At 45.1% G+C, this 144,179-nt stretch overlaps 2 protein-coding genes across 3 annotated transcripts in view; one reads left to right on the forward strand and one right to left on the reverse strand.

The window, feature by feature from the left end:
• Positions 1–7,141: 7,141 nt before the first annotated feature.
• Positions 7,142–86,332, reverse strand: LOC115462833 (ubiquitin-associated protein 1-like). Of its 2 annotated transcripts, none has more exons than XM_030192866.1 (7): positions 86,247–86,332; positions 59,693–59,733; positions 58,096–58,220; positions 39,011–39,949; positions 25,170–25,370; positions 11,546–11,647; positions 7,142–8,264 (listed from the first exon to the last, which is right to left on the reverse strand). In XM_030192866.1, exons 2-7 carry the CDS (start codon positions 59,724–59,726, stop codon positions 8,124–8,126), a joined length of 1,542 nt encoding a protein of 513 aa, XP_030048726.1. In that variant the 5' UTR covers positions 59,727–59,733; positions 86,247–86,332; the 3' UTR covers positions 7,142–8,123. The 2 variants fall into 2 exon arrangements, with proteins under 2 accessions (XP_030048726.1, XP_030048727.1); XM_030192867.1 differs by lacking the exon at positions 7,142–8,264 and adding an exon at positions 8,271–8,389.
• Positions 86,333–127,517: 41,185 nt separating this feature from the next.
• Positions 127,518–144,179, forward strand: part of LOC115462834 (DDB1- and CUL4-associated factor 12) — a 113,825-nt gene continuing 97,163 nt past the window's right edge. Inside the window, exons 1-2 of the mRNA XM_030192868.1 lie at positions 127,518–127,803; positions 132,644–132,898. Coding sequence (XP_030048728.1) covers positions 127,732–127,803; positions 132,644–132,898 — 327 coding nt within the window. The 5' untranslated portion in view covers positions 127,518–127,731. The remainder of the gene's footprint in view (positions 127,804–132,643; positions 132,899–144,179) is intronic.

Raw genomic sequence — 144,179 nt, forward strand, 5'->3', positions numbered from 1 at the left:
TAGGAGCCCACTCCAGAAAGGAGGGCAGAGGAGGGGGAGCCCTAAGGGGTAAACATGGCTCCCACAAACCAACACCCAGAAGCACTTTTTTTTTTTAATTCTAACACCCAATTCTAGCACCCAAGTACAGCTGAGAAATAAACAACTCCCCAAAAGACTTCCCCAGGGCCTACCAGACCTGCAAGACTGCAAAGGCTGATCGTCCACCTCTGCTGGGAGACTAAGAAATACTGACTTGCTAGGGGTATGCACAGGAGAGATATACAGTTCTCAAAGTCAGACACACTCAGTCTCTCTCTGCTGGTAGGCATACATAACCCAAGCATCTAGACCGGTCTGGAGGGTTGCTACAGATGTGTGGTGTTACAAGCAGGTGTAAATCAATAGGAAGGCACCAAAGAGGAAATATACCTACAGGGGAATAAATATCAAGCTTTTCCCCAATAGCCAATTGGTTTTGATACAGCCTATAAAATAGGTAAAAGCATTCATAATACAAATCAGTCACGTCAAAGCCTTAACAGCAGGCTCACAACACAGCAATCTCTCTTAGAGCAGTAGCATCTCCTCCTCATAGGAAGAAACAATAGATGGTTAAGAATGAACTTCTGTCCTCCTGTTCTGCTTTTATCAAAGCATCTTTTTTTTTTTTTTTTTTTTAAACAGCTCGTTTTAATTAAAACTTTTCTGCTATTTGACCCCTGTGGGCAGAATAAAGCTGTTAGTCCTCCACAATGTGACTGTCCTAATGATTTATATTTTTATCTCAGGTTCACAAAATCATTCACGGCGAGGCCCCGAGCTACATGACAGACCTCATAGACCTACCAACCAGAAATGCAAAAAGGTCATCACGCACATACCTAAATCTCCACTACCCAAGCTGTAAAGGACTAAAATATAAATCAACATATGCATCCAGCTTCTCCTACATAAGCACTCAACTATGAAACGCTCTACCAAACATCATGAAAACAAAGCACGACCTAACAATCTTTTGAAAATTATTAAAAACCAATTTGTTCAAAAAGGCATACCATAATGACCCAACCTAAACACTGGAACCACACAACACAACGAAGCTCATACAAGAACTGGACAAAACTCAACCCTTCCTCCTTGACTACCCAATGTACCCTATCACTTATTGATCCTTAATGCAAGTACCACTCTGTATTTCATACCCAATGTATTCTACTACTTATTGATCCTTATTGCAATTACCTTCTCATACCGGAATTGGCGATCGCCAGCACGGTATCATGTAAGCCACATTGAGCCTACAAATAGGTGGGAAAATGTGGGATACAAATGCAACAAATAAATAAATAATATTGATTGATTTTGGTCACCAGTTTTCACATATACACACATGCTTTTTATGGGTACTGTACAGCTGTTTTATGTCATGACCTTGCATGCATGAGTATGTGTGTTTTATGCAATCTTTTAAACTGCAAGAATCCATGTCCATTACTTAATTGTTTTTTAATGCATTATTATATTCATGATTTTATTATTTCACTTTGATGCTTATTAGTAGTTTGTATGATTTTAATTTATTTACATTTTTGTATTATAGTTTTAACCCCGACATAGCCTTTGAGCAATATGTAGCCACATTGGATACTTGTTTTAATAAAACCACAGTGTGCTTCAGATTGCTGGTCTGCTCTTTGTTTTGCTCTGCTCTTGGTGTGCAGATTGCCTCCTCTTTTGATTTGCTTTAGAAGCGCTAGAGGCCTCAAAGAACCAGCCCTCTGACTGTGGAATAAAGTTTATAATCCAATATGCAAAAAGTTTGTCTGCCAAAGCCCAGGGAACACAATGAAATTACATGGAAATACTTTTAAAACAAATAGGAGGAAATATTGTTTCATTCAGTAGTTAAGCTCTGGAATTTGTTTGCTGGAGGATGTGGCAACAGCTGTTAGTGTATCTGGGTTTAAAAAAAGGTTTGGACAAGTTCCTGGAGGAAAAGTCCATAGTGTCTTGTTGAGATGGACAAGGGAGAAGCCACTGCTTGCCCCAGGATTGGTACCATTGAATGTTGCTAATAATTGGGTTTCTGCCAGGTACTTGTGACCTGTATTGGCCACTGTTAGAAGCAGGATACTGGGCTACATGGACGATTGATCTGACCCAGTATGGCTATTCTTATGAGTAACTTTCTAGTTTCTCTTCCAGGAGGAGCAGAAGCATGAGATCTTGCACTGCAAGTGCATTTTAGAGCAGATTCCATAATTATGGAATGAGGAGGTAATTGTGTTTTCTGAAATCTAGTGGATTTTTGTATCCTATACATTGCATAAATTTTCTTTGGGGATACCTGAACTGATACTAGGAGACTCAGCGTGTTCTTCATAATTGAATGAAGAGGTACAGCAATGCCCTCTCTAGGAGGAGAATCAATCTATTACTTCAAGAAGTTCTGAACGAGGTTCTTCCTGTGTTTCCAATTTAAAAGGTATGGCTTGAGCCATCTCTCAGACAAAGCCAGTAAAAGACCTACGTCTCTCGGGTGGTGGAGATGGATCAGATGGCATGCATTGGACCATTGGACTCTCCTAGGAGATTAAAGGTCTCCTAGGAGAGGTCCGAATCAGACTCTTCAAAGTCAAAGTACTGCTCATGGGAAATACATGGAAGAATGAGGACTACAGCAACAGCTCTGCGTCGAGGTAGATGAGTGTCTGAAGTTGGAGAAAGCTCCTCTTGAGATGTCAACTCCAACTCAAACGTTGCTTGGGTTCGTGCCACACAAGTGTGCAGGACTTCTCCAGTGACTGTCTCTCTGATGCATCAATGGGCTGAAGCTGGCGCAGGCACCCTGTAAGCCTGTATAGAGGCTGTGAATGCAGTAGCCTTGAGAGCTCCTCCTTGAGCATTGCCTGGATTTCCAGTTGAAGAGTAGGCACAGGTACAAGTTAAGAAAGCAGCATGGACGCAGCCAAAGTTATAGCCTGTGCAGGTGTAGAACTCAAAGACCTCAAAGGCTCTCAAATGAGAGAAGCTGGAGAGGAGGAGAGCGGTCACTGTATGGACAGAGTGCTTGAAGGGAGAATGTTGGCAATGCTTATTAATTTTTTACACTGCAGGTCCCTTGATGCACACAGCACCGACAAGGTCATGACCACCAGATGTCGATGCAGATGCCCATGCAGGTTCCACATCAAGTATCAGATCTCTCCTGTCATGCTCGGAGAACCAAAAAGATTTTCTTGCTGAACTCTGCAGCAGAGACTACACTTTGTCTTGGTGCTCTGGACCTAAGCACTGAACACACCAGTTATGGGGCTCTGTGCCTGAAATAGTCCTATTGCATAGAGTCACACAACACGCTTGTTAACATGGAGGGAAAAATGGCCAACGCTAGGGCAAAAGGTCTATGGCCCTGGGAGTTGAGTCACATACCCAAAAGTCAATGCTTCCTGGGCAAGAGAAGGGCTCAAAGGCCCCACAAGGCTGAAAACTGAAAATAATGAAAAAAATGTATAAACTAATCCTGAAAAGAAAAAATAAAATATGAAGGAAAAGATGTCCCAAAAGGGGGAAGGCACCCAAAAGGTAAAGGTTTGACAGGCTGAAGAGAGATTAAAAGGTCAACCACTGTGCTCGACAGACAAAAATAGACTACTGGTCCCATGCTCGAGCATGGGACAGGAAGGCACTGTCTCAGAGATTTAAAGTGATAGTGCACTTGACAGTGTCTGTAGTGGGCTCTGGATAACATCACCCACACATCAGAATATGATGTCTGCTTGTCCTCCGAAGATGATTCTACCTAGATTTTTATATTTGTCAGACCCTACCTGTAGCATAAACATTCAGTATTTTTTTTTTTGTACCCCGTGCTTTCCCACTTATGGCAGGCTCAATGCAGTTTACATGTACAGGTACTTATTTGTACCTGGGGCAATGGAGGGTTAAGTGACTTGCCCAGAGTCACAAGGAGCTGCCTGTGCCTGAAGTGGGAATCGAACTCAGTTCCCCAGGACCAGAGTCCACCACCCTAACCACTAGGCCACTCCTCCACTCCACTCCTATCTGGAAGAGGAGGCCCAGACACGTCTAAAGTGGGTATTGATGAGAAAGAGGCATTAGAATGGATTGGGGGTCCCAGACCATAAAAGGTATTTCTGGGCTGCTTAGGTTCAGCCCATCATGGGGTACAGGCACTCCTGTGCCATGGATGAGAATAGAGGTGGTTTTACTGGGAAGGGTTATCTGCCAGCAGGCATTATGGATACCATTACACATGCCCAGAAGGTGGAAACCTCAGAACCCCATCCTAAAGTTTTCTGTGTTGCACTGGGCCAGGTAGTTTGGGAAACTGAAATATCTCGGTGCTTGCCCCAACTTGTGCTTGGGTGGACACCAAGTTTTTCAGAACTGGGAGGGTTGGGCACACATCAGCTATATATGGTTCCTTTTCAAATCTACAGACAAGATATCACATCTCAAAAATTTTTACACCTATCTACAACTTAGACATTTGGCTCAGGACAAACTATTCAGGAGTGGGTTCTTAGGGACCTTAAATCCCTCTGAGGAATTGTCACATGCAACGGCATAATCGAAAGAGAAGGACGCCCATCTTCTGACACAAATCGGGAGATGGGCGTCCTTCTCTCAGGGTCACCCAAAACGGCATAATCGAAAGCCGATTTTGGGCGTCCTCAACTGCTTTCCATTGCGGAGACGACCAAAGTTCACGGGAGCATGTCGGCAGTGTACCGAAGGCAGGACGGGGGCATGGTTAAGAGATGGGCGTCCTCAGCCAATAATGGAGCATTTGGCCAACTTTACTTGGTCCAATTTGTTTCACCACCAAGCCTCGAAAAGGTGCCTGAACTGACCAGATGACCACCGGAGGGAATGGGGGATGACCTCCCCTTACTCCCACAGTGGTCACCAACCCCTTCCCACCTAAAAAAAATTAAACTTTTTTCCAGCCTCTGTGCCAGCCTCAAATGTCATACCCAGCTCCATCACAGCAGTATGCAGGTCCGTGGAGCAATTTTTAGTGGGTGCAGTGCACTTCAGGCAGGCGGACCCAGGCCCATCCCCCCTGCCTGTTACACTTGTGGTGGTAAATGTGAGGCTCTCCAAAACCCACTATACCCATATGTAGGTGCCCCCCTTCACCCCTTAGGGCTATGGTAGTGGTGTACAGAAGTGGGGAGTGGGTTTGGGGGGTGGTTTGGGAGGCTCAGCACCAAAGGTAAGAGAATCACCTGGGAGCAATTTGTGAAGTCCACTGCAGTGCCCCCTAGGGTGCCCGGTTGGTGTCCTGGCATGTGAGGGGGACCAGTGCACTACAAACGCTGGCTCCTCCTACAACCAAAGGGCTTGCATTTGGTCGTTTTTGAGATGGGCGTCAGTTTCCATTATCGCCAAAAACCGAGGTCGTCCATCTCTAAGGTCAACTATCAACATTATGGTCAACCTAAATGTTGAGATTTGGGCATCCCTGGCCGTATTATCGAAATGAAAGATGGACGCCCATCTTGTTTCGATAATACGGGATGCCCCGCCCCTTCACGGGGACGTCCTCAGAGATGGGTGTCCCTGTTCAAAAATGCCCCTCATGGGGTACTTCAAGCCAAAATAATAAACCTTTTATGATTTACTGGGATAGCAGGAATCCTTGATGGCTCCATCTTTCATTAAGCACTGGGAGGAACATTTGTGACACCCTTTTATAGCACAGGAATGGGCTAAGTCTTACTTGAACACTTTTCGCCTTTCTGTTTCCCTTGACCTAGTGGAGAATGGGGTGAAATCATTGTATAGGTGGTACCTCCCTCCCACACAAATAGCACATTTTGATCCTTCACAAAAGAGCATTTTCTGAAGATATGGTGAGGAGGGGACTTATCTACATATTTGTTAAGCAGTTTTGAAAGGGTTGTGCTAAGTTATTTTCACAGGTGTTTTCTATACCAATTACAGCAGATCCAGCTCTCTTCTTGTGGAACAGTCATGTGGGATATGAAGTAAGAAGTGCTGAAGGTGCTATTACCTTGCATGGCATCCATTCAGCATGATGTAGCAAAATGTTGGAGATCTGCAGCTCTCCCCCAGTTGCCACAGCTAACAAGTGCTTTGTGGGATGTGTATTATTTGAGTAAACCGACAGCTCAGAGACATGTCAGAGTCGCAGCTTTTGACAGAATTTGGGAGCCTTTTCTTACATGGTACCAAAGCACTAAGAATTAGCTTCATCATGATGATGACTTTATTTATTTATTTTTATTTTTGTTACATTTGTACCCCGCGCTTTCCCACTCATGGCAGGCTCAATGCAGCTTACATGGGGCAATGGAGGGTTAAGTGACTTGCCCAGAGTCACAAGGAGCTGCCTGTGCCTGAAGTGGGAATCGAACTCAGTTCCCCAGGACCAAAGTCCACCACCCTAACCACTAGGCCACTCCTCCACTGTTGCTACTATTTGAAGTCGGCCCTTGCAGATCACCAATGTGGCCGCGCAGGCTTCTACATGGAATGTTGCTAGTGGAATAGCAACATTCCATGTAGAATCTCCAATAGTAGCAACATTCCATGTAGAATCTCCAATAGTATCTATTTTATTTTTGTTACATTTGTACCCTGCGCTTTCCCACTCATGGCAGGCTCAATGCGGCTTACATGGGGCAATTGAGGGTTAAGTGACTTGCCCAGAGTCACAAGGAGCTGCCTGTGCCTGAAGTGGGAATCGAACTCAGTTCCTAGGACCAAAGTCCACCACCCTAACCACTAGGCCACTCCTCTTTATGGTGTTCTTTTGAGGTATTTCCACTAATCCAAGATGGACTGATATTGATGTTGTATTTTGTTCTTATGTTATCTGGTTGGTTCGGTATTTCTTTGATATAGAAAAGAATTGAAAAAAATAAAGTAAAACTAATTAAATAAGAGTTGTGGTATAAATGACTTTTCAACGTCTAAATCTCTGTGCTTATGTACCTTCCATGTTAAAGCAAAACCAGCCTTGCACCTAGAAGAATAGCTGAGTTCAATGATAGGAACACAAAACAAACATTTCAATTATTACAGAGCCAAAGGTCGATGTAGGAAAGGAAACAAGTCAGGAGAAATATTTTGGTATTTTATTAGTACCTCTTTAAGCAGAATCAAAATACTTAGCAAATTATTTAAAGATTTATCATGACTGCTTATATTTTTTTCTTCTTTAACAATATACAACATAATACTTTGTACTATCAAAAAAAAAAATTTTGATTTCTATCACTACATGTAATTGAGTATGCAAAGTAATCAAACCAGTGTGAAAATATAACAAATGCAGTAAAGATATTGTTTTGCTTCTTTGTAAAGAAAGTGCTTAAAAGATCAATCCTCCTCCCTCACACTCACTCATTTAAATAAATGACTGATTTCCTATAAGGAAGGGGGAGTCAGAGACTATGCTCTGGATAACACAGTTTAACAATCAGCCATACCTATCTTTCATACAGGATCCAGTCTAGTTCACAGCTTATCTGCCTCGACATACACCACTCCAGCACTGGGGAAGATACATCTGCAGACCCCAAACATAGTGGAATTCATAGGCCAGAAACAAGAAAATTCAACTGCATTATTTTCTATGCATAGGGAGTAATTTGAAAACCCTGTGTTTCATTACTTGTAAGTCTGATTTGAAAAGAAACAAATTAAATCCATTGCACTAAGAGTATTTCCTGTACAAGAATGAAAGCAGCTTCAACAGAACAATCCTCATGTTGCCAGCTTACGGTAGCCATCCATCATTCTCCGGAAGCACACCACTATGAAGAGCAGCAAATCACCTTTTTAAAGCAGGTGCAGTTCTCAACATCAATCAAGCTGTAAAACACAAGGAAAAGCCATCTCATTTCTTCAGCTGGCTTCCTCTTTCGTGGAAAGGCCTTAATATGGTAAAAGTTATTTGCACACGTGTGAATTAGTGTGGTCCAATTTTCTTAACCTTCGGAGTAAATCAGAATTGGTTTTCCTTCCTGGATTAAAATCATATATGCCCACGCTCTCTGAAGGTAAAGTGTGCAACTGCCCACCATTTCCATAGGTTGATCTTCTCCCAGGCAACATTCTGGGTATAGGACAGACGAGGTGAAAAATCAACTAGCTCCAGCACGAGCCATTAGGTCTTCCAATGCCTTGTCCTGGTTATTGTTATGCAATAATAAAACCTCTTTAATGTCTTTTTGCTCAAAACCCATTTCTTTAAATTTACTCATCAAGTGAAGAAATTCTGTGGTCTGATGGAAAGAAAGTAAAATGACGGTTAGATGTCCAACAAGAAAACTTCACTGCCACATCTCACTTAACACAAAGCCTGGTCAGAAGGGGGTACAGGACTTCCCACAAAGCCACTCATCACCATCTGTGAAAGGTTAAGGAAAAACTGGGTACACAGAGAACTAAAAGTCTTCATTTTAAGATATGATTCAAACATGCAAACTGCTCTGACGACGTACAAGTTTAACCTCCAGAGACAGTAAATTATGCATTATCTGCAGAACCTCTTAGATAGCAATTTGGGGATTTTACTATTTGCACTCCCATAACATTGTTATGTTTAAGATATGGGCTTGATCTTTCCTTTATCATGATCAGCAGGTATTCCAGGACTGTTGCTGCCTGTTTTTTTAATTTCCTCATGCCTCTTTTCAGTGCATTTGTGGCAACTTTCTTTCGGTCAGCATTGAGGAAACCTTTCTGTACAACTGGTAATGCCCAGCTCCACCTCCCCCTTCTCAGTCAATTTCAGTTTAGTCTCCTTCTTTCTGCCCCCACCCCCTCAATGTATCATTTGTTCCTCTCCCCATTCATCTTACTCACTTTCTCTCCACCCTTAATAAAAACTCTCTCCTCTCATTCTACTGCTACACCAATTGTCTCCTAGTCCATAGTCTTTCAAAAAAAAAAAAAAAAACCAGTTTGTGCCCTTGAGCTGTCATAGATCTACAAACATTTAGGTGACCCACAACTCTCACCTACGTGATCAAACATCTTCATGAACCATTGCCCTTTATTAGAATCCACTTCACTTCTGTAACAGAGGCCCGTTTATAATATGGCTTCATAAGAAAAGGCTGGAAAAATACTTGGTTGAACATATTAAATGAAAGTGGCAGATAATCATCTTGTTTAAAGCAGTTTGAAAGTGCTTTGTGATAGCTTCATTGTTGGGGAATAAGAAGTTTGTGATACAGAACTGGAACTGGAGGATTGATACTGAAATTCTGACCAATCCTACGGAGGATCCAAAATCTGTGGTCATAGATGAATTTGTTGACAGATGTAATGAATTGTAATGGCAGTTTTACTAGGTAGTTGAAACTAGCTGGAGGGGGAGGGTTTCTTTTATGCATAGACTGTTGTGTTTTATTGCCAATTTTAAAAGTGGGGAAGGGGTGTGCAGAAATGTCGCTTTGGCTTGCCCTCCTGTTGCCTCCCCAAATATTTCTGTCTAGAGACACACCACTGCCTTGATTTGCAAAACAAGATCTGGGTTGAATCTGGGTATACTCACTTTGGAATTTATTGCAATAAAATTTTTTTTTTTTTTTTTTTTACATATTCTATCCTAATTGCTTTTTGAACCTATTGGTCCACCCCTACTCTTTCCCCTTCTTGTCCTGCCTCAAGCTATCCACTGAGACCAGTGTGTAATTTGAAAAATGCCCCCATTTAGCATGTCAATAATCAGCAATACTCAAAATACTACGTAGAAAGTTACATTACACTACCACACACAAACTTTAAATACAAGTACATAAAACAAAATAAAATCACAAATACAGTCCCATACAAAGGCTATATTCCCCATAAATCCTCAAGTACTAAAAACAGGGTTAAAAAAAAAAAACCAATGAAGTCTTCAAATGTTAATTGTGAATAATAAATGCACTTCAAGTTAGCTAGCAATATGCTCAAAACGTTTGGACTCTACTATAGACAGCGGCTCTCTCATCCTACAGTTTTTAAAGATTCTCAACTCCTGACTTTAAAGGGTCTCCCCATCCGGTGTGCTTTTTAAGTAACCAAAATATGCACTTAAACCCAACTCTTGCAACAAACGTATGCAAATCTAATAAATATTTCAGACATCCAGCAAACCAAGCTCATTTGTACTCCTTGAAGACAACGAATTTATTTGAATTTTTATTTCCAGTAATTAGATCTGCCTTTTACAAGCCTCCTAGTCCTTGAGAATGGCTCATTTACTCTTCCCAAAAGTACATCCACCTGTTCTACTCAACTCATTATTTTATAACCTTATACTTCCCTCGGTCATCTTCTCTAAGCTGAAGATCCCTAGCCACCTTAGCTTTCCCTCATTTGTGTGGGGGGGGGGGGGGGGAAGGATCCCATCCACTTTAGCATTTGTCACCCTTCCCTGTACCTTTTCTAATTGTGCTATATCTAAGAACTGCACACAATATTCAAGGTGTGTTCACACCAATACACAAAGCATTAATATTCTGTTTTATTTTCCATTCCTTTCCTCGTAATTCCTAATATTCTATTTCATTTAAGTATTTATATGCCTAAGCTGTTTACCACCCAGAACTTAAAGGATCTTGTTTTCTGGGATGCACACATTATTCATCCATATCTTGGGTCTGTAGCCACATATCTGTACACACGTAAAGTCCTTAAGTCCTCCTTGGAAATTTGGTCTGGGTAGGAAATCAAAACAAAAAGCTATTTAATATGAGGAAGAGAGGACAGTCTACTTTCCGAAGGAAATGAAGGCTGATAAAACTGGCTCAAGGTAGCCAGTTTTGTACTATGAAGTAGAAGTAATATTCCATGGCTACTTCTAGATACATTACGGAGGATAACTGCCTTATACTGAGCTTAATGTACTTTCTCCCTACTCTCATTCTTGTTTAATATATATATATATATATTTTTTTTTTTTAAGGGAATCTAAAATCGGAACTGGACTACTTCTCCTGAGACTTTTTTGGTTTTGTAAAAAGTTAGTGGGGGAGGGGGGGGGGTGGATTCCACTAAGAATAAAAATACATTTTCCTTATATTTTTCTTTTTATAAGCTGTTTATTACTATTGTATTATGCTAATTTTTAAAGTTGGGATTGTATAAACCTTTTTTGTGACCTGCTTAGAGCAACTCTGGTTTGGCGGAATGTAAATGTTCAATTTAAATTCAAAGGCTGTCTTCTTTGATTCCGCCAGCATTTATCAATGAAGCTTAAGTTGACAGCGACATCTGCATAGGATCAATGCCTTTTGCATGAGCTCAGAGATGCTTCAGAGCTATTCAAAACGCTTGTGCTCCATCTCAAGAAAGAAATGAAAGTCAGAGAGCAATTTCTTCTGTGTTAACAGTCTGAAAAATTATCATGAATGTGCAAGCACTTAAAGAGAACTAAGGACAGCTTCACACCCATAAATCACCAGTTTCTTTGAGCCACTAAAAAAAAGTACTTTAACCATGAACAGAAATGAGACTAAAAGAAGCAGAAGAGATTATGAGTACTTGTTTAATCCTTTGTAAATGGTCTCACCTTTTCCTCTGAACATTCATACAATTCCAGAGCTTCTTCTACAAGATGTGGATCAAATCCTCTCTCACATAACTGTCCATGTACAAACAGGTATTCAAGGACCTAAAAAGAAATAGAATTATATTCGATGCATACCGGAAAATCATACTATGACAATTGGTGAGAGCAGTGAAGGATGGGTAGATACAGCAGGGGAGGGAAGATGAAACAGGACTAGTGACTCAGCAGGCCACAAAAGTGTGAACAGTGCGTATGGAAGCTTCATATACTCCAAGGAATACACCTTTCCAGTCTTGAGAGGCAATAACCTTGGTTTTTCTGATATTTGTGACCTGGATTGGACACTGCTGGAAGCAGGATCCTGGGCTTATCATTGATCCGACCTAGTATGGCTATTCTTATGTTAACCTGCTATGTATTAAGAAAAAATAAATCAAATCCTGTTTTTCCAGACAGGCATTTAAATTTCCTTCAAGCCTCCTTCCAACTTTGCATCATGACTTGCTGCGCTTGAATTTCTTTTCTACAGGAAATTGTTCTGCGATTTTAATGAAGCCTGGTATAAACGTACATTATTATTATTTTTTTTATTATATCTCCCCTTTCCCTTCTTTCCTCCTATGAGTACATTTTCACAGGAGCAGTGCTAGGGTTTCTGGTGTCTCCAAATTTGCACCCCTCTTCCTCTTTCTTGCATATCTTCCCTCCTCCTCCCCTCTGATCCTGGATCTCAATTTTTTCTTCTGTCTTCCCATCCACCTGTTCAGCATTGCCTCTCTCACCCCCCCCCCCCCCCCCCCCCCGAAGTCCAGCATTACCCCTACTTTTCGCTTCCCCACCCAAGCATCACCCCCTCCCTGTTCCAGTGTAGCGCCTCCATTCCCACTCGCCCAGCATCACCGCTCCCCCCCCCCCCCCCCAAACCCAAGTCCAGCATTTCAAACCTACCTCCTTTACATCTGCTGCCACCACCATGCCTCTGGGCTTGTAGCAGCAAGTCAGGGAGCCTCAAAAGCACTTGTGCTCACCAAGACCCTACTGCTCCCACCCCAGCAGCAACAACAGGGCCCCCCCTTCAACATCCAGTTTCTTCATGCTGCAAACCCAGAGACAGCGGGGGGGGGGGGGGGGTTCAGCCTGGGTCCTCTAATCCAATACCGCTTACTAATCCTTCAGGGCTGGCGCAAAAGGTAAGTGCAGTCATGGAAGCTTTTGGCATGCCAAACAGCTCCTCTGCTGTGCGGACTATGCTTACCAGGTTGCGCTGGCCCTGCATTTTCAGTATCTCAAGCTTGTGTGTGTAGGGTTTGTGTTGAAGGCTGTGTACATTTTGATAGCCCTCTCTGGACACCAATCTATATCCTTGAAAGTACACAGAACTAAACAATACTCAAGATGGAGTCTCACTTGTGATCTATACTACTTCTGTCATCCCAAAATATTTCTAGCCTTCCCTATAGCTCTAGGACAGACTGCAACCTTCCAATTATCTAAAATTATTCTTCCTAGCTCTCGTGCCTATCTCCCATTTGCCATCTCACATCCTACTGGAAAAAAAAAAAAAAAGAGACTTAGATTTTGTACCCTAGTTTTGAGTCTGGCCACCTCTGCCCAAGTCCTGTGTCATATGAAATTTAGTCATACCTGTTAATTTCCTTTCCTTAGTCCAGTAGCATTATGTTCCTTTTCCTACCAGCAGACGAAAGTAGAGAGCTGAAACGTCCAGTAACAAGATACAGGCTTGTACTCTGATGGAACTTTCATGCCACTGCCAAAGCAGCATAAGGTTCTGCAAGCCACCCCAAAGCCCCATCTGCTACTGCAACACAAAAAGCTTCCACAATTAACCTCTAACCGTAACTATATACATAGTGAGAGGAAAGCAGAGTGCCCAGGGGATTCCCAGGCCAGAGTCTTCCAGGGCAAGTCTCAGACTGGTTTGGCTGGACTAAAAGAAAGGATTCAACAGGTATGACTTAAGCTTTACCTTCCTTAGCATCCCAGCCACACTAGTCGGGACAAGTGGGATGTACTCAAGCAGAATGTCACTGAGAAGGGAAAGAAAGGGCCCCTATAACACCGCCCTGCCAAAAGCCAAGTGGTCTCTGGCTAAAACATGAAGTTGTATGTTTCACAAAGGAGTGAAGAGATGACCGAATTTGTCTTACAAATGTCTTCAGGTGAAACCACACAGGCCTCTATGTAGAATACAGGTAGAATGTACCCCTCAGCTTCAGTATATTCCAAACGTATGCACCTCAATAGCTACCTTGATCCAGCTTGCTATTATTGCCGTGGAAACCACACTACACCCTTGCACAGCCCATTAAAAAAAAAGAAATACAAACAAATCGTCCAAGAGAAACACAGTAATTTTGTTTCCTGCAAGTAGCAGAGCAACACTCTGCACATCTAGTTTATGAAGTTTTCTGGACTAACTGCCCAATCTCCAGTCCTCAAAGGCAGGGAGCCAAACTTCCTGATTAACGTAGACCTGGGAAATCACCTTCAACAGGAAGACCAGGAAATGGACTCATCCAAAATGGGCAAGAGCGAGCCTGTAATTCGGAAACCCTACACACTAAGGAGATAACCAGCAAAGTCTTTTAGAGAGGCCACTTTCATTGGCTCAAATGGCGGGCCCGCAAGAACATTCAGGTCTCAAGAAAGGAGAGAAAGATGGTTTACCGCAACTACAACACTTCCTTCAAGAACCACAAAGTTTCCAACTGCACTGCCAGGGAAAAGCTGCCAATTTTCCCCTCCAACAGGCAACAGCAGCCACCTGAACTTTCAGGAAGCAGAGGGCCAGCCCTTGTTGAAACCCCTCTGGCAGAAATCTAACAAAGCAAGGACCTGCGCTCAAAGAGAACGAACACTGCTATGTAGAGCGTTCCAAGACCTTCCAGACCCAAACACAGGATAGGGAGATGGTGGACTTCTGGGCTCTTAGAAGGGTAGAAATCATTGTGGCCAAAAGCCCTCACCTTTTTTAGGCAACATTCTCAAGAGCAAACCATAAGCCAGAAAGGAGGTGAATCCTCATCTCCACCAGCCCCTGCAGGAGACCACTAGAAGGTGATTTTGGGGGGGGGGGGGGGGGGGGCAGCCTGCAAGCATACACACTCTCCACATATCAAGGCCACTCTGGGGCTAACAGAAGAATCAGAAAGGGGCACCGAGTCACTCTGCGCAGCACCTTGACTATAAGGGGCCAAAGAGGAAATATGGAGAGTGGCTCCTACCAGTGTCACTAGCACCACATGTCTCTCTTCTAAGACTGAAGAAGTTAACCACCTTGATATTGATTCGAGGTCATCAGATCGAACACTGGTCTCCCCTACCTGTTATCTCTCAGAGCTCAACTCCCACTTCCCTAAGATCTATAAAAAAATATAAGAATAGTCATACTGGGTCAGACTGATGGTCCATCTAGCCCAGTATCCTATTTTCAACAGTGATCAAATCCAGGTCACAAGTACCTGGCAGAAACCCAAATAGTAGCAATCCCGGGGCAAGCAGTGGCTTCCCATGTCTCTCTCAATATCAGACTATGGACTTTTCCTCCAAGAACTTGCCCAAACCTTTTTTTTTTTTTTTAAACTCAGATACGCTAACCGCTGATATCACATCCTCTGGCAACGAGTTCCAGAGCTTTACTATTTGTTGAGTGAAAAAATATTTCCTCTTATTTGCTTTAAAAGTACTTCCATATAGCTTCATTAAAAAAATAAAAGAAATTCAATTCACTTTTACCCGTTCTACACTAGCTGGCGCTAGTAGCCTCTAGCACCGGCGTTTGCTTTTGATCATCTGCCTGCTGGTCTTGTAGGCAGGCTTTGTTGAATAACAGAGGTGTAATGAGGTGTTTAATTCAGCACTGGAGATTGGTCTCACAGCTAGCACAATCCACAGATCTTTGTTTCTTTTTTAGGCCCTCCCTCCCTGCCCCTCAGCCTACCCACCCCAAGTGTGACACTTCCTATATAGTCTGCCTAATCCACTGCCTATCCCCTTCAAATAAATCTATATCTAAATTGTAGCCAGGTTTGAGAATGTCTGACTGCTGTTAATTTGAGCTGCCTTCTTTTTATCAGGTGCTGTTAATGATTTTAGATAAACAGGGATTTTCTTTCTATACCTATATATCTGATAAAAAGAAGGCAGCTCAAAGTAACAGCAGTCAGACATTCTCAAACCTGGCTACAATTTAGATATAGATTTATTTGAAGGGGATAGGCAGTGGATTAGGCAGACTATATAGGAAGTGTCACACTTGGGGTGGGTAGGCTGTGGATTGTGCTAGCTGTGAGACCAATCTCCAGTGCTGAATTAAACACCTCACTACACCTCTGTTATTCAACAAAGCCTGCCTACAAGACCAGCAGGCAGATGATCAAAAGCAAACGCCGGTGCTAGAGGCTGTTAGCGCCGGCGTTCGCTACCGCCCCATGATCAGAGCCCTCGATATATATACATATATCCAGGTTTACTGTTCCTTTCTTTATATATATCTAAAAGAAGGATATTAGTTTACTCTTTTTTTTCCTTTAAAAAAAAAAAAAAAAAAACCCTTGTTAATCAGCTTACTCTAGGCTTCTCTTTTTACCCAAGTTTAATTTATTTAATTTATTTATTTTAGATTTTGCTCACACCTTTTTCAGTAGTAGCTCAAGGTGAGTTACATTCAGGTACTCTGGATATTTCTCTGTCCTAGGAGGACTCACAATCTAAGTTTGTACCTGAGGCAATGGAGGGTTAAGTGACTTGCCCAAGATCACAAGGAGCAGCAGTGGGATTTATACTCTTTTCATATATACTCGGTAAAAAGAACTAGCCCTACTGAAGCTCTTAGCAGCATTACTATTGCATGGAAGGATAAGCACATAAATCACTAAGTCAGATATTTGTTAACTATTAATAGTAATCAGATTTTATTTCTGGGTCTCAAATTAGCAAGATTAATCCCTTAAATTAAGCCTACAAAGCAAACACACTACACTACACATCAGATACATATATAATTCTAAAGCCTGAAACACTAGGCTAAATCACTGTATGTCCCGATAATAGGTAAGGAAGTACACAGAACTACACCCACAGAAGGAATCTGAACAGGTGCTTAAATCTAATGGAACAGCAGAGAAGCAGTGGGGAAGGTAGGCTCTTTCCAAAAGCAGAGACGGACGTGCGATTAAAAATACTGTATTGGTAACGTCAAACAAATATATGACAACACAGCTGTGTTTTGGCGCTGTAGCACCTTCCTCTGGAGTCTTATGAAGGACTATGATGTTAAAATCCAGCTAAATAGATACTGCAAGTGGGACCACAGTCCACAAGCAGAAGTGACTCAATCCGGATTGTGGACTGTGGTCCCAATTGCAGTATATATTTAGCTGGATTTTAACATCATAGTCCTTCATAAGACTCCAGAGGAAGGTGCTACAGCGCCAAAACACAGCTGTGTTGAGTCATATATTTGTTTGATGTTACCAATAAACTATTTCTAATCGCACGTTCGTCTCTGCATTTGGAAACAGCCTACCTTCCCCACTCCTTCTCTGCTGTTCCATTGGACTTCTTTCGTGGGGATCTAGTGCACCTCCACACCTCGTGTGGTCTCAGGTGCTTAAATCTCACATTAATATAGCTAACTACTTCTTGTAACTTTCAGAACAGATGAAGGATAAAATAGGATCAGGACTTTTCCTTTCTGGTACAAAAAGTATCTACAGGTAAAGTATGGCTAAAGAAACATCGGGCCCCTAAAGCTACTGCTCTTACAGCTTCTGCTTCTGTCCAGACTGAATGCTAGATCCAAGGCGAGGGATTGGTTTCATTTGCTAAACATATGTACATTGAATCCCTCATGAAAGAAGTACAAGAACTAAGAGAGGAGGTGGCAAGACTAAGAAGCATCTGTGGCAACCAGAAATGCATCTCAAGGTGTTGGGGATCTCCAACAAAGGGATTGGAGATTTTGTACAGAAAGAGGGACAACAGGACACAGACCACCAGGATCCTGCAAACTCAACCCCCCAACTCCAAACGGGAAGAGTGTTTCTCATATTACAGTGGCTGATCTTTGGCATCTAGCAATCACTGAATGGTGTGGTTCAATATTAAGACACATGCGACTGAAGGGTCTAGACTTCAAAATTACTAACATTGTCAAGATGGGGGAATATCTCAAGGAACAGTTAGTTGGATGGGAATGCTAAAGTAGAGCAGCAGTGTGAAAAACTGAAAGACGCTCTTTTAAAGGCGACAAACCTTCATGTTAGAAAAGTATGTAAAAGTAAGAGGAAAAGATGGCCATTTGGTTCTCAAATGAAGTAGCAGAAAAGGTAAGAAATAAAAAAGGGCTAGCCTTCATAAGTTACAAGACAATGCAGAAAAAGGAAGCCAGGCAAAAATACCTAGAAAAGCTAACAGAAGCTGGAAAAGCTGTCAAGAAAGCAAAGATACAAATGGAAGAAAAGATAGCCAATACAGTAAAACTAGGGGACAAGACATATTTTAGATATGTGATAGAAGGAAGTGCCAAAATGGCATTGTGAGGCTTAAGTGTGAAGGGGAGGATTATGTAGAAGCTGATAAGGTTAAAGATGAACTGTTTAACAATTATTTCTGTTCTGTGTTCACAGATGAAAGGCAGAAAACAAATGCTAAAGGGAATGGATGTTCGGTAGACCAGGACCGACTCTCAGAAGACACAGTTCGGGAGGAGATTGCTAAACTCAAAATAGACAAAGTGATGGGGCCTGATGTGGTACATCCAAGGGTTCTCAAAGAACTCTGGGAAGCTTTGGCGGCTCTGTTGCCTGACCTCTTCAATGCTTCCTTAAGAGTCTGGAGTGGTCCCGGAGGATTGGAGAAGGGTGTATGTGGACCCTCTGCACAAGAGTGGAAGTAAGGAGGAATTTGGCAATTAAAGTAAACTAATAAAAATGCTCCTAAAGTGGAGGATTATGAGGCTTCTAGAATCGAATGGACTGCAGGGCCTGAGACAGCATGGTTTCACTAGAAGCAGGTCTTGTCAGACAAATCTGATCAACTTCTTTAACTGGGTGATCAAATAGTAACATAGTAGATGATGGCAGAAAAAGACCTGCATGGTCCATCCAGTCTGCCCAACAAGATAAAATCATATGTGTATACCTTACCTTGATTTCTACCTGCCTTTTTCAGGGCACAGACCGTACAAGTCTGCCCAGCAGTATTTCCCGCCTCCCAACCACCAGTCCCGCCTCCCATCACTGGCTCTGGCACAGACCGTACAAGTCTGCCCAGCAGTATTTCCCGCCTCCCAACCACCAGTCCCGCCTCCCATCACTGGCTCTGGCACAGACCGTACAAGTCTGCCCAGCAGTATTTCCCGCCTCCCAACCACCAGTCCCACCTCCCATCACCGGCTCTGGCACAGACCGTATAAGTCTGCCCTCCACTATCCTCGCCTCCCAACCACCAACCTCTCTTCCCCCACCTGGATACAGGAAAGACACTAGATGTGATATACCTGGATTTTAGCAAAGCCTTTGACATGATTCCACACAGGTGACTGATAAACAGTGCCCTTCGTATGGGCGCTAAAATGACTGACTGGGTTAAAATCTGGTTAAGTGGAAAGAGACAGAGGGTAGTGGTAAATGGAGTTTGCTCCAAGGAAAAGGATCAGTCCTTGGGCCAGCTCTTTTTAACATCTTTGTGAGCGATATTGTGGAAGGTCTGGTAAGGATTGTCTCTCTGCGGATACCACCAAAATTTGTAATAGGGTAGACACCCCGGAGGGCGTGGATGGTATGGAAGAATCTGGCAAAGCTTGAAGAATGGTCCAGCAACTGGCAACTCAGATTTAATGCTAAAAAAAAAAAAATGCAGGATCATACACTTAGATTGCAAAAATCCAAAGGAAAGGTATAGTATAGGGGTGAAGTGCTTCTATGTACGAAAGAAGTGCGAGACTTGGGGGTGATGTGCTTGATGATCTCAAGGTGGCCAACAGGTAGAAAAGGTGACTATCAAAGCCAGAAGGATGCTCGGTTATATAGGGAGAAGAATGGCCAGCAGGAAAAATAAGAGGTGATAGTGCCTTTATATACGGTGAGGCCCCATTTAGAATACTGTGTGCAATTCTGGAGACCGCAACTACGAAACGATATAAACAGGATGGAATCAGAGGGCAGCTACAAAATTGATCAGTGGTCTCTTTTATAAAGCACATGGGGACAGACTTAAGACTCTCAATATGCATACTTTGGAAGAAAGGTGGGAGAGACGGGATATACTAGACCAATCTGGGATTTGTGAGAAAGTCTTGTCCTGGTCTCAGGGCTTCCTGAAGACTAGGTCTTACAGTAAAAATGTTGGGTGCGTTATTATCGCCTTGGTCTTCAAGCTGTGGTATGCCGCAAGGCTCGCTCTTATCTCCAATATTATTTAATGTCATGATGGCTCCACTGGAGGGTGGGGAGGGGACAAGTCAATGGGCTTCCATCCTTTTATCAATGCGGATGGTGTCACTATTTACAATTTACATCCCTTTTCGAGGTAACATCCAGGGAATTCTATAAAGGATTAAAAATGGCTTTGAATGAATGGAATCTTGAGCCTCTGAATTCAGGCTAAAATTAATCAAGAGAAGACTAAATTTTTGGTAGTAACTAATCTGTTTGACCATGATCCCTACAGCAACTTTAGCATTGACTATTTCCCTATCCTTCTGAGTCCACTCTAAAAACTTTAGGGGTTGTTGTTGATTGGCACTTAACCTTTGAATCTCAGGTGTCCTCGGTGGTTACGAAGCACATTAGGACCTTTTTTCCCCCCTCCAAATTGATATTTTCAGATTACTTGTCCAATCTCTTGTTTTGACCCAATTTGATTTTAATTCTATCTGTTCAGAGTGTAAAGACTGCAAACTGCCCAAAATATCGTGGCTAGACTATGCAAATAAGACGCTTTCAGAGAGCTATTCCTTTGCTGATAAATTTACATTGGCTTCCCATTAGGGCCAGGATTGTATTCAAACTTTGTGCTCTCATATTTCAGATTTTGTATGATATTGCCCCAGACTATATATTGTCCGTTACTTTGCCTTCTCACAATTCAATCTTTGGTGCAAGAGACTACCTGTGTCTTCATTTTCCTACCTGTAAAAAAAGTAGTTTATAAATCTATACATTCAGGTAGTTTTTCATACCCAAGTACTAAATGATGGAATTCCTTGCTGAAATATGTAAGATCCCAACATGATAAGCTTTTGAAATCTTTCCTTTTCAAAACATTTCTGTCAATTGATTCTGGTGTCTAAACTCCCCCTTATGCTTTATTATTGAATTCTTTATATATTTACAACTCTTTCCTTATTGATTTGTGTGGATTGATGTATTTTGTTTCATATTTTGAAATGACTTTTTTTTTTAGCTTGTTAGCCACACTGAACTCAAAATTATACGGGAAAATGTGGTGTATAAATGCCAAACATAAATATGATAGAGACATTTAAATACCTCTGTGGCATTAATGTACAGGAGGTGAACCTCTTTCAAATGAAGAAAAACTCTGCAATGAGAGGGCATAGAATGAAGTTAAGAGGTTATAGGCTCAGGAAAGGGATCTAGGTGTCGTCGTCGTCGATACATTGAAACCCTCTGCTCAGTGTGCAGCTGCAGGCTAAGAAAGCAAACAGATAGTTATGGTATTATTAGGAAAGGAATGGAAAACAAAAATGAGGACGTTATAAAGCCTTTGTATCGCTCCATGGTGTGACCACATCTCGAATATTGTGTTCAATTCAAAAAACGATATAGTGGAATTAGAAAAGGTACAGAGAAGGGCAACGAAAATGATAAAGGGGATGGGACGACTTCCCTATGAGGAAAAGCTAAAGCGGCTAGGGCTCTTCAGCTTGGAGAAAAGACAGCTGAGGGGAGAAAAGACAGCTGAGGGGAGATATGATATAGAGGTCTATAAAATGTGGAGTGGAACGGGTAGATGTGAATCGCTTGTCTACTCTTTCCAAAAATACTAGGACCAGGGGCTTAGCTAGGTGGGGCCACGGGGGCATGAGCCCCCACAGATTAAGCCCTGGCCCACTCTACTCTGGACCACCCTCCCGCCGCTCCCCCCCCCCCCTCCCAGGTACCTTTGCTGGTGGGGGTTCACAACCCCCACCAGCCGAAATCTTCTTCAGCGCTGGTCAACTCTGGTGCCTTTGCTGATGATCTGTTTCTGACTCCTGCGTGCAAGTCCTGCAGGAAAGGTATGCGGCGGTGATGGGGGAGGGGCAGCGGCAGTGGCGGGGAGGTCCAAAGTGGTGGGCAGGTAGGCTAAACTGTGCCCCCCCCCTCGGGCTCTGGACCCCCCCCCTCCTGCCGAGGTCTGGCTATGCCCCTGACTAGGACTATGGGGCATGAAATGAAGCTACAAAGTATTAAATTAAAAACGAATCAGAGAAAAGTTTTCTTCACTCAACGTGTAATTAAGCTCTGGAATTCGTTGACAGAATGTAGTAAAAGCAGTTAGCTTAGCAGGATTTAAAAAAAAAAAAAGGTTTGGATGGCTTCCTAATGGAAAAGTCTATAGACCATTATTAAAATGGACTTGGGGAAAATCCATTGCTTATTTCTAGGTTAAGCAGCATAAAATGTACTGTACTTTTATCTTGCCAGGTACTTGTGATCTGGATTGGCCACTGTTGGAAACAGGATGCTGGATTTGATGGACCTTTGGTCTGTTCCAATATGGCAATACTTATGTACTTATGACTAATCTAAGGAAAGAGTAGTGGCCGCGTGGAATCACCTCTCGGTGTGTCTGAATTAAAGAAAGTGTGGGACAGGCACTTCGGATCTCTTAGGAAAAGGAGGAGACAGTGGTTGCTGTGGATGGGCAGACTGGATAAGCCATTTGGCTCTTATCTGCTGTCATGTTTCTATGTTTCTAAATACATGCTCATGAAAATGGCATGGACAAATCAAGATGAAGGACATATGTAGTATCACATCATACCTTATGAGTTTATCTTGTTGGGCAGACTGGATGGACCATGTGGGTCTATCTGCCGTTATCTAGTATCTAGGGGTGGAGGAGTGGTCTAGTGGTTAGAGCACGGGTCTTGCAATCCCAAGGTGGTTTTGAAATCCAGAAGTGGCTGGTTCAAATCCCACTGCTGCTCCTTGTGATCTTGGACAAGTCACTTAACCCTCCATTGCCTCAGGTACAAACTTAGATTGTGAGTCCTCCTGGGACAGAGAAATATCTAGTGTACCTGAATGTAACTCACCTTGAGCTACTACTGAAGGTGTGAACAAAATCTAAATAAATAAATAGTATGTTACTACATATGAAGAGCTGATAAAAAGCTCTGTGGAAGTCAGTCTAACATTCTAAATAAACTAAACCTAAAAGATTCCAGCATCTAAAGATTTCTCCCATGAGCGTGTTTTGAAACAAGGTCTTTTTCAGTGTAGATTCAACCACCATGGCATAAGAAAACTATTGTTTCAATAATCTGGGAGCCTTTGGGACTCTTTAGAGTCAACCTTCTTATTTAAACGTACTACAGAGAAGGTCTCCCACACATCTCTGAGGATTCTGTGAACACACTGTCAATTCTGGTTGGGAGCAGGGGTGGCTAGGCTATCAAGGAAGCAGAGGATGTCCAAGTTTCTGCTCTGGGTTCCTCCTCTGTTTAACTTAAATGAACAGCCTCAGCAATTTCTTATACAAATTCAAAGTTCCTCAAAAGCATTTTCTTATCTCACATGGTACAGACTGTTCTGATGGTAAAGCCAGTTGAACTCTTTAGAAAATATCCGCAGGGTTGGTCTGAGTATTTCTGGGATTCTGATTATGAGCCAGAGGATAAATCTGGATCTCTGCCTGTTTCAATCTGACTTTGGTGTCAAACCTTGGATGAGGATGTCGAGATACAGAAGACCTCTGATGTTTTGGCAAAGGCTTCCTTCCCCCCCTCCCCCAACACCTCCTACCCCCCCACAGCACACTGGAGATCAACAACGGTGCAACAGACGTTAGACCCAGAGGCCTTCAAGGTCTCAGTATCAATGCTTCCCCAGCAGGCAGTGCATATCAAGAAGCAGCTGTCGTCTACATCAGATCGTCAAAGCTGTAGGATTGTGTTGTGCAAAGAAGCATTCCATATGCTCATCAAATCACCTCATGAACTGCTCCTCAAAAGCTGCCACTGTCAAAAGGTGTGGGGAATATAACAGGATTGGTCATGGCCTCCTAAGGCACTTGAGGAGTACCAGAAGCCAGGTCTTTGGTCCTTGGAGGTTATTCAGCCCCAGTGATACCAAACAGGATGATTAGTTCACACATCAAGCAGTGGAGGGGAGGGAGATTAGACAATACCAGAGGTGATCATGATGCTGCACTCTGATGAGATGTGATGTTAATGTGCCCAATCCTTGGCCTTGTGTTTGGCATCATGAGCCCTCAGTGTTGAGGATAAATTCTAACCTCTTCTTCAGGCAGGACTCAGATGAGCATCAACAGAGGCAATCTGGATTAGTAATCAACATCAAAGGTGAACACTGCACTCTCAATACAGACGCATCCCAGCACACATGGAGGCTGATGCTTCCAATGCTCAAACATCCATCAATGGACCTGAATTCTCAGCACCATGAAGTCACTCACACTGCTTTTCACGACCACGAAGACCTCTCTTACATCTGAACAAATTTACAAGAGGGATCATGGTCAAGCCTCAGACCATGAAAGCACCAATTACAGATATCTGTAATGGGTATGGTCATGTTCCACTGAGTGCACTTAAAGCAGCTTTTTTATTTTGCTTTGGCTATTTTTCCAAATGACTCAGTTTTGACAAGTGATACCCCACCCACGAGTCCGAGGTCCTCAGAAGCCTATCCTGGGCTGAATGCAAAAAAAATAAATAAAATTAAAACTTGAAAGCAGCCAAAAACCTAAAGATGTTACTGTGAAAAAGTACTGCATAAGAGTGACTGGATTAAGCAAAAAAGTCACTTTAAAAAACAAAATTACATCTTGATGTACACTCCTGTGACATGTGACCAACTGGCTCTGTGGAGAGACAGAGGCGGTTCCACTTGACAATGGCAGGTGGGAAGTTAGATTCATGCACAGTGAAGTAATCCAAAAGCTTCTAGTAATACTAAGCTGAAGCTTCTTTACCCATAGTTTCATCTAACATCACCTATATTACATGGGCCTGATATTCTATTTATCATCAGAGAACCAAAACATTTTAATTTGATGATAGGTAGTCTTGATTATCGGAAACAAGCCAAAGCCAAGCCAGAGCAGAATAAGATTAGCTAGGCCTAACAGTGGGGACCAGACAGCTGCAGAAACAGCTGTGAAGGAAAAATATTGCTCTTAAGTCCCTTGTGATGAGCCAGAGCAGTCCCAGGAGAAGCCTAAGCAAGGATTTTGTACAAGAGGATGGGGTGGCTAGTTTCTTTTCAAGAGAGAATTCTGAAAATGCTGAAGCCCATGGCAGAGGGAAAAGGAAAGGAGCACAGTGAGAGGCCTTATAAAGATTCTGACTCCCAGTGGCTTCAATGCACAAATAAAGTGAACTGCAATCTATGGGAAGCCACCATACCTGTTCTATATTCTGTCCTTGCTTCTGCATGGCTTTTATGACGTTCTCATACGAGTAGCCCATGCTAACGATTGTCTCCACACACTGCCTTTCACTGCTAGACAGGGCCTGCAGCAAGTCCAAGTACACTGCTCCAGTGGACCACTTTGTACAGCTGGTGTTACCAGACACTTTAGACTGTGGGATCTTCAGGGTTGTTGTCTGCCAAAGAAACAAAAACTCCTGAAAAAATGACCACCTACCATTAATATTTCATGCAAGAATTTTTTTTTTTTAAAGTTCAGTAAAATCTTTGCAGAAAGATAATGCACTGCCTCAACAAGTAACTCAGTACAAACATCTTCAGAACGTTAGCCGCACACAACGGCATATGATGACAAAGAAAACATTTTAATCTGATCCTTATTTGACAAACCAGTTCACCTCAAGTAGATACCCCCTCCCCCCTCCCCTTACTACCACCAATACTGAGCTTCACTGAGCTATCTAACCTACATTTCTTACATCTTATTTCTTGCCCTGTTGGTTCTGAATGCCCCTGCATTTATAATCCACTAGTAAAAAAGGCCCGTTTCTGACACAAATGAAACGGGCGCTAGCAAGGTTTTCCTCATTTTGCAGTTGCCTGTGAGGTGCGATGCCCCCCCTCCCGGCGCCATCCCACCCACGGCGATGCATCCGGCCGCAGCCATCCGACCCACCGTGCCCATCGCACCCACCTTCGCGTTGGTTTGGCAGCGGGGGACCCGGAACCCCACCACCACAAGTCCTGTGTGCTGACTACGGCGTCATCGTCGGCGTTGGTAGCTGTGCAGGGCGAAGTTCTGTGCGTCTGACGTCATGCACGTGCAGGACGTCAGACGCACAGAAGCCCTGCCTCCACAGGCTAGGAACGCCGAAGATGACACCGTAGTGAGCAGACAGCGCTTGTGCTGGCGGGGTTTCGGGTCCCCCGCCGGCAAAGCAACGCGAAGGTGGGTATCTCAGGAGGGGGTTGTTGCGGGGGGGGGGGGGGGCGGGGTTGGATGTGGGAACAGTGGTCTCCGGAGTCATTTGCACTCTGGAGCTTTGGAGGTGCGTCCCCTTTCCGCGGGTGGGTTGGCAGGGGGAGGAGTAGACTCCTACTCCTCCTCCCCCTACGTGGGTGCGAACCGTTTGTTTAGTTTTTTTTCCTGCCCTCGATGTCATGACGTTTGACGCGAGGGCGGGGCACGGGTCAGTGGGGTGGCTTCACCACCATGAATCCACGAACCGTTCTGGGAGACTGACTGACTTCAGTGACGTCAGTGTCCTCAGAACGTTGAGGTTGCTTTTTATTATAGTAGATTCTACATTATGTAGAGAACAATGCTCAGGGTGCAGTAAGCACCTTGAAAATGATATACAGGCATTACAATAATCTGTTTTAAATTTCATTCATGATACAGTAGAGATGTGTGGTAGCCGTGTTAGTCCACTCTTAAAGGTTAGCAATAGAAATCAAACAAAATAAAACATGGAAAAGAAAATAAGATGATACCTTTTTTATTGGCGTTAACTTAATACATTTCTTGATTAGCTTTCGAAGGGTTTTTCCGATATGATGAAGAAGGGCAACCTTCGAAAGCTAATCAAGAAATGTATTAAGTTAACGCCAATAAAAAAGGTATCATCTTATTTTCTTTTCCATGTTTTATTTTGTTTGATTTCTATTGATAACATTCATGATACATAAATAGAATTCTAATTGCTTTTTTCGCTGCTGTGGATCCCAACATATCCACAAGGCCATCTAGATCCTTTTCTTGGGAGGCAACCCTTAATATAGAATCCAGCAATATGTATTTGTAGTTTGGATTATTTTTTCTTATGTGCATCAGTTGTCCACGTTAAATTTCATTTGTCATTTCGATGTGCACTCCCAGAACCTCATATGGTTCTCCTGCAATTCCTCATAACGCGCAGATGATTTAACAACTTTGAATTGTAACGTCATCTTTTTTTTAAATTTGTTTCAAACTCTAAATATTCTAGAGCAGGGAATTTGCGTCTATTTCCCATCTTTCTCAGGAGTTTAATACAAGTGTTGGAAAGTTCAATTTTTTCATCAGGCTGTCCAAATGTGGCATTCTTTGTCAGAGGATCTGAGAACTATGAGCTCTTATTCTTTTTGTAAAAACAGGCTTTTTGTTTAGAATAAAAATTAATCAAATTTTCACTGTTTATATTTTCTTTTTGTTATCCACTTTGAACCTTTTTGGGGGAGATGGTGGAATATAAAAGTCATATTACATTACATCACATCTACAAATCTGATCACCTCATTTGCTTCCTTTTTCAGATCATTTATAAATATCAAAAGGCACATGTCCCAGTACAGATACCTAGGGAACTCCATTATTAACCTTTCTCCAATGGGGAAATTGACCATTCAGCCTTATTCTGTTTAGATCTGAACATAGGCAGCTATTTGGAGAGACTAAAGTGGATGGGGCTAAAGTGAGCTATGGGGCGGGGCTAAGGTGTGCTATGGGGCGGGGCTAAGGTGAGGCTATGGGGCAGAGAAAGGGTGAGGTATGTGGTGAAGTGCAACGAAACACTGCAAGTTAAAACCTTTGGAGTGTGGGGTAACACCTATGTCAGCACTAAAAACGGTGGGACACTTTTGAACACTGTAAGGAAGGAGTCCTTCACTTTGTGACTCTGTTGCACCTGTATCAGCTGTCTCCCCAGTACCTCTGTTACTGATGCTAATATGCACACTGAACACACTCCAGGAATTATGTGCCCCAAAAATTTCAAAGGAATGCACCAACATAATACAACATATTAAACAGAACTAGTAAAAGAGGCCCGTTTCTGAAAGAAATGAAACGGGCGCTAGCAAGGTTCCACGCCCCCCTCCCTACCTCCCTCTCGCTCCTCCGAGTTCCAGCCCCCCTACCTCCCTCTCCTCCAAGTTCCAGGACACCCTGCCCCAGGACCCCCCCTCCCCTCCGAGTTCCAGGACGCCCCTCCCTCCCCTCCAAGTTCCAGGATGCTCCCCCTCTCCTCTGAGTTCCAGACCCCCGCGCGCCTCCCTCCTTCTTCTCTCTGTCCTCTCCGAGTGCAAGCACGACCTGTCCTCCGGCAGCTCCTCGCCTTCCTGCCTGTCGGCTGTAATTTAAAAATTCTTATCTAAATACAACATTATGTGGCGTCATTGCCGGAAGCCTCTTTGACCAGGCAAGTGGGGGGTAAGTTACGAGATTTTTTTCACTCATTGGGCGAGGGCGAAATTACTGTCTCCTTGCTTTGTAAGGCTCTAGCTAGATGGCAACCCCCCAGAGACTATGCGCCGCTGAGACGAGCATGGGAGAGAGAACTGGGCTTTGAATTGGTGACATGGGATGTGCCGAGGGTAGTGGCGCGCATACCCCTGTTGGTAACAGATGCGCGTTTGAGAGAATGTGCATATCGATGCATCCACAGAGGGTATGTGGCAGCGACACAACTGGCACACATGGGAGGGGATCGTAGTCCAACTTGTCTCAAATGCGGAACAAGTCCAGGTACATTATTACATATGTTTTGGAGCTGCCCCATGGTGAAAAGATTCTGGAATCAGATTCGTGACTTTTGGGAAAGGAGATTGGGCATTAGGGACCGGGGATCAGTTGAACAATTAATCCTAGATCTTCCAGATTCCTTTAGAGGGCAGAATCGGTTTGAAATACTGATACTTCGTAAGATGTGCTTGCTGGCTAAGAAATGTATCTTACAGTACTGGACGGTAAAAGACCCCCCAGCATACTGGCATTGGAGAAACCAGTTGCATCAGCTAATTTCCTGGGAGGCTGCCGAGATTAGACACTCGCAAAGAAAGAGAGTCACGTTTCTGGCCATTTGGGGTCCCTATCTACGCATTTTAAACTCTAGAGGCCGGAGCTTACTTCTAAATGCAAGGTGAACTTCCTATATTGAATGGATAAGTTCCTTCAGGTTGGAAAAGAGAGAGGAGGGAGAGAAGATGGGGGGAAGGGGGAAATAGATTGTCTGGGGGGGGGGGAGGGGGGAAGAGAAAAGGTGGGTTGGGAGAGGGAGAGAGGGGAGTTTATAACGGGGTTTCTTCTGGTTGTTATATAAAATTCAAAAATGCTGCATATTAGTTAGCAAACGGTTGTATAGTTAATCAAGGACGATACATGTTGTATGCAAAGCCCAGTAGGGCGCTGTTTATTTCTGCTGCAGAATCAATAAAAATCGTTTAAACATAAAAATTCTTACCTCAGGGTCCGGCGTCTGCAGTGAAGGCGAGCGGCGCTTCAGACTGCTTTCCCATGTGTCTCAGCTCTGCCTCTGGTCCCGCCCTTCCGGAAACAGGAAATGAGGGTGGGACCAGAGGCAGAGCTAAGACACATGGGAAGGTAGTCTGAAGCGCTGCTCGCTTTCACTGCAGACGCCGGACCCAGAGGTAAGAATTTTTAAATTACAGCGCGCAGGAAGGCGAGGGGCTGCTGAAAGACAGGTCGTGCTTGCACTCGGAGGGGAGAGAGAAGAGAGGGAGGGAGGCGTGGGGCCGTGGAACTCGGAGGGGAGGGAGGGACGTCCTGCAACTCAAAGGGGAGGGAGGGAGGGAGGGACGTCCTGCAACTCAAAGGGGAGGGAGGGAGGGACGTCCTGCAACTCAAAGGGGAGGGAGGGAGGGACATCCTGCAACTCGAAGGGGAGGGAGGTAGGGGGGCCTGCAACTCGGAGGGAGGGAGGCGATTCTCTACTCACCTCCGCTGGCTGATGCTGGGTTCCCTTCCCTCTCACTGATCCACCCTCTGACGTCATCGCCAGGGCGGACCAATGGGAAGTGTGTTATGAACCCAGGCATCCAGACGGAGGTGCAAATTATTATATAGGATAATCTTTGCACTATTCTAGAAATATATGGAAGTACTTAACACTTGATTTCCAGTCTGCCCTAGCTTCTAGTCCAGCATCTGCCTGTTGGTGATGTGAACAAATATGTTCAGCAACACTAACAAATCTTGAGTTAATAGCAACTATATAATGATTTGCCTATCAAGAGGGGTTTTTCTTTTTGTTTTGGGTAGGTTGCTAAGTTGCCACTAGGATACAGATAGGCTAGCTTTTAGTTTATTGTTGAGTTACCAAACATGTTTGGAATGTTTTATATGTAATAGCTATACCCAGTGGTGTGCTGGTAATTTTTAACAAGCTATCTTCCCCAGTCCACCTCTGAGCCCCCCCCCCACCAAATCGAAGAGCTGGCTATACCCAGAGAGAGAGCCTGGGGGAGGGGGGGGCAAATGCAACACTCTCTCCAAGAAAAAAAAAAAATTAAATGCTCCCAGGTTCCAATCTAATTCATGTTTAATGTGGGATAAAATGCCATAAGTAAATAAATAAAACTGAACGGTGAGCACCTGACTCTCCTAACATGATGTCTGTTTTAGAAGTCCTTTACCAGGAGAAAAAAAAATCTCTGCACCAATATAAGAGGGTTAGGGTGTCCCTATAACCAGCACCTCTAAATCGCACACTGATTACAATTTATAACAAATTACTACTCTACCTATGAAGTTATTCCCTTATTATACTTCCTCTGTGTACATCTGTATGCACAAGCCGGCATGTTTGAAAATACAACTTTTTTTTTTTTTTTAACAGAATCCTCTACGGTCCCCACCCCACCTACGCCAGGGCCTCCTTAACGCTCCCTTGAGCTGCAGGGTCTCAAGCACATACCTCAAGGCAGCCACCCTGCTGGTCTAGTGGATTCTTTGGGGAAGGAAGGATTCTGCAGTCTTTCCTGCCCGCTGCCAGCGCTGACCCTCCCGCTGCCGCATCGTCTTTAAAATGGCTGCAGAAACTTACAAGGGCAGCCTCACAAGACTCCAATGGAAGTCTCGCGAGGCCACCACTGGAAGTCTCGGCAGCTATTTTTAAAGAGCAATGCGGCAGCGGGAGGGTCAGCGCTGGCAGCGGGGAAGGGAAGACTGGGGATCTTTCCTGCCCCAAAGAATCCACTAGATCACCAGGGCGGCTGCCTTCAGGTATGTGCCGGGAGGGACCCTGTGGCTGGGGGAGAGGAGAGGCAAACCGGCTCGTCCTGCCTCAACAACCGGCTCACAAAATGTCAGGAAAATTAACAACCAGCTCTTACGAGCTGGTGAGAGCTAGCTCCAACACACCACTGGCTGTACCTAATCTGAGAGCCAGGGTTCAAATCCCACTAATGCTCCTTAAGATCTTGGATAAGTCACTTAGGGCCCTGTTTACTAAGAAGTGTTATAGGTGCGTTAACGTTTTTAACGCGCATTAACCATGTACGTGCCTACAATATCTTTATAGACACCTACATGGCTAATATGCATGCTAAGTGTAGGCGCGCTAAAAACACTAACGCACCTTAGTAAAGAGGGCCCTTAATCTTCCATTGCCTCAGGTACAAACAGAATGTAAGCCCTTCAAAGATGCGCCTGAATGTAACACATATTCAGCTACAACTGAAAGAAGCATGAACTAAGTCCAAATCCAAAATCCAGTACCATGCATACTGTGCAGTAATACAAAACCCTACAGCATCACTCAGGACCTATAAAGCAGTTCTACCATAACATAACAGTATTAGCTTCCAGTGGCCTCACAAGGGCCTTCCTCAGAAAAGGAGAAAACTAAACAAGATGGTTTAAAACAGATCCTGCACATTCAGTGCTATTAGAAAACCCATTCTTTTTCATCAAGTATAGAATAACCACAAGTTAAAAACAGAAATATGTAGACAAAAATTAAACTCAACCCCCTAAAGCCCGACTCTGCATACAGTGCTACATGAGAGAAATAGAAGCAATGACACATATCTCTCTGAACTATGCAAAATATAAAGATAGCATATGTAAATTTTAAAAACTGACATATTCCAATTGTTACATTTAAAATTAAATAAAACGAAAACGGAAAATACGGTGACAGCTTTTTATTGGACTAACTTATTACACTTTTGACTAGCTTTGAAGGCTGAAACCTCCTTCAGTAAGTCAGGACAAACATCCTAAAACAGCAGTATACTGTCCTGACCTGAAGGTGGTGATTTTGGCCTCCAAAACCTAGTTTTTAAAAGATATCTCCTTATTTTCTGGGGTTTTCTTCTTTATATTTATTAACTTTTAAAGTGGAAAACATGGCTACCAAATCCTAAATCAAAAATAAAACATTTTTCTACCTTTGCTGTCTCACCATTTAATTTTTGTGTGTTGGTTCCAGTCTCTGGTTACTGCTTTTATGTATTCTTGTAACTCTTTCCAAGGGTCTCCTGTTCGTTTGTCATTTTTTTCTACTTGTCTTGTTAGCATATCTGACTTTAAAAATGGTTTGGACAAATTCCTGGAGGAAAAGTCCATAGTCTGCTATTGAGACACACAGGAAGCAACTGCTTGCCCTCAGATTTGTAGTATGGAGTGCTGCCACGATTTGGGTTTCTGCCAGGTACTTGTGACCTGGCTTGGCTACTGTTTGGAAAACAGGATACTGGGCTAGATGGACCATTGGTCTGACCCAGTATGACTACTCTTATGTGAGAAATTGCCATTTAATCCTACCCTCTGTTTTCTGTCCAATAACAATTCCTAATCCACACCAGAACCTTGCCTCCTAATGTAATTTTATTCTTTATAATAGTTTCCACTATTTTGACTGGCACTGACATCAGGCTTACCAGTCTGTAATTTCCCAGATCATCCCAGATCCCTTTTTAAAAATTGGCGTCACGTTGGCCACCCTGAAATCTTCAGATACTACAGACAATTTTAAAGACAGGAAGAAGCACCCTAATGAAGGAAGATGGGATTGGGCACATCACCACCATAGCAGGACAAGAACCGGAGCTCCAAAACCCTGCTTGGACCGAGATTGTGATCTCAGAAACCAACAAAGCTGCTGGATATCATCACGTGGCATCCCAAAGCAACGGCACAAACCCAAATAAAAAGAACAGCGAGACGAGAGGAAGACACCCCATCCATGAGCCACCTAGATCTACCACCCACAGTGGTAAGCCTGTACCCAACAACCTGCCCATAAAGGGAGGATAGGCAACCAGCATGTAATGCTGCAAACTGCCGGCCAATGGCTCAACCAAAGACATCTTGCTCAGTAGATATCCAAACCAAACAAGGAACTGACACCAGCCCTGATTTCCCACCTGGGAACTCAGAGATTGACCGTCGGATTCCTGGAAGAACTCGAAATCCAGGCAGACAGCTAAGATACACCCTAGCAACCAAAAAGCTGCATATAGGCACCTGCTGAGAAAGAACAAACTTCCAAAAACTGTCCGAGAAAGGAAGCACTAGAACCGCTAGCAGAGTTTGAGTTTGGCTTGAAGGGACAAATAGAAAGAAGAACAAACAGTGGAGAAGGTACCTGAATTGGAATTTGGTCCATGGAAGAACGTCAAAGATAGAGGCCCTTGCCCTCAGACTTTGTACTTAACCCAAAGCTGAAGAAGAGCTGGTAGGAGGGGGAAGTAGACTCTGACCTGGGTGAGAATCTGCTGCTGAGAAGCAACAGAAAGAAATGTGGACCTCAAGCTCATGACTATCATGCCCAGTACTCAAATGCTGCTGGAAAGAACCAACCCATAGAGAAACTGAAGTCAAATCCACGGACTGAAAGAGAACTACCCAAGAAACCTGTAGACTCTCAAGAGAGTGTCACAAATAAACCAGGTGCAAGGCACAGAACATCCCACAACCTATCCAAGCAAAGGAAGACTGCCCATACCTCCATGGCTCTGAAAAAGGACCCTGGAGAAGTGGAAATGGAGAAAGATCTAGCATAACTAGAAAAAGTGTGACCAAATACTACTATAATATCTGTAGTTTCTCCAATTCAATAAGGACTATCAGAGGTGGACTTCCTTAACAGAATCGTCTTTTATATCTGTAGGAAGTAGGTGATACATCTGGTTCTTCGTCGGTCCGTAATATTTTTGTGATTTTTTGTTCTTTTTCAGATATAATTTTTAACTTTTTCAAATATAACTTTTTGAATCTTTTTCAAACAATTATTTTAAATAAATTTGTATCTGTACTTATCTTTTGTATTTTACTGCAGAAGCTGTGTAATCTTATATTGGCTGTTAGATGGGGAATTAAACTACGGCTGAGGGGAGACATGATAGAGGTATATAAAATAATGAGTGGAGTGGAACAGGTGGATGTGAAGCGTCTGTTCACGCTTTCCAAAAATACTAGGACTAGGGGGCATGCAATTAAACTACAGTGTAGTAAATTTAAAACAAATCGGAGAAAATGTTTCTTCACCCAACATGTAATTAAACTCTGGAATTCATTGCCGGAAAATGTGGTGAAGGCGGTTAGCTTAGCAGAGTTTAAAAAGGGGTTGGACGGTTTCCTAAAGAACAAGTCCATAAACCGCTACTAAACGGACTTGGAAAAATCCAAAATCCCAGGAATAACATGTATAGAATGTTTGTACGTTTGGGAAGCTTGCCAGAAAATGGCCTTGAAAGATTGCAGAGCCCCAGAATCCCCTGTAAGAAGGTACAAGGGGATCAGAAAACACTGTTCCGAGAGATACAGGGAAGATAACAGGACCCTAAAGTGGCAGCTTAACCCACAACAGTCAGTTCAACAGTATGCACTCTACCACTAGGCCAGGGCCCTACTGCTGGAGAGAAACTATTACAGACAGCTACACTGACATTGTGAAATGAAGAACTGTAAACCCCCTGTGTAAACTCCTGAAAGGCATTACCAGGAGGAAGGAAAATAGTTCCCATGCCCCAGATGCAACTAGGACCAGTCGCAAATGTGTCCAAAAATGACGTGAACAGAGGGTGGCCATCACAGGCTGATATGAGACCTGGAGCCTGCACGAAGGTTCCAAGAGAAATCCACAGAGTAATAAGAGAACTTCAGAGTGGAACCCTACTTAAGTGTGGTGAAGACACATCAGGCAGATACAGAAGTGTACAATTCTACATGGAACCCGGAAAAAAAAAAAGTTGTCTTGCTACTAGGAAAGTACATAAGTACATAAGCACCGCCATACTGGGAAAAGACCAAGGGTCCATCAAGCCCAGCATCCTGTCTCCGACGGCGGCCAATCCAGGCTTCAAGAACCCGGCAACCCCCCCCCCCCCCCCCCCAAAAAAAAAAATTAATAATGTTCAATGGACTTTTCCTTCAGGAATCTGTCCAAACCCCCTTTAAATTCCGTAAGGCCAGCTGCTGTCACTACTTTCTCCGGCAACGAGTTCCAGAGTCCAACTACACGCTGAGTAAAGAAAAACTCTCCTATTTGTTTTAAATCTACCATATTCTAGCTTCATCTTGTGTCCCCTGGTTTTGTTGTTGTTTGAAAGTGTAAACAAACGCTTCACATCTGTCTGCTCTACTCCGCTCATTATCTTGTAGACTTCTATCATATCACCCCTCACCCGCCTTTTCTCCAAGCTGAAGAGCCCTAACCTTCTCAGCCTTTCTTCATAGGGAAGTTGTTCCATTCCCTTTATCATTTTCATCACCCTTCTCTGCACCTTTTCTAATTCCTTTATATCTTTTTTGAGATGCGGCGACCAGAATTGGACACAATATTCGAGGTGCGGTCGCACCATGGAGCGACACAACGGCATTATAGCATCCTCATGTTTGTTTTCCATCCCTTTCCTAATAATACTCAACATTCTGTGTGCTTTCTTAGCCGCGGCAGCACACTGGGCAGATGTTTTTAACGTCTTATCCACGATGACTTGTCCTCAGGAATTGAACCCAGTTCCCCAGGATCAAAGTCTGCTGCATAGATATGCAGGGGAGGGGGGTTGGAGGGAAAGGGGAGATGTGCTGGATATGCAGAGGGGCTGAAGAAAAAGGAGAGAGATGTGGACCTGCAAGGAGGGCTACAGCGAAGGGAGAAAGGTGCTGGACCTATGGGCATTAGAGGGAAGGGAGAGATATGCTGGACAAGGGAATAAAGGAAGAGGGGGTCAAATGCTGAACCCACAGTGGGAGAAAGAGCCAGATGCATAAGGGGAAAGGAAGATAGGAAGCTAAACTGGTTGGGGTGGGGTCAGAGAGGAGAGGGCCACACTGGTGTGGAGGAGGGAGAAAGGGGACATAGGGAGGTGTACAGATACAGAAAGGAGATAACAGGCATTAGGTGGTGACAGGGACACAAATGTGAGATGCTGTATGGGGATGGCATATGGGCACAGAGGGGCAATGCATAACAAGTAGGGGGGATGGGGAATATGGAATAGAGATACAGTGCTGCACACTGGAGAGGGGGGTATATGGACACAGAGGGGAGATGCCAGACAAGGAACACAGAGGGGAGATGCATAGGTGCACAGAAGAATGATGATGGATGAGGGGTATGAACACAGGGGAAATACTGGACAAGGAAATATAGGAAAACAGATGGGAGATGGATGATGGACATGGAGAAAGAAGAAATGTCAAATAGACAGGAAACCCTGGCAAGAGACGACAGAGGGAAGCAGAAACCAGAGACTGGGACCAATAAGATTTGAAAAATAAAATGCAGTAGGAATGGATCCTCAGAAGCTTAGCCAAAATTGGGTGGCAGAGCAGGTGGGGGAAGAGGGGTTGGTGGTTGGGAGGCGAGGATAGTGGAGGGCAGACTTATACGGTCTGTGCCAGAGCCGGTGATGGGAGGCGGGACTGGTGGTTGGGAGGCGGGAAATACTGCTGGGCAGACTTCTATGGTCTGTGCCCTGAAAAAGGCAGGTACAAATCAAGGTAAGGTATACACATATGAGTTTATCTTGTTGGGCAGACTGGATGGACCATGCAGGTCTTTTTCTGCCGTCATCTATTATGTTACAAAAAGGTACATAAAATTATTTTCTATGTTGTGAATATAATATGTCAGATTTGGAATGGCCATCTTGCCAGAGCTGGTGTTAGGCTGGGGTCCAGGGCAGAAATCTAGAAGCAGACCCCAAAGTCCATTACCAGGCTACACCTTCAGCTTCCAGCAGGCGTAGGGCTTTCTCTGGCCAGAGAATCAAGCACGATTGCCCTAGTTGCAACCCCTAACACCATCCCTGGCATGTGCCATCTTTATATTTTGCAAGGGAGGAAATGCCTTTCTTTCTTGTTTCTCTGATGTTGTACTACATGCAAGGTCTTTTTTCTTGGTGTTTCTGTTTAATTTCTTTCTAGAGTTTGTGGTCACTTATTCTTTATTTGGCATTTGTGTTGTGTGTGTGTGACGGAGGTACTCTGTTAGCATGAAGTTTCTATGTAGCATTCTGTAGTAATTTAGCTTGTTCAGCTTTCCTGATAAATGTATTGGTATTTTAGGACCCCACTTTTCATAGGTAGGATCCTTGTTTTGGAAGTTAGTGCTGACATGGTAGATTTGCTCTAGGTTCTGAGTGACTTTTGTTTTATAGATTTTTTTTTTTAATTACTTTATATGTCTGTTATTGAGATTACACTAGAGACCAAAATTTCTTTGTATGGTGAGTTTTATGTGGAAATGCCCTTGCTCTGCTCTGTATCCATTATTGGTGGAGGGCAAGGAGGTTCTCTGGATGCGGAATGGGTTTGGCTTCAATACCATGTGTGTGTTGGAGGACCATGGCTCAATGGGCCTCAAGAGTGCAGTCTATTGTACTTCCCTTAGCACTCAATTGGCCTGCAGCCACTGAAGCCTGAACTGCTATCCTCATAAGTTACTGGGAGTGAGGTAGAGGTCGAGCATGGAGTGGGGTAGGGACAGAGCATGGGTGCATCAGCTTGCTGTTTTTTCTTTTTCAAAAAAGTTGGCAACTCTAGTGCCCACCCAAAAATTGCCTTCTGGCTACGCCACTGCGGTATAAACTAATTTTTGGAAAAATATGTACTTAACAGGTTTTGGAACTCACCTCTTCATTTGTTAAACCTGCTACTGTCTTTTTTTTATGCTAAAGACTAACTGCAACAAAATCAAGAGACTCAGTTTTGAAAAAAACAGGCCTGGCCAGACCACCAAGCACCAAAAAGGTGCAATTGAAGACAAACACAGAAAAAGAGGGGGGAGGAGAGGGAAAGGAAAGGGAAAAAAAGAGACATACAAAGAGCCTAAGGATGCTAGGAAGGAAAAAGGATATCCTCACATGAAAAACTAGAAGACAAAAAAGAAAAATTACATTTTGAGTAACCAGCATTACTGAGGAGATACCACACAACACAAAATCATGCACATGAGCAGTAGTGCCTCTCTTAAGTATTAGAAAAAGTTGTATTAACCTAGAGCACTATTTCTCATATGAACTCCTTTGAATGCCAGTTGTGAGGACTTGTGATCCTGTTGATTTCTGAAGGGCCTAGTTCGCTCCATGACTAACAGAGGCACTGGAATGCCAATGTAACATGAAATTAAACTACAGCAGTCTCAATTATCCGATGTAAAACAGGACTGATAGGTTATTGGATAATCAATAAAAGTGGATGAGGGATAAAATAGTAGCAGTGTATTGAACAAATGTTTCAAAGAAGCAGAAAAAAAAAAAAGTTTAAAACAATGTCCCCAAGAATCTTACCTTAACTAAAAGCGATGCCAGGAAACAGGGGGAAAAAAAACCTGCATGCAGCTCAATGACAATACTGGAACGTCACCAGAGTATGTCAGATAATCCAGAGCATCAGCTAAGAAAGACTTACTGTAGTTCAAATTAGGTATGTGGAGGTAAGGTTCTAAGCCACTTCAGATACTAAGTGCCACAAATGGGATAGAGGTTCACATTGTACTTATTTGAACAGATGGTGCTAAAACACAAAGTCACACTTCGTGTCCCTTAGCTCCCAAAACACTGACCTACAGCTCTAATGCCTTACCATTGTTGCTGTATTTTGAGGACATGACAATTCTTCTGTAGAAGGTGTTTTTGACATAATAGGCATGCTACAAGAGGATAGCGTTGAAACGCCCATTACATTATCCAAATGTAAAGCAGACAAACCTAGCAGTTGATGTCCATTGAGTTCACTAGCATTGTTCTGGGTGCAGGTCTTTAAGGGTTTAAGAAAAGTGCCATTCGAGAGGCAGGTAGTGCTGTGGAAAGTGCTTACATGCTTGGCTGATTTTGACTCACTGTCATCTGAATCCAGTTTTGGAAAGGAGAGAGATTTGATATTGCTGACAGTCGTAATAGGGGATAGAGACACTTTGGAAGACAGAGGCAGCTTTTCACAGTTTTCCAATTGCGGTAAAGTGATAAAGCCATTAGGTTTATGATGGGGCTTAAAGTCTATGGTAGCTCCTTCCATGGAGGCCAAAACATCCTCATCCTTTAATGAAGACTCTGGCACCACTTTGGGCCCTACCTTGGGTAATTTTTTGTCCAACACTGGCTTTGCAATAGGCTGAACATGAATGTCAAGAATATTCTTTAACTCTTCCTTTTCATCAATTGTTTTTAATTCCAGTTTATCAAATGGGTCTTCCTCACATTCAAAATCTGCTGGGTTGAAGTCAGCCTTGATCTGAATTGGGCTCACGGTCTTCTGCTTTATGGCACCGGCATTGGCTGGGGTTGGGGTCAAAATATTGTTATGCTGTAAGCTGGCAAGTACAGGGTTAATTGGGGGTGGCATAGTTGCTGGGTCACAGCCATTGGAAAACCCCATTTTATCACCCTCAGGGTTGCCTTGCGAGCTGTCCTTAGCATCTGCTAGAGCCGCTTCAGCTTTCAACTCTGCCTCTCTCTGGGCCTCTTGAATCTGCTGAATCTCTTCAGCCCATTTTAATGTTTTCTTTTCCAAAGAGAAGTCATACTGCAAAACAAACAAGAGGTGAGACAACTTTTCAATAAAACGACAAGACAAAGATCATTTCCAAAGCACTTTTCACCTACTGTGGTGTACAGTCCTAGTACTTCAGATACATGCATGCAGAAGTGTCTGGGGTAAAAACCAAAGTTAGGGGAGGGGGGGTTGTTTTGTTTTGTGTTTTAAGTTGTCACTACATGACAGCTTCTGAAACTGAACAAAAAAAAACTTCACTGCAGTTGGCTTGTCAAGGAAAAAAAAAAAGTAGCTATGTAACTGTCCAAATGTTGCAGAGCCTCAAAACAAATGCACACTTCAAAGCAGCAGATTACATCTTTTTGGTGACTGGTCATTTATTAGGACAGGAAATTGTGATTTTAATTGTTCCAGAAACAAAGTGAACCACCTCAAGAAGAACAGAAGAACCCAATAACAGTACTTAACAACAGATGAAGCACCAATTGGCCCATACTATCTTCCCTTCGATTCCTGTTAACAATATATTCCAGCTACCAAAGCTTAACTTCTTGTAGCATTATTGATCTCTCAATTTTTGTAGCTTTCATCTTACTCTGGCTTTATATCATCTTGGATAAATAAGTATACAAGCTCCCCTGTTTAACCCACACAGCCCACGTCTTAATACCAGGCTTTGTAACAATCTAAACAGCTGTCAAAAACATCTGGCTACCTAGATCCCATGAGCTTACTGAATGGTACTTAGCCACCAACAGCCTGCCAGTATCCACTTACTTTCTGGGAGTTATAGTTTGTTGGTTTCAAACCAGCTATCCTATTCTCTGTAGTGTCTAATGACTTGTAAGGAAAGGGGGCATTAATAGATCACTTAGAAAACAGGAGCGCAACAAATTAAAGCAGGAATTGGATGCAATTAAAACAGCTTCTATCACTGCACAGAATCATACCAATTTCTTACCACTGCCTCAAAGAATAAAACCACCTGAGAATAGAGATCACAGTAGGCTCAGGTAGACTACGACATGTGGTACAGAAGCATCCGCCCTCACAATTGCTGCCCCTACAGAATTCTTTTGCTCCATTTCAGCACTGTGATGCTCCAGAAAATAGAACCGAAGTAGAACAAAAACCAATGAAGGTGTCAAGTGAAGAGACACCCCCAAAACACTAAGAAAGAATCTTTTAACAGAAAACTGTTGCTGCTACGGGATTCCATTATCAAGAGGCATTAAAACTTTGGAACACAGCTCAAGGGGCCCAGCAAAGTAAAATGTCTTCCATGCTCCTCAGCTACCAGGAGTACCAAGCAAATACTGACTATAATCAAAGAAGAAACTAAGGAGTAACACTGATGTTGTTATCCACTTGGGAACAAATGATCTGGCCAATACCCCCCCACTTGCAGCACAGAGAACTTTTCAGGAGCTGGGGGAGGAGTTACAATCTTTGGTGGAAACAGTAGCTTTTTCTGAAGTACTACCTACTTTTGGAAAGGGAGGGGAAAATTAGGTTCTTACCTTGATAATTTTCTTTCCTTTAGTCACAGCAGATGAATCCATTAACTGATGGGTTGTATCCACCTACCAGCAGGTGGCGATAGAGAACACTGAAAGCACATGGTGTTCCTGGACACCTAGCCCCCCCTGCCTTCAGTATATGAAATTTCCAAAGCAGAGTGAATAAGAAAGGCAAAATAACAAACTTTCCTCACAGAGAACAAACGCCCCTAAACCGGAGCAATAAACAAACAAAGGAGGGACATTATCAACCTCCTGTAATAAAAACAACATGTAGTAACTCTGATAGCTTGTCTTCAAGTACTCCTGATGAGGCACAATGTCTGTATGCAACATCTGTACAAAAACTAAAGTCAGACAGGGAGGGATCATGGATTTATCCACTGTGACTAAAGGAAAGAAAATTATCAAGGTAAGAACCTAATTTTCCCTTCCTTGTCATCAACAGCAGATGAATCCATTAACTGATGGGATGTACGAAAGCCATCCCTAAGTAGGGTGGGAACAGGCAACTCCACGAGCAAGCACTTGCGCTCCAAAATGCGCTCCAAAATGCGCATCCTGCCACGCTGCCACATCCAGCCTGTAATGCCGCACAAAAGAGAGCTGAGAAGCCCAGGAAGCCACACGACAGATCTCTTGAAGAGAAAAGACACCCATTTCAGTCCACGAAGAGGACATTACCCTTGTAGAGTGCACTTTAAACGCTTCAGGCGGCGACCGCCCTGAAAGCAGATAAGCAGAAAAAAAATGAGTTCCTTAAGCCAGCGGGCTATAGTGGCCTTAGACGCCAGAAACCCCCATCGGGGACCTGCCAACAGAACAAATAAATGATCAGAATTCCTAAACTCATTTGACATCTGCAGATACTGCCACAGAGCCCTGCGGACCTCCAAAAGGCGCAACTGCCCAAACGAGTCTGGAAACTCCTCCTTACAAAAGGAAGGAATAAAAAATGGGCTGGTTCAGGTGAAAAGCTGAAGCCACTTTAGGCAGAAAGAAAGGCACCGTACGAACAGTTACCCTGGATTCCGTGAACTGTAGAAAAGGATCCCGATAGGAAAGAACCTGAAACCAGACAGTCTTCTTGCCGACGTCATTGCCACTAAAAAAAAACTGTCGAGACACATCTTTCTCAAAAGCCCATTAAAAGGCTCAACCGGAGATCGCTGGAGCGCCTTCAACAGGAGCCCCAGGTTCCAAGCCGGACAGAGCGACCGCAAAGGAGGACGAAGACGAAGCGCCTCTCTGAGAAATCAGACAATATCCGGAAGAGCAGCAAGGGACAAGCTGGAGACTTTCCCCCGGAAGCAGGCCAACGCTGCCACTTGACCTCGAAGGAAATTGTAGGCCAGGCCTTTTTGTAGCCCGTCCTGCAACAAGTCAAGCAAAAGCGAGACTGTAGCCAGAGTCGGCGAGATAGACTTTGGAGTACACCACGCCACAAAAGTGCGCCAGATCTGAGCATAAGTCGCAGAGGTAGACCGCGTGCGAGCCTGCAAGAACGTGGCAATAACCTTATTAGAATAGCCCTTGTCCCTCAATTGCGCCCTCTCAAAAGCCAGGCCGTAAGACCAAAGCAGCAAGGATCTTCCACAGTCACCGGTGTCAGGTTCTCAAGGATAAGTCTGGAATCGTGAGCCCTTGGGCTGCTGATGGGGAGCGGCAGCAGCAGGCAAAAACCCACCAACTAGGACTGGATAGGATACAGGATTCTCAAGCAGAAAAGAAACAACACAAGCTTGGCTAGAACAGGGTGCAAGGTACAGGGTCTCAAACAGGCAGGAAACAAACACAAGGTTCACAACCAGAAGGGAAAGGAAGCCAAAAGGAGTGGAGGAGTGGCCTAGTGGTTAGGGTGGTGGACTTTGGTCCTGGGGAGCTGAGGAACTGCGTTCGATTCCCACTTCAGGCACAGGCAGCTCCTTGTGACTCTGGGCAAGTCACTTAACCCTCCATTGCCCCATGTAAGCCGCATTGAGCCTGCCATGAGTGGGAAAGCGCAGGGTACAAATGTAACAAAAAAAAAAAAAAGCAGACAGGGAAGGACTAGATTCAAGACAGGATTCAGGAGACTCAAACAGGCAAGAAATACAGACTAGGGACACTAAGAAACAAGGCTAAGCAAGACAAGGCAGAAGTGCACTAAGCACAAACAACAACCTGGACCTTGGCATTGCCAAAGGCAAAGCAGAAAGTTTCCAGGTGGCTAATAAGCCCATCAGCAGCTGAGGCTCAAGCTGCAGCAATCTCAAGGCAGCTAAGGGTGAAGCTAGCTGCCAAACATCCAAGCAAGACTGGAGGGCTACAATATCTGGACCGGACCGAAAAGAGTCTGGAAAGTCTATGGCAGCCACCGGTTCTGGCAACCAGAGGGCAAGAGGAGCACAAACCAAGAAAATAGTCACAATCATGACAACCGGACCCTGAACTAAAGTTCAGAACCCGAGGCAAAGGAAGAGGCGCGTCCACCAGATCCGCATCCACGTACCACGGACGCCTTGGCCAATCCGGGGCGATGAGTATCACCAATCCTCGGTGCAGGCGAATCCAAAGTAGTATTCACCCTATCAAGAGCCAAAAAGGGAACACATACAGGAGAACCAAGAGCAAAGGTTGAGCCAGAGCATCCAACCCCGCCGAGTGACGATCTCTCCTTCTGCTGAAAAAGCGAGGGACTTTGGCGTTTACGCTTGACGCCATGAGGTCCAAGCCTGAAGTCCCCCCATTTGGCACAAATCTGAAGAAAAACTTCTTCTGACAGTTCCCATTCTGCTGGGTCGATTTGATGTTTGCTGAGGAAATCGGCTAGTACGTTGCTCTGACCGGCTATGTGAGCCGCAGACAGCAGCTCTAGGTGGCGCTTGGCCCAGTCGCAGATCAGACGCCTCCGCAGCCAAGGCCCTGCACAGAGTGCCGCCCTGACGATTGACGTGGGCCACTGCTGTCCTGTTGTCCAACAGAACTCGGACAGGAAGACCCTTCAGCATCCTATGGAAGGCCAGAAAAGCCTGGAATATCGCTCTCAGTTCCAAGCGATTGATGGCCCATCCCGCTCCCGCGGTGGACCACAGACCCTGAGCAAAGCGACCCCGGCAACGAGCTCCCCAGCCCGAAAGGCTGGCATCCATTATCACCAGACACCAAAACGGAAGAGCCAGCGGCATCCCCTGCCATATCATGCTGTTGGAAAGCCACCTTGGTATTCCTGGGAAATCGGAGACCATTGCTGAAGCAGAGCAAGCTGCAGCGGTCTCATGTGAGCTCTCGCCCAGGGAACCACCTCTATGGTGGCCGTTATCGATCCCAGAGCTGAACAAAGTCCCAAGCTTGGGGGCGAGGCATCCGAAGGAGCATGCGGCCCTGATTCTGAAGCTTGAGACGCCTGTTGTCGGGAAGAAAAACGAACCCCGAAGCCGTGTCGAACTGGACCCCCAAATACTCGAGAGACAAAGGTGGTCAGGTGACTTTGGGCATACTGACTACCCAACCCAGAGTCTGAATAACTGTAACAACTCTGGCTGTGACAAGTCGGCTTTCGTCTGCCGAATCCGCTCTGATTAGCCAGTCCTCGAGATAAGGGTGAACTCTGATACCCTCTCGCCTGAGAAAGGCAGCCACCACTACCATCACCTTGGAAAAAATCCGAGGGGCAGTTGCCAGGCCGAAAGGCAAGGCGCGAAACTGGAAATGTTGGCTCAATACCGCAAACCGGAGAAACCGCTGATGTAGCTGCCAGATGAGAATATGCAAATACGCTTCCTTGAGGTCCAGAGATGTGAGAAACTCTCCTGGCTGTACCGCCACAATGACGGAGCGCAGGGTTTCCAAACGGAAGTATTGCACTCCTAAGGCCTCACTGACTCTGCGTAAGTCGAGGATAGGTCTTAACAACCCGCCTATTCGAGGCACCACAAAATAGATGGAGTAGCGACCGCAGCCGTGTTCGGCGGGAGGAACTGGAACCACCGCTCCGAGCTACAGCAACACCTGCAAGGTCTTGTTTACCGCTGCCCGCTTGACGGCAATGCCGCATTGGGATTCCAAAAAATACGCTTCTCTCACCAGGGCAGCGAATTCTAGTCGGTAACCTTCTCTGATCAGGTCCAGAACCCACTGATCCGAAGTACCCTTGGTCCACTCCTCGAGAAAAAGGGAGAGGACGACCCCCTACTGCGGGAACCAACGAGTGGACCGGCGCCCCATCATTGTGGAGGACGCCCCTGAACTCCTGGGCATTGCCCGGATGCCGCAGCGCGTTTGTCCGAACAAAAGGAGTTCCTCTACTGGAAACGGGTACGTTGACCAAACTCCACAGAGCGCCCCAGGCGATATCTGCGAGGTTCGCGAAAACGTGGCCTGGAAGAGGAGGGAAAAGAAGGACTTTTGGAAGAAGGCCTCAGCCTATCCTCAGGCAACCGTTGGGACTTAGAGTCCCCTAGGTCCTTACCAATCTTCTCCAAATCCTCCCTAAATAAAAGAAGGCCCCAAAAGGGTAACCTCACCAGCCTTTGTTTAGAGGCCATGTCAGCTGCCCAATGCCGGAGCCAAAGAAGGCGGCAGGCAGCAACCGCCACAGACATCAGCCGAAGCTCTGACCAGATCATAAAGGGCATCAGCCAAAAAAGACAGGGCAGACTCCATACGCGGGCCGACCTCATCGAGGGAACCCGCTCCATCGGCGAGCTGCTCAACCGCCTGCTGCAACCAGAAAAGGCAGGCCCGGGCTGCATAGGAACTGCAAATAGCCGCCCATAAGGACAGGCCCGAGATTTCAAAGGACCGCTTCAGCGCAGATTCCAGCCGCTGGTCCTGCATATCTTTCAAAGCGACCCCTCCCTCCACCAGGAGAGTAGTCTTTTTAGTCACAGCCATGACTAAAGAATCCACTTTAGGCATCCCAAAGAGGGCCAACTGACTTTCACTCAGAGGATAAAGGTGCACATAGCCCTGGCCACCTTCAAGGGACCATCAGGGTCAGACCATTGAGCTGAAATAAGCTCTTGGATGGAAGCATGCACGGGAAAAGCCCGAGAAGGCTTCTTAGTAAAGCCATTCTAGGATTAATAGAAGAGGCAGCGCCCTCGTCAGGATCTTCAATACAAAGGGCCTGTAAGGCATCAGAAATGAGAGCTGGCAGCTCGTTGCAGTGGAAAATCCGAACCGCTTTAGGGTCATCCAACTCCTGTGGCAAGCAGCCACCCTCGTCTGGATCATCAGTCCGTGAGGGCCTGCCAGACCCCTAAGACTCCCCGAAACTAGTCCACAGGGGGGAACAGAGTGAAGAGTCCCCCTCAGTCGGGGTATTCAATCGTCTACGCTTAGCGTCAGCCAAAAGCTCGGGGGAAGAAATAAAGTCTCCAGCAGACGCTGGGCTGTCAAGAACTGGAGGCAACCCAGTCCGAAAGGAATTGTCAGGAGCCTCAGGCAGTACTTTTTATATAACATAAAAGCCTTTGGCATCAGCAGCACAAATTCAGGGGAGAAAAACTCACCCTGCGCATCCACCCCCACATTGGGGGAAGCGGAGACAATAGCTCCTCTAGAAACCTCTAAACGAGGCGTCCCCCTGAACTCAGACCCCTCCGCAACCGCGAGGGTCGAGTCACGTGGCGCCTCCAAGATGGTGCCCGCTGCCAACTCCGTCGGGCGGGAAGAATCACCGCCCACCATGCTCGTGCCAGCATTAGCATCAAGGCAGCATGTGCTGCAAAGCTCCGCTGCTGATCTGCATTTCCCCACAGTGGGAGCAGCGCTTAACCCCTTCAGCAGCCATCCAATACAGAAAACAAAATGGCGCATTCGCGCCAAAACTTACCCCACACAGAGCGCTGTCAGCGGGAACCTCCCCGGAGGAGCTGGGCACTACCTCTCACCTCAGGAGACAGTCAAACGAGCTTCAGTCAAGCTACACCGAACCGAGAGCTCTGGAGAAAGCCTCTTTTTATTTTTTTTTTTAAACTGTGAAGAAAGTTAGGGCAGGCAGCCACAGAGGAACTCCGGGAGGAGGGGGAATGGGGTAAGGCAGGGACAGGGAAAACCAAGTATGCCTTTAAAGTGGGCACCACCAGCCACAACAACCCCCGCTCTACTGGCAAAGCACAGGAGCCACCCCAGGCAGAAATCCAGGAGCTGAGAAAGCGACGGCCACACCTGCTGGGAGATAGAGATATACTGAAGGCAGAAGGGGCTGGGCGTCCAGGAACACCATGTGCTTTCAGTGTTCTCTATCTCCACCTGCTGGTAGGCAGATACAACCCATCAGTTAATGGATTCATCTGCTGTTGATGACAAGGAAAGAAAAATTTATAAAATACCAAGAATTTCAATAGGTGGCTTAAAGCCTGGTGTCATCAAGAAGATTTTAAGTACATAGGAGGATAGGGCAATACATGGAAAAACAAAATACTATATTGTAACGATGGGCTGCATTTCACTGTGGCAGGAAAAAAAATCCTTGGTGAGAAATTCAGACAATATGTTTCTAGGAGTTTAAACTAGAAGGTGGAGGTGGCATATGGAGGCAGGTCATTTACAGTGGTCACCCCAGCTAAAGACAAGATGTGACAGTAGTAAAGAAAACAATGGAAAAACAACAATCTTAGCAAATTACTTCTTATCAACACAGCAGAAAGTGAGACTGCCACTGAAATGTAGCTAGAAAACGATGACGACAAATGCTCAAAGTCTAAGAAACAAAGTTCATGATCTGCAAGCCCCGATGTTAGAGGCAGACTTAGACATTGTTGCTATCACAGAGACATGGTTCAATGATTCTCACAAATGGGATGCAAACATACCCGGCTACAATCTATTTAGGAAGGATAGAGGTGGTCGTAAGGGTGGAGGAATAGCTGTATGTGAGAGACTGAAATGCCAGGGGCCTGGGGAAAGAAAGAAGTGATATGGATCATCTTTAAAAGAGATGATGGAACCTCTGTCCACATGAGTGTTGTCTACAGAGCTCTGACATAAATCGGAGGAACCAGATCTAGTTACAGATATCCAAAAGTTGGGAAAGAAAAGAGGTGCTGTTGCTGGGAGATTTCATCATGCCAAATACAAATTGGAAAGTTCCATCTACAGAATCAGAAAGAAGTAGAAATAATGTGGATGCCTTTCAAAGTGCTCTTACTCAGACGAATAGTGAGAACCCACCAGGGAGGGAGCGACGCTGGATCTGGTGCTCACAAATGAGGAAAGTGCGTCTAATGTCTGAGTGGGTGCCCACCTGGGCGGCAGTGATCAACAAACAGTTTGGTTTGATATAACAGCTAAAGGGGAGGGCAGCCACTCTAAACTCAAAGTCCTGGATTTCAAGCGTTCTGACTTTAGTAAAATGGGGAAACAACTGAAGAAAAAACTGATGGGCTGGGAGGACAAACTGTGATCCAGGCTGAAAGGAGCTGTAAGTATGGCTACTAACCTTTATGAAAGGAGAGTAAATAAAAGCAAGTGAAAAAAAAGGAAACTGATAAGGTTCTCCAAACAAGTGGCTGAGAAAATAAAGGCTAAAAGAGTTGGCATTCATGAAATACAGAAAAACTCAATAGGACCACAGAGAGGAATACCGGATGAAACTGAAAAAAGCCAAGAGAGATATACGTCTGGCGAAAGCTCAAGAATAAATGGATAGAAATGAAAGGAGGGGCAACAAGAATTTTTTCAGGAATATTAGTGAAAGGAGGAAGATTAAAAATGGAATTGTGAGATTGAAAGATGCTATGAATCGCTATGTGGATAAAGATGAGAATGGAGCAGATATCCACAATGAATGGGAAAATTAGGTTCTTACCTTGGTAATTTTCTTTCCTTTAGTCATAGCAGATGAAGCTATTACGTATGGGTTATGTCCATCAACCAGCAGGGGAGATAGAGAGCACTCAAACTTTCACAGTGCCCTCTTGGCCAACTAGCTCCACTGCCTCTTCAGTATTTGAAGCTTCCAAACCAGTATGGCAAAGCGCAATGGGAATCACAAGAGCTTTCCTCACAGCGAACGATGGCCCATCACAAGGGCATGAACTCATAAAGGAGGGAATGCACATCCTCCTGGAGGGAATAAACTCATCCTCCTTACTGTATAAGTGGAGGTGAACACACGCGCCTCCTGGAGGGAATCACACATCCTCCCAACACACTGGAGGGAATGAACTCATCCTCCTATTTATAGAACTGGAGGGGAACACACGCGCCTCCTGGAGAGAATCAACACATCCTCCAAAAAAAACATGCTGGAGGGAATGAACACATCCTCCTAAATTTAAACTGAACATGAATCCTGAAGATTGTTTTCCAACTTTCTCCCAAGGAAGGAACTTCAGGAAATTAGAACAGAACCTGAAAAACAGATTCACAGCATACAGACAATCATACAGGGAGGGCTCATGGCTTCATCTGCTATGACTAAAGGAAAGAAAATTACCACGGTAAGAACCTAATTTTCCCTTCCTTGTCATCAAGCAGATGAAGCCATTACGTATGGGATGTAACAAAGCAATCCCTAGATAGGGTGGGAACAAGCCACACAACGCGCTAGCACTTGTGCACCAAAACGCGCATCCCTCCTGGCAGCCACATCCAGCCTGTAATGTCGGGCAAAGGAGAGCTTAGAAGCCCATGTTGCTGCACTGCATATCTCTTGAAGAGAGAGTGCTCCAGTTTCAGCCCAAGAGGAAGAAATCGCTCTAGTAGAATGTGCCTTAAAGGCTACAGGCGGAACCCTGCCGGCCAGCAGATAAGCTGAAAAGATAGTTTCTTTGAGCCAGCGGGCAATAGTGGCTTTAGACGCTGGAGACCCTCTGCGAGAACCGGATAGCAAAACAAACAGATGATCAGAAGTCCTGAAAGAGTTAGTAACTCGCAGATACTGCAGCAGAGTCCTGCGCACATCCAAAAGGTGCAGCTGCCCAAAAGATTCTGGAAACTCTTCCTCTGAAAAAGAGGGCAAGAAAACAGGCTGGTTTAAGTGAAAAGCTGAAACCACCTTAGGCATAAAGGAAGGCACGGTCCGAACCGTGACTCCGGACTCTGAAAATTGCAGAAATGGGTCTCTACAGGACAGCGCCTGGAGCTCTGACACCCATCTCGCCGAGGTAATGGCCACCAGAAAAACGGCCTTCAGTGACAAGTCTTTCTCCGATGCTCGCCGAAGCGGCTCAAAAGGAGATGCCTGCAGGGTTTTCAAAACTAGCCCCAGGTTCCAAGCTGGACAGGGTGCTCGCACTGGAGGTCGGAGCCAAAGCACCCCTCTAAGAAACCGTGCCACATCTGGGTGAGCAGCCAAAGACACGCCTTCCACCTTACCACGAAGGGAGGCCAACGCTGCCACCTGCACCCGCAGGGAATTATAGGCCAAGCCTTTTTGTACACCTTCCTGCAAAAAGTCCAGAATCGGCGAGACAGGAGCCCGCATTGGAACAATGGCTCTGGAAGCACACCAAGACTCAAACAGGCACCAAATCCTGGCATAAGCCACGGAAGTGGACCGCTTGCGGGCTTGCAGGAGAGTGGAAATAACTTTATTGGAATAACCTTTATCCCTCAATTGCGCCCTCTCAATAGCCATGCCCTAAGACCAAAGCGGCCGGCGTCCTCCATGGCTACCGGTCCCTGAGTCAACAGGTTCGGTACCAGAGGTAACGGCAGAGGAGCCTCCAGGAGCATCTGTCGGAGGTCTGCATACCAAGGTCTCCTTGGCCAATCCGGGGCGATGAGGACCACTTCTCCTGGGTGCAGCCGAATCCGCAAGAGCAGGCGCCCTATCAAGGGCCATGGGGGAAACACATAAAGTAGACCCGGAGGCCAGGGTTGAGCCAAGGCATCCAACCCCGCCGAGCGAGGATCTCTCCGTCTGCTGAAGAAGCACGGGACTTTGGTATTGGCACTTGTCGCCATTAGATCCATCACGGACTTGCCCCATTTGGCACAGATCTGCAGGAATACTTCGTCTGCCAGATTCCATTCTGCTGGATCGATCTGATGCCTGCTCAGATAATCGGCCTGCACATTGCTCTGACCTGCAATATGAGCTGCCGACATACACTGAAGATGCAGCTCGGCCCAGTGGCAAATCAGTTCGGCCTGCGCGGCTAGTGCTCTGCACCTTGTTCCGCCTTGTCGATTTATATAGGCCACCGTTGTCGTGTTGTCCGACATCACTCTGACAGCCAATCCTTCCAGGGTCACTTGAAAGGCCAGAAGCGCCTGAAACACCGCTTTCAACTCTAGGCGGTTGATGGACCACTCCGACTCCTCGGGTGTCCATAGACCCTGGGCATGCTTCCCCTTGCAGTGTGCGCCCCAGCCCTTCAGGCTGGCATCTGTTACCACTAGGCACCAAACGGGGAGCGTCAGCGGCATTCCTCGCCGCAGCATGCTGTCCGAGAGCCACCACTCCATGCTGAGACGGGCCGCAGGGAGCCAAGGAAGTCTGCATTGGTAATCCTGAGAAATAGGAGACCATCTCCGGAGTAGGGAATACTGTAGAGGTCTCAGGTGCGCTCTCGCCCAGGGTACCACTTCCATCGTGGCTATCATCGATCCCAGCAGCTGGACAATGTCCCAAGCTCGCGGGCGGGGCATCCTCAGGAGCAGACGGACCTGATTCTGAAGCTTGCACCGCCTTAGCTCGGGTAGGAACACATAGCCCGAGACTGTGTCAAACCTGGCCCCCAAAAACTCTAGAGATTGTGAAGGGGACAGGTGACTTTTGGCCATATTGACGACCCAGCCTAGAGATTGCAGTACTGAGACCACTCTGGCTGTAGCTTGTAAGCTCTCTGTTGCAGAGTCTGCTCTGATGAGCCAGTCGTCTAGGTACGGGTGAACCCTGATACCTTCTCGCCTGAGAAAAGCAGCTACTACCAACATTACCTTCGAAAAGGTTCGGGGAGCTGTGGCGAGGCCAAAAGGCAAGGCCCTGAACTGGAAATGTTTTCCCAACACCGCAAACCTCAGAAACTTCTGGTGCGGGGGCCAAATCGATATGTGCAAGTAAGCTTCTTTCAGGTCTAGAGACGTGAGAAACTCTCCTGGCTGAACCGCCGCAATGACGGAGCGCAGGGATTCCATGTGGAAATGCCGCACTCTCAGGGACTTGTTCACTTCTTTTAAGTCTAGAATAGGGCGAAAGGACCCACCTTTTCGCGGCACCACAAAGTAGATGGAGTATCGGCCGCAGCCTTGCTCGGCGGGAGGCACCGGGGTCACTGCCCCTAACTGAATCAGACCTTGTAAAGTCTCCTCCACCGCCGCCCGTTTGACGGCAGAACCGCATCGGGACTCCACAAACACGTCTCTTACTGGAGCGTTGAATTCTATTCTGTATCCATCTCTGATCAGGTCCAGAACCCACTGATCTGAGGAAATCTTGGCCCACTCCTCGAAAAAGAGGGAAAGCCGTCCTCCGATGACAGGCATCGAGGAGAGGGCCGGCGCACCATCATTGAGAGGGTCGCCCCTGAACTCCTGGTCTTGAGCCACCGGCTGCGGAACGCTTGTCCGAGCGAAAGGAGTTCCTCTGCTGACCACGGGCACGTGAAGTGAACCCAGCAGAACGCCCCGGGCGGTACCTTCTAGCTTCACGGAAGCGAGGTCTGTACGAGGAGTGGACCGCCTGGCCCAGAGGAAGGCCTCTGCCTATCTTCGGGCAAGCGCTGGGGTTTTGGATCACCCAGGCCTTTCACAATTTTCTCTAACTCCTCACCAAATAGGAGAAGTCCTTAAAAAGGCAACTTCACCAACCTTTGCTTAGAGGCCATGTCCGCTGCCCAGTGTTGTAGCCACAGACGACAGCGAGCCGCCACTGCTACTGCCATTTGTTTAGCCGAAGCTCTGACAAGGTCATAAAGGGCATCAGCCAGAAAGGACAAGGCCACCTCCATCCACGGAGCCACATCCAAGAAGGGCTCCGCTCCATCTCCGGGCTGAGCCACTGCCTGTTGCAGCCAAGCTAGGCAGGCTCTCACAGCTTAACAGCTGCATGCAGATGCCCGAACAGTGAGACCTGCAATTTCAAAGGACCGTTTCGAAGCTGTTTCCAGCCTACGGTCTTGAATATCCTTCAGGGCAACACCTCCTTCAACAGGGAGGGTAGTTCTCTTTGTCACCGCAGTGACTAGGGCATCCACTGTAGGCATTTGAAAACGAGCCATATGTCCCTCACGCAGAGGGTATAACTGCCCCATAGCCCTGGAAACTCTCAAAGGTCCCTCGGGGTCAGCCCACTGAGCCAAAACAAGCTCTAGGATGGAGTCATGCAAAGGGAAGGCCCGAGCAGCTTTCTTGGTACTAGCCATCCTGGGATTACCCGAGGAGGCCATGCCACTGTCAGGATCTTCAATCGAGAGGGCCTGCAGGGTATCTGAAATAAGCGCTGGCAGCTCATCACGGTGGAAAATCCTCACCGTGGAGGGATCATCCAGATCCTGTGGTAAATCCGCACCTGACTCTGGTTCCTCAGACCAAGAACGTCTGTCAGAGTTCTCCGAATCCTCACACCCCGACCACGGGGGGGGAAAAGGTGCACCACAATCTGAAGGGGAATTAACCCTTCTGCGCTTATCTTTAGGCCAAGCATCCGGGAAAAAAGCCTCACTGGGCAGTCCCAGGCCAGAATCCATCGGGGGGGCAATCAGAGGAGCCTCAGGCGACCCTTGAGGAAGGGCTCTTTTCATCATGTATGCTTTATGCAGCAAAAGCACAAAATCCGGGGAGAAAATCTCACCCTGGGCACCCAAATCCTGTCCGGTGCTAGCCACTCCTGAAATAACCTCATCTCGAGGTGCCCCACCCGGCTCAGGTCTCTCCGTGTCCACGGAGGCCGCGCCATGCGGTGTAAGCAAAATGGCACCCGCTGCCAGCTCAGAGCAGGAAGAAACATCGCTCGCCATGCTCGGGCCGGCTCCTACGCCAATACAGCACGATTTACAGAGCCCTGCTGCTGATTTGCGCTTGCCACAAGTGGAACAGCGCTTTACATTGTCCGCAGCCATCGCCGAAAAACGGTGGTAAAATCCAAAATGGCGGTTTCGCGCCAAAATCGCCCCGATCGCAGGCCCACCCCGGAGGAGTTGGAAAACACTCTTACCTCAAAGGATCTAGTGTACAACTACGATCCTGCTGAAAATCAGGTCAAAAACCTCTGTTCCAGCGTCTCTGCGTTTAAAAACGCGACTTTTTTTTTTTTTTTATTAAGCTGTGAGGAAAGCAGAGGTATTGAAGACTCCGGAGGCTCAGATGAGTGGGAAAGGCAGGGAAAGGGCGAACCTATATGCCTGCATCCACTGTTGGTGGGTAAGGACAGGGAAAGCAAGGCAATATGTCCACATCCACAGAGGTATGGGTAAGGCAGGGAAAGGGCTAACCTATGTGCCTTTAAAGTGAAGCTGCTATAGCCTCCAACACCCCGGTTAACAACTGGCAAGCCAGGAACCACCTCCCGGCAGATTTTTCTGGAGCTCGAACAAGCTGCAGCCACCCTGCTAAGGGAGATAGAGAATACTGAAGAGGCAGTGGAGCTAGCTGGCCAAGAAGGCACTGTGAAAGTTTGAGTGCTCTCTATCTCCCCTGCTGGTTGATGGACATAACCCATACGTAATGGCTTCATCTGCTTGATGACAAGGAAATGCATGATCTTGAGTTGCATACACTGCCTCTATTATATGCAGATCTTTCATGCATACTCCATTTTGGATATCCTGAAATCCTGAGTGGCAAGAGATACCAGCACCATAACATAACCAAAGACCGTAACTGGACATATCTTCTTCCTCTCCCTCTCTAAGTTCCCCCCCCCCCCCCCCCCCACAATGGTCTTTACCATACATGTACCTCAATATCACCTTGTTCATACCGGAATCGGCTAACGCTGTTTATGGTACTATTTAAGCCACATTGAGCCTGCAAAAAGGTGGGAAAATGTGGGATACAAATGTAACAAATAAATAAATATAAATATAGCACTGTTCACAGAAGAAAGTGTTTATGAACAACTAGAAAATCTGAAGCTGGACAAAGCCACAGAATCGGACGGGATCATCCTAGGATATTGACAGAGCTCAGAGAGGTTCTGGCAGGTACTCTTAAAGATTTGTTTAATAAATCCTTAAAGATGAGGGTGGTTCCATGGGACTGGAGAAAAGCGGATGTGGTCCTTCTTCACAAAAGCAATGACAGAGAAGCTGGAAACTACAGGCTGGTAAGCCCTACCAAACCAGACTGGCTGTCGCTTTGGCCAAGAGAAGGGCTGCTCAAAATCCTGTGAATTTGGGGCCCATCTGGACAAGAGAGTCAACTGCAGTAGCCACATATGTGCTCAGCTCCAGCACCTCTAGTGTTGCTGCCATGCAGCTCAAGAGTGGCAGGTAGTTCCAAACCTTGGGAATCAGCAGCTCACAGCGCCTGCAGCTTTGCTGCCCAATCCTCCAGGAGGAAAACCATCCCCAGAATGGTGTTGAAGCCAATTCCCAGATAATCCACAACCTGGAAAAGGTGCAAACAACTCTTCAAACAATTCACCACCCAACCAAGTTCCCCCAGGAGGGATATAACCTGAGAAGTTGCTCCCCTGGCCTCTAACTCAGAGTCAGCCCGAATCAGCTAATTGTCTAGAGGATGCACCCAAATGTCCAGACACCGGAGATGGGCTGCCACCACCACTGTGGAAAAGGTGCAAGGGGTGAGGGCTGTGGCAAGCCCAAAGAGCAAAGCTCGAAACTGGAAACTGCACCCAAACACACAGAAGTGGAAATACTTGTGATGATGCACAATGAGAACGTGCAGCTAGTCTTTCCTAAGGACCAAGGTGGTCAGGAACTTGCCTGACTGAAATGAGATCATCGACCAAAGGGTTCCCATGTGGAAGTGTTGTACCTGAAGAAAAGCATTCACTTCCTCGAAATCCAGGATGGGCTGAAAGGAGCCTTCCTTCTTGGGGACTATTAAATGAATGGAATAACGGCCCAGGCCTTGCTCCTCTAAAGGAATGGGTTCCACAACTGGAGGCGCCAGTCATTAGCTCTTTTGGACCCACAAAGAGCTCAACCTAAAGGACCTACCTGAGCCTGAGGTCGGTGGCGCAGGGCACCTAGCTGGCTAAAACTGGCTGCACTCCCCCCCCCCCCTCGTAGTCTCTCTGTAAAAGACCTCAGAGCTCTTGCCGCAGCTCAGGCAGATGGAGAGGCCGCACCTCTTTGGTGAGAGTCCACCGAGGCGGAGGAACACCAAGATCCCAGGGGAAAACAGCAGCAAAAACAAAAGTGGGGAACTGACCAGGCTAACCAGAGACAAATGAGACTTCAGTCGATTGTAGACAATTTATTGGTGAAGACTCGACACAGTACCATGTTGTTTCGGCTGGTAGCCTGCATCAGGAGTCTAAACAACAATAAAATATGACAAGGTGCTACAACAAGTATAAATAATACAATGAATAAAACAAAATATGTTTTAAAAAATATTTTTCCAAAGTAACAAAATAAAATATTGAAGAGCCTTCTAGACATGGCAGCACATCCAAAATGGCTGCAGCGGACCAGCACGACAAGTGCATGTCAGCAGAGCCCACCAAAATCAACCCCAACCAAGCTGCGATGGGGACGATGGCGCATCCAACAATGCCTGAACCAGGGAAGAGCGAGCACATGCGCCACAGACTCATGACGCTGCTCGCCATCAGATTACTCACAGTCCAGAGGATCCTAGAGAAACAGCTCAGGACACAATCAGGTGCTGTAACCCTGCCGACTCCCACAGGAACAAGCTGTGCCTGTAAGGGGAAACCGCTATTAACCGCGGGTTTTATTTTGGTATTTTTCAATGCAAGGAGGCAAGAGATCCAAAACCCCAGCAGGCAGCTCAGCACCAAGAGCAGCAGGGGAGGTAGGGAGGGAAATATCTGCACCTGCTGGTAGGCAGACATAACCCATTTGTCTCTGGATTGATCTGGGGGATGCTATGGAAGAAACATTATATAAGTCTTGTAATCTGGTAGTCTCTCCATCTCCATGGGAATGGGAAATGTTGTAATACACAGAAAGAGTGTAATTATTCACTCACTAATTTCCAGTACTAGAAGAAGTTAGAGACCAAGATGGTGAAGCATTTGTCATTAGAGATTTTTAACTGCAGAGTAGACAACCATCAGTCAGTCAGAGATACATTTAGGCTTAGTAGATCCTTTCTGCAATCAGGAAAACTGATTAGTTCCTTTGAGATCTAGGTTCAATTCCCAAGCCCAGCTTTCAATTCTCAGGATGCTGCAGAAGATTCCCAGCTATCGCCAGAGTGTACACCCATACCAGGTTTTGCAAAAAGCTATCGTATACAGCCCCAGTCAAAAGATTTCTACTGTGATGACTGGGTTACACAGGATAAGCATTAAAAACTAGAATAAAACTCCATGTAGTTGTGAATAATGACTCAATGACAACTGCAACAGAAGCCCAAAAAGCAGGAAACTGCCAGAGCCAAAATAAAATTTCATTTATATCAAAACACCATGAAGATAAGCCACGTGGACCAGAAAAAGTATTAGTACAATGTTTTGGGGAAGGAGTTAGGAACAGAAGATAAAAATACATATTCTTAGAACATAGAAATTCCATATTTAGTGTCCATATCAATCATTACCATAAAGAAAAAAGTAACATTTACCTGCACTTCTCTGACAAGCTGGGAAAGATCGGGCACACAGAATCCAATAGGTAAACCAACTTTGGTTGGGGTCTTGAATTTGTCTCCTATTTTGAAAGGGACATCGTCTAGGTAACTGAAAGGCCCTAAAATCAATAACAAGAATGCATAATGAAAACTGAAGGGCTCTGCAACATACCTGGATCACACATCATAGTACGTACTCAAAGCATGCACTAGCAATTCTGTTTGTCTGCCAAGAGGAATAATTTGAACCTATGAGTGAATAGCATCAGTCCAGCTTTACAATTTATGCTGTAGCACTATGCACACTAGGTACAGGAGATTCATGCTCAGATCCTCCATCTTACAGGTTTAGTCAGAGCTTGAGAGGGGGAGGGGGGATGGCTGCAGCTATTGTGACAGGTCCTGCAAACAAATGGTGCCAAGGGCTTTGCAAGATACCCCTCTTGTCTTTGGGCTAAACAACTTCCCAGTACTGGATGAGCAGTCCTTCTAAAGGATAGCAGATCAAAGTTGGAAGACTTAACATAACATAGCATAGTAGATGACGGCAGAAAAAGACCTGCAGGGTCCATCCAGTCTGCCCAACAAGATAAACTCATATGCGCTACTTTTTGTGTAAAAGGCAGGAAAGGGGGCAGGATATAAATTCTCACAGACACTGGTACCCAAATCTAAATGCATGACTTAGGGCAGCAAACAGAAATCAACAACATAATCTGATGGCAGATAAGGACTCTAAGACCCATCTAGTCAGCCCATTGTTTCCTAGTATAAGGCCAAAGACCACAACCAATTTGTCAATTTCTTTGCACTAAGGAACCTGTGCTTACTCCAGGATTTCTTAGAGGCCTCAATTATATCACCGTTATAGGTGCAGAGTCCCCACCCCTTTTATGGATTCTATCCCAGAATATCACATTTCATACAGCACCCCAGTTATTTTCTGTTCAACAACCCATGAGTTGAATTCCTTTGTAACCTGAAGCTGTCTAGGTAATCTCACTATATCACTGTATCTCAAACTATTATTTGGATTTGCTCACACCTTTTCAGTAGTAGCTCATTACTTCTCATCACTAGCCATCTTGTATTGCTGCTTTTAGGTCTTCCAGAAGTACTATAGCTGAAACTGAAAATACTAGGGGCTATGTAAATCCAAAATTTATTATTTAAAATGATGTTCCTCGGGGGGCTGGCCCAATAGCTTCCTGTTCCAGGGACCACCAGAGATGGGGATGCTAAAGAAGCAATGTTCATAGACTCCAGAGAAGCACAGAAAAAGCCATCAATCAACATTGACAGGTTGCCCGATTCAGGGTGTACATGACAGTCCTCAACTAGAGGAGGTACATTATGAAAGCTGGTTTCCATAAGGAGACAGTATTTAAAAAAAATGGAGAAGGACAAGGTGCCCCAAAGCAGGAGTAAGTAAGGCTTATGTCAAACCAAAAGAGACTGGCTCTGACTCAGCTAAAAACCCAATCAGGAAGAAAACATCATTCCAAAAAGAAACGGATATTATGACAAGAATATGGGGAGGCTGGTACATTTCCACCCATTGAGTCATTGTTTAACATCCCATCTCACCTACCATGAAAATCTGATGCCAACTTCCTAGTCGCCATTTAGAACCTGAAAAAGATTTAAAGAGAAATATTCAAAAAAATCTTTCAAAACCTAAAAAAACCACACATACAGAACATTATACATGCACTGTCTTAATGAGTGAAAACACTTGAGTTCATCTCTCCAATGGTGGCTGGTTTACTACAGTACATACTTTATTATATTTTATTTTTCCTTTACAAAATAGTAACAAGTAACCATTTGTTCCAGCAACACGGATTAAACAATTATAGGTATAGATACTCCTTAGAGAACATTGTAAAGCAAAAGAAACAAATACTCTTGGGAGTACAAAGAAAAAATAAAGTTGGGGAAAAACCCTTTAAATCCTTCTTAGACCTCAAAAGGCTGAGGGGGAGTGAGAAAATATTTAGGAGAATCCATAAGAAGTTTAAAAAAAAAAAAAAAAAAAAAAAAAAAAAACTTAAAAGTAACGCTAAACATGAGTCTAATTCACCCCATATAACACCATTATCCAACTTGCACTTGAATCTTCACCCCTTGAGATCATTTCATATCCAAAAAGGACTGCAACTGTACTGGACTAAAAAAAAAAAAAAAAATGTAGTCCCTCCATACTTAACTGAACATTTTCAGCCTTTCTAGTGTGTAGTACCACCTCGCGAGTACCTTATATGCATTTTCCTGTATTAATACACAAACCGAGGCATTCTGTACTTCCCCACATATACGTTCCCATTCCTGTTCTGTAAAATGGCATTGCAAATCCCTTTCCCATGCTCCCTTAAATGAGTATGCCCTTTCTTCATCCCCTTGAAAGAACCGGTATAACACCGAAATGGATTTTGAAACTTTCCCCAATAATATCCACAGATTTTCTAAGCTTTCCCTTTCTCGGGGCGTTCCTCCCCTCCAGCCCTGCTTCCCCATAAAATTTGTTACTTGTATGTATGCAAATCGGTCTCCCTCAGGGAACCCATACCTGGCCTTCAACTCCTCAAAAGTCCACATCCCTCTCCCATGCAGCACATCCCTGAATCTCCCCACTACCTTCTTTTCCCATCTGATAAATGTAGCGTTTTCTCTGCCCGCTCTAAACTTTGGTTCCCATCTGAGGGGGGCCAATGATGACACTCCTTCCAACAGCCCCCAACGTCTCCTCATCTCTCCCCATATTTCCAATAAATGCCAAAGATATGGACTACAATCCCCTCTTAGCCCTCTCCCTAAGCTCTCTGAAGTCCACAACAAGGACTTCAAGCTCCTTTGTGGCCAATATGATTGCTCCACTTGGACTGAGGGTTTCTCTGTTCCCCGTTCCCAATCTAAAATCATCTTCACCTGAGATCCCCAATAGTACCACCTCAAATTTGGAACCGCTCTCCCCCCTCCCACCCCCCACAATACGCTCTGTGCCAACTGCGGCTTCTTATTTCCCCATATAAAATTATATAACTCTGTAATCTTTTAATGAACTGCTTCGGCACTGCCATCGGGAGTGTCTAAAAGAGAAATATGCGCGGCAGCACATTCATTTTGATCACTGCCATCCTCCCACACCAGGACAACCACTTGCTTTTCTATCTCAACATATCATTTCTTATCTGTTCTTGTAGATGGCCATAATTTAGTTGAAATACCTTATCTAGATCCCCCGGTAGCTGTATCCCTAGGTATCGAATTTTTGGGGGTGCCCATTTAAATTCACATCTATCTCTCACGTCTGCCTCCTCTTCCTCGCTTAAGGATATTCCCATTATCTCACTTTTGTCCATATTTATCTTGAACCCTAAATATTTCTCGTACTCCTCAAATATCCCCTGAATTACTGATAGTGTTTCGCCAGGATCTTTTACATAAAGCAGCATGTCATCTGCAAATAGAGCTATACGGTGTTCTCTATCCCCCTACCCCAGGATGTTCTCGAATCCTCGCTGCTAACGGTTCTATATAGAGTGCAAAGAGGAGTGGGGACAGCAGGCAACCCTGTCTGGTTCCTCTACCTATCGGGAAGAATGGAGAGTATCCCCCATTGATGTTTAAGCATGCTCTCGGGTTCCTATACAATGCCTCCACCCATAGACTAAAATTCCCTCCTAATCCCATTCTATGGGACACCACCCATAGGAACCCCCAATTAACCCTATCGAATGCCTTTTCCGCATCCATCGATAGTATGTCTATTCCCGAATTTGTTTTGGGGGGCCTCCCATAGCAGGTGTAATGTTCTCCTAATGTTGTCCCCCACTTGTCTCCCTGGTATAAAACCTGATTGGTCTGTGTTTATTAATTTAGGCAACAGCCTTCCCAATCTGTTAGCCAACACTTTCGCAATGATTTTCGCACCCACATTCAATAAGCAAATGGGTCTATAGGACCCACACACCATCAGGTCTTTCCCAGGTTTGGGTAAGACCGTCACCCCTGCTTCCATCATGGAACCCGGGAGCTCTCCTCCTGCCAAGACCCCATTACCCACCCTCAACAACATCGGACTAACCAGACTCTCTAAATGTTTATAAAATCGTGCCGTGAAACTAGGGGAGGTAGATTATAAGTTGGCGACTTAGTGGAACAATGAATTATCCCTGGGCCTTCGAGGAGAACAGTTAAAGATTTATACATTGAACATTCCCAGGGTGACAGAGAACGTGTTGCTGAGAGAAACCTTGTTTAAGTTTGTCATGAGAATGTACTTTTACCCGCACAGGGCGATGAGGGCAGCAATGCGAGAGGATGATGCCTGTGCCAAGTGTGCGCACTCCCCAGCGGATCTGGGGCACATGTTTTGGACATGCCCGAGAGTTCTGGAATTCTGGAGACGGGTGTCTAGGCATGTGTCGGAGCTGTGGGGAGTGCGCTGGACCCCACACGCGTCCCAACTATTTGATCAGTTTAAGCTGTCGGTACCAGGGGTGGTGGGGTTGAAACCTTTTTTGAAGCGTGTGGTTCTCATGGGTAAAAAGGTTATCCTCCACCAATGGATAGTGGCAGAGCCCCCAACCTATCAGCATTGGAGATCCAGGATGATTGCTTTGTGCGCACTGGAACGCGGAGGGGTGGGTGACCTGGCCTCGTCCAAGGGAGATGCTTATTGCCAGAGGTGATCACCTTTCTGGGATTCATTAACCCCAGCAGCGCGTAGCAGAGTTCTGAATGCTTGAGTGGTTGGCCATGGAAACCCGGGGGGTGGGGAGGGGAGGGGTGGGGGGGAGGAGCCTGGGCATGGTTCGTAGTAAATGGATAGGTACTAGAGCAAGTATTAAGCAGTAGTTGCTTGTTCGTCTAACAGTTTATGATATGTTATACTGGCTCAAAGGGTTGAGAGGCTGCCTGGGTAGGGCGTGGAAAAGCTACATATACAGCTTCTGGGGTCTGTCATTTGGGCCTCTAATAGACGTAGAGGCTGGGGAGACGGTGTTGTAGAATTTATCGAATGAATGGTACCTAGATTGGCAAGCAGGATGGGGCTTAACCCACTTGAGGGGGGGTCTGATACTCCTGGATAGTCTGAATGGATGTTCTTCGCAAGTGTATTACTGCCCTACAGGAGTAAGGTGGTGAATTGTGTAGTGGCCTGGATGTGATAGAAACATTTACAGGCCCGCTGGGGGTCATAAGAACACAGACACCCGGTGGGCTGTTCAAGTACGGGCGCACTGCTGCAGGAGATAGTGTGCCTTAGGGTGGGAGAGCTCTATACAGTTGGTAGAACCAAGCTAGGAATTGCCTCAGTATCATGGCTGGGGGGGGGAGAAATCTGGGAGAAAATACTGTTATGATGGTTTTGGCGAAATTGAATCTGCTAATTGTTTCTTGGAGCTCATTGTGGTACTATGTAGTGTATTGGCTGTTATTTATACTTTCCATTTGTATTAAGCCATCAATAAAAACGATTGATATAGAAAAAAAACTGTGCCGTGAACCCATCCATCCCGGGGGCCTTGCCATTGGGAAGTTTTTTAATGACCCCCTGTATTTCCCCCAGTCCTATTGGTTCACCCATCCTTTGGCTCTCCTCTGCACTCAGTGTCTGCAGGGGTATCTGATCCAAATATCGATCTATACTATCTGGCTTAAAAATCCCTTCTCTATGTCAGAGTCTATGTACACCCAACCCCCTTTACTATCTCTAATTTTCTGTATCCTTGACTTTACCCTTTTCGCCCTCAGGCATCTTGCTAACATGGTGCTGGATTTATTTGCATATTCATAAAATTGCTGCTGTAATCGCGTTCTCATATATTCCACCTCTACCATCTGCACCTTTTCCAGTTCCCCCCTGATCTTTTTGAGTTCTGACCATACTCGTGGAGATGGGTTTCTCTGATGGGTACTTTCCAATTTGTTTAATCTGCCGCAAAGTTATCAATCGCCTGTCCCCTCTCTTTTTTTTTCCTAGCTCCCCATTTAATCAATATTCCCCTTACCACTGCCTTCATTGCATCCTATAATATCCCATCCCCAACTTCCCCAGTATCATTAATTCTCCAGTATTCCTGTATGCTAGCCTGAACCTCCTCCCTCACCTGCTCCTCCCCCAAGAGAGACTCATTAAGTTTCCAAGTGGTGATCCTCTTCCTACCGTTCCATCCCTATAATCTAATCCACACCAGTGCGTGGTCCAAAATTTGAACTGGTTCTATTTCCATCTCCATTATCATCGGTGCCCAGTTGCGATGTACCCACAGCCCATCTATCCTAGTATATGAGTTCGCTGCATGGGAGTAGAAGGTGTATCCCCTTTGTGTACCCTGTACCATCCTCCAACTGTCCACCAGCTCCATATGGTTCAAAAATTTACGAAGTGCCTTTCTCCCTAGACCCGACTGGTAGCCCCCTCCTCCCGAGTGGTCTAATCTTGCATCTGGGGCTATGTTGAGATCTCCTCCCACAATCACCTGTCCTCCTACAAACCCTTGAAGCTCTTCCCATAGTGTCTGAAAAAACCCGCCCTGCCCTGTATTAGGGGCATATATGTTGATCAGTGTTACCTCCTTTCCCTGTATCACCCCCCATAGGGCCACACACCTCTCTGTTGTATCCTTGAAATTATTTTTGATAATCATACCACATGTCTGCCTAAGCAGTATAGCAACTCCCCCCACTTTCTTCCCTCCTGCCCCTTGGTGTGTCACCACCTCCTTGTAAGCCCTACTACGTAACAAATGTCCATCTCTGTGCGTCTCTTGCAGGCATATCACTTCCCACCGTAGCCTAGTTCTTTCATCACCCTCATTCTTTTCCCCGGGTTATTGAGTCCATTCACATTCCAGGAGCCCACATTGAATCCTTCTCCCTCCCCCCTCCCTGAGTTATCCCCTTCCTTCCCTGTACTAGTTCCCTCCCCTTCCCATCTCTATCCCTTCCTCCCCCTCCCCTCATACCCGACTTTACTGCTTCCGTTGGTCTGAAAGGAGGCTCCGTTCTAACCCCCCCCCCCAGGCCCCCAATCACCCCGAGCTTCCACCCCCCTGTATTACTCTACACCCTCCTCCCCATTATTCTGTTAATGGCGTTACCCACTCCCCATCTTGTCCCTTGAAAGCACCCCTCTCCCTAGTTCTACGTCCCTCCCCACTTCAACCTTAATCATTGTTCATGACAAACTGAGCAATGCTCCAACTCGTTTAGATCATCAGGAGGCGCTCCTATCTTTCCTCTGGTTGCCACCATCTGCCATGCCGAGTCTGCTCTTGGCTCTGTCTCTTCCGGTGGTTGTTGCTCCCGGGCTGGGAGTCCCTCGCAGCCCAACGACCTCAGCGCCTCCCATGCTTCCGTAGGTGTCTTCACTTTCCGGGACTTTCCCAGCCACTGTTAGCCATATTGCAAAAGGAAAGAGCCACCAATATCTAATCCCTTTAGCTCTCATGTAGCTCGTCACTTCTCCCATTGCTCTTCTTTTCTGTAGAGTTGCTCCCGCCAAGTCTTGGTATACTCCAATTTTGTAATTTTTCCAATGGATCACTTCTGTTGTTTTGCTTTTCCTAGTATCCGCTCTTTGGTGGGAAAATCCAAAAACAGGCTATGACATCCCTCTGCATCAATTCCCATTGGGGGCCCGCGCTTCTATGCACTCGTTGCAAGCAGATCTCTCGCTGCCCTTCTTCCCCCTCCGGATTCAAGATGTATTGACACAGTTCTTTAATCACCACCTCACAATTATTGAAAATGTCCAGCTCTGGGATCCCTTTGAATCTTAAGTTGTTGCGTCTGGATCTGTTTTCCAGGTCTTCCAACTGCTGAATTTCTGTTGGCACTACATGGGCCTCCGCTTTTCTTTTTCGTTCCGCAGCCTGGACTGTTTCCATTTTCTCTTCCACTCCCGCTACTCGTGTGCCCAGGTCTCCTATCTCCGTCCGGATCTCTCGAAGCGAGCTCTGGATCTCCTTTCGAACCCCTTCCAGTTCTGATTTCAATTCTTTAAACCAGCCTACAACATCTGCTTTAGTGATCTCGTCGTTGCTCTCATTCACGTCTCTGACGGGCTCTTCCTCTGAGTCTAAGGGGATCACACTCATCTTCTCCATGCCCTGGTTGGCTCCCGCCACCTCCTGTTTCATCTTTCCCGCCTGATCTGCCGCATACCGAAATTTTTCCAAGCTCTTCTTCGGCGGCATCTTCTGTCCCCCACCTTTCCTCTGCGTTGTTTGCTCAAACGTCTCTTGAAGTTAATTAAAGTCAGCTGTTGTCCTTCTCACTCCTTAGAGAGGTACTTTTGGGCTATATCCCATCCAGGAGTTCCCTTGTACTCAAACCACGTGTTTTCCCAACTCTCTTCTGTGAAGGAACCACGACACTCTCACTCTCTGAATCCAGCATTCAACTCCACTCTGCTGTGTCCTCCAAGTTGTGCTTCCTCAGCTCTTTTCCAGCACCTTATTCTGGCTCCCTCCAGCCTCTCTCCGTTGTGCTGGTGCTGCTCATTTAGTTTCTGGCCCCTCAGACTGCTGCACTCTTCCGTGGGGGGTGTCCTTGCCCTCTCACCTCCACCTTTCCCCAATCTAGTGCTCCAGCTCTCTTTCTGATGTCCTCTGCTGGCTTCCTCCGTTTTCTCCACTACCGACTTCGTTCCATGTGGGGGGGGGGGGGGGGAGAACAACGCCCGTCTGTCTCGCCGCCTGCTGGTCTCTGCTACTCTTCCCACACAGCTTGCTCGACTCACCGTCTTTCAGGTATGCCACCAACTCTAACCGCTCTCAGCACGTCCCGTTTCAGGTCTCTCTTCGCCCCGCTCCATGGTCTCCTGCTCTAGCCGCCATTTTGGATCGCGGGCTGCTGCTCTCCGGTCCCGCCGCTTTCTCCTCTCCCGCTGGGCGTGCGATGTTCGTTCCGCCCGAGTCACCGGCTATCTGATCGTCCAGGACGTGGTTTGGCGCCCGTGGGTTCGGGGGCCTCGCTCGGGGTCAGACGAATCTCACTCCGCAGTGGCAATTTTCTTCCCCGGCTCCACCAGAAGGTCACAGCTTGTCATATTATATATATATATATATATATATATATATATATATATATATACACACACTAGTAAAAAAAGGCCTGTTTCTGGAGCCAATGAAATGGGCGCTAGCAAGGCTTTCCTCTGGCCCCTCCACCCAACGCACCTTCGTTGTTAGTAACGCCATTGCGCCGCCCTGGCCGCCGTCGATGTGAGTGAATTGCTCCGCCCTGAACGTCATAACGTTTGACGCGAGGGCGGGGCCCCGAGACTGTGTTTTTCGTGGCTTCAGAGCTTCGAACTTACGAACCTTGGCTTCAGTGTCGCCAGACAATAGAACGTTGAGGGTAAGTTTTATATATATATAGATATATATATAGTGAAGGACGTCCATAAAGGACATCCATAGGCACAGCTCGTCTTTTTTTCTATATAGTAAAGGACGTCCATAAGCACAGCTCGTCTTTTTTTCTAGGACGTCCTTGGCATGCGCAGAGCAGCCAGCATAACGCTTGGCTGCTCTGCGCATGCTCGACCGGCCGACTGGCCGACTGTTTAACGATGGAATAGAGAATGCAAGTGAGCTACAACGAGCAGCTAATTTGCATTCCTATTCCTTTATGCATGCCCGTTCCTTACCGATTCACTAAGGGAATCGGTAAGGGAAGGGCTTTAACGTTTTTTATAGTGCATCTTGGCCTGAGAGAACTACTAGCTTTAAAAAAGGAAGGAAGCTGTAATAAATATGGAAGAGTGGCCTAGTGGTTAGGGTGGTGGACTTTGGTCCTGGGGAACTGAGTTCGATTCCCACTTCAGGCACAGGCCAAGTCACTTAATCCTCCATTGCCCATGTAAGCCGCATTGAGCCTGCCATGAGTGGGAAAGCGCGGGGTACAAATGTAACAAAAAAAATGGACTGTCTAGGGAAAAAATGAGAAAAATAAAAAGTGAAAGAAACATGAAGATATGAAAGAAATAATTATATTAAATTAATAAAAGGGCTGGCTTTTTTAAAGGAAAAAACCTATGCATTTTTATTAATGCAAACTTAAGTATGCTAATCTGTCACAATCTATTCAACTGCAATAGCAAAACAGGGAGGGTTCTGCATAATGACTCACAGCTTCACACCATATCTGCCTAAGCTCTTTATCTCTGATTGCAGAGTCCCACCCAGGACTAAGAAACAGAGCCTATCACTGAAACCCTATGTGCACTCACTCCCTTATCCAGGATACAGCCAGAGCAGGTGGTGCCAGCTTTTAAATACATTTTAAAACATATAAAAACATAATACAAGAATTCAGAGGATATGAATTGCCAGGAATGATAATTTAAAGAGTAGACTGAGATGGTATGAAGGTTATTATCATCATTTATTGGCATTTATTAACCACCTTTATGAAGAAATTCATCCAACAGGTTTACTCCTGCTTTGTCCACTGTTGTAACATAACTCTGATAGAGTCCCCTGGGACTGCGTTAACACTTCATATTCACCAGCAGTCTCGGTGAAAAGACACAGAACCACCCTAAGCATGTAACACAAAATCCTAAATTCAACAGTACATTTAATCCTATAGAATTTTACTTCGTTTACTGGCTTTGCTACATTTGAAACAGCAAGTACGCAATAAACAGAAGACACCACCAGGCTACAATTTCTGAAGTCAAAAGAAATAAAACAGTGTGGTGGCATCTCATCTGGGATTAAAAAAGACCATTTCTTTAAAGTATTCTCTAAACAGATAACCTCTTCCAAAACAAGCATAATGGCTTACAAAGTAAGTAAAAATCCAACAACCTCCAACATTTCTTACTTCCTCCACTTTGCATTTGTAGCCTAGTGGTTAGTGCAGTGGACTTTGATCCTGGGGAACTGAGTTTGATTCCCACTGCAGCTCCTTGTGACTCTGGGCAAGTCAATTAACCCTCCTCCATTGCCCCTGGTACAAAATAAAATACCTGAATATATGTAAAACCGCTTTGAATGTAGTTGCAAAAACCTCAGAAAGGCGGCATATCAAGTCCCCTTTCCCATATCTACAGCTTCTTCCACCTCTGTTAACGGAAAAGTGGCAATCTAGCAGAAGCCACATGGACACATACTTTATCCAGTGGCACCCTATCAGCATCTCCTCTCAAACCCAACTTCAACAAGGCTCTCATTACAGCACCACATTCTCCCCAGTGTGCTGGATAGGAGATGTCAAGCAGCTGGCAGCAATAAATTTTCGTTATCCAAAAATGACCAGAACACTTCTACCCCTGCATTACAGGGGTTACTAAGGTTTCTTTACTAAGGGTTTCTTCTACCTTTGGAAATATGACTTTAAAGATACATTTCTAGTAAACAAATTTTTAAAAGGCCATCATAAACATGCACATCGTTTCGATGTTGTACACTAGACAGTAAAGCTGGGAAAGCAATCAAATTTTTTAAATAAAATATTTAGAAACAGGAAAAGTTCAACTAGGTCCTGAAAATCAGGTCAGGGTTTTAAATTGAAAAATACAAGCAAATTAACTTAATTCATATCCAAACCACACTCAAATATATGTCATTCTGACTAAGCCTCCTGACATCGTCCTAGTCACATCAAGTACTCAAGGAATATTAGAAGGATGTTAATACCATATACGCACATCTCTTGGAAAAAGGCTCATTTAGATCTAGATGACACTTGTTGTTTCAGTACTAAAAAGGACAAACTCTAACCGGTCAATACTGTGTATCTGAATTTTCAAAAGGCATTTGATAAAGGACCTCATGAAAGATTCCAGAGGAAATTGGAGAGACATGGGATAGGAGGTAGTGTTCTACTGTAGATGGTTAAAAGACAGAATATAGAGAGTTGAGTTAAATGGTCAGTATTCTCAATGGAGAAGGGTAGATACTGGGGGTTCTTCCAGGGGTCTATGCTGGAACCGCTGCTTTTTAACATATTTATAAATGATCTAGAGATAGAACTAACTAGTGAAGTAATTACATTTGCTGACAACACAAAGTTATTCAAAGTTGTTAAATCGTAAGAAGATAGTGAAAAAATAGAAGAGGACCTTACGAGACTGGAAGGCTGCGCATCCAAATGGTAGATGACGTTCAATGTAAACAAGTGAAAAGTGATGCATGGGGGAAAGAGGAACCCAAACAGACCCAAAACAAAAAAAATGGGTAGGCTCTGTGCCCTTTATATAGCAACCTTCATTTTCAACGGAGATTAGCACAGAGGATTCTCAGTTACAGTATGCTTTTCCTCTGTTTTGCAACAGGAAGGAAACTAAGGTAATCAGATGAACTTTCAGATTCTGATCTAACATTACATTCTCTTAATCTATAAGCATGCAAACCAAGTAGCAGTCAGTTCAATCTTGCAAGCTAACAAAAATAAGAAATAATTTTTTACTGTCCAATTATAAACATAAAAGGGCACTAACCCACAAAACTGCAAAAAAAAATTTAGCTAATATATGCAAATGAGCTCCTGACATTTGTATCCTTACCTAAACTTCACACATTTTATGTACACTGCTCAGGTCTGCTAGTTAGTTCTAGCAATTTATTAAATTCTAATAAATACATTTCTCATATGCTACCATTGCCAGGAACTTCATTTAGGGCAAGATGCACTAAAGACTCATTAAAGCCCTTTCCTTACCGATTCCCTTAGCAAATCGGTAAGGAACGGGCATGCAACAAGGAATAGGAATGCAAATGAGCTGCTCGTTGTAGCTCACTTGCATTCTCTATTCCGTTGTTAAACAGTCGGCCAGTCGAGCATGCAAGCATTATGCTGGCTGCTCTGCGCATGCCAAGGACATCCGAGATCGCCGCCGCTTCCCCCTCCACCCGCACTGAAATTACAGCTTCCCGCAGCCCCAACCTCCCCGCCGCCCCCAATCCAAAAAAACCATCCATTTTGGCCGTCATTCCCCTCGCAATAATAAAAACGTCTTTTTTGGCAGTGCTTCACTCAGCTGAGAGACCTGGAAGCCCCTGAGCCAATCACAATGCGTTTAGCTGAGCTAAACACGCTGTGATTGGCTCAGAGACTTCCAGGTCTTTTTGTACAGTCATTTACTATGTTACTATGTTTAGGAAACCGTCTAACCCCCTTTTAAACTCTGCCAAGCTAACCGCCTTCACCACGTTCTCCGGCAACGAATTCGAGTTCAATTACGCGTTGGGTGAAGAAAACTTTTCTCCGATTTGTTTTAAATTTACTACACTGTAGTTTCATCGCATGTCCCCTAGTCCTAGTATTTTTGGAAAGCGTGAACAGACGCTTCACATCCACCTGTTCCACTCCACTCATTATTTTATATACCGTCTCTTCTCCAAGCTGAAAAGCCCTAGCCTCCTTAGTCTTTCTTCATAGGGAAGTCGTCCCGACATCCCCGCTATCATTTTCGTCGCCCTTCGCTGCACCTTTTCCAATTTCACTATATCTTTCTTGAGATGCGGCGACCAGAATTGAACACAATACTCAAGGTGCGGTCGCACTATGGAGCGATATAACGGCATTATAACAGCCTCGCACCTGTTTTCCATACCTTCCTAATACCCAACATGCGACTTGTTTGTTGCGCCGACATGGGCTACGTTGCATACCTTCATAAGACACTATTGGATGGATGTGTTGGTGTGGAGAGACACTGCCTTTGGTGCTGTGGTTCTGTGAGTAGCAGGACCAAATTCCCACCCGGAGTAGGGGTTGCTTGGGGACATCCCACTCGTCCTGGAATAATGGGAAGATACGTAATGAAAGGAGAAATTAGGTCTTACCTGATAATGATTTTCTTTCCATTAGTTCTTCGCACTATTTCAGGATGAGTGGGATAGTCATGTTCATCGACCAGTAGGTGGAGATAGAGAATACAGTTGAACTGCAGCCTATACACCCAGACCCTTAGCTCAGTCCTAGTAGGACGATGCTCTGATCAGCCCATTGTCTAGATACAGGTGAAACCGAACGCCCTGCCGACGCAGAACCACCACCACCAAGAATAGGACCTTGGAAAAGGTGTGTGGTGCTGTGGTCAAGCCAAACAGCATGGCCTTGAATTGACCAAGATTGCAAAGCGCAGGAACTGCTGATGAGGAGACCAGATGGGAATATGTAGATATGCCTCCTTGAGATCGAGCACGGTCAGAAACTCCCCCAAGTGAATGGGCACGATGATCGATCATGGGGTCTACACCTGAAAATGAAGGACTGAGGCATCGATTCACCCCCTTTGAAGTCCAATACCGGACACACCGAGTCCTCTTTTTTTGGCATCACGAAGTAAACAGAATACGGACACTGACTCCAACCCTGCTCAGGAGGTAGTACAGGGACAATGGCCGTTAGAGCCAACAACTTTGAGAGTGCTCTAAACCAGGGCCGCTCTGACACCCCCCCCCCCCCCACACACACACACACACCCGACAAGGGGAGTATAAGAAGACAGGAGCAACCGGGAAGGATAATTCCAACTTGTAGCCATTCTTGGATAATGTTGAGGACCCACTGATCCAATGTAATCTTGGCCCACTCTCCTCGAAACGTCACGAGCCATCCCCCAATAGGAACAGGAGAGGGAGCCGGCCTGGCAACACTGACTGCTTAGCAAAAGGATACAGAGCATCCTGCCTATTCGCCCAATCTCATCACCCCAAAAGGACAAATGCCTGGACGAAAAGTGCAACCTCCCAGACCTGTACTTCCTGCTGTCCCAGAGTTCTGCCGTGCCAAACCATGCACATGGCCTCCAGAGCAAGTCTCATCTTTCACAAACTCCATGGCTTCATTTCTCAGAACTCCTCACCAAACAGCCACTTGTCCCGAAAGGGAAGCTTAACTACACTTTAGAAGCCATGTCTCCCAACCAGTTTCACAGCCGATGACGAGCGGCCACCATCAACTACATGCCCTTAGCGAACGCAGACACCAAGTCACAGACCCCATCTGCTAGGTAAGTCAACTCTGCTTCCACCTGGGTAATACGAGCTGACTAGGCTGTACCAGTCCGCTGCTGCCATTGTAAAGACAGGCCCGCGTCACAAAGGAGCAGTAGATCGAAGCCTGGAGACCCAGCGCCATCACCTCAAAGGCTTGCTTCAAGGCTTGCTCAAGTTGCCTTTCCTGGAGGTCCTTAAAGGCAATACCTTCCTCTACAGGAAGGGTTGTCTTCTTGCTCTGCCTTCCAAAATGGATTCCTTGATTATGTCGGTGACCGTGTCTTTCTCCTCCGCCACCAGTGGGTACAAACAGGCCATGGCCCTCCCCACCAGAAGGCTCGTGTCGGGGATACTCCATTCAGCCGAGATAGGGTCCTGAATATTTACATGTATCAGGAAGGACTCGGAGGAGGCCCAAAGGCTATGGCTATGCATGACTTCCGAAGAGTGCCCAGCAGCCGGCACCACCACCGACTCAGAAATGAGTGAACCCAACTCATCCCTGTGAAACAAGCGGAGGACCCGTGGGTCATCTTCCTCTTCCAAAGGTTCTCTCAGACACGCTTTCTGAAACTTCTCGGCCTCCAGGCCAATCCATCCAGGTCCGCTTAATTGCAGCAGGCTCCGGCACATCCAGCTCGCTGCTTCAACAGGTAGGCCTGACGTAGGAGCAAGACATACTCCGGGTAAAAGGTTATTCCCTGAACCTGTCCATTCCTGGAGGCCCCCCCATGAGAACTGCTGCCGGAAGGGCTCATCTCACACTCACCCCCAACAATGAACACTGTTCCTGCCAAAATGGCCACCGCTCCCACATCTCCCTGTGATGATGCAACATGGCTTGTGCCTGGGAGAAACAGCAACTAATACAAAGGTCCCCGCAGAGCTGCCTCCACCACAGAAGAATCCCCTGCTGCCACCTCCACAGTATAAGCAGTATCCGGCCTGTGCTCTGTGTAGCAGCCCAACACAGCCTGCTGAGCAGCTCTTCACTCCTTCTTCTGGCGCAGACATCAAGGATCTGTCCGAAACCAGCAGTGCTAAGCCCGCAAGCCCCTTCCACCCTCTCCCGTCACTTCCTTCGACACTCCCTACTGCTGAAGTGTAGATCGCAGACCCAAAGGGAAAGTGGACTTACCCACTTGGTCTGCCCCGAGCGCTCCAGATTCTGGCCCCACCAGAGGCCAGTGCTCACCACCTCACACATGCAGGGTTAAAAGCACACCGTGTCCTGTCTCTCCACAAGGCCCAGCAGCCGACTGCCTCGCTTGCACAATGTTTACAGATTTATTTTTTGGGCGCTGTTTAAATAGACTTCTAGGGTAGAAGAGGACAGCCAGAGAAAACCTCAACCAAGGCAGCGGAATGACAGGGACCCGGCACCATAAGATACGACACCCGCACTCAGGCGCTGCTGGAACTCTCCAGGTAACTTACCGCCAGCCAGACCCCTGGACAAGGACTCAAAACAGAAAGTCATGTCTATCCACCTGCTGGAGACAGAAAATACTGAGCAGCTACTTAATTGTGGCATTGCAAAACAAAAACATAGTGTTGTAGAGCACAATTTTCTCTTTCAGATGATACTGTTCACAAGCTGATTCAGGCAGACTCTTTAATAATTGGCTTTGAATTTTGGTACATTTTACCATTTGCGCTGACAGTGCCAACTTTGAAGAGATCCTGCAGGGCGGTTATAGATGCTGGTTAGTTGCAAATCTGGCAGTTTTATGTCCAGCACAAGCATAATGCTTGTTCAAAACTTCAAGTCCATATCTTTGTTTGCATGGAAGTTGTTGCGGTCTGAATATTGGTCCAAATATGTTCCGATGAGTCGCAACCAATTTTGATGCACACTTTGAGTCAACTTGTTTGACTGGATTTTGCATCCATAATGTTAAAATGTATTTCATCGGAATTAGCATCAAAAACTGTACAGGATTTGAATTTTTTAGCCATTATGTGTTTGGATTTTATTAGACCCCAAAAATGGCATTTTGGTAAATGTTGCGCGCTCATGGACTGACAACCTTTCAGAAAAGGGGGTCTAGATCTGCAACTATTGAGTCCCTTGGCCCTTTAGCTGAGCTGTGTGCTGTAATCCACTGCTAAAGAGCACACGGCAATCCACAATGTCAGATCATTATACTTTATTGTAATCCCTTTGTGTCAACTGCTCCTCCAAAGGTAGTTCCCACCACAGCATTTCTCAAGCATAGCAGTTCAACAGCATAGTATTCAAAACAAAACAAAAGGTTCCAAAATCTCAGCAGTTCATATAAAGCAGTTTGGCAAAACAATTCCCCAAACACAGCAGTTCAGAAAGGGTTCAAACTCCCAGCAGTTCATATAAAGCAGTTTGGCAAAACAATTCCCCAAACACAGCAGTTCAGAAAGGGTTCAAACTCCCAGCAGTTTGGCAAAACAATTCCCCAAACACAGCAGTTCAGAAAGGGTTCAAACTCCCAGCAGTTCGGCAAAACAATTCCCCAAACACAGCAGTTCAGAAAGGGTTCAAACTCCCAGCAGTCCATATCAGCAGTTTGGCAAAACAATTCCCCAAACACAGCAGTTCAGAAAGGGTTCAAACTCCCAGCAGTTCATATCAGCAGTTTGGCAAAACAATTCCCCAAACACAGCAGTTCAGAAAGGGTTCAAACTCCCAGCAGTTCATATCAGCAGTTTGGCAAAACAATTCCCCAAACACAGCAGTTCAGAAAGGGTTCAAACTCCCAGCAGTTCATATCAGCAGTTTGGCAAAACAATTCCCCAAACACAGCAGTTCAGAAAGGGTTCAAACTCCCAGCAGTTCATATCAGCAGTTTGGCAAAACAATTCCCCAAACACAGCAGTTCAGAAAGGGTTCAAACTCCCAGCAGTTCATGTATAGCAGTTATACAACGTAATTCTCCAAACACGGTAGATCAAAAAGGGAAATGAGAATTAATATACCGCCTTTCTGTGGTATTTTGCAACTACATTCAAAGCGGTTTACATATATACAGGTACTTATTTTGTACCTGGGGCAATGGAGGTTTAAGTGACTTGCCCACAGTCACAAGGAGCTGCAGTGAGAATCGAACCCAGATCCCCAGGATCAAAGTCCGCTGCACTAACCACTAGGCTACTTCTAAGGGTTCAAAGTCCCCAGCAGTTCATGTAAGCAGTTATGCAATAATTCCCCAAACACAGCAGTTCAGAAAAGGTTCAAACTCCCAGCAGTTCATGTATAGCAGTTATGCCCAAAACCACCACTCCTCTCTCCATTTCAAAAGAAATCAACCTAGGGAGAGTGGCAAGGGTCCCTCCCCAACCAGGACAGCATAATACCCTGACCACCACCCGCATGACCCTTCTGTGGTAAACCTGTTCTCTCAGCTCCCCTCGTGGGACAGCCACCTTTTCCCCTCTTCTACCAGGCTCTCCTCTCAAGCAGCCCTCTGCTGTTTCACCTCCTTTCCTTCCAGTTTAGTCAGAGCAGCAATCTCCATCGGCTCCTCTTGCTCTAGTTCTTCCTCCTTTTCTTCCCCTTGCCAGTCCATAGGTTCTTCCCCACACCCATTGCTCAGCTGCTCTCCATTAGCTTGATTGGGCAGGTTCAGAACGCCTTCCTTCATCCTGGCTCTCTGGGACAGGTTTTTCCAACTCCCTTCTCTTGACCTCCTCTGGGGGCTGTTGGGGATTGAAGTCCCTGTTTCTACCATGGGACCTACTCGAGGGCTGCTGGGAATTGTAGTCTTTTCCTTTTCTCCAATCCCCCAGAGGAAAAGATTCCTTTCTCTACCCAGTCTCCCTCCCTCTCGAGCCTCCTCATTCCTCCATGTGCCTTCATTCTCCCTCTCACCCTCATTTATTTCTTTATTTTATTTATTGCATTTATATCCCACATTTTCCCACCTCTTTGCAGGCTCAATGTGGCTTACAATAATCATGAATAGTGGAAATATATTAGAAAATAGACATTTAGTGTTACAGAAGGATCTTGGGCATATTCCTCACACTCCCCAACATGACTTACTGGCATCCGTTATCACCACTTCCATTGTGTTATCAGAAAGGGAGCTCTGACTGTCAAATTCTTGGGCAATACCCACGGGCAATACCCACTACTGCATACTCTGCCTTGAAACCAGCATCCAAGGAAGATAAAAGTCGTACTTCTATGACACTGGAGACCAGCTGCTGAGAAGAGAGCTATTATCCTGTAATAGCCATATATAAGCTTTTGCCCGTGGCACCACTTGCATCACAGCCGTCACTGAGCCAGAACCTGGACAGAGTCCCAGACCCTGGGCCTGCCTTGGCTGAGATGATGAAATCTATTTAACCAGCTTTGATATCCTGCACTTCTGTGAGGAAGATCCTCTCCTGTGTTGTCTCAAATAGAATGTCCAGATACTCCAGCATCTGTGATGGAGTTAGTCTGCTCTTCTCAAAATCGGTCACCCAACCTGACTGCAGAAAATAGAAAAAAACTTTGTCCACTGCAACCATGCTATCTGAAAAGGACAACGCACTAATAAGACAGTCATAGAGATAAGGGTGAACTCTGCTTCCCTGGCGCTGAAGTCAACCTTGGTAAATGTTCTTGGAGCCATGGCGAGACTGAACAGCAAGGCCCTGAACTGGAAGTGATGGCCCAGAATCGCAAAACAGAAAAACTCAAGATGAAGCGGCCATGTGTGTATATGTAAGTACACCTCCTTGAGATAAAGGATGGTGAGAAATTCTCCTGCTTGAGCAGAGGCTATGACTGCTCTTAGTGTCTCCATGCAAAAGAAAGACACACAAAGGCAGCAGTTTAGACCTTTGAGATCTAAGACAGGATGAAAGCTACCTTCCTTCTTTGGGACAATGAAGTAGATGGAGTATCTGCTTTGTCCTGCCTGGGGAACTGGAACAATGGGCCAGAGTGCCAGGGACCAGAGTGCCAATAAGGAACTTACAGTGGCCTCAACATCGACTGCCTTGGTTCCCTTTCAACAAAAGTCTGCAAGAAGAGACGAGCAACCAGGTAGAACTTCAACTTGTAACCTTCTGTAAGAACATCCAGAATCCACTGGTCTGACATTCAATCTCTCCAACAAGACCATAAAAGAGACTGAATGAATTCTTTGCTTCGGTCTTTAGCGAAGTCGTAAGAGATTTACCTGTACTGGAAATGTTTTTCAAGGGTGATGATGCGGAGGAACTGCAATAAATCTCTGTGAACTCAGAAGATGTAACGAGCCAAATCAATAAGTTAGAGTGAAAATCACCTAGACCAGATGGTAAACACCCCAGGGTACTGAAAGAACTCAAACATGAAATTACCAATCTGCTATTAATGATTTATAACATGGTTTAATGGGACGGAATCAGCATGGGTTCAGCCAAGAGAAGTCTTGAATCACCAATTTGCTTCACTTCTTTGAAGGCTTGAATAGATCTGTGGATAAAGGTGAGCCAGTTGATGTAGTGTACCTAGATTTTCAGAAAGCTTTTGACAATTCCTCATGAGAAACTCCTGAGAAAATTAAAGAGTCATGGGCTAGGAGGCAAGGTTCTGGTGTGGATTAGGAATTGGTTATTGGACAGAAAACAGAAGGTAGGGTTAAATGGACATTTCTCTCAATGGAGGAGGATGAACAGGAGTGCCGCAGGAATCTGTATTGGGACCAGTGCTAGGAAATCAGAACAAGTGAGATGATTAAATTTGCAGATGACACAAAACTATTCAAGGTTGTTAAAACATGTGGATTGTGAAAAAACTACAGGAAGACCTTAGAAAACTGGGCATCCAAGTGACAGATGAAATCTAATGTGCACAAATGCAAAGTGATGCACATTCGGAAGGTGAGGTCACACCATAGAGCAATACAGAGGCATTATAATTTCTGGTCTCATTTTGCATACCTCTCAATAATTCCTAGCATCCTGTTTGCTTTTTCAGACACCGCTGCACACTGGATGTCTAGAAATTGTACTGGGGCACTCAGGATATCATGCACCATGAGTTCTCTCACTCTTGTAATTGCCTCCACAGCTCAAAAAGAGCCTCCTCTCCAGTCTGCACCATTTAATTACATTCAATTCTGTGCTGTTCTTGTGGTATCAAGTTAAGGAGTTCATGCACCACACATCATGTTTGAGAAAAGATTTAAAACCAGGTTTGGGGGAGGAGACTGCTAAGGACAGGATGAGGAAAGGAATTGAGATGGAAAACTGGGGGAGAGGATGAGGACAGTGGAGACAACTTATCACAGCTGATGAGCGAACCAAAAAGAGGCAACCACCTGTGGAGCAGCTATCTAGGCTGACATGCTGGTAAAGTGGATGGAAAAATTAGCCCAGGTGTGCTCCTAAGGGCTTGTTTTACAAAACTGCACTATTGATTCCTGCTGAGCAAATTAGAGGAAGACCATTCAATTCCTATGGGCTTCCTCTCATTTGCCATATGTGAACCGCTAGCTCAGCTTTTTAAAAAGAAGCCCTAAATCTTTGTGAGTCAAAGAATATCAGGTAAGAAACAGCACAAGACTGGGAGGAGAAGGAAGCATCAGCCTTGATTCAAAGGGTAGTATCGGAAATAAAGGAAAACAGTTACGGATGGAGAATCTATACAAGTTTACACAGAACCAGCTAAAATTACTTTGGAAATACCATAGTAATTAATCTTTAAAATTGTCTGCCAGAAGTTCTGACTTTAAAACAAAAGGCTGGGAAACTGGAGGTCAAAGGAAGACACAGGAGCAGATGCAGAAACCTGCAGGGTAGTGTCATGTGACTATGCCTGAGCACATGGCTTCTGATGCTAACCTAATGCAAAGGTTTGTTCTCTGATCCAGTAAACACATGGCATTAAAGCTACAGCCATGTTAAAAACTGTGTATTGTCAGCAAAAAAAAAAAAAAAAACCACCACACCATGCCAGTAGTATGCAGTTGTGCATGAATAGTGATTGGCTCATGCACTGACAGAAGGGTGACAAAAAGAGATGAAGGTCCACTGTCACCTTCACACCCCCCCCCCCAAAAAAAAAAAAAACCCTAGTCCCCACTCCCTAGTGGACCACCCATCTTCTGATCTCCAAAACCCCAGGATGGCCACCAATTCTCTGATCCACCCCCAAAATAGTGCCTAGTGGATCCCTAAGGTCTCATAAAAATGTCCTTAGTGTCTAATGTCTATGTTTGTTAAGATATCCTGCTAAATGTAAAAGTAGTGTGTGTGTGTGTGTATTTCTTTTTTTAACATTGCTTTCCTTTTCGGAAGATCCCTCTTTGAGTGGTATCAGTTCTGTTTCTTTTGAGGAGACCTATACTGCTGAGAGCTTTATGTTTTCTCCCCTTTGGATGTATTTTCTTTTTGCTGTGGGCTGTTGAGCAAGCAAAAGTTTCTCATCCATTGGGTCTCTTTCTATTTGTATTTAACATTTTGTGCCTCTTTTTCATAGATCTCCTTTTTTTTTTTAAGCTAATGGCTCTTTCTAAATTTATTTTTGGTTTTATTAGGCTGTGGTCATATTTGATGTTTGTAACTATGTAATACAAAAATAAATTATATCCCATGTGAAATGACAGAACTAAGAAAAAAAAACACCACCAAGAACAAAATGAAAAAAACAGCCAAACAAAACTAGGCAAAAGAAACAATGCACGCAAAAGTTAGAAACGTAACAAAAATTACTCCTGGTTCTTAAATGTTTGACCTGCTTCTAAGTTTTATAAAACTTACATCCTGCCCTCTTTATCTAGAGGAATTTCATTTTGGGGGGAGGGGGGAAGATCTTAAAAATTAAAAAAAAAAAACCACCCAAACATCTAAGTCAGGGTTTCTCAAATCTGCCTGGTGACTTCACAGCCCATTCAATTTTCAGGACATCCAAAATAAATTTGAATGGCCTAGAATGCATACAATTTACCTGAAAACCTGTTTGGGTGACTCACTGCTAGTCTGATCTGAAAAGCTCTACTCAAAAGCAAAAGAAACAGATTTAACTAGACTGCTCAAAGACACCTGCTGATTTTGAAGCAAAACTACAGAGTACAAACTGGTAGCTTTCTGAACCTTAAATGTCCTCAAGATGGAGGGATTGCAGTACAGAAAAGTGGTAAAGAAACTTTCTGGTTCTGATGATTCACCAGGAAGAGGACAGATAAGTAATTCATTCTGGGTTTGTTCATCCATCCTATGATCTCATCCTTTTATTAAATCTTTGTTCCAACTCATCACAAGTATATTTCCAATATGCTTACAAGTGTTACAGCTCTTCCCAAACTACATGGAAAGGATGGCCTAGATTCCAGTTCCTTTCTCATTTTTCTTAACAGCTGTGACTCATAATTCTCCGTCCTGCAGGAGTCACCCACTTTTCAGTAGTTCACCTCTGCAAGTCATTTGCTTTACAATAACAGATTAAGTAAAACTAGCAAGGGATCAGTTCCACCTATAATGATTAATACAAGAAAGTTCTTACAACCTGATGAAGGTATACTGAGCTACACAGGATCAGCTCTACAAAACATCCTTGCACTTTCCTGATGTGACTAGATAATTATTAAACGGAGGAAAAAAAGTCTCATATTTTAAGGGAACACTCAGTCATTGGTAAACCAATATTAGGGAGGTCTCCTAAATCATCATGGGCAAAAACCTCCTTATTATTTTAATATTGTATGTGAAAATGTGGTTACTGCTCAAAATATTTCTGCAAATAAAGCCGTCTATATATTTAATCGACGGATCAAGCATTCCATTTAATAATTATCTAGTCACATCAGGAAAGTGCAAGGATATTTTGTAAAGTTTATACGAGTTTATCATTATATAAATATCCTTTTAAGCTCTTTTTTTGATATTTAGATTGGTCTACACAGGATCAGGTCACTCCAAGAAGATTCTTGTGTCCCCCTCATGATCAAACAGTCCAGCTGAGCTTTGTATCAAAAAAAAAATTCTTTACTCCCTTCACAAGAGCTCAAGATGACACACAGTATGACTAATCTACAGAAAAGAATTATGCTATAGCTGGTGCTTGTCTGACCATTTTTAGAATACAGGCAATATAACTTTCCCACCCTTCCATTTAAAAGGGCACATGGCAAAGCAGACCTGGGCAATCTCAGTCCGAGGGCCACGGCTTTCAGCATTTCTCCAATGAATATGCATGAAATCTATTTGCATGCGCTGTTTCCATTGTATGCAAATAGATCTGGTATGTGGCACTTGAAGACAGAGACCGCCCACCTTTGCACTGGAGAAATTCTGCTTGCTCACTCTCTTTACCTGGAGCTCGTGCTATCAGTGACTCATTAGCTTGCGGAGTATAAATCCTGTTTTTCCAGGAAGCCAAAGTAATCATGCCATCAGTTGAGAGCAAATAAGTTAGAGTAACAAACAAGAAAGTAAAAAGAAAATTTGACTGAAAGAGACACGAAAAGAAAATAGTAGCAAATAGATAGCCACCAGTAGACTAAGTGGCAGGTAAGAGGAGATCACTTCTCAGAAAACATAACAAGCTTGAAGAGGAAGCCTAGGTTAAAAATCCACTGGAAGCATTTGAATAGTTGATTCCTTGAATGGACAAGTCTAAAGAGCCTCTTTTTAATATACAATTAAATAGTCGAAGTAGAAATGCATCTGCCCTACCAAACAAGAAGGCTCCCTATTTTGAGATCAAGGCAGACATGATCCTACATTTTAAACTACAAACAGATCAGATACCTGGGTTGTAGCACCTCTTAGAATATTTGTGCTCCTGGGAAACAGCAGATAAAAGTCCAAAATAAAGTGAAAGTGAACATTAAACAGACTGGGTCTATCAAAACACATTTGAATTAGGCAACAAGATATAGTAGTGGTGTAGAGCAGGCCACTGATATAAAGGAAATTAGGTCATTATGAAGATTTAACTAGACACTGATTATACATATTGTTTTTGAATTCTTCCCTTGATTTGCTGTTGGATTCCCTTATTCTTGAGGGCTTAATAGGAAATTCTTACTTTTTCTTATTACCCTACTTAACTCATTTTCTATACAAGGTTGTAATCGTCTTGTATTTGTACAGGTTTAGACATTTTTTTTATAATATACATTTTGACCTTGTTTTTATTTCATGAAATACATGGCTTTTTTATATTGTTTCTGCAGGGAGATACTAACCTCTATTTCTACCCAGTCTTGAGAAAAGATACATGGATTAACAAGACCTGCGACAACTCCACAATACTAGGCAAGTTTACAAATCAAAGCCAGTCCAACCCAAGTAGTATTTTCTTTTTTTTTTTTTTCATTACAATATCTATCCAAAAACTGTACATTAAACATTGTCCTAATATGTTTGAACAACAAACTGCCTCCTGATGATTTGTCCTAAATCAGACATTTTAGCAATGAGTAATCTCAAAGTGGCAAGCTCAAACCTTTATCTTTCTCAGAACATGAAACATGGGAACAGTATGAAGCAGAGAAGGCCCCCCTAGACTGCACAAAATTACTTCCACTTGTAAAGCCACAGACCACTGTGGATTTTTTACTTTCCCTCAACTTTAAAGTTAAGGACAGGGAAAACTAAATATTAGGGATGTACATTTAACACGTTAACACGATTAACATGTTAAATGACTTGCGTTAAAATTTTTAACTGAAGTTAATGCCTCTCTCCCCCATCTGTAAACATCCAGCTTTGCTCTGCCTACACTTCTTTCTTCTCAAGCACACTCCTCTCCAGCCGCTTCTCCCTGCTTCTCATGGCCGCTGCACTCAAAGAACGCTGCATGTCACCCGGCTCCAAACCTGTCTCTGAAACAGGAAGTTCTGTTAGAAGAGGCAGAACTTCCTGTTACAGATAGGCTTTGGCACCGGCGACTAAATAGTATGATTTCACTGCAGCGGCTGTGAGGAGCAAGGAAGAGTAGCAGAGGAGTGAGGGCTGCTGGAGACGTTAAGTTCACACTGCCAGAAAACAAAAAGGGATAAAGATATGGACCGCGCTGGGCAGGCAAAGACAGCAGAAAAAGAAAAGCCAGAGATGCAGGGGAGAGGGTGGCAGCAGCAGAAAGAGAAGAGCCAAAGATGCGGGGGAGGAGAGGGCAACAGTGGGAGAAAGAGGTGAAGAGCGAGTGATGTGGGGGAGGGGTGGCGGCAGAAAAGAGAAGAGCAAGAGAATTGGGGAAGGAGGAGCCAGAGATATAAGGCAGAGAGGCAGCTGCAGTGGGAGAAACAGGAGTAGAGCCAGAGATGCAGGGGAGCAGAGAGCCAAGGCAGGAGAAAGAGAACAGCGAGAGATGCAGGGTAAGGTGGTGCTAGAGAGAGATGTGCCAGAGAAGTAAGAAGAGGTGCCAGAAGGAAAAAAAAAAAAAAAAAAAAGGATGAAAGAAAGATGGGGACCTCGGGGGAGGGGGGGGAGATAGATGCTAGAAATAAGGGATGAAGAATCAAGATGTTGCCCATAGAACAGAGGGGAGAGGAGGAGGAAAAAAAAAAGAGAGAGAGAGAAGGAAAAAATGGTAATCATGGATAGAGGGAATGGAGAAGATAGTGCCAGGGCAGGGAAGGCAAAGGAGGAGATGGAACCAAAATCATTGGTTGAATGTTTAGAATCAATTACAAAAAAAAAAAAAAGTAAACTATGGAGTTCATTTTCAAAGCATTTAGACCTTACAAAGTTCCATAGGCTTCAAGTCTGCTTTATTTTTTTTTTTTTTTTGTTACATTTGTATCCCGCACTTTCCCACTCATGGCAGGCTCAATGCAGCTTACCTGGAGCAATGGAGGGTTAAGTGACTTGCCCAGAGTCACAAGGAGCTGCCTGTGCCAGGAATCGAACTCAGTTCCTCAGTTCCCCAGGACCAAAGTCCACCACCCTGACCACTAGGCCACTCCTCCTCCTTTGAAAATACGCCTCCACATTTATATGCTAAATTTATTTCAACTCCTTTACATCTGGATCACACAATTAATCATTTGATTACAAACTGTAATCATACGATTAAAAATGTTTGACCATGGGCAGCCCTACTAAATATATAGCAAGTTTATACCAGCCGATTTAGCATCAGGATTTTTATTACTACATTGCATGGTTTTAAACCGTTCTGCGATTTCAAAACTACTTTAAGTTTTATGAAAACAAAAAGGCCAGATCCTGTGGAAAGATAGTGAGTATATTAACAAACAGCTTACAGTTTTTTAAGTAACATGAAAGAGTAAACTGATATAACACATCTCTCATTCATGAAAATATTAACATTCAGTTATTTGATAATCATTTAAGGGTACCAGAGTAAAATGTTTCTATAACCAACATTCAAGCATTAGGTAACCTTTTTAGACCACTTTGATTATGTCTCTAAACCATTTTAGAAGCACAGAAAAGATATGCTGCCACATAATATTTTCAAGGCACACATAGACTGTCCTTGTCGAAATGGCTGTGGGCACAAAAATATTTTTGTATTCTAAAGGGTACAAGTAAAAATATTACAGTTAAAAATGTATCAAGGACCCTTAATGGCTATAAAGAGAAAACAAACTAAGATCAGGTAGTTGACAATAAGACATGAGTTTGAAGCTCATACCTACCAATTCCTATACCTGTGCACAATGAATTAGCTACATAGCTCAGAGGTATTTGGTAGAAGAACAGTGGCAGGAAATATAAATGTCAACTTACACGTCCAGCAAACAGAGGCAATTCGAGCCTCAATTTTTTTAAGGGAATTATGGTGTATTCCCATGAGTTTTAGCTCTTTAATTTACAGTTAAAAACTAAATTGTTTCTGTTGTACGTGTGTTGTAACCGCTCTGGTCCTCCGGTACAGGCCCACCCCATTCAGCACCAGAGGCCTGTCGTGTCCTGGGAGGTATTTTAAAGGCCCTGCACCATTTCTTACCCCCCAGGTCACTGCCTCCTCTTCACTTCAAGACACCTTCTTTTTTTACTCAATTCGGCGGGTATTTTCTAATTATTCCGCCTTCTACTGCGCAACGGACAGACAAGAAGGACGAAAGGGTCCGCTGGCGAGGTCAGCTCCTCGAAGTACTAGAAAAGGGGAACCGCTAACAAGGCCGAACGACGACACCAGAATAATAATCGCTATTATTACCGTAGGAAGACATGGCAAGACCGGGATCCGGCCTGACCAAGGCACATCTGCAGCAAAACCTCTAGAAGGCCGCTTCCAACACTTACCTGGTGCCTACAGACTCCCCACACGGCAGAGCAGGCCGAAACGCTAATACCCTCGTCCCCGTTCTCTCTACGGTAGTCGAATAACAATTCCACCCTCAACACACGACGCCATCTTGCGATAGTTTGTATCTCCACCTCTTTTTTTTTCCCCTCTCTCCCACCTACCCGGCGCGACGCTAAACGTCACCGCGTAGGTCAGCTGACGGCGGGCCACCAATGGGAGGTGAGCGGGGTGATGTCATGAGGATGCCGGCGGCATTGGGGAGACGCGGTGACGGTTGCCAAGTTGTGGGTGGAGCTTCTTGCCTCTAGCCAGACACAAGGAAGTCTTTTAGAGCCGGATGTGGAGGGAGGGTGTGTTTTATTTATAGCGTTATTCTACCTTTTTAATTCATCGTTTCTTGAGATTGAGGTTATTAATAGAAATCAAACAAAATAAAACGTGCAAAAGAAAATAAGATGATACCTTTTTTATTGGACATAACTTAATACATTTCTTGATTAGCTTTCGAAGGTTGCCCTTCTTCCTCAGATCGGAAATAAGCAAATGTGGTAGCAGATAGTATATATGAGAGAAACATCAAAGCATTACTTTGACAGTCTGACAGGGTGGGGGTGGGTAGGAGGTATGCATGGGATAGTATATATAAGTGAAACATCCAAGCATTACTTTGACAGTCTGACAGAGTGGGAGGGTGGGGGTATGCATGGGGACATCAAAGCATTTCATTGATATTCTAACAGGATGGGTGTGGGCAGGGGTGTGCTGGTACATTTTTAACAACAGGCTCTTTCTCCGGACTCAGCCAGCTCTGCAGTTGGAAGAGCCAGGGGTGGCCGGGGGGGGGAGCAACACTTGCCTCTATCTCCTCCCTTCGTGCGGGCACGCTAGGCATACCTCTGCTGGCAGCCAATAAATGGACTGCCACCACTCCCAACGTCTTGCTCTGAGCAGCATGCTGGAACTTCTCTCACATGCTCGAGAAGTCCCAGCCTGCTGCCCAGAACTGGAAACAAGGAGCGGGGAGCAGCAGTAGTCTATTTACTTGGCTGGCAGGGCTCAGCATCCCCACCAGCAAAGTAAAAGATAATTCAGTAGGGGGCCCAAACCCACATTTTGGGAGCCAGTTGTTAAAGTAGCCATGGAGGGCCCTACTTTAACAACCGGCTCCCAAAATTCTTAAAAACTTAATAACCGGCTCTTGCGAGCCTGTGAGAGCCTGCTCCAGCACACCACTGGGTGTGGGTAGGTGAGAGGAGAGTGATAAACAGAGAAATACAATTTTATGGTTTATAATGGGCTAGAAAACCCAGATCCTTGTTAAGTCCTGTCTGTTGGGTGTCAAAATATTCAATCATTCTGACTTCAAAGGTATTTTATGTTCCTGTATTGTTTTAAAGTTACCTTTCAGGATTCTAACTATGAAATCACTGGTGCAGTGTCCTGGTCTTATAAAATGCTGGCCCACTGGGGTGGGAACCTGATTGAGGAAATGTTAAAAACTGACTTTTCAAAACTGTCGTGGATGCCAGAACTATTAAGTAATCCGTAAAGGTCATCGCTGTTCTTTCTAGAACATCGTACTATTTGGACCCTTCTTGAAAAATAGAGACCTGTATATCCAATACAAATAATTGCCTTCATGTGTGTCGCAAGACACATGCAGGCACTTTAGCCCACATGATTGCAGATATTCAAAAATTGGGAAACAAGAGAGAGGTGCTGTTGCTGGGAGATTTCAATCTGCCGGATGTAGATTGGAAGGTTCCATCTGCGGAATCGGAAAGAAGTAGATCGTGGATGCTTTTCAAAGTGCTGTGCTCAGACAAATGGTGACGGAACCCACGAGGGAGGGAGCGACGCTGGATCTGGTGCTCACACGTGGGGATAGTGTGTCAAATGTCCGAGTGGGTGCCCACCTGGGAAGCAGTGACAATCAAACAATTTGGTTTGATATGACAGCTGAAGTGGAGGGCGGCCACTCAAAACTCAAAGTCCTGGATTTCAAGCATGCTGACTTTCGTAAAATGGGGGAATACCTGAGGAAGGAGCTGATGGGCTGGGAGGACATACGAGAAGTGGAAGGACAGTTGTCCAGGCTGAAAGAAGCTATAAATATGGCCACAAACCTTTATGTAAGGAGAGTAAATAAAAGCAAGAGAAACCCATTGACGCTGAGAGGCAGGATAAATCTAATTAGAATGGTAATACTCCCGAGATGGTTATACCTCATGCAGACGCTCCCCGTGCGAGTATTGAAGAGAGATTTGACTAGAGTCATGAGGGTATTTAGTAGGTTTTGCTGGGCACAAAAGAAACCCAAAATGCAAACTTCGTTATTAGTGGGAGGATGGGGTCATAGAGGCCTAGGATTGCCAAATCTGGCTGGATATAATCAGGCATGTCTATTAAGGCACATAGGAGACTGGGTGGGCCAGACTAATTTATTCACACCGATAGACATAGAAGAAGAATATTTCGCCCCTTATGACATGGTCACTTTGCTGCATCTGAAACAAGACCAGCTCCCGGCTCACCTCAAGCGATGTTCGTTGCTTCAACCGCTGAAGGCAGCATGGAGGTTGATGATTAAAAAGTTGGGAGGGAGTGCCACAACATCAGAGCTTTTATTATTTAGAGGGAACCCGAATTTTGAACCAGGTCAAAGTAATTCGGTATTTTTCAGATGGGGACAATTAGGAATTATAAGAGTGGAGCATTTATTAGGAGATGCAACGACAATTATCCCGTTTGAGCAACTACAGGCAAAGATTGGGACTACATGGGGAGACCGATTCGCTTATGCCCAAGCCAAACACTATATCTTAGCCTTACACCAATCAGATTTACAGAGGAAACTAGGGGGTAAAGTACGGACATTCTTCCAACCCATGGAGGTGGCGGGGGTGACAGTATCAACCATATATAAAATGTTGCAGAAACGAACCCCACCACACAACTTACACTATATCATACAAAAGTGGGAAAAGGAATCGGGAACCACCCTAGCGGGATGGGACATTGGGATAACACTGGCACATATCCCGGCCCTCACTATAGATGAGAGACAAACGGGCTCATTTTCAAAGCACTTAGCCTCCCAAAGTTCCATAGAAACCTATGGAACTTAGCCTCCCAAAGTGCTTTGAAAATATGCCTTTTAGAGAATGTGGATTCAGAGTGGTGGTGAGGGCCTACATGTCTGGACGGCAAAGGGGACACATAGGCGGCACAACGGCGGAGAAATGTGTTAAATGTGATTACATACCCCACACTCTATACCATGCCTTTTGGGGATGTCCAAGAGTAAAAGCTTTTTGGGGAGAGATCCAGAGATTTATGTCTTTTATAGTAAAGAAACCCGTGGATGGAACCTGGGATCATTATGTGCTAGATACACAAACAGCATTCCAAACGCAGGCTGGGTGGGATAGAATATGGTGTCGCAAAGTATGTTTGGTGGCTAGAAAAACTATTTTACAAAATTGGATCCTATAAGACCCTCCGGCTTATTGGCATTGGAGAAACCAAGTGCACGAGTTGGCCACCTGGGAAGCCAGGGAGGCAAAGGGATCTCCGAAAAGGAAAAAAAGTTTTGTAAAGATCTGGGATCATTACATACAAGAACTAAGCCCGCAAGGACGAAGTCTGCTTCTTAATTTGCTGTGACCCTGATATAGGGAGCGAACCCCCCTACTAAACAGCCCCACATATAAGGTTGACACACAGGGAAGGGAAGGGAGGTACCCCTGGGCTATCAGAACCAAGCCCAGAGGGGATAAGGGAATATAGGAGATACTAAAAGAGCACTGAACAATGTAGGTTATTCGGATGTATGAGTACCAAGGGATTGGGAGGTGAGGCGGGGAGGGGGAGGCTGAGGAGAAAGGGAAGGGGGGGGGGAAATTACAAGTGTGAAGATCTTGATCAGGATTGATTTGGCTTATAGAGCATAAGTTGTTGATGATTTAGCCTAGTAAGAAACATTGTGTGATTAATATGCTAAATGCTAACAAACCTGTTCAACCATAAAAATTCATAGACAATTAAGGGGGTAGAGGGAATTAGGACAGGGGAGAAAAATGTTAAAAAGTTTTGAATACTGTTCAGTAATGTGTGTGATTTATGCAGCATAATTCATTGTGAAATGTGTCAAGTAAAATGTACTGTTTGGATTTAATATGCTGAAATGTTAATAAAAACTGTTTAAACATAAAAGCAAGAGAAAAAGGAAACCGATATGGTTCTCCAAGCAAGTGGCTGAGAAAATAAAGGCTAAAGAAGTTGGCATTCCTGAAATACAGAAAAACTCAAGAAGAGGAACACAGAGAGGAATACCGGATGAAACTGAAAGAAGCCAAGAGAGAGATACGTCTGGCGAAAGCGCAAGCGGAAGAACAAATGGCTAGAAATGTAAGGAGGGGTGACAAAACGTTCTTCAGGTATATTAGTGAAAGGAGGAAGACTAAAAAGGGAATTGTGAGACTGAAAGATGCTGCGAACCGCTATGTAGATAATGATGAAGAAAAAGCAACTTTGCTAAATAGATACTTTTGTTCTGTTTTCACTGAAGAAAATCCTGGAGAAGGACCGTGATTGACTGGCAAAAGTACTAACGAGAATGGAGTGGATGGAATGGATATAGTACCATTCAAAGAAGAGAGTGTGTATGAACAACTTGAAAATGTAAAGGTGGACAAAGCCGTGGGACCAGACGGGATCCACCCCAGGGTATTGAGGGAGCTCAGAGAGGTTCTGGTGGGTCCTCTTAAAGATTTATTTAATAAATCCTTGGAGATGGGAGAGGTTCCATGGGATTGGAGAACAGCGGATGTGGTCCCTCTTCACAAAAGTGGTAATAGGGAAGAAGCTGGAAACTACAGGCCGGCAAGCCTCACTTCGGTTATTGGAAAAGTAATGGAAGCGATGCTGAAGAAAAGGATAGTGAATTTCCTGGAAGCCAATAAGTTGCAAGATCCAAGACAATATGGTTTTACCAAATGTAAATTGTGCCAAACGAATCTCATTGAATTCTTTGGGTGACTGGAGAATTGAATCATGGACATGCTATAGACGTAATCTACTTAGATTTCAGCAAAGCTTTTGACACGGTTCCCCACAGGAGGCTCTTGAATAAACTTGACAGGCTGAAGATAGGACCCGACGTAGTGAAATGGATTAGGAACTGGTTGACGGACAGACGCCAGAGGGTGGTGGTTAATGGAATTCACTCGGATAAGGGAAAGGTGAGTAGTGGAGTTCCTCAGGGATCGGTGCTGGGGCCAATTCTGTTCAAAATATTTGTGAGTGACATTGCCGAAGAGTTAGAAGGTAAAGTTTGCCTTTTTGCGGATGATACTAAGATTTGTAACAGAGTGGACACCCCAGAGGGAGTGGAAAACATGAAAAAGGATCTGCAGAAGCTAGAAGAATGGTCTAAGTTTTGACAATTAAAATTCAATGCAAAGAAATGCAAAGTGATGCACTTAGGGAGTATAAATCCACAGGAGACATATGTGTTAGGTGGTGAGAGTCTGATATGTACAGACGGGGAGAGGGATCTTGGGGTGATAGTATCTGAGGATCTGAAGGCGACGAAACAGTATGACAAGGCGGTGGCCATAGCTAGAAGGTTGCTAGGCTGTATAGACAGAGGTGTGACCAGCAGAAGAAAAGAGGTTTTAATGACCCTGTATAAGTCGTTGGTGAGGCCCCACCTGGAGTATTGTGTTCAGTTTTGGAGGCCGTATCTTGCTAAGAATGTAAAAAGAATTGAAGCGGTGCAAAGAAACGCTACAAAATGGTATGGGATTTGCGTTACAAGACGTATGAGGAGAGACTTGCTGGCCTGAACATGTATACCTTGGAGAAAAGGAGAAACAGGGGTGATATGATACAGACGTTCAAATATTTGAATGGTATTAATCCGCAAACGAACCTTTTCCGTAGCTGGGAAGTCGGTAGAACTAGAGGACATGAAATGAGATTGAAGGTTGGCAGACTCAAGAAATATGTCAGGAAGTATTTTTTCACAGAGAGAGTAGTGGATACTTGGAATGCCCTCCCACGGGATGTGGTGGAGATGAAAACGGTAACGGAATTCAAAAATGCGTGGGATAAACATAAAGGAATCCTGTTCAGAAGGAATGTATCCTCAGAAGCTTAGCGGAGATTGGGTGGCAGAGCCGGTGGAGGGAGGTGGGGCTAGTGGGTGGGAGGCGGGGCTAGTGCTGGGCAGACGTCTACGGTCTGTGACCTGAAAATGGCAGATACAAATCAAGGTCAGGTATACACAAAAAGTAGCACATATGAGTTTATCTTGTTGGGCAGACTGGATAGACCGTGCAGGTCATTCTCTGCTGTCATCTACTATGATACTATGACCTACAATTGTCAAGTGATACTACATTTTTGGTTGTATATTTCGAAACATATACCAGGAATATTAGAAATCGAATGCCATAAATCCATAGCTATTATTCTTACATCTTCTAACTCTAGACAAAGGAATTTCAACAAAAACTATTCACTCTCCTTTTTAAATTATTTTAAGCAACTGTAAAAGTGCCACTAATCTGAATGCAACTTTCTAGTGGCCTACATTTTGCTCAGCAGTACTCAGAGATTATTGAAAAACAAAAAGCTAACACTGCAAAACCTGTGCAGATTTGAAAAACAGTTGAAAGATACTTATCCCAAGGAATCAACCATTGACACTACTATCATTATTGTTATCGGTCTAGTATTTTCAAAACCTCTGATAAAACTTCTTTTTTTTCGTTCAACTCTTTTTTTTTTAAGTAACAAAAACATGTCTACAAAATTATGTTTTATCAGAGAAATACATTACGTGTTAACTGTCCCCCCATTTACTAAGCTGCATGGCAATACCGACACAGCCCATTCAAAGTGAATGGACTGTTGGCATTAGCACATGGCAACCGCTAGCGCAGCTTTGTAAACAGGGGGATTTGTTTCCAATGAATTGGATTTAGTACCTTTAATGTTGGAATTTTCATTAATCACCATAAGAAGGTGTTCCAACGCTGTTAATAATGGGGATAAGGGACTTCCTTGTCTAGTACCACAGCTGAAGTAAATTGGATCTGTCAAAATATTGTTAATTGAAATTCTGGATGTCGGTTGGTAATAAAGAATTTTAATCCATGGTTTAAACTCGGAACCCATGTTAAACCAATCTATAGTTTCAAACAGCTATGACCATTCAGTATAGTCAAACACTTTTTCTGCATCGAGTGAGAGGGCAACCATAGGAGATTTTTGTTTTATGGCTATATGTTTTAAATCATAAAAGTCTTACATTATCACCAATAAATCTACCTTGCATAAAACTTACTTGATTTTCTGCTATTAAGTTTTCAAGGCAGAAACTAGGTCCGTGGAACAGCAGTGGCAGGCAAACCCACCCCCCACCAGAGACAAGGCAGAACTCTGACAGAAACAGCTAGACGTCACCTGCGCTTGACCACCATTCCCCAGGAGTTGAGCCCCTGGGTGCAGGCGGCCGGCAGGACTTACAGGGCAGGCACTGGATACCAACTAGGCTGAACAGGGACTGAGGGTCAGAGGGGAAAGGAATATACATGGGCAGCAAGGCAGGAAACTGGGCTAGGACTCACAGACAGACAATACTACACAAAGCAGGAAATGGGCACGCTAAAGGACAGGAACTGAAAGCTGCCACGCAGCCACTGAAACGGTACAAATACTGACAGACAAGAGACAGGACTGAAAGCTGCAGAGCAGCCACCAAGCAAGAGACACAGACAAATAGAAACCAGACAAGGAACACACACCAGAAACAAGACCAGGGAAACAAGCAAATAAACCCAAGCCAAACCACACACAGACCAACCAGAACCAGACAAGGAACTATACAAGAAACCAGACTAGGCAGAAGTGCAACAAAGCACCACCAAACCAGGGACCCCAGACGATGCAAAGGCAAACACATAAGTCTCCAGGTGATCAACAAAGCCCATCAGCTGCTGAAACCCAGCTGCAGGAACTGCAAGGCAGCCACGGGCGCTGCCCAGGCACAAACAAGAGAGGTAAATCCGGCAGCCCTGAAGATCTGGACCGGGCCGAAGTCTGGACTGGGCGACAGTCCACAGCAGCCACCGGCCCTGTCCACCAGAGAGCGAGGCGAGCACAGACAAGGAAACATTCACATACGTGACATTTTGTTTTAGTCTTAAGTAATTTAGTAAGAATTTTATAATCAATGTTAAGTAAAGAAATTGGTCTGTAGTTACCTATTTTTGTGGGATCTCTGCAGATTTAGGAATGAGTATAAAACTCTGCTTCTGTGAAATGTTGTTTTTTTCTGGATATTAATATAATAACTTATAAAATTTAACTAATAATGGGGTGAGGAGTACTTTGAAATGTTTATAAATTCATAAGTGAGGAGGACTTCCGGTTTGGGGGTGGAACGATGAGAACGGAGGTTTGAAGGCTCCTGCTTTCTCCACATGTATCTGCAGATAAATCAGCTATAACTGCCCTAATTTTGCTCACGAAAAAGAGCTTTAGTTTACCTGATAGCCTTTTATATTGCATCTTGCCGGATGGCGACTGCTGCACCCAAAAAACTCCGTGAGAAGAACCGTGCACCCGATGCTAAGATGGCAGACAAAAACCCGCTGGTATCTCCTTCAGCCGGTTCTGAACGGGCGGCGGAAATTCTCTCTGAAGTGAGTGCAGCAGTGGAGGCTTCAATGGGCAGGCAGTTTCAACGGGTTATGGACAAATTGGATATGATGGAACAGAATTATATTACTCTTACTACGGAGTTTCAGTTAATGCAGCAGAGGGTCAGTGATGTGGAGAATGCAGTGCTGGCTTTGGAGCAGGATAAACCACAGCTGACTGCTAAAGTGTGGAAGTTGGAGGAAAAGCTGGATGACCTTGAGAACCGGTCCTGAAGAAATAACTTTGGTTGATCCGTCTTCTGGAAAGTTTGGTGGATCGGGACCTGAGAGTATTTTGGAAAAATTTATCACCGTCTTGTTACAGCTGCTACAGACCAATGGTCCCCTTCAGATTGAGAGGGCTCATTGTTTGGGTCAGAAATGAGAGAAGGCTGCAAAGCGGTACTGGAGTATGAAGGTGCTACTATTTCGTGTTTTCAGGACTATTCTGCAGTGGTGTCAGTGCAGTGGAAGGCTTTCTATCCTGTCTGCACTAAATTATTTCAACAGCAGATCTGCTTCATGTTGGCCTGTCCCACGAAACTGCATGTTTTTTTTTTGTTACATTTGTACCCCGCGCTTTCCCACTCATGGCAGGTTCAATGCGGCTTACATACATAGTAACATAGTAACATAGTAAATGATGGCAGAAAAAGACCTGCATGGTCCATCCAGTCTGCCCAACAAGACAAACTCATATGTGCTACTTTTTGTGTATACCCTACTTTGATTTGTACCTGTCCTCTTCAGGGCACAGACCGTATAAGTCTGCCCAGCACTATCCCCGCCTCCCAACCACCAGCCCCGCCTCCCACTACTGGCTCTGGCACAGACTGTATAAGTCTGCCCAGCACTATCCTTGCCTCCCACCACCGGCTGGCTCTGCCACCCAATCTCGGCTAAGCTCCTTAGGATCCATCCATTCCTTTATGTTTATCCCACACGTGTTTGAATTCTGTTACCGTTTTCATTTCCACCACCTCCCGTGGGAGGGCATTCCAAGCATCCACTACTCTCTCCGTGAAAAAATACTTCCTGACATTTTTCTTGAGTCTGCCCCCCTTCAATCTCATTTCCTCTCGTTCTACCGCCTTTGCACCTTCGGCAATGGAGGGTTAAGTGACTTGCCCAGAGTCCCAAGGAGCTGCCTGTGCCTGAAGTGGGAATCAAACTCAGTTCCCCAGGACCAAAGTCCACCACCCTAACCACTCCTCCACTGTTGCTACTATTTGAGATTCTACATGGAATGTTGCTATTCCACTATCAACATTCCATGTAGAAGTCGGGCCTTGCAGATCACCAATGTGGCCGCGCAGGCCATGCGACTCACAGAAATAGAAGCCTGCGCAGCCTTCTACATGGAATGTTGCTAGTGGAATAGCAACATTCCATGTAGAATCTCCAATAGTAGCAACATTCCATGTAGAATCTCCAATAGTATCTATTTTATTTTTGTTACATTTGTACCCTGCGCTTTCCCACTCATGGCAGGCTCAATGCGGCTTACATGGGGCAATGGAGGGTTAAGTGACTTGCCCAGAGTCACAAGGAGCTGCCTGTGCCTGAAGTGGGAATCGAACTCAGTTTCTCAGTTCCCCAGGAGCAAAGTCCACCACCCTAACCACTAGGCCACTCTACACAAAGGTGCCACAAATATCTTTGACTCTGCAGCGGACACAGCAGCTTTTGTGAATAAGCTGGAAACCTCGCATTCTAATTGAGTGGTTGCCCTTTGGGACATAGACATGGTTTTGTTATCATTCATCTTGGACTGGCAGTTGGATCGCCAAGTCACAATGGCAGCGGGAGTGGCTTCTGGAACAGAAGTGGACACTTCTACCTCTCCTGACTGCCGTGGTAGTTGAAAGACTTTGGCAGCACTAGTACATTGCATTCAACGCCTTAATAGTGCCTTTCAACATTTTTCTTGCTAGTAAATATAGGGGTGAGAGTCTACCACATGTCATGGATAGGCTGTTTACTGCTGTTATTTGTTAATTGAGATAGAGGGTATATGGGTATGTGGGTTCAGAATGGTGGGGGGGGGGGGTTGGACTCAGGAAGAAGGGCCTTTTAAAACTGGGAACCCATATAGATGTTTATAGGGATATTTGTGGGGGGCAGTGGGGGGCAGTGGGGGGAGGACTTGGGGGGGGGTTGAGGAGGGGTAGGGGGGAGGTTGGGTTTTGGGGTGGGAATGTTTGGAGGTCTTTCCCTGTGGAGCCTAGGACTGTTAGTGAATATTTTGTATATCACTGGCACTGTGGATTTATACCTTTTTGTTTTGGGAGGCCACAAAAGCCGTTTTGAGGGGGTGAAATCCTAGCCTACTCAAGCTATCAGAAGCAAACTCAGCAGAGAGAGGTGCTGAGGCTTGAGCAGAGAGTCACCCACTTGCAGCATCAATACAGTGTAAGGGGTTGCTGAGAGGACGACCTCAGAGAAAGCGAGAGCAGCCCAGGAAGGAGCTAAAGAGGCAGGCACACATTTCTTATAGTCAGGAAGCTCGCCCCCTGGTGGGTAAGAGATTGATTAGAATGAGCAGTATGTCTAGGGACTACCATCCCCACAATGCACCTGACCCACTACAGGACTCACAGGAAGTGGAGGGGGAGGGGCAGGATTGGGAGATGGTTTCCAATCAGGGGGATGAGGAGCAGCTGAGAGAGCCCTGGATGGAGGAGGAAGAGATGGAATGGGATAAAATGGAGGAGGCAGAAGGGAGTAAGGAGGAGAGTATGGAGGTGTCTGCATTCGCCCAGGCTGCCGGTGCTAAGGTGAGGGGTTTACTGGCTGCTGTATTTCCTCAACTGATTCAAATTGGAAGGAGAGAATTGAGGCAGCTGGAAAATAATCTGCGGCAGCGAGTAACCCAGAGCATTAAGGGAGCAGGAAAGTAAAACTGTATGTTGGAATTAACTTTTGATCAGCAGGACAACTGATAGCTACCTGAAGAGGGATAAGCTGGCATTAGAGTGTGATGAACTATATTCAGCAAGGTTTGAGAGAAACCTCAATTGGGCATTGTGAATGTGAACAAATGTCAATGACTTGAGATGAGGCAGTATCAAGTGCTGTGGAAATGGTGATCACTGAGCTGTGGAAAATAAAAATCCTTTTTATAAATGATGGGAGTTTCTGGTCATTTGTTGGAATGCCACTTAAGTGCAACCTCAGGGAGTGCATAAACTGAGGGAGACATGGATGTCTGAGGCAGGAGCTGAGAGGCGGCACGTGCCAGAGGAAACAAGAGCCCGCATTGAAGCATTCCCGCTAAGCAGGGTCAACCCAGGCCAAGGAGTGGAAGGGAGACCTGCTGACAACAGCCAACTTTGCTCTTTACATTATAAAACAATTCATATGGAGGCCCAGGAGGCTCTCAACTCGCATCTCCAGCAGATAGCCCAATGATCTGATTCTTATTATAAATATAACTTGTTGTCAGACTTGTGAGTTCTTGTACCAAGTAGAGCGCTGCTGAGCCCGGTACTCGGACCAGGCTCTGCTTGGCGTCCGGACAACCCCGGGTTTCACCTGCGCTGACCGCTGTTTCCCAGAGGTTGAGCCCCTACTGGCTCTCTTCCTACTGACATGGGCAAAATTGTTCTTGCTCCACTACTGAAGGGATCTGGGCTAAACTTAATATCACCTGCAAACTACTGTCCAGTGGCAAGCGTACCCATTTTTACTAGAAAGCTATATTAGTAAACATCTCTATATCTGGGTAAAAAAATTATTTTACACTGGTGGCAATTTGGCTTCAGATATATCCAGTTCAATATATCGGTGGCATTTGATGCGGTTGACCACACATTGCTACTCAAGCGCCTGGATCAGATAGGAATAACAGGGACTGTGTTCAAATGGTTCAACAAATTCTTTTCAAATCAAAAGTTATTCTGTCAAGCAAAACAACCAACTTTCCAACTTCTGGTCTCCGAATTTCGAGGTCCTGCAAGGATCTCCTCTCTCACCTATCCTGTTCAATCTCTTGATGTCATCCCTTCCCTCAATACACCTGGGTCTTAACTACTGTTATCTTACGCAGATTGCATCCTGCTTCTCTTACCAGTGACGGCATCAAACATAGATCCAACTCAGTCTATAGCGAACAGTATGACTGCTGTCAGCACCTGGGCCCTGACCAATAAACTGAAGTTGAATATGCAAAAAAACAAAGTCCTGTGGCTCCAACATCAGTGAGTTGAGATCCCATCATCAATATCCTTGACCAATGGTCAAATCTTTACAGTAGAATCTGAAAACAGAGTACTAGGGGGATTTGCTTGACTCTTCACTCACCTTCGCTTCTCATGTTAACCAGCTACGGAAGAAAACACTATTCAAAATGAGACAGCTATGTCTAGTCAGATCGTTCTTCAACCAAAAAGCCTTCGCACTACTAGTCCAAATGTTAGTCCTGCATCACTTGGATTACTGTAATGTTCTATTTCTTGGTATTAAATGTCAATATAAAAAAAAACTGCAAATCATATAGAACACAGCTGCTAGACAAATATACAGATTGAATAGATATACTAGTGTTTCAACTCATCTAAACAAACTGCACTGGCTTCTCATTGCAGAAAGACTCAGGTTCAAAGCTGCTTGTTTTAGTTTTTCGTATCCTACAGGGCTTCACCACTGAACTGCTGACTAAGACCGCTTCGCTATGTCTGGTCCAGTCTAACAGACTGAAACAACAACTGATGCTAGCATCACCATTCCAAAAGACAATTAGAAATCAGAAGATTTTCAGCTATCACACCTTAGTAAACAGGGCCCCTAGTATAATAAAAAGAATTGCCAATAATAGACAAACTAAGACATGGTGGAAATTTCAAAACATGAGAGCATTATGGAATTCAATCCCATTATAAACAGAAATAGTGCCCCATAATATATATTACTTTCATGTATATTATTTAATGAAAAGTTGTCAGGGCTGAACAAAATAAGAACATAAGAATAGCCATACTGGATCAGACCAATGATCCATCTATCCTTGTATCCTGCTTCCATCCAGGGTACAAGTACCTGGCAGAAACCCAATTAATATCAATGTTCCATGCTACCAATCCCGAGGCAAGCAGTAGCTTCCCCCATGCCCATCTCAATAACAAACTGTGAACGTTTCCTCCAGGAACTTGTCCAAATCTTTTTGAAACCGAGATACACTAACCGCCATTACCATATCCTCTGGCAACGGGGGAGGGTTGGCGGCGGGAGGGAGGGTCGTCAGCAGGGGTCATCAAAGTTGGCGGGGGAGGGGGAGGCAATGGCAGGGGGGTCGATAATGGCTGGGGGGGGTCGGCGGCACTGGGGGGGCTAAAATGTATCCCCTCACCTCGGGCTCTAGACCCCCCTCACGCCGAAGTCTGGCTACGCCCCTGGTCCAGATGGCATTGAATATCTGGGAATGAAGCCAGCAGTGGTCATCAAAACACTGACCGCTGCCAGCTGAATATCAGCCCCATAGAGTTTAGGAACTACAGTGAAGGTAGCATTCCCAGCTTCGGCAACAAGACAATGAGCCACTGTTCAACGGTGATAGCAACAGGCAGAGTGCATGAGTACCAGGTTCAGGTGGAAGCTGAGATCCGTAATTCCTTCCCAAAAATGGCCAAGCTAGTTGGAAAAGGAGGGAGTTAGAAGCTGCAGTATAGGGAGGAATTTCTCCTGGGGGGGGGGGGTGCAAAGTAAATTTTTTGCATTATCCAACAGAATGCTTGAGTGAAGGAGAATAGAAGCAGTAGCAGGCATAAGTGAGTGGCTAGGAAATCCGGTGGGGGGGGGGGAATGCCCCCTCTTGCCTCCCCCCTCCCTACACCCATGGTTAGAGGACCTCAGAGGAAAGGTGTAAAAGGGAGTGGATTCTGAGCAGCTGTGGAAATGACTCCTGCTATAATAGTTGAATAGAGGCCATTCCAATTGAGCTAGAAGTCCGAAGAAACAGAAGGAAGTTATTGAACAAAAACAAAGATTATGAGCTGATGAAATCGGTTCTCCTCACACAAAGACGTCTTTTTGGGACTCCGGATCATACAGGGATGACTCATATTTTGTCTGAGTCATTCTTTTACTCAGTCATTCTTTACTCTCTTTTCCCTTTAATTTCACTTCCCCTTACATATACCACACCCTTGTAAGATGAGTATATATCTGAAGCTTACAGAACTGAGCAATGGTTTGTTGTAAGTCAATGCTCAGTAACAGTTTTGTTGCAAAAATATCCTGGGACAAGATAGTGCAAGCGGGGCTTGATTTCTAATCAGGAAATGCAACTGTGCAGTGATTTTTTTTTTTTGGGGGGAGAGAGTGGCAACAGGGCATGAACTGCCCTCTCCAGAGAAACACACACTTTTTGCATGCTTCCTCCTCCTCCTCCTTATCCTCATGGAAGACTGGGGGTAGAGGACGACTGCCAGGGGCAGCAGAATGCCTTTCTGGTTTGGAGGAAGCCCAAGTGTCATTCCGACTCCTCTATCTAGGTCCCACAATTTGTCAGTTTATTTTACACTTAGTTCTTGTAGGTAAATCAAAGACAGGTCAATATTTAAACTTAGCAGTAGATGTGGGGGGGGGGGGGGTTAAACACCGGCCACGGCATTTAAACATATTCCTAGATATTTATTTTATTTGTAGCATTTGTTTCCCACATTTTCCCACCAATTTGCAGGCTCAATGTGGCTTACATTTGCCGTAATGGCGGTTGCCATTTCTGGGTAACAGAATTACGAATGGTAAAATTGCGATAAGGTGCATACATACATGGTAACTTAATTGGAACGTACATGGAATATAACCTATATGGGACAGATCTTGGTATATATATATACCGTGTGCATACATACATGGTAGAGAAGAATACATTATGGTATTGCATGAAGATTCCTGAGTACAAATTGGATTGTACATATTCAGCACCAGCCATTATCTGGATACCAGTGCTAAATATCCAAGTATACCACAGACCACTGGAGTTATCCGGATAACAGGAATATTCAGTGCTGTGATCCAGATAAGTATCTGAATAACTCAGGACAGTCATTTATCCGTCCTAAGTTATTCAGATTGTTATCTTGATAATTTCCTGCTTCACCCGGGTCGCCTGTAATGATTTTCTGTAGGCATTATCTGGATAATGTTGCTGAAATTTGATGGATGGCCCTGGTCAGCAGAACTCATCTGGGTAGCAGTGCTTTGAAATACAGGAAGTGCCTGCTGTGGCATTTCAACATCCATGCAGTGTCAGTAGTCATAGCTGGATAGGTCAGTGTTTCCCAATATGACCAAAACCGAGCTTCTCATTTCCCCCCCCAAACCCACCTCCCCGCTCCCCCCGTTTTCTATTTCTGTTGATGGCTCTCTCATTCTCCCTGTCTCCTCAGCTCGAAACCTTGGGGTCATCTTTGACTCTTCTCTCTCCTTCTCTGATCATATCCAGCAGATTGCCAAGACCTGTCGTTTCTTTCTTTACAACATCTGTAAAATCCGCCCCTTTCTTTCCGAGCACTCTACCAAAACCCTCATCCACACCCTTGTCACCTCTCGTTTAGACTACTGCAATCTGCTTCTTGCTGGCCTCCCACTTAGTCACCTCTCCCCTCTCCAGTCGGTTCAAAACTCTGCTGCCCGTCTCATCTTCCGCCAGGGTCGCTTTACTCATACTACCCCTCTCCTCAAGACCCTTCACTGGCTCCCTATCCGTTTTTGCATCCTGTTCAAACTTCTTCTACTAACCTATAAATGTACTCATTCTGCTGCTCCCCAGTATCTGTCCACACTCGTCCTTCCCTACACCCCTTCCCGTGCACTCCGCTCCATGGATAAATCCTTCTTATCTGTTCCCTTCTCCACTACTGCCAACTCCAGATTTCGCGCCTTCTGTCTCGCTGCACCCTACGCCTGGAATAAACTTCCTGAGCCCCTACGTCTTGCCCCATCCTTGGCCACCTTTAAATCTAGACTGAAAGCCCACCTCTTTAACACTGCTTTTGACTCGTAACCACTTGTAACCGCTCGCCTCCACCTACCCTCCTCTCTTCCTTCCCGTTCACATTAATTGATTTGATTTGATTTGCCTAATATTCTATTCCTTGTCATCAAGCAGATGCAGCCATTACAGATGGGTTGTGTCCATCAACCAGCAGAGGGAGATAGAGAGCACACTTTTTTCAGTGCCTCATACCAGCTTGCTCCACTGCAGTGTTGCCAGGTGAGCGGTTTTCCGCGACCCGCCGCGGGAAATTTTTGCCCGCGGCGGGTTGCGGTTTTTTGGGCGGTTTTTTAGGCTTCCGGGCGGCTTTTTGGGCGGCTTTTTGATTTTTTTCGGCCGCGGGGGGCGGGGTTAGTGACGTTTTTGGGCGGGGTTAGTGACGTTTTGGGCGGGGCCGATGACGTGGGAGGCGGGGCCGATGACGGGGAGGCGGGCCCGATGACGTGGGAGGCGGGGCTGATGACGGGGAGGCGGGCCCGATGACGTGGGAGGCGGGGCCGGTGACGGCGGGGGCGGGGCCGGTGACGCGGGGGTGGGGGTGTCAGGGGCGGGGTTTGTGTTTGGGCGGGTTTTGGGCTGGTTTCTGGCCCGGATTGGGCTGGAAAAAAAATTTCTACCTGGCAACCCTGCTCCACTGCCTCTCTTCAATATTCTCTATCTCCCCTAGCAGAGAGGCTGCAGCTTCTTCGAGCTCCATCTAAAATCTGCCTGGAGGTTGCTCCTGTGCTTTTGCCAGTTGTTAGCAGGGGTGTTGGAGGCTATAGCAGCTTCACTTTAAAGGCACATAGGTTCGCCCCTCCCCTGCCTTCCCCATACCTCCGAGGATGTGGACACATTGCTTAGCTTTCCCTGTCCTTAGCTATTAGATTGTAAGCTCTTTGAGCAGGGACTGTCTTTCTTCTATGTTTGTGCAGCGCTGCGTACGCCTTGTAGCGCTATATAAATGCTAAATAGTAGTAGTAGTAGTTTGTGGCTGTGACCCCCATGATTGCAACCAGATAAAATGGTGTGACAACCCCCCCCCCCCCCAGGATGCAGAATAATGATGCATCTGTGGCGATCCCACCTAGGTCATGACCCCAAACGTAAATTTTACAACCCCACTTGGGGTCCCAATCCACAGTTTGGGACGCTATGGGATAGGGACAGGTAGAACGATGGGCATGAAGTAACAAGCTCCTGCTGCTCCCCAGGGGATTGTAAGGCTGGGCAAGTGGGATATTGGGCTGATGCTGGCAACAGATGACAGAATTTCACCAGGCCAAGACCCATGTGGTCCACCCATTCCAACACCTATGATCTTTTGTGCAGGCAGATGTAGCCCATGGGATTTTTCTACACCATTCTCCTTGGTGCCAGAAAAAAATCCTCATAGACACTGCCAATCGGAGAACAAATGTTATATGCAGCGGCATCACCTGTCGCTGGCAGAATCACAGCTCTGATGATCTCTTTGCCCTTGTCTTTTCTTATTAGGAGGGAAGGATTAGGGAGTCAGTTATTATAAGTAAAGGAGGAGTTTTATTTAGGAAGGAATTTTATTTCGGTATAAAAGCAAGAACAAAATTCAAACGTTTTGTCTCTTCGTTTTTTTTCCTCCCACTAGGACCGTTAGGGAGGCCTTCGGCCTAATGACTTAATAGCAGCACAACAATTGTTAGCTGGAGTTTACTTCACAGTGACTCTTAAAAAAAAAAATAGCTAACAAGGATGGAGTCAGTCCGGAGGGCAGCTACAAAACTGGTCAGTATTCTCTGTCACAAAGTGAATGGAATCAGACTTATAGGCCTCAATATTTATAATCTGGAAGAAAGGCGGGATAGGGGGGGATATGATAGAGACATTTAAATATCTGTATGGCATTAATGTACAGGAGGAAAGCCTTTTTCATACGAAGGAAAACTGCAGAATGAGAAGGCATAGGATGAAGTTAAGAGGTTATAGGCTTAGGAGTAATCTAAGGAAATACTTTTTTTTACAGAAAGGATGATGGATGCTTGGAATAGCCTCCTGGTGGAAGTAATGGAGACAAAGACTGTGTCTGAATTAAGAAAAGCGTGGGAGAGGCCAGTGCCGTAGCGAGGGCTAATGACACCCGGGGCGGGTCGCCACTGCGCACCACCCCCGGGTGCAGCACGGGGGGCCCCCCTCTCTGCGGCGCACCCCCCCTCCGGAGCGAACCCCCCCCCCCAGGACCGCATTCTTACCTGCGGGAGGGCTGATCCGCCCCGAGTGCACGTCACTCAGAGCTGCGTCGGCCCCGCTGGTTCCCTGCTCTCTCTGCCCCGGAACAAGAAGTAACCTGTTCCGGGGCAGAGGGAGCAGGGAACCAACGGGGCCGGCACCCCCCGAGCATGTGCACCCGGGGCGGACCGCCCCTCCCGCCCCCCCCTTCCTACGCCACTGGGAGAGGCACATGGGATCTCTTAGGGAGAGGGGGAGATAATGGACGCTGTGGATGGGCAGACTGGATGGGCCATTTGGCCTTTATCTGCTGTAATTTTTCTATAGAAAGAAGGGGGAATGCTACACATTAAGGGAAAGGAAGAAGGGGGAAATTCTGCACTTGGATCGGGGGGAAAGGAGAGAGAAATGCTGCACATGGATGGAAGAGAAGCGTAAGGAGAGAGGGGATGCTACGCCTGGGAGAGAAGGGTCTGAAAAGGGAAGAAATGCTGCACACAGATGGAAGGGAGAGGAGGAAATGCAGCAGTTGGATAGGAGGGAAGAGAAGAGAAGAGAAGAGAAGAGAGGGGGAAATACTGTACATGGATGGATAGTAAAGGTAGAGAGAGGGGAAAATGTACATGGGTAGATGGGAAAGGTAGATAGAGGGGGAAATACACATGGATGGAATAGAATAGAAAAGGAATTGCCTCAGATGGAAGGAAGAGAAGAAAGAGGGAGGTAATGCACATGAATGGAAGGGAAAGTAAGAAAAGAGAGGGGGAATGCTGCACACACCGAAGGGAAGGGAAGAAAAGGGGGAATGCTGCACATGGTCAGAAGAGAAGGGAAGAGGTAGAAAACTAGATAGATTTGAGAAGGAGCCAGAAAAATGGAAGAAAGCTAAATGCGAAAGATCAGTGCTAAAGACAGATGTAGGGCAGGAAGTGAAAAAGAAAGGAGGTGAGTGTCATGTCCCCTACCTCAACGTAAGTGGCGTCCTTGGGCTGTGTGGGGTCTCGTCGACACGCACACTTGACTGGCACTGCCTGAGCCATGTGTGTATAGTCCTCTCTGGGTTTGTTCAGAGAGCGGTGGTTGCAGGCTCCTTAATTGCTTTGCTTCCATGCACCTGTTTCTGCTCTCTGCCTGGCTTCCAGTCTCCTTGATTGCTTTGCTTCCACCCACCTGGGTCTGCTCTTCCTCTGCCTGGCTTCCCTTGCTTCTCTCCTATTGGTCTTCCGGTTCCTCCTTCCCCTGCTCTTGTCCTATGGCTGTGCCCCTTCTCCCTGCTGATGTCAGACGGCAGCACTTTATCAGCTGAGCTCTCCCTGGACTGCTTGCTTCGGCTTCCACTTTGGTAGGTGTTTCTAACTCTGTAGTCAGCTCAGTGGCGTACCAAGGTGGGGGCGGTCCGCCCAAGGTGCACGCCGCTGGGGGGGTGCCGCGCGCCAGTCAGCTTCGTTCGTTTCCATGCTCCCTCTGCCTCGGAACAGGAAGTAACCTGTTCCGGAGCAGAGGGAGCATGGAAATGAACAAAGCAGACCAGCGCGCGGCACCCCCCCAGCGGTGTGCACCCGGGAGGGTGTCCTTTCGCCAGGGGGGGGGGGTCGCGCTGCACCGGGGGGGGGGCTGCATCCGGGGGGGCGGGGTGCATCGGCGATCTGCCCTGGGTGTCAGCCCCCCTAGGAACAACACTGAGTCTGCTTCTTATCTACTGGTCCCTCGTTACTGACTTTCGCCTGCATCTGGATTATTCGCTTGACCTGCCACCTGCCTGGCCGTTACATTCATCACCCCGCTTCCAGCTCTGTCCCGTAAGTCCTGCAGGCCGCCCGCACCTAGGGGCTCAACCTCTGGGGAATGGCAGTCAGCGCAGGTGAAAGCCGGGGTTGTCCAGCCGCCAAGCAGAACCTGGCCTGTGTACCGGGCTCAGCAGTGCTCTACTTGGTACAAGAACGCACAAGTTTGACAGTGAGAAAATAAGTAGCAAATAGACAGGAGGCCAAGAGCACAGACAGAGGGAAGCAGAACCAGAGACTGGAAACAAAGGTAGGAAAATTATTTTAGTTCCAGTTTAGTGATTGACTTATGTCTGTTTTTAGAATCTACATCTGCTGACATTATTTTGCACTGTATAGGAGGAAATGCATTTCTTTCTCTGCAAGCAGCATTTGGCATCTCAGGCTTCAGTTTATTTATTTATTTTTTTTATTTATACATTTTTATTAAACAGGTTTACAACATTCTGGAATCACAGGTTCCCACAACATTTCAACTTACAAATATGTAAACATTTTCCACAAACCACTTTGTCTCCCCCTTCCCCCCTCACCCCCTTCTCTTATTTGTTTGGTTTATCCCACCCTCTTCAGTTTATTTTGTTGTCTACATTAGTACTTTTAGGTTGTGGTTGCTTATCCTGTATTTGAAGAGAAGCTGACTGTGTTTTGGATGTGTGACTGATGGGGTGCTGTGAAAGAGAATGGGGGGGTTGAGTGAGGATGGAAATGGAGTTAATGTGGTCACAGAGAGGTAACAGGAAATGAGCTAGAAGGCAAGAGACAAAACAACATGGAGACCAGGAAAGAAGGAGAGACAAGCATGGACCTAGGGCTGGTGAGGGGATGAGAGGCAATGGAGGATAGATGAGGGCTGAGAGAGTAAGTACAGAAGAAGTGACGACCTCACTAATTATCGTCCAATAGCATCCATCCCACTTTTTGTTAAATGAATGGAGAGTATGGTGACAAAGCAGCTTAATGACTACCTAGACAAATTGTCCATAATGCACGAATCACAATCAGGATTCTGCCCCCTTCATAGCACCGAAACTGTGCTAATTACTCTCATGTCCAATTTCAAAAAAAGAAACATACTCCTTCTCCAATTACTTCAGGATAGGGGGAAATGTATTTAGATGGATAAAGGGTTTTCTTACTTCCAGGACCTACCAAGTGAAATCAAATTCAACCCTATCACCACCGTGGAAAGCTGATTGGGAAGTTCCTCAAGGCTCACTTCTATCCCCTACACTCTTCAATATAATGTTGATCCCTTTGGCTAAATCCTTGTCCAGTCTTGGCCTCAACCCGTTTATTTATGCCAATGACGTCACAATCTACATCCCCTTTAGAAATGACCTGTTCGAAATCTCCAAATAAATCAATCTTGGTTTGTACATCTTTAACAAATGGGCTAATACTTTTAAAATGAAGCTGAATAATGAGAAAATGCGCTGCCTTATCCTTTCATCTTTACATAATAGGTTTAAACCTTCATCTTTAATAACTCCACACCTCACCCTTCCTATCTCTGAGAGCCTAAAAATACTTGGAGGCATATTTTCAAAGCACTTAGCCTTCCAAAGTTCCATAGAAACCTAAGTGCTTTGAAAATATGCCTCTTGGTGTAATTATTGATCGCAACCTATCACTAGTTAGCCAAACTAATTCCACTGCAAATAAAATGTTCTTTTCATTGTGGAAATTCATGCGGATAAAATCCTTCTTCCCTAGAGAAGTATTTCGGTATCTAGTTCAATCAATGGTATAAAAAGTCACCTAGATTACTGTAATGGATTATACGCAGGATGCAAAGAACAACTGGTAAAGAAACTTCAGACTGCCCAAAACACAGCAGCAAGACTAATCTTTGGTAAATCCAAATTTTAAAGTTCCAAGCCCCTTTGAGAGAAATTGCACTGGCTCCCAATAAAGGAATGAATTAACTTCAAAATCTGCACCTTAGTTCACAAAATTCTTTATGGAGAAGCCCCAGGATACATGAATACCCTAATCAATCTTCCAGCCAGGAATACACCAAGCACATCCCGTTCATTCCTAAATCTCCACTATCCTACCTATAACGGCCTCAAATATAATTCCACCTACGCTTCCTCCTTTTCCTTTATCAGCACCCAATTATGGAATGCATTGCCAAAAGCAGTCAAAACCATCTCAACTTTAGGAAATGACTCAAGACCAGCCTATTCCGGAAGGCCTACTCCCAGGATCCAACATAAAACCTAAAATACTTGAAAACAGCATATGAACGGATCATTTTACAAAGGTGATTGGAACCAGCTGTGAGTCAGAATCAAAGTCTGCTAAGAAATACACAGCCATGAGAGAGAGAGAGAGAGAGAGAGAGAGAGAGAGAGAGAGAGAGAGAGAGAGAGAGAGAGAGAGAGATGTTGGGAGGGTGGAATGAGTGAGAACCTTTGATAGCCAAGAGGGCAGCAGAGGGGGACAGAAGACTGGAATAGGGCACCCTGCTTGACCAGAATGATGTTGTGGAAGATGCTGAACTGGTGGGAGACCAGCCAAGTTAGAGACAGACATGGGGTAAGCCACTGCTTGCCCAGGAATTGGTAGCATGGAATGGTTCTACTTACTATTTGGGTTTCTGCCAGGATTGGCCACTGTTGGAAGCAGGATACTTGTTCTGCTTTTGGTTCTTTCTAGTATATCTCTGTCAGACATAGACTATAGAGGCAGTCAAAGGTTATTAAATAAAGTTTATTCAAGTAAGTAAATTACAAACCATACATTACTGCTTGAGTTGCAGACAACATCCCCCGTCAGAAGCTGGGAAGTCCCGATGCAGCCAAACAGAGAGAGTCTCAGCGGGCACAAGGGGCCTAGGCAACACGTCTGTAGTGGCGTTCCTAGGGCGTCTGACACCCAGGGCGGATCGCCGATGCGCCCCCCCCCCCAGCGAAACAACACCTCCCCCCGGTGAAACGACACCCCACCCCACCCGCAGGTGCATTTTTACCTGCTGGGGGGGGGGGGGGGTGCCGCGCCACTGTTGGCTTCGCTCGTTCCATGCTCCCTCTGCTCCGGAACAGGAAGTAACCTGTTCGGGGCAGAGGGAACATGGAACGAGTGGCGCCGACAGGCGCGTGGCACCCCCCCCAGCGGCATGCACCCGGGGCAGACCGCACCCACCGCCCCCCCCCCCAGGAACACCACTGCACGTCTGTTCCCAGTGGAAACTTCTATCTGTTCAGCTTTAACTCCCAGCTTTTATACTGACCAATAAACATGATCTCATTCAATTGAATAAGGCTGACGTGGAGCTAAGGAGTGACAGTTTCTTAATGCTTCCCCAGGAACTGGCCAGGTTTCCAGAGATTCATGTGAAATATCATCCTTAGCCCTAAGCATGTTGTCATTCCATGTAGTACAAATTACTTCATTTAATATGATGATGCTATCAATTCCTGTCCTGAGAGTCCATTACTTTCAAGAGAGCATTAAATATCCATATGGGAGTTAATTATGTACTTTCAAACTATGATATCATTACTTAATTATGTACTTTCAAGAAACTTTAAATATGATATCAATACTTAGGCAGAACTCAATATGAAGCACAAACTTTTCCATTACAATACTGGGCTAGATTGATATTTGGTCTGACCCAGTATGGCAATACGCATAGGAGCCAACTTTTCAAAATTATTGGGGGTGCTAAGTCCAATGAAAATAACCCCCTCCTTGGACACATACAAGGAATTTTCTTAATATTGGGGGTGCTCAAGCACCCACAGCACCCACAGAGTCGGCTCCAATGGCAATACGTACGTACTTATGTAGGATACTGGGCTAGATGGACCTTTGGTCTGACCCAGTATGGCTATTCTTATGTTCTTATGAGAGTGTTTGTTCCAACATAAATTGAGCCCACCAATACTGATGCAGCTCCGATTAAAGTAAAAGCCTTTTGTGTATAGTATCATAATAGATGATGGCAGATAAAGTCCAGTCCATCCAGTCTGCCCAACAAAACAAAGTCATATGTAAGCATATGTGTGTCAAGTGTTTGCAATTTACCTTTTCCCATTGTGCTTAAATAGGAATATTGACCTCCTTTTTTTTTCTTTCGATAGGTAGACTCCAGTGTCACCAAAGCTGCACAAAGTCCACCAAGGCAAAGTAATACCTCATTAGAATGAAATACTGGTTGTGATAAGAGTAGAGAGATTCTTTCCCTTTTAATATTTATTTCAAACATTTATATACCATTTTTCGTTTGTCCAAAACAGTGTACAATACAATTAAAAAATAATTTGAATATACAAATTTAAAAAAACAAAAACAGACATCAACAAAAAGGACTATACCTACCCTGGATAGAAAAAGGCACACAATTTCACATTCCTTCAGCACTACCAGCTCTATCACCCTTTATGACTATGATACTTGTACACCCAGCTTAACTAGCTAACAGGAAACGGCCACGTCTTTTCGCTATCATTCTAAATGGCAGCTATTTTTCTTCATCCCTAATTTCAACTGACAAAGCATTTCATGGTACTAGGCCAGCTGTGGAGGGCCCTTGCTTTATTTTTTTGCTCTCTAAACTTCCAGTATTCCAGCAGGGCTGGCCCAACCGTTAGGCAAGACTAGGTGGTCACCCAGGGCCAGGGGCATAGCCAGACAACAGATTTTGGGTGGGCCTAAGGAAGAACTGGGTGGGCACCAATTCTTCTTCCCCCTCCCCCACCCAGAAAATATCTCAGGTAGTGGGAAAACACTTCTTTCCACCTTGGCAGTCTGCAGCAGGCATGCGCTTAAAACTGAACATGCGCAGGTGCCGGTATCATGGAGAGTAGCGTTTTCGTTACCATCTGGAGGAAGTCTTCAGTTGGCCGAGCTTGGGATCCCACCAGCTACCACTAAACGTGTGCTACTGTTGGGTGGGCCTGAGCCCTAAGTGGGTGGGTCCCAGCCCACCCAGGCCCACCTGTGGCTATGCCACTGCCCAGGGCAGGCAATTCTGGAGAGGCAGCAAAGAGCAGCTGCAGTCAAAGCAACATCATAGATTTTTGACAGCCGTAAAATCATCAGTGTATACTTTTACCTGCAGGAAGGGAGGTCAGTTTTCAACAGAGATGCGTAGTAATTAAGTACTTGTACTTTGTTGCAGTACCTTTACTTAACTCAGAGACTTTCTTTAAAAAGTAAATTTTCATTCCTCTCCTTCTCCTCCTCTACAGGCTTTCCAAAAGACGTCAGACATGGCTTGCAGCTGATTGGACTGGAACTTCCAGTCCCAAAAACTGCTGAGCTGGGACTGGAAGTTTGGGCCCAACCAGATTCAAGCCCAGTGTCTGACATCACCTGGAAACCCTAGTCGCTGTCCTCTACACCTTCCAAGAACAGCTGTTGATTGGCTATTACTCTGCTGTTGTCAGGCTCAGCTGCCTTCACAGCCTGAGTCACACTGGGCCCACTCCCTCTACCCTCCCATCAACCATAGCTCTGCAGCACAGTCTCCCTCCCTCCCGTTGCACCTCTGCCGGGCTCGCACTATTAAACTACCATGAGAGAGACACTCTCTGCCACACTGCTAGTGTTTCCTGTGCTGAGCCCACCTCCTCTGATGTAAACTTCCGGCACTGGCGCAAGAAGCACTAGCAGCGCTGCAGAGAGCCAGGTCTCTGTATCTTTCATGCTAGTTTATTAGCGTGGGCCCGACAGAGTTGCACAGGAGTTAGGGAGTGAGACTGTGCCGTAGGGCCGCAGTGGATGGGAGAAAGAGAAATTAGGCAAGTCTGAATGGGTGGGGTGGGGGGGGGGGGAGAGAGACTACATACATTTTTTTACAACTTTCTTCAGCCAAAACCTACTGCTTCAGGTTGGGACAGTGTACTGCTGTATTATTATGCTTCTCCTGACTTAAGGAAGGAGCTTTTCACCGACAAACACTAGTCAAAAACTATAATAAGTTAGTCCAATAAAAAGGTATCACATTTATTTTTTTTTATTAATTTTTTATATAGCAATTGCAATATGTAAGTTTTTGAAATTTATACCTGCTTTCTTATATTTTGCAAGGTACAAAGTGATGTGTCGCTTTCTGTTTCTTTGGTTTTGAATTGTATGCAGATTGTGGCTTCTTGGTGGGTTGTTTAATTTTTCTCTACATATTACCATTTTTATTTTGTGGTTACTTATTCTATACTTGATGAGGGACTACCTCTGTTCATGTGTGAAAAAGGCTGGGTATTGTGTTAGCATCAAGTGTCTGTGTGGAACTGATCTGTACTAATCCAGCTTATGTTGTTTTCCAATAGGTGTATTAATGTTCTTCTGACCACTTGCAATGTTCAGGTTGTTGTTTTTTTTTCTAGAAATTACCTTGTGTGACCCCCTAGAAGTTAGCTTGTAAACATACTGAATTATGTGGTCCAACTTGTTAAGAATACTTTTTACTTATGTAGTTTTAAGAGCTGTACTTTATTACTTTTGAGTATTTTTTTTTTTACTTTCTACTTTTATTTCACTACTTTTAAAGCCAGTACTCTTACTTTTTATTTAGGTACTTTAAAAAAGTAGCAACCCCATCTCTGGTTTTCAACAGTGTTGTACAGTAGCTAAGTAAATGTAACTAGTTACTGTACTTGAGTAAACGTTTTGTCAAATTTACTTGGAAAGAAGTACAGGAAACATGTATTACTTTTTCTTTTACCAAAGTAATTATTTTACCAATTTTTAGTACTTTTACTCCGTTACATCTGATGCTTGCAGTTAAAAGTAAAAAGTAAAAGCAGAAGTGAGATGTAAATTATGATTCCTCAGTAAACCAAGTGAAACAACAAACCCAGGAACAGGATTTTGCTATTGCAAACCTTGTCACAAAAATGGTGGATCATTGCATCTTAAATGTTGCTGTTCAGTGAACATAGCCTATAAGAACAGAGGATTAGCCTATGTTTGATTAATTCTTTACTGGTCTCAAGCCAACAGTGATGAGTTGGAGCACTTAGAAGCGGAGATGAAGCTGAAGCTGGTTGCCATTTTTGGTGAAGAGATATGTCTCTACCACAACAGGGTTCTGATTATCTGATGGAGTAGTAGCCTATGTTCGATGAATTGTTTACTGGTCTCAAGCCAACAGTGATGAGTTGGAGCACTTAGAAGCGGAGATGAAGCTGAAGCTGGTTGCCATTTTTGGTGAAGAGATATGTCTCTACCACAACAGGGTTCTGATTATCTGATGGAGGAGTAGCCTGGGTTCAATCAATTCCCACTGCAGCTCCTTGTGACCTTGAGTAAGTCACCTAACCCTCCATTGCCCCAGGTACAAAAAAAAACCATTAGATTGTGAGTCCCCTAGGGACAGAGGAAGTACTTGTATATAATGTGTACAGCGCTGTGTACATCTAGTAGTGCTATAGAAATGATTAGTAGTAGTAGTAAACGTTTACAGTAGATTGTTAGTCTTTAGAGAAGAAGCCTGTTTATCTGGCCTTAGGACTAAAGGGCAGTGGCGTTCCTAGGGGCGCTGACACCCGGGGCGGATCGCCGATGCGTCCCGCCCCCCCCCCCCCGGGTGCAGTGTGCCTCCCCCCCGGCAAAAGGACATCCCCCCACCCCGGTGAAAGAACCCCCTCACCCCTAGGTGCACGCCGCTGGGGGGGGTGCCGCACGCCAGTCAGCGTCGTTCGTTTCCATGCTCCCTCTGCCCCAGAACAGGTTACTTCCTGTTCCGGGGGACAGAGGGAGCATGGAAACTAACGACGCTGACCGGTGCGCGGCACCCCCACAGTGGCATGCACCCAGGGCGGACCGCCCCCACCGCTCCCCCCCTGGTACGCCACTGCTAAAGGGTTCCCATACATTTGATGTTCTTGCATCAGTTCTCAAAGATATTCAGAGTTTGCCATTAAATGAAAAATGATTAGAACAACAATGATTCCAAGTTTGGGAAAGTCTTCTCTGTAATTGGACAGCATGACAATGATGATGACGATGCTAGTGATGAATTAGACTTCTAATGTAGATCATAATGATGATGATGATAAAGTATTCTTTGCTATACAGAAGTCAGCTGTTTCAGATAGAGATTCCCTTAACCAATATCTGCAGCCCCAGTCAAAAGACATCAGTACTATGGCAGCCTGGCCTGATTTGAAGAAACTTTTTATCAGACTGAGCAATCCACGTCCTGCCAATGCAGTTGTTGAACACCTTCTTTTTTTTTTTTAGCTGTGCTGGTTTAATATTGACTCACAAGCACACTCAAATGAGTGAGTCATTTTCAAAATGTAGTTTTACTGAAAGCAAAGTGGATTGAATTGAACGGCAATAAAGTTGTCGGAATAAAAAAATGTTCACAAGAGTTGTATTCATTGTAATTAAAGTACTTTTACTTTTTACTCAAAAAGTATTATATTAGGCAAAAGCTTTTTTTTTTTTTTTACTTTTATTTAAGTACATTTTGTAATGTGTTCTTCACTGTACTTTAAGTATTAAAGTAATACATTTAATTTTTTACTTTAAACTAAATACTTTGACCAAATACTTAAAAATTTGTTGTTACCCCCCCCCCCCCCCTGTTTACTAAGCCATGCAGCAGTGCTGACACAGTCCATTCAAAGTGAATGGGCTGTGTCGGCATAAGCGCAGGGCAGCCACTTAGTAAACAGAGGGGTTTAGGTTTTATTAAGAAATGCAGAAAATAAACAAACAGTAATCATACCCACAACCCATAAACCGTGTACAAGGTGGTTAAACAAACATACTGAAGCAGAATGTCCAATGTAATCTACACAGATGCTGTCACCGATTCAACAGCAAAATCTCAGAAAACTAAACCCCCTCCCTTATCCCACCTCCCCTGTACCCTTACATGAGGTTGATTGACAGGTTTTCTGCTCAGGAACTATGCAAACGTAACGTCTCAACAACTACTTGGATCTGCGTGCAATCTGTCCAGAAGATTACTCGATATAGTCTCTGTTCCACAGAAACATCATCTCAAAATATCTTTCCATAATTTTGTATGTGTGTCCCCTTTCCCCCTTAAATCCCTCATAATCTTATGAACCTCTGCATTTCACAAATGGCCTGCTTCCACACATTCCAAGTAGGGCCACCACATTCTTTCCAGGTCCTGTCTATTGTCATCTTAGCAGCCAGACTCAGCAGGTGTGAAATGCCATGTGATATCGCGCCCTCCAGAGACCAGTATATGCCAAACCCCAATAAGCAAGTCATTCTATCAGCCCAGTGTTCACCCGTCCACTACTTGGGTTTATCCTGCACTATCTGACAAAAGTTATGTACCACCAGACTATCCCATCATAAATGCTCAAAGAACTCTGTAAACCCTCACTGTCTCCAGCACATGCTGGAGGCTTTACTATTGACTTTCCCACTTTGGACCTGGGTCAAGTAAGCCCTATGTAATATATGGAATTGAAGTTGATTATATTGGGTGATGCGTGTACACTTATATGCACATATATAGAGGCCCTCACCCATTCTTCTTCCAATGAGTTCCTAACCACTCCTCTCACCTCGAGGAAATAGGACGTTACATCAGAGGGCGGGACAGAGAGAGTAAGGGAAGGGCTGACGAGGCGATTTTCTTCTTTTACAGCAGCGCAGAGGCGCCGGGTGGACAGAGCTGCTAAGACAGGTGGGGACTGGGACTGGGGGGGTGCTGTGTCGCCTGGGTCAGGGAGGGGGGTCACGCTGGGGGGGGGGTGCACGCAGTAGCGATCCGCCCCAGGTGGAAGTGAACCACGGAACGCCACTGCTGCTTAGCCTTCCTGGAGGGTCTCCCTGGGCTCTTGGGACAAGCTGCCCTCCTCCACTGGGACCTTAGTGCTGATTGCACCCCGGAGGCCTTCACCCTCGCTGGGCCCCAAGTGTTGATCGCACCCCAGAGGCCTTTACCCTCACTGGGCTTGTCTTCAAGAGCAGCCTCTTAGGTTTCTCCCTACTGGGGTTCAGGGTTACCAGCCCTTAACAGGGCTCTGCAACCACCAGTTCCAGGGTCCCCCACACAGCCCTAGGCACCGATAGTGCCCCTGCAGGCCATTTTCTTCTGCCCTGAGCTGTGCCTGCGCCTAGGGGCTACTGCTCCTTCTGCCCTGAGGTACTCCGAAAGACTTTCTAGCCTTAAGCCTGGCTCCCGAGGGCTTCCAGAGAAGCCTCTGAAAGTACTTTCCCTGCTGGGATTCAGATTGACCACCCTTTATCAAGGCTCTGTAATCATAATTTCTAGGGTTTTCCACTAGACAGCAATCTCCACACCCAGCCATAACCATACAGATGGCTCAGCATGAGTCAGGCTTTTCCAAAGACTAAAAAGAAAAAAAAAAAACCCTCTCTCACTGAATTCCCAATGTGGCACCAATTTGCCTTCCTCCTAAACTCATGGGGAGCAGGTATTTATTTCCCTTATTCAGCTCTTTCCATTCAGTGTGTATGCATAGTTTGACCCACAAGCTTTATTACCCTCAGTGAATTAATCCCATCCAGGAATGCCAAAAAAATCATCTCGCACATTCCTTAATCTTCATTTCCCCAACTGTAAAGGTCTAAAATACAAATTAATGCACGCATCAACATTTGCCTATATGAGCACGCAATTCTGGAACGTGTTGCCACGCAACCTAAAAGCGATCTATGAACTGACCAATTTCCGCAAACAACTGAAGACCCATTTCTTCGACAAGATATACCACAAAAATCAACACATGTAAAAATCCCCACAGATATCCAGTAATGTTTAATAACGCCTTCTGTCATATTACTATCATGTATTCCACTACCATGTAACCCAAAATCCTTCTGTAATACCAAATGACTATTCTCTTCTCAGTTCCACTATCCATGATGTATTGTAAGCCACATTGAGCCTGCAAGAGGTGGGAAAATGTGGGATACAAATGCAACAAATAATAATAAAAGTGTGTAGAAATGCTCCAATGCACCTGTCTGTCTGCCTCTATTTGCAAAAAAAAAACAAAAACCAAGGCAAATGATCTGCAAACTCCAACGTGGAAAACAAACCAGCAGATCAATATAACATGTAAAGATTTTATTAATGATACCATATACCAGAGAATCGCCCGACACAGGCCGTGTTTCGCCCAAAGGGGCTGCGTCAGGGGCTAGAATGAAAACATTCTGATAGGAACAATGAAAATACTCATAAAAGAAAAAACAGGGGAGGAAGTGACGTCACGGAGGTGAATGGCTGCCTAGCCTGTTAGCTCCCGCACTCCCCCAACGTTAAGCAGCACCAAAAGCGCCATTCGCAAAAAAAAAAATAGACCAGCATCACATTTGGGGACGAGGTATAAATCGAGCTCCACAAAATGAGCAAAACCGCGGCGGCGGCACAGCGGGTAAGCGAAAAACCGCCGAAGAAACAAGCCGGGAAGAACCTCTCGCGCCCAGCTTCACCTGGCATGGCGGACTCGGAAGCGCCGGCTAGACACGTGGCGCCGAGCCCCGCGGCTAGAAGGGAGCATTCCCCAGCGGATTTGGCGAAATGCCTGGACGCGATTAGAGAGGAAATAAAGGCCTCCCGAGTTGAAATATTGGAGCACGTCGACGCTATAAGCCTGGACCTTAGGGAGCTGGGTGGCAGAGTAGAGACCATAGAGGAAAGGCTCGATGAACAGGAAGAGCAGCACAGCTTGATGAACTCACGCATTCTAAAGCAGCAAGAACAATATGACGAACTTAAATATAAAATGGATGACCTTGAGAACAGAGGAAGAAGACACAATTTGAGGTTCCGAGGAGTCCCCGAAAGCGGAGATATGGAAGATATCCAACTGCTGGTGAGGAACCTATGTGAAAAAATTATGGGTGAGGCCTGGGACCCTAGTGCAGCAGCCATGGACAGAGCACACAGAGTGCAGGGCCAGAGACTTGAAAATAGACCCAGAGACATACTTGTGAGATTCACCTCTTATGCATTTAAGGAGATGCTGTGGCAAAAAGCCCGGCAGCTTTCAACCCTGGAATACAATGAAGCCAGGATCTCAGTATTTCAAGACCTTTCGGTGTTTACACTGATGCAGAGAAGGGCTATGCGACCAGTGACTGAGGTACTGAACAAAGAAAAGATCGCTTACAGATGGGCCTTTCCATTTGCTATCTGCTTTGCGATCAAGGGGCAACAGTGCAGGACAAGGAAGGTGACAGATGCCTGGAAAAACCTACATGAGGCTGGGTTGACAAAGTCGGAGACGGTGCCCACGGAGATGGCGGGGACAACAAAAGCACGCATGCAAAAGTGGAAGAGAGTCCCGGTGAATGAGAAGACAGCGAGACTTCAGACTTGAAAGCACAAAGAGGTCTTTGATTAAGAGTGGACTGTTCACAAGGTTTAACTTGAGGTTGAACGGAAGAGTGAATGCGTGAGAATGAAAGTTGCTTAATATGAGGTGAGCTGGTAGTGAGGAGGAGGAGGTGTTCAAATGCTGTATAATTGAATGGGGGGCACGTGTGAAGGAGGGGGACGGAACTGGGTGGGGCGTTGGCCTTCGCGGCCGCTTTCCTCTGGTTACCCATGCAATGCCAGAGGGTATTGTCTGGTGAGTGGATGTTAAAGGGGGGGGGAGGGAGGGAGGAAGAAAGTCAGAGGGGAGGCTGGGGAGGGGGGGTTGGGTATACACCTTTCTTTGAACATGCTGATAGAACAGAATTGTTAAATGGTGGGCTATAAATTTTTCACTTATAATATAAAGGGCTTAAATTCTCCTTATAAACGGCACGCCCTTTGGCGTGAACTGCGTCTCGCGCAACCACAAGTGGTGTTTTTACAAGAAACACACCTTTTAAAAAAGCATGAGAAACTGTTGTACTCTAAATGCTATCCACAGGTGGTGTGTGCTTCAGATGCCCTAGGAGTAAAAAAAAGAGGGGTAGCCATAATGTTCCACAAAAATACCACAGTCCAGATCTTACACACTAGAAGAGATAGGGAGGGCAGATTCCTGTTTTTACATATTAGGTTGGAACAGGAGGAGTATACACTGGTTAGCGTATACGCGCCCAACGAAAAACAGGAGCGTTTTTTCCGGCACCTCCAGAAGGAGCTGCAGGCTTTTGCCAGAGGGAAGCTGATAGTGGCCGGGGATTTTAACGCGACCATGAAGCCAGGCCTGGATAGATCGACTCCTCCTTCCCAGATAGATTGTAGAATTGCTAGAGCACTAAATGACCTTGTTGAGGGGATGGGGCTGTACGATGGGTGGCGCTTGAGGAACCCTAGAGGGAGAGACTTTACTTTTTTTTCCCAAGTGCATCACACTTACTCCAGATTGGATTACATTTTTCTTGACAAAACGTTATCGGAAGGGGGGGAAGAATCTGAGATAGGTCAAATCACAATATCGGACCATGCCCCGGTCTGGCTTGCTGTTCCTTCCCTGAAGGAGGAGGAGCGAGATAAAAGATGGACATTTAACAACAACTTGCTGCAGGATCCTGAAACAGTAGCTAGCTTTATCCCCTTACTTAGAGAGTACTTTGATATCAATCTGGACTCGGGGCCTACATTGGGTACCGTGTGGGATGCATTCAAGGCAGTCTCAAGAGGACATTTCATTAAGTGTGCCAGTCAGAATGCCAAAGTACATCGCCAGAGGCTGGTACGTTGCATGGATAGACTGGCTACACTGGAAGATAAGTACAAAATTTCAGGTTCAGTAGCTGATTATCGAAAATTACAGGAGGTGAGATTGGAAATAGCGGGGCTACATGAGGATAGTTTGAAGTTTGTGAGTGCAAGGATGAAACAGGTTCACTACGCTTGCACTGACAAACCTGGACGCCTGCTAGCTAACAAATTGAGACAGCTGAGAGCAGATCGACATATTCTAAGAATTAGAGATGCAGGGGGGGGCATAACGCACAAATCAGCACAGATAAGGGACTGCTTTGCCCAATACTATGAGAACCTCTACAGAGAGGATGCCACAGTACAGACGGGGGAAATAGAGGGATACTTACAGGCTAGGGGGCTAGCGGCTCTCTCTGATACACAAAGGAGAGAGTTGGAGGACCCAGTGGCGGTAAAGGAGGTGATAGAAGTAGTCAAAGCACTACCAAGGGGGAAGGTGCCGGGATTAGACGGCTTCACGAATGAGTTCTTTAAGGCATACGTGACGGAATTAGCGCCTTACCTGACGATGATAATCAATGCTGTCAGGGAGGGGGCACCGTTCCCCAGGTCTATGATGGAAGCATGGGTGGCGGTAATACCAAAACCAGGCAAGGATCACATTGAATGTGCCTCATATAGACCCATTTCGATCTTGAATACAGATGTCAAAATCCTGGCCAAGGTGCTGGCTAACCGTCTGGGGAGGGTGCTCCCCAGTTTGATCCATCCGGACCAAGTGGGATTCATAGCCAAGAGACAGGCCATGGATAATATACGCCGCACAATAGACCTTATATACACAACGCAGAAAAAAGCAAGGCCCGCAGTGCTACTCGGTCTGGATGCAGAGAAGGCGTTTGACCGGGTGCACTGGGGGTATTTAGATAGGGTCCTGCATAGAGTGGGAATTGGACAGCATTTTAGAGCCTGGATCCAGGCCTTATACTCCTTGCCGAGGGCTTGTGTGCGAGTAAACGGGGGGAATTCAGTGACATTCGCTTTGGGGCGTGGAACTAGACAGGGGTGTCCGCTGTCTCCATTACTGTTCGCCCTGGCGATGGAACCTCTGGCAGCAGCTATACGTGAGAATAACGATATCACTGGAGTGCAGGTAAGAGGGCAGGAGTATAAAATTGCGCTATTCGCAGACGATGTGCTGCTGTCACTTACCAACCCATTGGTCTCCTTGCCTAACTTAATGAAAGAAATAGGGGACTATACACGGGTCTCGGGTTACAAATTGAATGCCAGCAAGTCTATGGGCTTGGCTGTGGGGGTCCCACGGGGATTGATGGAGACATTGAGGACATCTTTTGCATTTAAATGGGAGAAGAATGCAATATGTTACTTAGGAGTCAAGATCACGAATGACCTATCAGGCCTTTTTGAAGCTAATTACCCAGCTCTGAAGAGGGAGGTGCAAACAGACTTAGACAGATGGGCTAATATGGGATTGTCGTGGTTCGGGAGGATCGCGGCGATTAAGATGAACATCTTGCCCCGTCTTTTATATTTATTTCAGGTTCTTCCATTACAAATACCCCGAGCCTTTTTTTCTGGTCTCCAAGATAGGTTGATCCGCTTTATTTGGAATCAGAAAAGACCAAGGTTATCACGGGCTCTTCTTTACAAAAGTAGAAGGCTGGGGGGGCTGGGTGTGCCAAATCTGTTCTGGTACTATTGTGCAGCACAGACCAGAGCGGCGGTGGACTGGTTTAGGAAAGATAGTTATAAATTGTGGATTGACATTGAACAGGATTTAGTGGGATCACGGAAATTAGCTCATTTAATGTGGCTACCTCAGAAATATAGGGGAAGAGTTGACATGTTCCCGCCCACAGTACAGGCCACGTTCTATTACTGGGATCTTATGTTCATAGAACGTCAACCACCGGTATCGGGCTTAGCTCCCATAGCAGAAAACCCAATGTTTGAGCCAGGCATAGGAAACAACACCTTCAGGAGATGGGCAGATCAGGGACTGGATTTGCTGGGACAGATGCATCAAGATGAGAAAATAGTGCCTTTTGTACAGCTGGTGGACGATTTTGGGCTCAGGGAAACGGATCACTATGCTTACACACAAGTACAACACTTTTTGACAGCACAGGCATACAAAAGTAGTCTGAAGCGGGATACGCACCCACTGGAGGAAATATGTGTAGACTCTAAGATCGAACGAGGGCTGATATCCTTCTTATACGCACAGTTGATGGCTACTGCCAGACCATATGTACAACATAGGAGGAGGTGGGAGCAAGAACTACATTTCACATTACCGGAGGCGGACTGGGTCACACTGGAGAAAAAGATTTTGAAATCAGCTCGAGCAGTGAATATGCAAGAGAACGCTATTAAAGTAATGTATAGATGGTATCTGACCCCGGTTCGATTGCACCACATGTATGCTAAAGTGCCTAAGGAATGTTGGAGAAACTGTGGGGGAGAGGGGACAATGGGGCACATTTGGTGGTCTTGTCCCAAAGCAAAGGCTTACTGGAAGGGGATACAAGCACGTACTCAGAAGTGGGTAGGTAAATCTGTGAGGTGGCATCCTCTAACCTTTTTATTTGGGCAGCGACCAATAGGTTTCACCTCAGATCAGTGGCTTCTGTTGAGAGGATCTCTGCATGCAGCCCGTTTGAATTTAGCACAACACTGGAAGTCACCTTTAGTACCCTCAATGGTGAGGTGGAACACTAAGGTGCGCTACATATGTGAAATGGAGAGATTGACTGCCCAGAGAGCTAAAACACTGCCTGCATGGGAAAGGGTGTGGGAACCCTTTCTAAAAAATTGTTCAGACTAATCAGTATGATGACGGAGCATTCGGGAAGGTGAGGGGGGAGGGGGGAGGGGCAGTAGGATAAGGGAAGTTATAAGTTTAAAAAATTAAAAAAACTTGGAGTAGAATTGCTGTTTATTTTAACATTGTCATTGATTGGAAGGTATTACTGTTACACACTCATGTAAAGCTTGTTGGATACTGTACAATTGTATTGAGTCGTGCATTGAGTGATTATTGTATTGCTTTTGCAATGTTCAATAAAGACTTCTATAAAATCAAAAAAAAAAAGAAAAAACAGCACATTCAGCAAGTCCTGTTGTGTGTCAAATCACCAGGGGATGCTCCGCTAATAATACTGGAAAAACAGTCTTCCTCCAGCGTTGACTGCCTGTCCCTGCGGCTGCTTTTCCTCTCAGGGCATGCTCGGTTTCAAAACCGAGCATGTGCACCTGAGAGGAAAAGCAGACGCTCAGCAATGGGCAGAAGAGCAGCGCTGAGGAAGCTTCAGGTCCTCCCCAGCCTCCAAGGGGGGCCCAGCGCCAGAGTTTTCTCTCTCCTGCTCCTGTCGGGACGCAATCACTCGGGTCCAGTCAAGAGCAGGAGAGAGAGAGAGAGACCCAGGCACCAGGCCCCCCCTTGGAGGCCCAGGCCTGGGGAATTTTGCCCCCCCCCCCGCCTCTCCGTCTCGGTGGCCCTGCCTGCAAATTTTAACAAGTTCAGCGCTTCCAGGGCAGCTCTACTAGGGCAAACAGACTGACAGTTTACCTTAGAAAGAATAAATCTGTTTGTATTTTTAAAGTACTTTACCAGGATTTTCTCTCTCCCCTTATTCTCGTCAGAGAATGTGGTAAAAGCAGTTAGTTTAGCAGGGTTTAAAAAAATGTTTAAGTCCATGAAGGCATTATTAACATGGATTTGGGAAAATCCACTGCCTATTTCTAGGATAAATAGCATAAAATCTGTTTGACTGTTCTGGGATCTTTTTAAGTACATGTGATCTGGATTGCCCACTGTTGGAAACAGGATACTGGGCATGATGGAGCTTTGATTTTATTTATTTATTGCATTTGTATCCCACATTTTCCCACCTCTTTGCAGGCTCAATGTGGCTTACAATACATCATGAGTGGTGGAAATACATTAGAAATTAGACATTTAGTGTTATAGCAGGATCTTGAACAACATGATCAAGAAACAACATAGTAGTAGTGTAACAAGAAGGATTTTGAGTAGCATAAATAATGATAAAACGTGATATTAGTATATCAATCAGATATTATAGGAATAGTTCTGTATGTATGTATATCTTCACATTGGTTGATCTTTGTGGTATGCCTTGTTAAAGAGGTGGGTCTTCAGTAGTTTGATCCAGTACGTTCTTATGTCCTTAAAAAAAGAAAGGCAACTAAATTAAAAGCAGATTACATGCACAGTTGAATAAGATATGGGAAAGTCGTCTAAATTACAGGGTGTACATCAAGCTGTTTTAAGTGAAGAGTGAGTGAATAGTCAGTTGCCACATGTATTAAAGTCTTGAAAGAAGAGCTGCACTTCCACCTACTTCCTGAAGTGGAGATAGTCATTATTTCAGTGCAGAAAATGTGAAAAAGGTGTACCCTGTTGGGGAGACAAGTCAGATGCTAAAAATAAGAATCAGCTCACACAGGTACCACATCAAACAGCACAAACCACTTCTGTGGATGAGCATTTTTCAGCAACTAGACACAGCACAAATGACTTTATGGTCAAAATAAGTAGTATCTGGGTTTCCTATCACACTAAACCATAAAATCACACTACTTTTGTCGCTTTCTGATTACCCATTCACTTCTTCCTGTCTTAATCATACATATTTTAAAAGTCATACTTTTGCTCCTATCAGACCTGAATGAAGTTCAGACAGCTTGTCAAGAAATGTATTGTTAGGTCAATACAATACAAAAAAAAAAAAATCACATTATTTTATTTTGTTTTCTATTTATCAGTGCTTTTTTTGTACTGGCACCTTTTTTGTGAGGTCCGGCTCACCTGTCAGCTCCCTTCTGTTCGTGCATCCGTGCTCCCCCCTCAGCTCTGTTCAATTCTGGTTGCCGCATCTAAAAAAAGATATAGTGGAATTAGAAAAGGTACAGAGAAGAATGACGAAAATGATAAAGAGGATGGGACGACTTCCTTATGAGGAAAGGCTAAAGTGGCTAGGGCTCTTCAGCTTGGAGAAAAGGCAGCTGAGGGGAGATATGATAGAGGTCTATAAAATGATGAGTGGAGTGGAACGGGTAGACGTGACGCGTCTGTTTACGCTTTCCAAAAATACTAGGACTAGGGGGCATGTGATGAAGCTACAAAGTAGTAAATTTAAAATGAATCGGAGAAAACTTTTCTTCACTCAACGTGTAATTAAACTCTGGGATTTGTTGCCAGAGAATATGGTAAAGGCGGTTAGCTTAGCAGAGTTTAAAAAAAGGTTTGGATGGCTTCCTAAAGGAAAAGTCCATAGACCATTATTAAATTTCTGGGATAAGCAGTATAAAATGTTTTGTACTTTTTGGGGGATCTTGCCAGGTATTTGTGACCTTGTGAGAAATGTTTAAATATATTGCGTTTTCATATAGCATAGTTGTAAAGGTAGAATGTATAGTTTAGGCCCTAACTATCCCTTTCTAACAGAAAGCATCACCCTTACGTCCCTACCCGTAACCTCTGCTCTCAAGACAAATCCCTCCTTTCAGTACCCTTCTCCACCACCGCCAACTCTAGGCTTCGCCCTTTCTGCCTCGCTTCACCCCATGCTTGGAACAAACTCCCTGAGCCCATACGCCGGGCCCCCTCCGTACCCATTTTCAAATCATTGCTCAAAGCCCACCTCTTCAATGTCGCCTTCGGCACCTAATCACTAAACCTTTTCTCAGGAAATCTCAGCTACCCCAACTTGACATTTCGTCCTTTAGATTGTAAGCTCTTCCGAGCAGGGACCGTCCTTATTCGTTAATTTGTACTGCGCTGCGTAACCCTAGTAGCGCTCTAGAAATGTTAAGTAGTAGTAGTAATTACAGCTGTCTGAATCACTAGACAATGGAACTGTGTTTCTCTGTAAGAAGCAGGGACGGAAGGTGGAGGGGGGGGGGGGTTGTAAGACTTCCAAAATGCTGAGACACAGGAAAAGCTTCAAAGACAGGCCTTGAAACTAAAAGTCAGACATGTACATCTGCAAGAAGTGAATTAGAAACAAAGAAGGTAGTGTGAGGGGGGAGTTAGGAGGGAGTGAGAAATTGCAGGTGCTAGATTGTTAAGCAGAACTTTCACAGAACATTTAGAGATAAGAACACTAGCAGGCGAACTTTCTATGGAAAGTTTTCACAGAGAAGGATGTAAAGGGGAGGGGGTAAATGTGATTAGTGTACAATGAGACAATTTAGGGGGGGGGGGCAGACAATCTATATAATCTGTGACTTTGGCAGAAGTCAGGGTGTGCCTGCTTGATGTTAGAGATGCGGGATGTATTTTTGAACAAGAAATTAATGAAGCCTTGCTTCCTTAATCTGATTTTATGAGTCCTATTTTTGGTATAGGTTATCTGGGGGGGCTATTTATAACAACCTGGATTGGCCACTGTTGGAAACAGGATGCTGGGCTTGATGGACCTTTGGTCTGTCCCAGTACGCTAAACTGAACAAAAGTGAAAGCTCCCTAGTCAGAGTGACAGTGTGTGCTCCATATTGGGGGTGCGGAAGAGGCTGGAGCACCCACCCACAGAGCTTACATATATGCAGTGTGTTTTTTCTAGTGAAAAAGGTGCCGGTACTCAAATGCTAGGCCACCCTTCAGGGGTGGGGTGATCACTGAGGGACTCACCCCACAACAGCCAGGCCCCCTGCAACCAGTCACAGAATCTATGACAAGGCAGAATTGGTATGTAGAGCTTGAGCTCTTTCATTAAAACCTGGGGACCATGGGTCAATTTTAGCAGACAATGGAAAAGGTGCCGGTACTCAGTACCCCCAAGTACCCCCTCAAAAAAAGCCCTGCATATATGGATCCCTAGATACTTGGCTGCCCCCAGGAGACGGACGGCGTACGCACTCGTAACGTCAGGTCGTCCGTGGGGATGCGTCATCACGCTGAGGAAACGTCGGGCGTGAGGGCGGGGATTTTCTTCCGCCACTCTCTCTTTACGCTTGTTTGTTTGCAGTGCGGCTTTGACCCTTGTTGGGGGTCGTCGGTGTCTGTCTTTAGCCGCTGTTTTATTTCTTTGGTTTTGTTTTTTCCCCCCCGCTCCGCTGTCCGGCCCCGCTCTCTCCCCTTCTCGGTTGGACTCCTTCCCCGTTATATGCACCATACGGCGTCCTTCCCCTCCTTCATGTGGGTTCGGGGCCTCTGCGTCTCCGACTATGGCGAGGAAAACAGTTAGCAGGAAGAGGAAAGCGCCGGGCCTGGCAGTCGCAGGGCCGCAGGGAGAGCAGGTAAATCAAGTCAACAGCAGCGGGGTGTCTCTTTCCTGGTACTGACGGTGCAATGTGGGATCTGCTTAGCCCGGGAACTCCAGAAAAAGGGACCCCCCCTTCCTTTTCTACCCCACACAAACTTGTAGTTGGGCAGATGTAGAATCTGGTGACGCTTCCAGGGGAAGGATCGTGTTATCTTGAGTGGATGGAGCTATTTTGGAAGGGTTAAATAGATGCGTTTACCCACGTGGCCTTTATTTATTTATTGCATTTGTATCCCACATTTTCCCACCTCTTTTGCAGGCTCAATGTGGCTTATAATACATCATGAATATCCCTAAATGAGATGTCTTGGACTTTTCCGATACTGACAGCGAAAAGGCTGAGGCTACACTTGAAAGCCGAGCGCCAGCTCTGATCTATATATATATACTTGATATGTTTTTGTGAAAACGGTTCTGTAACCTTTTTCCTTGTCCTTTCCGCCCCCCCCCCCATTCTCTACTTTATTATTTTGCCATGAAGATAATCCCGATCAGCCACCTGAATCTCGGGCTTTTTATGTGTCTCCATCCCTACCCTCATCAGCTGACAGCCGGGTAAAAACAGCTCCTCCCTTTCCCCATAACCACCCTGCCCGCCGCTTTCTGGTCCAAAGCTGTTACCTGCCAGAGCAGGGAAAAAGAAAACAAACAAATCTGGACGGGTTCCAGCCCCCCCCATCCCAATCCCCAGTTTGACATCACAAGAGGTGAGCTTAAAAAAAAAAAACCCAACTCATCTGTGAGCAACTGGGGGCTCTTGGCTTTGTAACGGTTTCACTTTTTTATTCCACTGGGTCACTGCTTGTTGCGTACACACGTGTTTTCGTTCAAGCTTTGGAATTCCCTGCATCAACTGACTACGTTGATGGACTGAGGTTCGGACCGGTGAACTGTAGGCATTTGAGTACAAAGCCTCCCACCGTGTGCAGTCATTAATCTACTTTATTATTTTCACTCCCCTTTGGACAGTAAGTGTCCAGAGACTATTAGTTGTTTTTCCATGCACCGAAATGACTGCAAACGTGGTGTGTCCTGTCTTGGTTCTCCAAGTGGTGCACAGGTCTGTAAGTAGTTGTTGCTTGGGTGATGGAAGATCCTAGTTAATAGTTTGTGGAGGGAGAAAATGAAATCTTCTTTAGTCACGGGTTGGTTAGCTTATGTAAAGTCTCCCCCCCCCCCCCTCTCCATTTTCTAGTTTTTGTTTGCTTTTTTTTAGTGGTATGCATTTTAATTAGTGTTTTAATCATTAGATCTTATGTATTGGATACTCTGTTGGGTTAGACTTGGGAAAATAATCCTAACTGGTTTGATAAAAAAAAAATGCTAGCTTTCATTCATAAATAAGTTTATCCTTATTAACTCTGGGTGCATTAATGTTTGGGTTGTGGTACATACTGTTTGTAACCATACATTTGGAAAGGGTGAGGGACATTCCAGTATTCTTTTTTTTTTTTTGTCATTTTATCATTTTCATACAGTTATATAGACATAAGTATGCAGACTATAATGTAAATTTGTAAGGAAAAAATATTCAGTTTAGTGTATTTCGTTCTAAAATAGCTCACACACGGGGCAGTTTTCACATACTGTACATAACAGCAAATCATGTTGATTGTGTTTTAACAAGTGTTCTATGTAGATTTTCAAAGAAAAACTTTTCTGGTTTTGTGTGTGTGTGTTTTGTTTGGTTTTTTTTTTCTTTTTTAATTATCTTCCATTGCCTCAAGTACAAACTTAGGGGCCCATTTACCAAGCTGTGGTAAGCACTAACACTTGCTTAAAGCAGCAAAAAATGCCATACTGCTGGGCGTGCTTAGACGTCTTATATTAATTTTGGGATCCGTGCATACTACCCATGTCTTAAAAAATAAAATGTTATTTGCTAGTGCTTGGGTCATGAACCTTTATTGCCTACATATGACCAAAACTAATTCTACTGATCCTACTACCCATCACAAGGATAATGACCTTGGCTATCTTTCCAACCAAAATTCCGTTTGCTTATCCTATACCCACCCTTCTCCTGCCGCTTCCACCCTTGCCTACACCTCTCCTACTCCTTTACCCCTCTCCTTCTCCCCTCTCCTTATTTACCTACCTATCGCTTTTGTTATTCTGTTATATTTAACTTTTATTTTCTCATCAATATCCTGTAATCCCTATTACTATGTAAGCCGCATTGAGCCTGGTTTGAGTGGGAAAGCGCGGGGTAATAATAAAACATAACAGGTGGTAGTAGGGCCACTCATGCACTAATGGAGTAAATTAGCATGTGGCCATTACTAATAAGGGAAGTAAGAAAATTGGCCATTTTTTGTCTGTGGTAAAAATGGCCTTAGTGCATGGGAATGACCCGTGTAAGGGTGTGTTAAGGTCACTTTTTACAACGGTTTGGTAAAAGGGCGCCTTAGGTTGTGAGCACCCCCACCATGGGCAGAAAAATACCTTGTGTACCTGAAAGTACACTGCTTTGATAGCTTTTAGGCTTGCAGGGGGTAAATTAAGACATGAAACAAAATAAACAACACTAAAGCATCGCCTCCATATATTAGATGCCGGTGGACTTCACACTGTATGGGTGCTAAGCAGGAATAGAGTAGATGTGCATGTGCTGTTTACTTCCCTGACCTTGGCACACTCTGGGAATGCTTCTTTTTAATTCGTGCTATAGAATCTACATGTACTGAACATGGAGATAATCATGATGTAATGGGACAAAGCCTACATGGATTTATAGTCAAGGGAAGTCATGCCTTGCCAATCTACTGATTTTTTTTGGAAGGCATGAATATGCATAAAGGTGAACCAGCTGATAGTGTATCTGATTTTTCAGAAAGCTTTTGACAGAGTTCCCCTGAAAGACTGCCTCCTCCTATCCCATGACATTTTAATTTTGTCAGGAGTTAGAACATAAACATAAGAACATAAGAGTAGCCATAATGAGTCAGACTAATGGTCCATGTAGCCCAGTGTTTATAACAGTGGCCAAGTCACAGTACCTGGTAGAAACCCAAATTATGGCAGTACTCAATGCTACCAGTTGCTTCCCCATGTCTGTCTCAGTAGTAGACTATGTACTTTTTCACCAGTAACTTGTCCAAACCTTTTTTAAACCCAGATACGCTAACCCCTGTTACTATTTCCTATTGTGGATGGGGGAAATGGTACTAAACAGATTCAGAATCAATAGGGATAGTGGTTTAAATACAATCCACAAAACCTCTAATTCACTGTATATATACCTTAATTCTTAACCATTTAAAAATCTTTCTTATATTAGCTCCTTGAACCTTCAATAACCACAAAATACGGATAGGAAAAAGCCTCAGAATACTGGTAGCTAGCTTCTTTTAGCCATCACAATTTCTATTGTAGGTTGAAAAAAAAAAACCTCCCCCCCCCCCCCCATTTTTTATTTTTATTTGTTTACTTTTAAACATGTATCATCACTTTATGCGAGAGCTTCATTACTTTATTTTAAAAATCCAAAAGAACTTATTGCAATATCTTAACAACTTCCTGGTCAGACTGCGACTAATTAAAACACAGCCAACTAGTAGCTGTCTCACCAGGAGGTTGTTAAGAAGATAAGCAATAAGATAAGTTCTTTTAGATTGTTTTTTTAAATAAAGTAATGAAGCACTCGTATGAAGAGATGATATATGTTTAAAATGAAAAAGTAAAAAAAAAAAGGGGGGGGGGGGCTCAGCCTCTGTTAGCTTCACATTTTTTATCAGTATTCTGAGGCTTTTTAAGTACATAAGTGTTGCCATACTGGGACATACTGAAGGTCCATCAAGCCCAACATACTGTTTCCAATAGTGGCCAGTCCAGGTTACAAATACCTGGAATGTGTAAACCTGTCCCTTGTCCCTGGAGAGGGGAAAACACTTCAGCCCTAGGGGCTGGAATAAGAGAGACAATCAGACTTAAATATAGGCGCAACCAGTAAAAATCTTTATTGGTATCTCACTAAGCCAATACAAAATAATTGTTCTCTCTGGAGCAGGTTGTCACACAGAAAAGCCAGACGCAAAAACTGAATAACAAAACTGCTCAGCAAAAACTTTCCTAGCCATCTCATATATACTGTTGTAAGTTTCGTTTCTCCTAAATCGTGTGATTTCTCCTAAACTAACTTATGGCCATATATGGATTTTCCTGTTATATTCTGTATTGTAGTCAGAATAGTTGGTGTTCTCTTTCCCTTTGCTGGAAATGTAATGTGTGGTGTCTTATTTCTATTAAAATATTTAATGGGAAGTTGTTAGCTGGCTGGGATGCTTTGCTACCCAGACATTATTCCCATCCCTGGTGAGGTGAGGTGGGGGGGGGGGGCATTGCTAAGATAGTGGTCCCATCTAGTGACTGGAGAGTTCTGTGTCTTTCCCTCATCCCAGCTGAGGACTGTTAGTTGGATGAGTGGACAGGCCTTAAGCTGCCAGGTAGTTGCTGATAAAGGCATTTTCTGTTGAATGGAGCTAGAACAAACTTGGGCCAATACATTCATTTTGGGAATTTGTATCTTGGAAAAAGAGGTTGCTGCTTTTTTGTTTTTCCATCTTCCGTTTTATTTTTTCTTAAATGCCATGCTTTAACAAAAGCAAGTTAAGTTTCAAAATACCAGTGATTAAGGGTTTGATCTTTTTTTTTTTTATTATTTTTTTTATTGCTTGGTTTATTCTTTTATGCTAGTAATTTTAATACTTGAAATAAAGCTTTATTCCTGATAGCTGACAAGCACAGGTATATGGTACTTTTTCTTTCAGCACCTGTAGTAATTGGGAGGGCTTATGTATTTTTTTTTTCCGCAGCTTGGCTGGGATCACTTTGCTCACAAAAGGAAACGACTCCCTCCTGTGAAGAGGTCTTTGGTGTACTACTTAAAAGGCAGAGAGCTCAAGGTTCTGGAAGATTCCAGCTACCGCAGATTGTTGTGTGGATATGCAGCCCAGAAGCTTCCCTGCCTCTTGAAAGAGCGAGAATTCTATCTTGGGAACCTTAATAAAGTATTTGCATCTCAATGGCTCAATCATCGGCAAGTGGTGTGTGGAACAAAATGCAATACAGTAAGTATGGCTTGGTTTTGGTCTCTTTATTTTTTTTCCCCCTTTGGAAGCTTTGCCAAAAATGTGGAGGCTTTCATAAACCTGGGGTCCTGTGTTCAGGTCATTAGCGCTTGCTATCATCTTTGGCATCTCAAAAATGTTCACATTGTATCTGGAAATCCGTCTTGCCAGCACAGACACTCCGTTCTTATTGCAATACAATATCGCTTTTTATAAACTGTGTTTGCCCAGCAGTTTGGTTTAGTGGAGTTACAAAAATGAAGCTAGTAAAAAAACTAGGAGAAACAAAGTAATAATTTAAAATCCACATTAAGGGGCTGATGATCAGAAGCAAACGTGGGCGCTAATGGCCAGTAGTGCCGTACTAGCGCCCACGTTTGTTCCCACCCGATGATCAGAGCCGGCTAAAGAGTGTAATAACACGCTTGCTGGCTCTGAATGCTAATTGCATGCAAATGCATGCAAGCAAGGGTCTCCCACATTCCTCCCTCATGATCAGCGGGCAGTGCGCCAAACAAGGGCGCTGCTAGTGCTGCAAACCCTACGATAGCTCGGAGCTGGTGTTAGGGTTTGCCAGTGAGGGAGGCCCACCGAATAGGTTTGAGAGGTTCTGGGATTTTCAACCGGACTTGTCAAACCTAAGCCCACTGCCCCCCAAACACAAGACTTGGAGGTCCAGTGGACCTCCAGGCCCCCCCCCACTCCCAAAACACAAAAACCCTGTTGGTCCAGTGGGATCGCTGGTTACTCATTCTCCCACCCTAATATAGAACAAAAGCGCCATGGTGGTCCAGTGGGACCGCTATCAGCTAGCTCGCTCTCCCTCCCCCAGCGGCCTACCTCTCTGTAGTAGTAGTAGTAGTAGTAAGCGGAGGAGGGAGGGTGCCTTCCCAAAATGGCGGCGCCCCATCCTGCCCAGTGTATCTTTGGATGCGCTCTGAGGGCCTTAGTTTCCATATAAGGGTTAAGCCAGGATCTGTCAAACAGCTTCTGTGGAAGGATTGTGCTTTGGGCCCTTATGATCCCATAAGTGACATTCAGAAATCTCTGAAATAGATATCTTCAGTTTTCTTCTAAGCTGCATATAATTAATCTCTTGCCTAATTTCTATAGGGAGTGAATTCCATTAACTAGTAATGTGATAAGGGTTTAATGATGATCACAAGTAATACATTTTGGTGCCGTCTGGAAGGTTCAAGTATTTTTCTCTACCTGCAGTAGGCGATAGAGTCCCTGGCCTAGCTCCTCGCTTTGCCGGTCAGAGCCATGCAGGGTGATTGAGCCTAAGGGCTGCTCCTTGGTTTCCATGCCTAGTTGAGCATGGAGTTTTGGCTCCGCAGCTCCCAATTTGCATTTGATAGTGCTACTGGTTGCGGCTTCAGGCTCGGTCCACTGGGACCTTGTCCGGAGAGTGTGGGGCCCCGGCTTGGGTGCCGAGGGGAGGGCGCTGGATGCACCGATCGACTCAGAGGAGATGGGGGGGAGATCTTAGAGTCTCTCTGTCCTTGGTGGGCTCCAGTTCTGGAGACCCTCCTCGGGAGAAGCAGAAAGGCATCTCTTCAGGAAGGCAGGAGGAGAGCTGTCTTGTCTTATTGACAAGATTATTATGGCTCTCTCTATGCTTAAAGACTCCAGCTGCAGACCTGGTGGAAGGGGATCCTCTGCTGGAGGGGCTCGCTGGGCTCCCTAAGTATTTTCCCCTTTACAAGGCTGTTATCCAGATGGTGTTGATATGGGGGGAAAAATTGGGATGGTCCCCTTCAAGGTGCCAGGGCTCTGGATAGCCTTTATACCTTTGCTCCAGAGGAGGTTGGAAAGTATTGGACCTTCCCTAAAGTGGATGCTCTGGTCACTTCAGTCACTAAGGTGCCTGTTCTGTCCAAGGGGGGTTTGGCTTGGAATCTGGGATGGCCTTATTAGTGGATGTTCTTTATGATCTGGTCAGCTGAGCCTCCCGCCCAGCTTCTGCTTCAGTGTTTGTGCACTGGTGGTTGTGGCTGTACCACTGGGTGGCGGATGCAGCTTCCAAGAAGCTGTTGAGTCAGCTGCCCTTTTAGAGACTCTTGCTTTCTGGCAAGGGTCTGGAGAATCTGGTGAAGGACATAGGAGAGGTGTATCTTGGGTTCCTTGAGCTGAGGCTCCTTCTGGCCCATTCTAGAGAGTCATTGCTTTTCTCGGGGTCCACTGTTTTTGGATGGAGATTCTGCACTCGGTCATTGCATCCATAAGGCTGGGGGAGTTCTTGTCCACCCTGAACTTCACAGAGGCATACCTCCATATCCCTATTGTGAGTCACCACAGGCACTCTGCTTTTATTTGCTGGGGCCTTTTGGCCTCGCTATGGTGCCACACGTTTTCCAAGCTGACGGTGGTGGCAGCAGTGTATCTGCAGCTTCAGGAGGTTCAGGGATGTCTGGCTGATTCGGGCCAATGGAGACCGAGGCGGCCGAGGTTAGTGTGGAGGAGTAGCCTAGTGGTTAGTGCAGTGGACTTTGATCCTGGGGAACTGAGTTCAATTCCCACTGCAGCTCCTTGTGACTCTGGGCAAGTCACTTAACCCTCCATTGCCCCTGGTACAAAATAAGTACCTGAATATATGTAAACCGCTTTGAATGTAGTTGCAAAAACCTCAGAAAGGTGGTATATCAAGTCCCATTTCCCTTCCCTTACCGTGCGAGTGATGTCTCTTCTGGAGTCGCTGGGCTTGGTGGTGAACCTGTGCAAGAGTTATCTGGTTCTCCCTCAGCTTTTGGAGTATCTTAGTCTGCTTCGATACGGTCCTGGTGATGGCGTACCTTCCGGAGGAGCAAGCAAGGAAGCTGTGGGTGCAGGTGTGCTGGTTTTGCAAGCTCCTAATGCCCACAGTCTAGGACTATTTGCATCTTCTGCACTCCATGGCAGCAGCACTGTAGGTTGTTGCTTGAGCAAGCCCTGTTGTAACAGTGGGCTCTGGTGTCTCAGGACTTCCATCATCTTCTGCTACTTCTGTCCTGGGCGAGTCTCAGTCTGGCCTGGTGGGACAGTTCACCTCACCTTTTGCGGGAGTTTCCTCTGGATCCTCTTCAGTGGGTACTGGTTACCACTGATGAGTCTCCTTGGTTGGAAGGCTTGTTGCCTATGTTGGGTGGCTCAAGGCACCTGGTTGGGCCAGGAGACGACCTGGTCTATCAGTTATCTAGAGACCCTGGTAGTCTGTCTTGCCTTGTGGGCATTTCTGCCACTCCTGGAAGGAAAGTGGCCAGAGTTATGTCTGATGATGCCACAGCTGTGGTTTACATTAACAATCAGGGTGGGACCCAGAGTCAGACAGTGGCTCTGGAGGCTGCATGCCTGTGTCAGTGGGCAGATACGCACCTGCATGTTCTCTCATCGGTCCATATTGCAGGCAGACAACATGCAGGTGTACTTTCTTGGCCTTCTTTCCTGGATCCGGGGAAGTGGGAGCTGGGCTGTTGGGCCTTTTAGCTCAGTCTGGACTGCTGGGGGCCCCCTCAGTTTGACGATGGCATCCAGGCTCAGTGTAAAAGCAGAATGCTTTCTCAGTTGAAGGAGAGATCCAGCCTCTCAGGGGATGGATGCCCTTGTGCAGCCTTTGCTGGCAGTGGAGCCTCTCTCAGTGGCCTCTGTTACGGTGCTTGTTGGGTAGAATTTCGCATCATCCTCATTTGGTCTTGTTGGTGGTGCCGGATTGACTTCATAGACCTTGGTATGCAGATCTCAGGTGCTTGCTGATGGAAGACCCTCTTCCTCTGCCCAGAGGTCAGGGTCATTTCAGGCAGGGACTGGTGGAATTGAAAGATCTGGCTCCCTTTTGGCTTACACTATGGCCATTGAGAGGTGTTATTTGAAAAGTGTGGGGTTTCCCTTGCTGTGATTTCTATGTTGCTCTGCTCCAGGAAATCATCTATGTACCTGGCTTATAGAAACGTAGAAACATGAGGGTAGATAAAGGCCAAATGACCTATCCAGTTTGCCCATCCTTTGTAACCACTAACTGTTCCTTATCCTATGGGATCCCACGTGCCTGTCCCACGCTTTCTTAAATTCTGAAACAGTCCTCGTCTCCACAACCTCCACCCTGAGTCTATTCCATACATCCACCACCCTTTCCATGAACAAATACATTTAGATTCCTCCTAAGCCTGTTTCCTCTTAGCTTCATCGTATGCTCTCTCATTCCACAGTTTTCCTTCATTTGAAAAAGGCTCATTTCTTGTACATTAATGCCCCTGAAATATTTAAATGTCTCTATCTCCTTTCTCTCTCCTCTCTTCCAGTGTATACATATTGAGGTTCGTAAGCCTGTCTCTATATGTGTTATGTCCAAGACCATTTACCAGTTTTGTAGCCGCCCTCTGGACTGACTCCATCCTTATATTCTTTCTTAGGTGTGGTCTCCAGAAGTGCACACAGTACTCTAAATGGGGACCATTCCTAAAGCTTCGCTAGGTCCTTCCTCATGTCATCCACACCTTCCGGGGTGTCCACCCTGTTGTAGAGTTTGGTATCATCCGCAGAGAGACAAGCCTTATCAGACAGCCCTTCCACAATATCACACACAAAGATGTGAAAAAGAGCCGGCCCTAGGACTGATTCCTGCGGTATTCCACTGATAACATCTCTATCTTTAGAGCAAGATCCATTTATCATTACCCTCTGTCTCCTTCCGTTCAACTAATTTTTAACCCAGTCAGTTACTCTAGGTCCCATACCAAGGGTACTCAGTTTATTTATGAGTCGCCTGTGCGGAACTGTGTTGAAAGCTTTGCTGAAATCTAAGTACACCATATCTAGCACCCCTCCCACGTCCAAATGTTTGATCACCCAGTCAAAGAAATCAATCGGCTTCATCTGACACGACCTTCCTCTAGTGAAGCTATGCTGCCTCGTGTCCTGCATTCCATTCAGTTCGAGAAACCTCAGTCCCCCTCTTTAAAAGCATTTCCATTAGTTTACTTACCACCAAGGTTAGATTGACCAGTCTGTAATTCCCAGCCTCCTCCTTCCAATCTTGTACTCAGGGACCACATCCACCCTTCTCCAGTCCTCTGGGACCACTCCAGATTCTAAGGAAGCATTGAGGAGGTCTGTCAGCAGAGCTGCCAGAACTTCTCTGAGTTCCTTGAGCACCCTCACATGTCTCCCATCAGGCCCCATTGCTTTGTCTACTTTTATTTTAGCTAGCTCCTCACGAATACAATCCTCTGAGAACGGGTCATGGTCTACCATCCATTCAAACAGGGCAATCGATCTGCAAACTCAAAGATGAAAAACAGGCAAAGCAGATATGTATATAAAATTTTTAAAATAAATATAGATCATAATATAGTTAGCAAGCCCGACACAGGCCGTGTTTCGCCCAACTGGGCTGCATCAGGGGCTACAAAATAAACAGTTATATAACAATTAGAACAAATATAAACAATAAAAAACAATTAAAAGCAAAATGATAATAGTTATGTTCTAAAACCATGATAAAATACTTGGCTGATAATTTTGTTTCAACTTTTTTTTATTGATGATCCCATAGCTTATACATAGCCTTGAAATGTAACAATTAACAAATCAATGAACACAACATTCTTTTGCGAATTTAACAATAACTTGTGTCACCAATATTTTGTTTTTGTTCCTTTTTCTCTCCTCATTCCCACAAACTACAGTCTCTGTACCCTAAGTGTTTGCTTACTTTGTTGAAATGAACAGGAAATAGACTTAATCAAAATAACATATTAATTTCACTAACATCACATGGAATGCTATAATTATTACGGTACCCTATCTGAAGTTTCCTATCCCCCCCCCTTACTTGTTTTGCAGCGCTCCTTTTTTTCCCCCTACCTTCATGGTTTTCGTTCTTTTGATTCCTCTCCAAACACCTTTCCACTCTGCTACTGTGGGATAATACAAAGCCAGCCTATTGTTGGAACCCCCTCTACATCGTCTTCAACTGTTATCACCACCCAAATGCCTATCCTCCCCCTCCTAGCCTGGTTTACTTAAATTTTGGCTGATAATTTTAAAACACCATGATATGGTCTACTACAAAAATATCGGAATGATATAGTGCGATTCTGTAAATGTAAATGATGCAGCCCAGTTGGACGAAACACGGCCTGTAATTCCCCAGACATGCCTAACCCCCAAGCCAGGCACAAGAAGGGCCAGGGATGGATGTTTTGCACGATGGCCAATTCTTTGCTCTTTTGAGTTGGCAAGCAAAGGTGGTATTAACGAGGAATACGTCGCTAGGTACAAGCAAATCTGGTTTTATCTTCCAGGCATTCCCTAAGGTCACATCCACTCCTTTCCTTGATATTTCACTCAGCATCCATGGGTGATTACTGAGGATTGAGGGTGTGCAACGTTATGCAACATTACTCCGACTTGGGATTTTCCCGGCTACCATTTTGTCAGGTTCCAGATTCTCAGTCTGACTACGAGACTATCTACACCCCATGTCATCTTGATTATTTCCCCTTTTGGCACCCTTACCACATTCTCCTTGCTGGTTGGACCTGGATTGGTCTCTGACCTAAGTTCTAACAGTCAGGGGTCAGCTGACTTTTGGAAGTTAATGCAAAGAAATTCCTTTGTCCTTTCAACTTGATAAGATCCACTAGCTCCTTTAACATTTTTTACTCGCCTGTATGGAATAGTATGAGTAACCTGTGTCCACATGATTCTGAATATAATCCAGAACTGGTCGGAACCTTTTTAAAAACTCATTGCCCAACAAGAGTTTGTTCCCTGCTTACTTGGTCACAATGACTGTGTGTTTAATTTTCATTTTACCCAACTGAAAAGTGACCTATACCTGGCACACCACATGAATAGATTGATTACCGTAGGCCACCAGGGAAGTGTCACGGGGAGACAAACGTAGGCTGCGAGGACTTCCTAGAGAGGCCCTCAACTTCTTGAAGAGGTCCTCGGTCATCAGTGTAACTTCTGAAGCGGTATCGATCAAACCCTCACCTTGAAGTTCCTTTGTAGGGACAAGGAAAGGGTATACCTCTGCCTCTTTGGGTGAAAGGCACCTAAGAAGTATCGATGACTAGATGGGGAGTTCTTGGCCATGGTGGCCCTTCTGGGGGTTACATTATTACCCCCTGTTGTAAAGTGAATCTACGTGGGCATCAGAGTGGTCGCTTACCAGTTCAGACACATCAGGAGTTAGTGGTTCACAGGTTTTAACATGTTACTGGCTTGTTTTTTTTTTTCATGGAACCAACCAGCCTTTTCCGCTGAGGTGGCTGGGCCGGCGTTGTCTTACTCTACCTTCTTAGGAAACCTTCCTCTCCTCCTATGAGGCAGCTTTAGTCTTGAATCATTCTGTTCTAGCAAACATTGAATGGCGGATTCCATCCTAGCCTCTTCTGGGAATCCTTTATTTTTAGTCTGTTGGGAAGCGGCTTGTTGAGAGGGTACCTGGGGGAATCCTCCCTTTCTTCTATACTTGATTTCCCCGGCCACTGTGATTGTCCTGCTTAGGTGGGTTGGTGTCCCTTTTTTGGCAGATTGTCTGGTGGGGAACATCCTCCTGTCTTTAGGTGGGTCGAAAGGCTTATCTGCTTCCAGTACCAGGTTACCCTGGACTGAGCTAACTCATGACTGGTGACCCCTACTTTTCCTTTGATTCTTTTTCACCAGGTCTTGGTTCTTTGTACCACTGGAGCCTGCCTCACACCTGTTCAGCCCGGGTCACCAAGGTGGAGAGGGGCTCATGTTCGCTATGTGCCAGATGGGCCCTCAGATTAGTAAGGTTTTAGGGAACAGGGCCTTGAACTGTGAGTCTTCCCTTTCTTGAGGATGGTATTTGAAGTAATGATACGCCTCTTTGAGCTGAAACAGGCCCTTTATGTGGTCCATAATATTTCACCAGGACCTGTTTTGAAGGCAGCCAAATTTGTCTTCTCATAAAGTGACACGGCAGCTTTGACTTCGAGGCATCTATCCTCAAAGGTCCAAGGTATGAGGGTGGTATTATCCTCTCTACTTCTAAAGTATCTAGAGCTTGGTGTACTTGGTTCAGGTGGTCTTTTATAGAGTAGTGTTCTCTTGACAAAGAGGGTTACCATTTTCTTAAGTTCCGTGATTCTCTTGCTGAGGTTCAGACTTAATTTCCCTAGAAAAGGTTCTAGTACCACAAATATGGAAGGGGTCCTCTGGCACTGGAGTCTTGAGTATGGACCCGTGATCTTCAATGGTTCGTGATGTTCTCCAGCTCTCTTCTAGGAGTGCTGGCTACAGGATGAAGTCTGTGGTGTCCCCTTGGCAGCTCTTCCTCACTTTCCTCACCACCAGAATCATCCCCCGATTTGGAGACAGGACTACACTCAGGTGTCAAAGGATGGCTTTCTGGAACATCAGCTGCTTCTGGGAGGTGCGAGTCATAGCCCTTGATGTCGTTTACAGCCTCTGCTATGATCTTAAGATCTGGCCCACCTGTTCAATATGTCCCTGCAACTCCAGTGTCTGCCTGTAGTTTGGCCATCTGATCCAGAGTGGCCAAACGCTGGTCACTCACACTTTGCCCATTGCACCAGGTACAAATACGTACCTGTATATACTATGTAAAATGCTATGAATGTAGTTGCAAAAGCCACAGAAAAGCAGTATATCAAGTCCCATTCCCTTTCCTTTCAGCTGCTTTTGCAAATAGTCCAAGCATCCTATCATAACATCATCAGCTGGACTCACTTGAGGACACACACCAGTGTCCCTTTCTCTCTTTACTTTTTCCAGGTCCATCTGTAACAAGCCTTGTTCCATTGACACAGAACTCAGAGCACACTCCTTAGCGCATTTGTCTTTCCACAGTTCATCTTTATCCTTCTGCAAAGAAAAGTTTTGTTCCCTTAAGGCCTTACACATTGGTGACATTTCCTCATGTCTCGGGGTGTCATGATCTTGCCCCGAAAAGGACACTCTGTTTTGGCCGCTATATGAGTGCTTCTGACTCTCTCTTTACAGCCTTCAGGGTCCTGTTGGGGACCCTAGAGAGATGCCTTGTCTTTTAATAGGCTCTCTCTCTTGTTCAAACATGTCTATCTTCTGACGCACACCATTATAATCCTTCTCCAGAATGATGTGCTTATTCTGGAGGGAACTGAACTGTATCTCGATGGTTAGTCTGCTCTTTAACACCTTTTTTTATCTTTCTGTTATGTTGTATGTTTATCTTTCACAGCATCAAGCATCTTCTGGAGTCTTAGTAGTCTTAGTTCTTATCAGCTCAGCATTGTCGTCCCTCAGTGTTTGTTGTTCCTGCTGAAGGGAGTCGAGCCATGACTCCAGGACTGACCTATCCTTGGTAAGGGACCTATTTTCATTCCTCAGTCTCTTCATTTCTTCAGTTTCCTTAGGTACTCCTGTGGGTTTAGCACACACAGCCTCCAGCTGGCTCTGCAGTTCACTTATGTGTGTTTGCCATTTCCAATGCGTTCACAGACTTCTCTCCTGAAGCACGAAAGGCTTCACATTCCCTATGCAGGCCATCTACCTCAGCATGAGCAGTTTCCCTTGTGTTTTCTAGTTCACTGATATGCAGGATCTGCTTCCTTAGCAGCTACCTTGTTGTTAGCCACCATGTTACCCAGTGCACGTTTAGACGTTGCATTCAAAGAGTCACATCTCCTCCCCTCCATCACCTCAGTATATGTTGTATTGAGGAAGTCACTTACCGGACAATATATTGGGCACAAGGATAGTGTTTTCCACGGGGCTACAGCTTGTACACATGCCTCCAGACCAACAGCCTGACCTGCCATTTGGATCTTAGTCCATTCTTTCACTTCCTCAGGTTTCATAGCCACAAGGGCATCACTAAGCTTAGGAGGTGAAGTAAACATGGCCAATAGGGCTTCACCAGTCTTTCGAGGTGAGGTAGACATGACCAGAACCAAAGCCACCCTAGACCTTTGACTGACTGAATATGTGGCAACAACACAACTGTGTTCTACAGTTGACAGCCTAACAAAACACTGCTTATTAACAGACAAAAAGGTAATGCTTTTATTCTGTGTAAAAAGATGAGCCCCTTCACTGCAGTACTTCTAACTTATACCAGACTAATAAGTGTTAATTGAGTCACTGTATAAATTACTCCTCTAGGGCACATCCTTCTAACAAGGGCTATGCAGTTCCCTGTTCATATGGAATGCACAAACACCCGTGTTAGTGAACATGTAAAAACAGCCTGTCTCTGGGTTTGAACACAAATCTGTTACTTAAAAACAGCTTATTAGGACAAGATGGCAGCCTGAAGGGAATACAGCGAGTTGCTCCTGGACTTTTGCTGACTCCTTTTTTTTTTTTTTTTTTTTTTTTTCCTTTTTTGGATTATATTATTCTGCCGATCTTATGCCTAAACGGAGAGGCAAACAGCGTGCAATCCCCGTTGTACCTGCTTTGCCGGCAATTGGGCCCATGGATCGCTTCGCTGTTCCAGGGATTTTGGAACGCTCTGAGTCTTCACTGCGAGGGGAGGCGTTGCGAGGTGAACCGCTCCCCCTGCCTGAAGTAGATAAATCTCTCAGTCCTGAGACTAGAGATCAACCGCGAATGCTTGCAGTCGAGCAAGGGTTGAGAGAACAGGGGCATACAAGCTCCACAGGGGCGGAGATAGCCCTTGCAACGGGGTCAGACCCAAGCAATGGATTGCAGAGCACTTCCAGGAATTTGGTTGTGCCACTAACCAGGTTAATGGTAGCTGACTACTGTCAGAAAGGCCATGATATCTTAGGCAGATGACTATTGAGTCAGTACCCTCACTAGTGTTAACTCTGTAGATTATTACGAAGATTGGTGAGGGGACTGAGTGTTAGTTTGTAGGTAGTTCTAAGTTGTATAAAAAGTAGCCTATGGCTGGTAGCTGGAATGTATTGGTTTAAATAAGGAAGCTAGAATAAATTATGAAGACTAGATAAGTGCTTCTGTCATCTACTTTGAGTTTTATGTGCATCTTCACGACATGCCTGCAAGCTGTCTCCAATTGGTAGGAGACCGTATTTTCCCATATATTTTGTGCAAAAGTAAAATCCTATGTAAGTTGCTTAAAGTAGAATGGTTACTGCTAGCCCATTTGAAAGTAAGTAAATGAAGGATGACAAATACAAGCACAAATAATTGTGGGAATTTTTTCCGGAACTGTTATGATACTAGTCAAGAAGGGTGTTTGGGACTAATGCTCTCATGAGGAATGGAGTGAACTCCCAAAAGCAAGTCAAGAAATGTATTTCGTCCATTAAAAGTTCCCGTCCACCCCTAAACCTTTTTT

This window comes from Microcaecilia unicolor, chromosome 2 (assembly GCF_901765095.1).
Source record: "Microcaecilia unicolor chromosome 2, aMicUni1.1, whole genome shotgun sequence".
Taxonomy (NCBI): domain Eukaryota; kingdom Metazoa; phylum Chordata; class Amphibia; order Gymnophiona; family Siphonopidae; genus Microcaecilia; species Microcaecilia unicolor.

Excerpts from the sequence above, each read along its gene's own strand:
- LOC115462833 (XM_030192866.1), bottom strand. The coding sequence starts at position 59,726 with ATGGCGACTAGGAAGTTGGCATCAGATTTTCATG. Across the intron at positions 39,950-58,095 it reads AGCTTGTCAGAGAAGTGCAG|TATGACTTCTCTTTGGAAAA; the intron begins GTAAATGTTACT and ends TTTGTTTTGCAG. Across the intron at positions 11,648-25,169 it reads AAGGACAGAATATAGAACAG|GTCCTTGAATACCTGTTTGT; the intron begins GTATGGTGGCTT and ends ATTTCTTTTTAG.